This window comes from Phragmites australis, chromosome 11, assembly GCF_958298935.1.
Source record: "Phragmites australis chromosome 11, lpPhrAust1.1, whole genome shotgun sequence".
Taxonomy (NCBI): domain Eukaryota; kingdom Viridiplantae; phylum Streptophyta; class Magnoliopsida; order Poales; family Poaceae; genus Phragmites; species Phragmites australis.
This window is the reverse complement of record NC_084931.1, coordinates 27367934-27473648: the sequence shown is the minus strand read 5'-3', so window position 1 is coordinate 27473648 and position 105715 is coordinate 27367934. Positions and strand designations below refer to the sequence as shown.

General features: G+C 44.3%; 8 protein-coding genes, 1 long non-coding RNA gene, 1 other non-coding gene and 1 pseudogene across 14 annotated transcripts; 6 read left to right on the top strand and 5 right to left on the bottom strand.

Annotated features, from left to right (window-relative positions):
• Positions 1-17203: 17203 nt before the first annotated feature.
• On the bottom strand, positions 17204-21085 carry LOC133884111 (PWWP domain-containing protein 5-like). Its single transcript, XM_062323484.1, has 5 exons — positions 21064-21085; positions 20898-20955; positions 20076-20327; positions 19434-19954; positions 17204-19312 (listed from the first exon to the last, which is right to left on the bottom strand). Exons 1-5 carry the CDS (start codon positions 21083-21085, stop codon positions 17463-17465), a joined length of 2703 nt encoding a protein of 900 aa, XP_062179468.1. The 3' UTR covers positions 17204-17462.
• On the top strand, positions 20812-23519 carry LOC133885501 (protein IQ-DOMAIN 3-like). Its single transcript, XM_062325221.1, has 6 exons — positions 20812-20966; positions 21219-21354; positions 21460-21843; positions 21980-22192; positions 22365-22484; positions 22573-23519. The coding sequence occupies exons 2-6, from the start codon at positions 21265-21267 to the stop codon at positions 23503-23505; spliced, it is 1740 nt and encodes a 579-aa protein (XP_062181205.1). The 5' UTR covers positions 20812-20966; positions 21219-21264; the 3' UTR covers positions 23506-23519.
• A 2706-nt stretch (positions 23520-26225) lies between these two features.
• Positions 26226-28354, top strand: LOC133885496 (probable serine/threonine-protein kinase PBL25). Its single transcript, XM_062325217.1, has 5 exons — positions 26226-26483; positions 26567-26742; positions 26837-27026; positions 27126-27517; positions 27854-28354. Exons 1-5 carry the CDS (start codon positions 26285-26287, stop codon positions 28193-28195), a joined length of 1299 nt encoding a protein of 432 aa, XP_062181201.1. The 5' UTR covers positions 26226-26284; the 3' UTR covers positions 28196-28354.
• A 4492-nt stretch (positions 28355-32846) lies between these two features.
• Positions 32847-33904, bottom strand: LOC133884110 (uncharacterized). Its single transcript, XM_062323483.1, has 2 exons — positions 33837-33904; positions 32847-33315 (listed from the first exon to the last, which is right to left on the bottom strand). The coding sequence occupies exons 1-2, from the start codon at positions 33902-33904 to the stop codon at positions 32847-32849; spliced, it is 537 nt and encodes a 178-aa protein (XP_062179467.1).
• Positions 33905-34026: 122 nt separating this feature from the next.
• Positions 34027-34099, top strand: TRNAF-GAA (transfer RNA phenylalanine (anticodon GAA)). Its single transcript has one exon. It is a non-coding gene; the product is annotated as a tRNA-Phe (tRNA).
• A 168-nt stretch (positions 34100-34267) lies between these two features.
• On the bottom strand, positions 34268-43437 carry LOC133885495 (kinesin-like protein KIN-14C). 2 transcript variants are annotated; one of them, XM_062325215.1, is made up of 22 exons: positions 43068-43437; positions 42413-42567; positions 42224-42331; positions 41083-41320; positions 40616-40713; positions 40439-40522; positions 40255-40332; positions 40086-40178; positions 39967-39996; positions 39408-39749; positions 39244-39325; positions 39043-39138; positions 38779-38958; positions 38583-38689; positions 38300-38475; positions 38015-38179; positions 37679-37932; positions 35785-35948; positions 35217-35352; positions 35000-35114; positions 34720-34826; positions 34268-34602 (listed from the first exon to the last, which is right to left on the bottom strand). In XM_062325215.1, the coding sequence occupies exons 1-22, from the start codon at positions 43105-43107 to the stop codon at positions 34577-34579; spliced, it is 2874 nt and encodes a 957-aa protein (XP_062181199.1). In that variant the 5' UTR covers positions 43108-43437; the 3' UTR covers positions 34268-34576. The 2 variants fall into 2 exon arrangements, with proteins under 2 accessions (XP_062181199.1, XP_062181200.1); XM_062325216.1 differs by having other exon boundaries at positions 34269-34602; positions 34720-34823.
• Positions 43438-54101: 10664 nt separating this feature from the next.
• Positions 54102-54925, bottom strand: LOC133885148 (uncharacterized). Its single transcript, XR_009903195.1, has 2 exons — positions 54545-54925; positions 54102-54452 (listed from the first exon to the last, which is right to left on the bottom strand). It is a non-coding gene; the product is annotated as an uncharacterized LOC133885148 (long non-coding RNA).
• An 82-nt stretch (positions 54926-55007) lies between these two features.
• LOC133884109 (laccase-12-like) lies at positions 55008-59233 on the top strand (annotated as a pseudogene).
• Positions 59234-59418: 185 nt separating this feature from the next.
• LOC133884679 (transcription factor MYB3R-2-like) lies at positions 59419-67896 on the bottom strand. The gene is made up of 9 exons (XM_062324189.1): positions 67662-67896; positions 67359-67567; positions 65200-65251; positions 64628-64685; positions 63815-63909; positions 63627-63730; positions 62817-62945; positions 60293-61580; positions 59419-60111 (listed from the first exon to the last, which is right to left on the bottom strand). The coding sequence occupies exons 2-8, from the start codon at positions 67529-67531 to the stop codon at positions 60308-60310; spliced, it is 1884 nt and encodes a 627-aa protein (XP_062180173.1). The 5' UTR covers positions 67532-67567; positions 67662-67896; the 3' UTR covers positions 59419-60111; positions 60293-60307.
• Positions 67897-71974: 4078 nt separating this feature from the next.
• Positions 71975-76149, top strand: LOC133885439 (uncharacterized). 4 transcript variants are annotated; one of them, XM_062325152.1, is made up of 5 exons: positions 71975-72239; positions 72355-72437; positions 73883-74073; positions 74177-74386; positions 74943-76149. In XM_062325152.1, exon 5 carries the CDS (start codon positions 75040-75042, stop codon positions 75697-75699), a length of 660 nt encoding a protein of 219 aa, XP_062181136.1. In that variant the 5' UTR covers positions 71975-72239; positions 72355-72437; positions 73883-74073; positions 74177-74386; positions 74943-75039; the 3' UTR covers positions 75700-76149. The 4 variants fall into 4 exon arrangements, with proteins under 4 accessions (XP_062181136.1, XP_062181138.1, XP_062181137.1 ...); XM_062325154.1 differs by having other exon boundaries at positions 74172-74386; XM_062325153.1 differs by having other exon boundaries at positions 72519-74073.
• A 6250-nt stretch (positions 76150-82399) lies between these two features.
• On the top strand, positions 82400-86304 carry LOC133883871 (kinesin-like protein KIN-10C). Its single transcript, XM_062323257.1, has 13 exons — positions 82400-82700; positions 82979-83144; positions 83242-83442; positions 83530-83701; positions 83786-83991; positions 84068-84372; positions 84453-84532; positions 84732-84955; positions 85037-85083; positions 85566-85587; positions 85670-85738; positions 85808-85846; positions 85975-86304. The coding sequence occupies exons 1-13, from the start codon at positions 82531-82533 to the stop codon at positions 86017-86019; spliced, it is 1746 nt and encodes a 581-aa protein (XP_062179241.1). The 5' UTR covers positions 82400-82530; the 3' UTR covers positions 86020-86304.
• The last annotated feature ends 19411 nt before the right edge of the window (positions 86305-105715 follow it).

Below are 105715 nucleotides of genomic sequence, written 5' to 3'. Positions count from 1 at the left end.
TAAAATTATTGTAAAACTATAAATTTAAGTAATAATTTTATGAAACTACAGATTTAATGATAATTTTATCATAAAAAATGTACATGTAATTTTTAGGGAAGAAGAACGATCGATGCGCCTCTAACCTAAACTTTTTCCGCCATCAATATTTGTCCCACTATCTTCTCTGTTTCATTGTTTTCACAAATCCGAAGAGCAGAGCTACACGCACGCTACCCATTTTATAGCGGCAATCAATAATAAACCAACAATATGTACATGTGTTTTGTATATAAACGGTCTTATTTCCGAACACATTTCGCTAATAGCTTGTTGTGCAAGATTCTTCTCGTATAAGCCAGGAACTACATGTCTGCTGCCTTCGTGGTCACGAGTCTTTCTGTGGAAGCAATTTAGCACATGCTCGGTAGATTGCGTGGCACGACAGACACGAGTTGCTTGCTCGAGAAGACTGTCGCGCTATAAAAGAGGGCGGCTACCAAAGTAGAGAGGCACAATTGCCTCTGCATTTCACATTTACATAATGAGCTCGTCTACATCCGAAGATTTGTTCATGTTCTCATCGGACTCGAGCGACGATGAGGACGAATTGATGTTGTTGATCGCCATCGGGGAGGAAGAGATTGATGCCCAAGGTTGCACGTGTCAGCGTGGCTCCGTGCTAGGACATACAGTCATAGATCGTGGGCACCAAAAATATGCTGCTAGGCTATTCCGAGACTACTTTGTTGACATCCTAGTGCATGGTGATACATTATTCCATCGTATGTGAGACCATCTTCCTTACTAATACATTTATAGGTAGTGATGTGTACTAACAACTATTCACCATTTAAGGTTTCGGATGAGTCAACTATTGTTCTTGAGAATTGTCGCTACTGTGGAGAACCATGACCCATCGTTTTAGTAGAAGAGGGATGCCACTAGGAAGCTGGGCCTAAGCCCCCTCCAAAAGATGATAGCTGCCATATGGCAACTGGCATACGGAGTCAATGCAGACACAGTGGATGAGTATATTCGGATCGGGGTAGCATAGTGATGCTCGTCTATGGTCTTGCTTTTCTTCGATCAGTACCTTCGCGCTCCCATTGCGGAGGATACTGCTCGACTATTAGCTATTGACAAGCAGAGAGGGTTCCCCGGGATGCTGAGGAGCATTGAATGCATGCATTGGGTTTGGAAGAAATGCCTAAAAGTGTGGCATGACGCATATACCGGTCATACGTGCAAACCCTCCATAGTTTTGGAGGCGATTGTGTCATACGATCTATGGATATGACATGCTTTCTTTGGAATGCCTAGTAGTCTGAATGGCATAAATGTTTTACATCGCTCTAAAATTTTTAGCAGGCTCACGGACGAGACTGCGCCTCCTATGTCATACACCATTAACGGTAAAACGTATGACATGTGCTACTACCTAGGTGATATAATTTACCTCTAATGGGCGACCATAGTAAGACAATTTCAGCACCAAGGGGGAACGAGAGCGTGCATTTTTCTGCCATGCAAGCATCAGTCCAAAAAGATGTTGAACACGCATTTTGCGTCCCGCTGTCAAGGTTCGCCATAATTCGCGGTCCAAGAAGAATTTGGAACAAAAGCACATTGCACAACATTATGACTTCATGTGTCATAATGCACAATATGATAATTAAGGATGAGAGGGGCGGCGCCGATGTGGAGGAGGTGTATGACTATATGGACGAGAAAGCGATAGTGGGTCACAATCCAGACCAAGTAGTCCTTCAGTACATAGAAGTCATTGAAGCAATCAGGGACCGTGCATTGCACCACCAACTGCGTGATGATCTGGTGGAGCACCTATGGAGTCGTCATAGAGTACAGTAGATCGGTCATCACTTTCTGTCTAGATCATGCATCGTCGTTGGTAGGTCAGTCATCGTAATGTAGTGTAACGTGCGTTTAAGTCATGTCAGTTGCAATGTTAGGCATCGTAATGTAACATAATGTGAGTTTGAGTTCTATCAGTTGCAATGCTAGTCACCGTTAATGTCTGAAGGATTTGTATCATTATTGTGTACCTTCTGTGAAGAATCGCATGTCTGCAATGAACTAAGCTTTCTCTGACATTGATTTCGTTGCAATGAACTAAGCTTATACAAACTACTAGCTTATTCGATAACTCTACGTGTGACAAGTTTCTACTCCTTGATCGATAAAAGTCTCATGCACTTCCGCTTACGGCCACTCTATCATCTCATCATCATTTTTGTGGATCATGTGCACATTTGGAGAACCTGATGCCTGATGGCATAAATCACAAATGCCAAAATCGGTTAGCGAGTTCTTTCCTGCCCACTCCAAAAAGCATATTCCCTCTCTTTTTTTCGTTAATAACAAAAATGACCAACCAAATGAACTAGCAATCTAGAGTACTATCTTTTGCTAACCTGTAGGTTTGCACCCAATTTTTGGCACATAGGATGGACATACAGGTCGAGTTTCTTCGTCCAAATATGATTAAATTTGCATATATGCTAGAACATTTCCTGGGACACCAATGTGCAAGTCCATACAACACTCAGACCCTTGCTACAATCTAGGTGACTGGAATGGAGTTCTCACAAATCCACACACAAGTACAAAGTATTTGGAAATTATTACACATAGGTAGGCACTAAAAGGAGTTCTCGCAAATTCAGCAAAATCACCTTGCAAAGACATAATCAACGAGCGTCAACGGGTTCTGTTATACGGCACTCCATCGTGCCAGGATCTCTTCATGCCTCTTCCTATAGTACTCTCTAAGCGGATCACTAACACTATCTAAGTCGACCTTCAATATATGCTTGTCTAGATCATTTATTCGAATGGATGCCTGCAGACGCATGACCGAAATTTGCTCCTTCTTCAACTCCACCATAGCCTTCTTTGTTTCACTGATCTCAGCAAGGTGAGTTGCATACATCCCACTCGATACGGTAAGCAAAGATGTACTAGAAGCTGATTTCTGAGCATGGGCCGCTTTAGCTGCCTCCCTTCCAATGGGACTAGGAAGCTCAGTAGATGCGTTCGATGTTGTGTCGTTCGGCACTTCATTGCACGCTGCAGGGCTCGACTGTGCATCGACACCCTCTTTCATCTTGTGTGCCTTCACGGGCTCATGCGCATGCCACTTGGAGTGGTCGTCAAGCATGACCCTACAGTACGCGTAAGCAAACGACTTCCCCTCAATCCTCTTGTACGCTGTGCAAGCCCGCGCCATCTGTGAATTAAGGAAACCATGAGAGAGTTATATACTGAGGAGTTAAGAAAACTATCTGCAACATTTGTATCTACCATACTAGTGCAAAGAAACACAAATGGCACCCATGCACCAGTTTTCAGGTACAATTTCAACATCTACAAGAGGAAATTCTGATAAAGATAATGGATAGGTTCAGTTAACGCAAGGTCGTGCTTCTAATGGCATTCATTCCGGAAGGGGTTCAGATGATGATCTGTGGTATGAGTTTGGGAGAAAGGTGAATGTACTAGATGTCGCTTAGAGGGGGGGGGGGTGAATAGGTGATTCCTAAAAAAAATAAAACTTTACATCTGATTAACAGAATTCAGATACTCTGGGTCAATCCGGAACTTTCAGGGTCCGGAGGTTTCGAGCTCAAACCGGATAGTCCGGTTGGAACTCGAAATTGAAATCCAAGTAACCCTAAGCAAGTCTAGTTGATTCTAAGGGTTACCACATGTTCCAAATGATGTCTAAAGACTTTTCAACCAACCACCTGCAGTCACAAACTCACAAACATAAAGATCGGATAAATTTCCCTAAAGATCAACTAGAACAAGAATAGAAGCAAGAACACAAATGAGATAAGGATTTATTTTCCGAAGTTCAGATCTAACGATCCTACGTCTCTGTTGAGCTGCTCACAAAGAGCCGGATGTCTTTCAACCCTTATCATCACTAAGCGACCACAAAGATCAAGCTTGATGACAAACTCAAGTGCTCAAATGATAGAGTTATGTTCACTAGCACTCAATCTCACTTTCCCAACCTAACTCTTCAAAACTTTGCCATATTTGATGCACTAGAGGAGTGGGAGGGGCTATTGAATGGCTATGAATGTTCTTGTCTCTTATTGGTTTAGGAGCAGTAGCATATGAATAGAAGGGGTGAAGGGGTATTTGTCGGAGGGTGAACTCCTCAAGCAGGGATCCAGAGGGACCCCCTTTGAGATTCGGTCAGGAGGATGATTCTGAATCTGTTTTGCGGGTGAAATAAATGGGCGTAAATGCGATGCAAGTGGGATGGAAGGATCGGATGCAAAATGCAGTAAATGCTCAGGAGGTTTTTTAGACAGGTTCGGGCCGCACTGAGCGTAACACCCTACTCATGTGTGTATGCTATAAATGCTCTGAGAATGTTTCTCAGAGATGTTGCTGGTTACAAGAATATTCGTCTAGCCTAAAGCTTCGAGTTCCTTGTTCTTCAGTGATCTGAGCTTCTGTGTTTGTATTGAACCTCTGTCTTCTTCCTCGGCTTGCTGTCCTCAACCTTCGCCTTCTGTCCTCCTTTCACCGGGGAGCCCACCCCGCCTTAAATACCCGCCGGGGCGGTAGCGTGCCCAGAAAGGGAGGGCACGAGTTCCAATGCGCCATAAATGGAAAACAACCATCATGGGCTGCTGCGTGAAGTGACGGGGAGGGTTGAAAACGCGCCCCCGTCCGGTCTGGTTCGTCATCATGCCGTTCTGCAACGGGCGCCACAGAGAGGGCCCACCGGGCAGCCACTGAACAGCCCGGCGTGACCGCTCGGTCTTGTACACCTGACACAGCAGGGCGGCAGGTGGGGCGCCTTGGGCCTCGCGATGTTATCCCGAGGTACGCCGGATGTCCCGCGATGGGACCCGTGCATTAAATGTCCCGACGCCTCCCTGCCAGGCCCTGGCAGGGACTGACAACGAGCGTGGTAGGAGCAGTTGGAAGTGACAGGCCACGCGCCCTCTTAAATGCGGCATCGGGCCCTTCACTGGTTGACACCTCACCGCTGGACCTCTGCGGGGGCCACCGGCGAAAGACTTCTGAGGCCCTGGGGGAACCGAGTGCTCGGGGGTCACTGTCCACAGCCCCGAGCACTCTCTCCCGGATATGCCCTTTCTTGGTCCTCGGGGAACCGAGTGCTCGGGGGCCACTATTCACGGCCCCGAGCACTCTCTCCCGGAATTGGCTGTTCGGGTCCTCGGGGAACCGAGTGCTCGGGGGCTACTGTTCACGGCCCCGAGCACTCTCTCCCGGAACGGACTTCCCTTTGGTCCTCGGGGGACTCGGGTGCTCGGGGGGCACTGTTCACGACCCCGAGCACCCCCTTCCCGGTACTTGGCTTTTCTGATCATCGGGGGACTTGAATGCTCGGGGGCCACTGTTCACAGCCCCGAGCACTCTCTTCTTGGCACTTGGTCTTCTTGGGTCATCAGGGAACTCGGGTACTCGGGGATAACTGTTCATGGCCCCGAGCATCCTCTCCCGGGACTTAGTCTTCTCGTACCTCACGGGGATGATCCCCGCGGGAGGGCGCCACGTGGCAAACTGCTGATCTGGCCTTGGGACTCGGGGACCCCTGGTTCCTGTGTCACTGACAATATTAATACCCTTCCTCTAAAAAAACTAGCTGTTACAGTGTTTTTTTATTAACCTGGAGTATCCAGGTTCAACTTGGAACATTCGGGTAAAACATTTAGACATTAACCGAGCACCCCTGCTCAGAACAAAGTCTGAAGACTCCGGCAAATCAGAACATCCGGGTCAACCCGGAGCATCCGAGTTGGCTTAAAAACCAAAACCGAGCACCCCATGCCAGAGCTAAACTCAGAGACTCTGGCAACCGAAGTATCCGGGTCAGCCCAAAACATCCGCGTACAGACAAAGACTTAGAACTTCCCTGTGTTTGTGGATGATTGTGTCTCTCATCTTTGGTCTAAATGGGTACTTTGAGCACTGAGATATCTTCAAGTCAATCTAAACACATCTCTTTTAATAGTACGGCACACCTAAACTCAAATTCAAAAAATAAAAAGAATTTAAATCCATTGAGTAACTACACACTGTTTCTCTTTTCTTTTTTAGGGACACCAATACCTTTTAACATCTTCAATAGGACTAATACATGTTCATAATCTTATTAAACTCATTAGTCTATTAATCGTTTGTCATCAATTATCCAAAATCCACATATGAGGTCTAGATGCATTTTCAATCTCATCCTATTTGGTGATTGATGACAACACGATTAAAGCTTACAAAAGATAATTGAATTAAAGATTTTGAATTCTAAGATATATGGTGAGCTCCCCTAAATGTATATATTGATTGAAATTTGATTTTGACATCAAATGCATATATTTAAAAGAATTTTTGCGAGATCTCCACTATATATTAGTATCCGTGGGGTGCAAAGAGTGTGAGTAAACATGATAAACGTGATGCGTATTACATAACATATAACATAAAGAAAGAGAGAACCAAACATTACACAATAGAATATCATGAAGATCTCACACTAAGAACTTAAGTTCTTACAAATTTAAAGATCAACATCAAACACACCACACATAGTTCATCACATATTACATTAAGTTTTACATGTCCAACATCGAAAGATAAAGATTTTGAATGACATGACATTGCCCAGAACTCAGATACTCTGGGTGAATCCGAAGACTCTGGATTCTTGCAAAACAGACAGCCTAAAAGAAATGATACATTCTCTTCTCCTTTGGCATCAAGTCACCAAATAGAAAGAGAAGATGAAAGAGAGAGATCTAGTCGCTACCCACGTAGTCCTCATCTCCATGTCCATTGCCGCTAGCATCATCATCATCATCTTGAGAGTTTTTCTCGGCACTGTCCAAATCCTCTTCTTCGTCCTTGGTCTCTTCCTCAATGTCTTAAGCATGAGTAGATGGTCCGGTACCCCTTGCAGTAGCTTGGGCTTCATCATACTAAGCCCAAGGATTCTCAAAAGCTTCGGGCTCACTCACTTCTTCTTCGGAGGCAACCGGAGAACATGGAGGCTCAATTCTCAAATGAGTATGAATTGCTTTTCGCCTCTCTTCAATCTTCCTCAACCTAAAATTTGTCTTGTCCTTATGCTCCTTTATCTTCACGTCATTGTGATGCATACATTGAATATTGCTTTGAGAGCACTCTTGATAAAGGAAAGTGAGTCACGAGAGGAAGAACTTTGCCTCGGTGCTGCTTTTTGTGCTGTGCTAGGTGTTGTCCTTGAAGGGGAAGGTGGCATAGAAGAAGTTGATGTTGAGCTTACCAACCTTAGCCTATAAAACTTATGCTTTACTTATTTGAGTAAATTCTTTTTTGCAACTTTCTCGATCACAAACATGATATAGGGAGCGTAGGCACAACTTTTGCTAGATGTGTGGGATGTAGTATGTATCTCTTCCCAAAGAAAATCCACAACACTAAAAGGAACACTCTCATTGGACATCCTAGCAAGCAAGTTCCTTAAGATCCCTTGAACAGTAGTGGAATCACCACTTTTGGGAGCTATAGTGGCGCAAAACAAATAATTGAGATACTTGTAAAATGGCTCCATGCTCTTAGTTGTTCCATACGTCACTTCACCACAATCATCATACATGAAGTCCATTTCTTTAGAGGAGAGTTATTGCTCAACATGGATTTTGGTCTTGCTAGTGTCACGGCATCGAATCCATACAAGCGACCAAAATTTATATACTTGATCGTGTATCTTTCTCCTTCAATCATCCAGTGTATTGTTTGGTTTTTCTCATAATCATAGTGGAGTGTGTCATATAATTGGACTATCACTTCATCACTCCAATCATACATCAGACCCATGATATTCTTCATCTTTTATCTTCACAAGCTACTATGATCTCATTGAAGTTAGGATCATTTTTATTAGCCATATAGTCACAATCGATCTATTGCATAGGAGTAACCAGTTTCTTCTTCTTGAGGATCACACTTTCATAGAAATGTACTTGAAAATCATTCCAAAAGTGATGATCCGCCACATTTTTCTCATACTCAAAAGGATCTTCATATCTTTCCTTCTCGCACTTGCCGGACTTGCTCATATAGTCTACCACTTTTCTGCCTAAGTGACTTGAATGCACAAATGCACGGTTGGGTCTGTGAAGGTTTAACGGTGCCAAAACAGTTCTTTCTTCTTAGTGTTCCTCATCCTCTTCTATGTCATTATCTTGTGCCCTTGAACCCGATGCAACTGTCTTTCCTTTGCCTCTCCCTGCTGCTCCCCTTCCTCCTCTAGGTGGCGAAGCACCACCACGAGGCACGTTTGTGGTTTGAACTGTCTCATCAATGCATATGCTACTTGAATGTGAAGCCTACACCTTTGCGGATACGACCATAGCCACCACCACTGCCACTCCCGCTCCCATTGCCCTTTGAAGCAGGCAGCTGCAATGGTACGTCGCTTTGTGCTTGAGAATCAAAACGAGTCTTTGTCCTCCTTTGATAAGCTTGACCAGAATCCCTCTTATAATCCATCTTGAACTACCCTGAGATAGACAAGGATGATATGCTTGAGATACAAGAAAGATTTTGCAAGAATTTGAAAGAAGGAACATGATCTGAAAAACTGGTGTTGGACAACCTGGACTATCCGGGTTCTCCGATCCTAGGCAAAAATCTTAGGGTTTGAGGGATTTATCTAATGCATTTGCAGACCCTTGTGATATATGATTCTAGGAGAGATAAGGAGCACATTCACTGAAGGGAATCGACTCTTAAGGTAGGCATTGAAAGATCGGGACGAACGGTCATTAGGTATACCTTAAGTTCCAATGACGATCCCGAAGTCGATCTGGAGGGAGGGTCGAAGAATCCGACACGAGAGGAGATCACTTGATGAAAAACTTGGAAATCCCATGGTGAACCCTTGAAATTGCCGGAGATGGCTCTTCCAAGGTGAGAGGATGAGAGAAGAGGTGAATAGATGAAGTGAAGGGGTAACTCCTTGGGTTGGGGTAAAAGACAGGATAACTCGGAGTATCCGGGTGGACCTGGAGACTCCGGGTTGAGATTTAAAATGAAACCGTGAGGGGTCACCCGAAGGAGAAGTCAGAACCTCCAGGTTAAGTGACAGAATTTGGAACATCCAGGTGGACCCAGAGACTCCAGGTTCGTCTACTCGACAGAGATAGCCAGAGTGTTGAGGACTTCTAGAATCCGGATACTCCGAGTTAGGTCAGACCTTTCGGGTTCTGGAGGATTGTAGAACCTAGATTTTGAGCTGAGATTCGACGTAGATCTTTGAGAGATTTGATAGTTGGACAATTAAGATATTTTTACCACTTGTGATCAGCCAACAAACAACAATACATAACAATAATCATAAGTAGCAAAATATGATCATAAGATCAAATGATCAAACCTTTTTGAAAATAGCACTACAAAGGGATTTTTATAAACTTCTAGCTACCAAAGCTATAAGACTAGAACAATCAATTGTATGAAACATATCAAGCCATGTTGTGAGAATCTATAATATTTAGCTCATTTCTCAACTCGTAAAACCTTTGCTCGTCTAAAGGCTTGGTGAGGATATCAGCTAGTTATTTTTTGGTTCTCACATAGCGAATATCAATATCCCCTTTGGTTGAGTGGTCTCTCAAGAAATGGTGTCGGATGTCAATATGTTTAGTTCTTGAGTGTTGCACAAGATTATTGGCTATTTTGTCAATATGTCAATATGTTTAGTTCTTGAGTGTTGCACACAAAAGTGAGACTTTGGTCATGTTGTAACTATAATCTCTCAAGATTTGCCTCATCCAAAGTAGTTGAACACAACAAACGCCCATGGTAACATATTCAGCTTTGACGATGGATAGAGCTACATAATTTTGTTTCTTTGAAGACCAAGACACCAAAGACCTATCCAAGAATGGCTAAGTCCCCGAGGTACTCTTCCTATCCACTTTACGACCGGTATAATTGGAGTCCGAATAGCTGATAAGGTAAAAGGTTGAACCTTTAGGATATCATAAGCCAATGTAAAGAGTATGAACCAAATAACTAAGAATTCTCTTAACAGCCACTAAATGACACTCTTTTAGAGCGACTTAAAATCTTGCACACATGCACATGCTAAACATAATATCGAGCTTAGATACACAAAGGTAAAGTAAAGAACCAATCATGGAGCGATATACCTTTTGATCCACGGTCTTGCCATCTTTGTTGAGATTGAGATGTCCATGTGATTGCATGGGAGTCTTGATTGTCTTGGTATTCTTCATGTCAAATTTCTTGAGCATATCCTTGATATATTTGGTTTGACATATAAATATTTATTTCTTTAGTTGTTTGATTTGAAATCCTAGGAAGAACTTCAATTCCCCCATCATTGACATCTCAAACCTATTTATCATAATTCTACTAAATTCTTCATAAAAGAGTTGATTAGTAGAACCAAATATAATGTCATTGATATATATTTGGTAAATAAATAAATCACTATCAACCTTTTTAGTGAAAAGAGTGGTATCGATTTTGCATATCTCAAAGCCCTTTTTAACAAGAAAATTGCTAAGGCATTCATAACATGCTCTAGGTGTTTTCTTAAACTCATAGAGCATCTTATAGAGTTTATACACATGATGAGGATACTTATGATCTTCAAATCAATGTGATTGCTCCACAAGTACCAATTTAGAAATTGATCCATTTAGAAATGTGCTCTTCATATCCATTTGATATAGCTTGAAATCATGGTGAGTAGCATAGGCAAGTAATATATGAATTTACTCAAGCCTAACTACGGGAGCATAAGTCAATCTAGACGCATCCCTCTTAATAATACGATACACTTAAACTCAAATTCAAAAATAAAAATAATTTAAATCTATTGAGTAACTACATGTTGCTTCTCTTTTCTTTTTAGGGACACCAACATCTTCTAACATCTTCAATGTGACTAATATTTGTTCATAATTTTATTAAATTTATTAGTCCCTTAATCACATATCATCAATTATCCAAAACCCACATAGGGGGTCTAGATACACTTTAAAAAGGATTACATTGTGAAGGGCTCCCGTATACCAAAAGGTTATAACCATTTGCATTTTGGTGACAAAAATAGCTATCATATAGATGTCTCTCCAATGCAACCTGGAAAGCCTGCTCTTGATCCAAAGACTGTAGTCTTGGATAGTAAAGGTGATTCGATTATTTATGAAAATAAGAAAAGAACATCTTCCCTTCAAGACATAAATGGATCAACTCATTACCCTCCATATGAAAATCCTACACTAGGTTTTCCATGTGCAAAAGAGAAATCATATAACAAGAGTAATAGGCAAGATATGCAGAAGGCTAAAGCCTAGATAGCCTCACCTCCAAAAGAAATCAAAGTGGAGTTCCATTCCACTCCATTAAAATGTAATGTGACAAAACTGACACCACAGTTAAGGCAAGGCAATGTTGAAAATGGAGGGCAACACAACATTGCAAAACAAGCCAATTCTAATCATGTTGATAATTCCAGTACAGCTAGGAAGGATGATACTTCAACTGCATATGTTCTCAAAGAAGCCCGAGATTTAAAGCACAAGGCTACTACTTCAATTGCTTACCTTAGTTTATCTCTGCACCCAACATCTAAAGGACAAAATTTCCTTAAGAAAGCACAATTTCAATCCTAGTTATCTATGGTAGAAGGAGCAGGTAAGAAGCAAGTCACACCAAATTTAAGAGCAGGTAAGTATTTGTGAGTTTCATGTGTTAATTACCTTGAGAAAAGCAAAGCTTAATTGAATCATATATACCTTCTCATGCTCGTTGGTCCCGCTAGGATTGAGCTACTGCACCTTCCTCACGTGCACCGCAAACATGCTAACTGCATCCGTGATGAGCTTCATGTGGTTCATCGAAGCCTTGTCCGACCTAGGCATCATAGTCGGCTTCCTATACGTATTGAAGTACTTGGCGATCCTGCCCCATTACATCTCTTTGTTTTGATCAGTTCCAACTACAGGATCCTAGCTCACATTTAACCATGCAGACATGAGCAGCTCGTCCTCCTCATCTATCCACTTTGTTCGGTCCATATTTGGCTCCGCCTTCTTCTTCCTCTTTGATGTGGTCACCTTCTTCGTTCCCGTGTCCTTGCTGCCAAAGCTGAACTACTGAGCTCCTGATCGTTTGCGGGGTGCAATCCTGGAGCATCCGCAACCAAGAAGTGGCTAATCTCCGCCATTGGTTGAACAATGGAGGGTCCCCCTGCATCGGTGGCCCTGACCATGACATCCGCTGCACTCCGTCCTAAAGAAAACTCTCGTAAAATGTATCCATGGAGCAACTACACATCACAAGAAAATGAGCATGAACATGCATACTATTGCTCTGAAGGTATGTACTCAGAATAGATTTATTGCACACTACTACAACATAAGTTACAGTTCAACTATCAGGCACCAACCAAATTAGAATAATCCAACCGAAAATGAAAGTAACACACCTTGCATCTAATTCTGATTCTCACAGTTCAATAATAGACACAGTAAGCTGAAATGGAAATAACAAATGTGGCACTCACATATCCAATAAAATAGGTCTCTAAGAGTAACTTAGAAAGAAGAATAAACACAAGCTAAGGCAAGGAAACAAATTTGTCAATACCACATTTGTTGAGCCCCACAACTTGGGTCCTCTTAGTTATTCACTGCATTTACAGTGACATACTACATCATGTGTATAAGATTTATTATTTATTCCACACATTCCTGGCAAAATGAGCTCCTCTCTTTGATGTCAGGTCATCATAACTTACAATGTAATAAGGTAACAACAATAACAAAAAGCCTTTAGTCCTAGTCAGGGTAGGGTAGAGATGAACAAGAGCCACAAGAACCAAAATAAGACCTAAAATGTGAGGATTTGTCTCTTCTTTTTCCTCATTTATACAACCATTCTAGTTCAATTTTGTGACATTTCCAATCGTTTACTTGCGTTTAATTTGTATAACCAACCATGACATAGGGAAATCATTGGCATCGTTAAAAGGAATACGAATATCTTAATATATGCAAATAGGTAGTTACACACACGCACACACAAATAAAGAAAGAATAGCATATGAAAGTGAAGGTACCCAAGACATATCAATAATAGTGATCTTTCTTTGTATAGGGAGGAGGATTACTAGCTTCCACACAATATATGAACAAAGAACAATACAGTTCAAAGCAAACTACAGAGGCACCTACGACCAAGTCTTGTAAGCTCACATTTGTTTTTTTGCCTCCCTCCCTTTTGGGTCCTATGATTTAACCATTAAGTAGATCACAAGCATATTGCAATGATTCTGGCTATTGTCAGATACATCCTTTTCTCACAATTTTGACAAATAATGAAGTGAATGAGTTCTTGTACATCTATATCTATTTGAGCAATGATTCATCATCGCAAACATGCCAAATAACCACAAACCGGCAACTTGATACATAGCACTATGCTTCATAGTTCATACATTGCAATCCCAATTCCTTGCAATATAAAACTTAACAAGTCTTCCCTACATAAACTAAAATAGCATACAACCATCTCAATTGCTGCATTGATACATTGAACATCTAGAGGCCATGCAGGGTTCAAATTACAGCTGAACTCCCAAATTATCAAAATGCATGTTGTCCAATATTCGACACCATATCACACTACTAATTAACAAACACCCGACCCAACTACAGCCTCCACGAATGATTGGATTCAATGGACAAGCCTTCATCCACATCAGCACATGGTTCGTTATCCAAGTTCCAATCAGCAGGAAGGACATCGTCGTCGTCAATGGCCTTCGATCCCGAAGCCTCTTCTTCAATGGGCACACTATTATTGTCGGCCAAACCAACTTGGTTGGGCACAACACCGCCGCGCATAGCATCCTCAACTTGGAATACTAGCTGCTCCAAATCCGCTGCAATGGAGTTGACCTCCATAGGTGTTCTGTTGAACTTAACAACAATAGAGGTGTTGTTCGGACTCAAGTTGTTGTTGGCCACCTTCTTCAACATGAATGCTGCCTCCTGCACATGATCTTGCAGGTTTGACACAAGAGAGTCAAGCGTGGCGATGTCCATCTACAATCATAGAGGAGGGAGTCCATGAGCACGCAAGTCGCTGGAAGCCCTGCCGAGGCCAACGTCGCACTATGACGACACAGATCCAGGCACCCGTGATCGTTCTACCATTCCTACCCGAGACGGCCGACCAAACCGAGATGGCGCCTGAGGCCAGCGGTCCCCTCCCCTCACCCACCCCCACCCATCGGCGGCGCCGCCCGACGCCACAGTCGAATACCCCCACAATCCGAACCGCACTCCTACCCCTACTCCGCACGACAACCCGCCACCCCTCCTTCAGCCCATTCGCGATTTAACTCACAAAAATCTCAGATCCGAATGAGTTTCGAGACAAATTTGAACCTCCCATTGCCGCTCATCGTCACCACAGCGCCGCCTCCGGTCAAGTCGCTGCTTCCCTCCACACCAACAGGTAGATCTACCCTTCGGGAGCCCGTCGCCGCCAACATTTCGCCACCCTCCTCGCGCGCGCCGCCGTTGCCGCCCCTCGCTTCCGCCTCTTTTGCCCGAGTGTGTGAGCGCAACCTCCACCCACTTCCCCTATAGGCGTCTCCATGAAGGGATAGGTGGGAACCTCTCTCCTATTCCGTCCCACTTCGGCCCGCGATGGGAGGCCGTTGGAGCTCGCGTGCGGTTCCTGTCACATTCTTTTTCCCATCGCGAGGGGAATGGGACCGTGACGGAAATGCGTTGAGGATGGTCTATATGTTCGGCTCAAGTACTTAGTATCTCAAGTGAATGGCAAAGCTACTAGCCGACTTTTCCCAAGTTCGCTCAAGGAACAAGCCTAATTATCTTCACAATGAAATGGCATGCGAGCAACACAACAAAGAGAAGCAAAAATCAGCGTTGTCGAATGGCACTTGGATGACGATTACAGTAAATGGTAGTTTGATGACAAATTGACAACAGACACTACACGCTACACTAGCAGTGACAACTCGAGATAGACAATGTTGCGGACAAACGGATGCAGGACAATAATAATTACCAGTGAATGAACTGTGAGCACCCCTCGCCAAATTGCAGCATCGACCGCAAAAGGAGGAATCATGGGGTAAAAGCAATGAAGGAAAAGAGAGGAGTTTCTCATCTACCATCAATACACATTGAAAGCACTAGATTTGACCATGAATGGGATAACATGCCTACATGCACTTGCAAATCTGTAGGGCCACATAATCCAGGAGGTGAATAGAAGAAGAGAGTGAAAAGCAAAAGGATGTAGCATTTAGGCCCCTAGGTAAGTGGTGAGTGTTTCGGTGATTAATGACAACCGTATCATTGTAACTAATGTGTTTGTTTTGAAGGGAATAAATTTTTTAGTTTACAATGATTGAATAGGTTTTCTTCGTCCCTCATGGAATTCTATTGGTCAATCAAAAGGATATTTGCGTCAAGACTAAGGATCTTCTAATTCTAAGTGTCACAAGGTGATGAAAGACACTTAGAGTAGACATAGGTCTCTTTTTGTCTTTTTGACCGTACCATAAAAGGGGGCTAAGTGTTGTAGCTTGACCTAGTTGAGTCTAGACATAGTTAAATACGCACTTGCGAAAATCTAGCACTAGGTAGCTCATAGAAGCCCATGGGTGAGAAGTTGAGAAGTTAGAACTCAAAGTCAATTGAATTGGACGAGTTTCAGAAAATTTGTTCTCACCGGATTGTCCGGTGTGAGAAGGTTTAAACTCACCGGACTATTTTCCCTCTCTGTGATGGTTTCAAATGACCTCATCGGATTGTCCGGTGATTGAAGGCATTCTGCACCGGAGCATTTAACAGAAGAGTCATTTTTCAGAGAAAATCTGAGTTGAATTGACCGGATTATCCGGTGATCAGAAGGACGCATACACCGGACTATTTAACAGAAGCACTGTTTTTCTGGAGAAAATCCAAGATGAACTGACCGGATTGTCCAGTGACGTAAAGGAAGTTATCACCGGACTATTTAACAGTGACTTTGTATTTTTGGAGGAAATGAGTTATAAGTCACCGGATTGTCCAGTGATACTATGCGAAGGAACATCGGACCATTTTGCAATGGCTACTGACAGATGGCAGACAACACGTGAAGAAAAGTAATCTCACTGGATTGTCCGATAATGACAGAGGCGTGTGCACCGGACTATCCGGTATTCACAGAAAATGTGAGTGGTTGAGTAACGTCTAGATTTGGACCTCTAACCTATATATACCCCCTCACTTGACTTCATACGTCTCTCTTGCAACCCAAAAGTATTCATACGCAGTTGATTTCATTTAGAAGCAAGGGAGAGCACTTGATGTGATTTACATGTTCTTAATTGAAGATTAAGGACTTTATTAGTGCTTTAAAAGTAGCAAGTGTGCATCTAGCTGTTGTTTAGGCTTGATAGGGATCGAGTGAACCAATTAGCTTATTACTCTTGGTGGTTGGCAATATCTAACCGGTCGTAGAGATTGGAGGTGTTCTCGGTGAGCTCTTGAAGGTCTTGTGGGAGCCCCGGGAAGCTTATGTAGTTGGTTTGATACCCGCCAATCCAAAGATGGAGAAGTGGTAATTACTAGTGAGCACTTGAGTCTTTGGTGACTCAAAGGAGAGCGACATCCTTGTATGGATACTCCAACGAGGATTAGTGGAGAGTGTCAACTCTTCGATATATCGGGAAAAACTCGGTATCCTCTTTCCCTACTCTTGTTACATTTCGCATTTTGCTTCTAGTATTTAATTCATGCAAGTTTCAATTCTGCATTTTTCTTATATTCTCTATGCTTACATATTTGTTCTTATCATTCTAGGTTACTAGACCGTTTCTTTGCTTTTATTCATTCTAACTTAAGGTTACTCTTTGTTCTAAAATTTAGTAATTGGTTTAAATTTTTATTAGTATCCTATTCACTTCCTCTATGACCTTTAGATCTTTTCAGATGTCATGAACCATAATAAATCTGCAGGTAGAATTAGCATACAGAATCTGAGTTAGATAAACGAAAAACAGGAATCTGCTTAGACATGGTGGCATCACCACCAACAACAAGAAAGCCCTTCTTCGAAGCAAATTGGAGTAAAGTAGAGATAAAACCCACACGTTACAACTAAAAAGATGATGTACTAGTAAACATGGTCGCATCACCAATGACATTTAATAGGAGAATCTTTACAAACAGATCCTTGCACCAAAGTACCAGACCTGACCCTGAAACGTAGGAACAAACATTCTTCCGATAAGTGATTTGATATCTTACTGCAGTGACTGGTCCTGCCCAAAGAAAGTTGTTGAGAATAAACTGGCATTTGTGTATTCTAGACAAATTGATCTAGATGAAGTTTGTACAAAAGGAAAAGGGCAATGAAAGTCGATGTTCTTGTTAGCTAACACTAATGGTGCTAGTCACTACACTCAGATTCGCTTCAGGGTGTGTCACAGGATTATTTGCTTCTAACAGGCTTAGAGAAAATGGCATATTCACAAGACGGTAGCTTCTAAGCGAAGGTCCAAATGTGCCATACTTGCCAGCAGCACTGAAAGCCCTTTCAGCATCGGCACGCTTCTTGAAGACAACTTTAACAGTACTTGTGTCCTTGTGCACTTCAGTCTCGGTTTCTTTTAGTGGTCCATGACGACTGAACATCTTAATGAGATCCATTTCTGAAGGAAGAGCAGCTGACCTGCCAAAGCTCAAAACAAGTGCAGTGGGCTTCAACTCATCAGCCATCTTTGCATCAACATGGATAATTGGTCTTTCCATCACCTGTATATGTTTCTTAGGAGCCAATGTTGCAAGCTGCACATGCTGTGACAAAGGCACATATCTGTCTTGTGATGATCTCCGCTTACGCCTAGGCCTCATGCTGGTACTTGCTCTTTTGAGGCTATGAGTTGGGTCATTATGTAAACTCAATTCAGACCAGTAGGAATCCTGCATGTGATCAGTCATCTCTACCTCAGGATAATGCACATTTGTCCTCTTTCTACCCCTTTTTGGTTTAACTTCTCCAATGATGCTCGCTTCAGTAGAAGATGTGACAACATAGTTCCTGTAATCACTGAAGTAACTAATAATCGTCGTGGAGAAACTATTTCCGCTCATTGGCTCTATGGCAACCGAGCAGAGCTGTGGCAATAATTCCTTAGGTTCTGTACTGTGGTTTTTATGCATGCGTCTCCATTTTGCTCGCTTTAACATAGTGAGTTCATCATCAGTGTCATCACCAGAGCTATCAAATTCTCCATCCTCTGTTGGTTCATCCTGAGGCTTCGCAATTGATGAAGGTCCTGTCAGCTGGCTTGCAGCTCGCCGTATGCACTCCCCTATCTTGAAAGAACTATGCAGCTTGGTCTCCGAATCTTCAAAAGAGTCAAGATTTCTTATTTTCCTGTGCTTTGAGTCATCAAAATCATCGTAAGTGGCAGAGTTGTTCAGATTGGATGTATTTTTCTCCCTCAACTCAATGACATCCTCAGGCTTCCGTTTACGAGGTCTCCCCCTGCCTTTTTTGGGCTTATCATGATTAGGATGCACTACATTGGTGACATCTTCCCCTAGAGTTACATTCTTGGTGGAAGAAGAGTCCATGGCATTATCAGCCCATCCACCAGAAGTTTGGAATGAAGCAAGTTCAGGGCAGCCCTTAGACCGATAAAAAGATGTAAGCTGAGAGCAAGCTATCACTAATTGAAGCAAATCACCTCCTTGGCCAGGGGACAAAGCCAGTGACTTAACATAATGAAGAAGGTTTTCCGGACGGAAATATTTCAAGACCTCAGCCCGGTTAGCTGTTGAGCAAGTAACTCCCTCCCTGAGCCCATGATTCTCAACCAAATAAGACATTCCACTGTCAGAAAGCTCTTCTGGTAAACACGAACAGCTCATCCCTGACAATACCCGCCTAGAGAATTCTTCGAGTGCATGGTTAACTGCATTAACAAACTCATCAGAACTGCTTTGTTTCTCCATGTGCGCATAGTTTGTCATGAAAGGCATCAATTGGGATTCATCACTCCATGCAAATGTGCCGTCACCAAAATATGCTACCAGGTGATTTCCCTTTATCTGATGCTTCAATGCCAGCTCAGATGCATCTGAAGGATCGAAAATTTCACCAGGCCACCAAGGATAACCTTCTAATTTTCTCCAGACAAGATCAGAAACTTGAACATCACGATTATCAAGACTAGGAAGGCAGTATCTGGCAAACCGATCACTTTTGTTGGGTTCTGCAACATTACAAGTAAATATCATTTAATAATGCCATGTAAGTTGGAAAAACACAAGGGTGGAATAAACATGCAGATTATGACATATCAAATCGAGCAGAGCCACGGGCAGTGCGCTTACCGGCTTCAGCATGCCGAGGTGCGGAGTAACCAGACAGTTCCACAATCTTAGCTGTGGCCTCATCCTCACTCTGCAAGCCACCAGCTTCCACTCCCAACGTCCCCTCCCTCCCACCTCCACTATTCGGCACTAGCACGTTCTCACAAGAGCCTTCTCCTTCCGCGTCAACCATACCCGCCGACTCCGTCTCGTACAGCAAATCACTCACCACTGTAAGACCCCCATCCGCAACGGCATCCGTCATCGCCGCATCCCCCGCCACCTTCTCTCCGGTTTCCGCAGCGGCCACCTCCTCCGCAGCTCCGTCCACCATCAGCGCATCACCATCCACCTTCGGACCGGAATTCCCCACCAAGTTCTCCCCCGCGGCCGCCTCCACAGCACCCATCGGCGCGGGCTGCCCCTCCCGCTTCACTCCGCCAAGGCCGCCGCCTCCTCCCGGATCCGAGCTCATCGCAGCTTTTTCTTGAGAACGCGTGCGCATAGTAGCTGGCTCCCCTTGGCGAGCCCCGTCGAGGAACCTGCGAAATCGGGGAGGAAAGTGTTAAACGCATAACCTCAAAACGCCCCTGGCTCCGGCCTTCTGGCGGCCGCAGCGCGAGGAGGAGAAACCCGTTGCCACAGTGGGGAGAGGCGCGTCACCTCACCTGGCGCGCGACGGGCGAGCGCGGGGAGACGTCGAGACGAAGGCTGCTTAGGGTTTGGCGACCTGGGGCTCTGCGCTGCGCGCGCGCGGGGTTTGGCGCTGGGTGGTCGGGGGAGAGGAGGAGGAAGTGGCTGAAAGACCGGGCCGTGTGGGCCTGGTCCGGCTTCTTGGGCTGGATCGAATTGGAATCCGACTTTTCTAGAGAAAGGCTCAGCCCAATAGTTTCAGCTTTGTTTATTTTTATATTTCTTAAATCGAAAATTCAAAATAGATGTCTATTTTAAAAAATAGCACATCTAAGACTCTTGTCGCCTGTTAGAATGGTGATAAATTTTAAAATAAAAAATGTTACATTTCATTACTCTGAAAATTCAAAATATTATCGAAATAGTTATGAAAAATTCTCAAAAAAATGCTACATTCCATTATTTGAGATGAATTTTTTGGAGCACTGGATTATAGCGTCCTCTACACTATACAATTTTTCATAATTTTTCATGACTATTTTGATGATGTTTTGAATTTTAAGAGTATTAGAATATTGTATTTTTATTTTTTTTAACGTGTCTCTTGTTGGAAAGACGATACCTTTATTTTTTAAAACTTTTTGCCCGTTGGAGTCTACATGTGCGGTTTTTCAATAGGACGCCTATTTTTGATTTTCGATTTAAGAAATATAAAAATAAAAAAGCTCTCGTATCGTGTGCGGTTATCACGGCGGGGTGCAAGGCATGGTGGTGCTTGAACGTGGGGACAGCAGCAGGCGACGCCGTTCAGGTGGCTGGCAGTGGGGTCCCGGATAGGCGGTGCTTGTCAACCTCTCGTGGGAGGAGACCGTCGTCGAGAACACCGGCGGCGCGACGGCGTGCGGCGAGCCTGTGGAAGAGGTGAGCAAGTGAGGTGTTTCGAAATGGAAACTATGGGACCTCTGTTCGTATGTTTTGATGAGCACAGGAGGGCGCTTTTGATCTCACATAAACCAACCGGCGCACATTTTTGGCTCCATTCGTGTTGCTGTTGATGTTCGCAGAATCACGGTTTCGCTGTCACAAGGGCATTCGGTTTTTCGCTATTCTAATTTCTGATTATTGGTGATTTTCGTTCTTCCGTCTGGCGGATTCATTGTGTCTTTTAACCAGATCATTCTCATCGGTTGCTCAAGTGACGGTACGAAGAACACGAGAAATGGGGAGAAAGGGGAGGTGGTTCGATACCGTGCAGAGAATCCTGAGCGCTTCTGAACCTGATCCAGAGGAGAAGGAAGCCAAGGTAGAAGTAATACATACCGGAAAACAGTTCCTTTTTCTTGCGAGAAAACTTCTTTTCCCTTCTCGGCATCAAGACTTTTTTCATTAATTTTAATATCACGGACGTTTCTAGCCCGTGAAGTCGAGAGACAAATCGAATTTCAAGAAGATATGGCAATTCGGCAAATCAAACCAGTCCGTTGCTTCCACCTCTGCGGCGCCGGCGCCGGCGCCAGTTCCGGAGGCTCACCAGCAGCCTTCTCCTGCAGTACCACCATCACCTTCTGATCGGCAACAGACCGAGGGGATTATCGCAGAAGTGCAACCCGTGGAGACAATGTGCGGGCAAGGTTACCTCGTGTGCCCGGCGGAGGTGGCCTTGTCCGGCGCCGGCGCCGCTCAGGCGGCAGCGGAAGCGATCGCCCGCCCCACGGTCACCACGCCGAGAACGCGGCCTGCGCGTTCAAAGGAGGACATTGCCGCCACCAGGATCCAGGCGGCTTGCAGGGGATATCTGGTAAACGCATCATCACTTTGCATTACTTAAGGCTCAATAGCTCAAGCTTCAAGGATCAAGACGAGCTTTTTAATTTGCGCTGCCTTTTGATTGACGTCTGTAACTGTCAATCACCTGGCGACCTTTTTGCATCCAGGCAAGGAGAGCGAACCGGGCACGAGGAATGGTTCGGTTGATGTCGCTGGTTGAGGGACTGGCCGTCAGGCGCCAAACTGAGGAGGCGTTGTACTGCATGCAAACGATGACGAGGGTTCAGACTCAGATATACTCGAGGAGGGTGAAGACGGAGGAGGACAAGAAGGCTCTGAAGAGTCAGATCAAGGGCAAACAGAGCTTTGACAAAACAAAGGTGCAGTGCATTCATCATATGCTCCAATCATTCTAGGTCACAGTTTTATTGCCGACGATTTAGCCATTTAGCCCTAGCCAGTAAGCTCAAAGAGCTATCAAGTTCATTCAGTAACTCTGGAATTGATAGTCTTGTGCAACACATAAATCTGAAAATCCTATTGTGTTAGCAGATTGGTGAAGGCTGGGACCATAGCCATCAGTCCAAGGAGCAGATGGAAGCCGTCCTGACGATGAAACAAGAAGCCGCTTCAAGGCGGCAAAGGGCGCTAGCCTACGCGTTTTCTCATCAGGTAGTGATCACTGGTCACCGTGGCCATTTCATCATTTGTGCTGCTAGTTCTTCCTCTGAACCCTGTCTCTGCTTCGATCTGCACTCAGTGGAGGAACAGGAATCCTTCTTCCGCGCGAGCTGCGCCTCCTCCAATGTTCACGGACCCGGGCAACCCCAACTGGGGCTGGACCTGGACGGACCGCTGGATGGCTGCGGCGAGGCCGTGGGAGAGGCAGACCGCGCCGGACAATGGACGCGCCCCGGCGAAAAGCGCCGGCCGACAGCCTCGAGTGGCCACCTCGGTTCAGTTACCCACGACGCCAAGCGGCAGGTCGTTCCGGCCACCGAGCTGGCCGTCGCTCACGTCCCCGTCGACTCCCCCGCCGCGGTCGCCGTCGGTCTCGGGGAGGACGGTAGTGCTGGCGAGCCCTCGGAGCAGCCCGCTCCACGCTACCAGCGGCCTGCAGCGCACCAAGAGCATGCAGTCCGATCGCCGCCCGCGGAGCAGCCAGGAGCGCCCGGTGAGCAGCCCGCGCCCTGCCGTGCCGGCGAGCCCGAGGGGCAGCGGCAGCCCGATCCACGCTGCCTTCGGCCAGCAGCGCGCGACCAGCATGCAGCCCGAGCGCCGCTCGCGGAGCAGCCAGGAGCGCGCGGTGAGCAACCCGCGCCACGGCGGGACGAACGCCACGCTGCGGCGGACGACGAGCCTGCGGTCCGAGCCCCCGAGGAGGCTGAGCCTTGGAGGTGCCGTCGCGGCGTCCGCGGGAGACAACGCGAGCGCGCCGGCGACCCCTAGCTACATGCAGCCGACCAAGTCCGTGAGGGCCAAGGCGCGGTGCCCGAGCCCGTCGGCGTCAGCGGCTGAGGACAAGCTCGACGTCCCCGAGAGAACGCTGACGCCTCTGCAGGTGCCCTCGCCTTCGTCGGCAAAGAAGCGCCTGTCCCTGGCATTCGCAGACAAGCGGAGCGCCTCGTCGCCGAGCACGACGAAGGCGGAGAGGGCGAAGCGGCACTCGCAGCCTCCCAGTCCCAGGACATAGCTGGCGGCTAGCATCATCGCATGGCACCAGAAGCGGCAGTGTCCAGAGTCGGCAACAGAGTACAGCGTGACTTGTGTGATTTCGAATCAATCTAATGATTTTCTCTGTATGTTTTGCGTTTGGCAATGTAGTGTTACTGAGTAACCAGCCATGTGAATCTGTGATTGTGGTGGCATTGCATGGTTTCCATGATCCATGCATGTATCCTTATACTGGTTTCTGCTAGTTCTTTGCACGTTTTCGCCTTTGCAGTTTGGGATTTGTTTCAGCTAACCCGTTCTCTGTTCTCGTATCTGCTAACCCTGCTCTGTGTTTTACTATCTGGGTTAGGATTAGCTTCTGGAATGTGATTGCTGGAACTTCAAACATCTACTCATGCTGCTGTCTAAGATTTTTTTAAACCTCAATACAAGATGCACACACACGTATATGCACACACTCACATAATACCTATGGATGACCAGAGATGTACAAATTAAAGATTAACAAAGTCTTATAGATGTCTCGTTGTCAACGAATATCGTCATCTAACACAAATAAAATTCTGACTTGATTTGAGACACATTACGAGGATGCCATGCAAATTATGCAACCTTGTTAGCTCTGTGGTTTTTCCTATTTGCGCCACGGCCCACGGCTACGGTTTTCCGTCGATCTTGTCTAATACGATACCGTAGCACGGCAGAAGAACAACTAGGCCTAGAATGAACGACCTCGGTCGGCCCATACTCATTATAGACCCCTGCAACTTGCAGAGCCACACCCGGCTCACTTTATAAACCCGCGACACCTCCCTCCAAAATCCCTAGCTCTCAGTACCGCTGCCGCCATGATCCTTCGTCAACCTCCCTCTCACATTGTTCCTTATTACTCCCTTCCACTTGCGATGCTCTGATCTATTTCTTTTTTTCTCAAACCTCTTTAAATCAGGAACAAATCTGCGGTTTCTCACCTGATTATAGACGGTTTTTGGTTGTTGAATCTTTAGTTTCGGTGTCTGGTCTGGTCACCTCTTCTTTCAGTTCAAAGAGCAACACTCCACTCTTGGCGGCCGTGTTCTAGGGGCATAGAATGAACCTCGCACCATATGGGGCCTAAGATTACATCTCAACTGCCGTGTCAACGGCACCGGGACCCCCTCCCCTACGGCGCACACGTGTTTAAACTTTCACATCCATTGCAGATTCATTTGCATCGAGCAATCTGCCGGTGGTTTTCCAATCGATTTGTTTCTTCGTCTCCATTGCTCACAGCCTGCTGGTCAGTTTCATCTTCATCTTTTAGCGAGGCCTCTTACACTGGCAGATAGAGATTCTTGCAAAGTCTTTGTTGCTTTGCTTTGATAGAGCTCTCCGACCCAAATTCTATGTGCCTGAAAGTTCTCTAGTGATTTTCTGTGGGAGAAATGAGTTAGTGAAAATGATTTTTTTTCAACTCTCTCATTTTAAAGAATTACTCACACGAAATCACTATGTAAACTGAAAACTGTAAATTACAGTTTGATAGAGTTTCTACTGATTTCACTCGGTATTTTGGAAACTGTGCCAAACAGACTAGTTTTATTAGTTGGTGGATGCCAAGATTAAGATCTGGTGGTACGAGTCGGGCGCGGTGGTCGTGCTGAGGACTTGGGAGGACAGTGCAAATAAAGAAGACCGATGTGAACTGAACCGAACGATTAGCTGCGCAAACTATAGTTAGAAATAGCTGTCATGTGAATATTCCAAAAGAAATGCGCACCACAAATGCATGGATTGTTAACAGAATCAACACGTTAACGGCGAGCAAACTTGAACTCATCGAGTCTTGTGTTTCGAGTGATTGAGTTCATCTTCATCCCAACAGAGAGAGACCTGAATTTGTAGCACTTCATCCTCCAGGAGATAGCTAAGAAGCTAGAACGGAATTCAGAGGAATTGAAGTCACGGTGACATCAAAACGTTATGAGTCGTTTAATCTTAGATGCATGGATAAAATTTGATGCTATAGTATTCATAAGTTACTGTATCTTCACTCATAAGTTACTGTTATCTTGAGAGGATCCGAATGCGCTAGAACGGCCTACATAGAACATCGGCGTACTGGTAAGCAGTGTAACATTTTGCCCTGTTTTAACAGAGCCAGCACACGGCCGGTGAAATGTTCCGGTTGTCTAGAACAAGCATGCAAACAAAGAAGCAACGGCAACGGCAGAAACGACGCGCTGCGCTGCCCCGTTCCCGGCTTTGCTTCAAATACGTGCGTGGTCCGCACGTTCCCGCACCCCTCCTCGTTTTGGAGACCTCCTCCGTCCACTCGACCCGCCAAACTTAGCCTCCACCCGCCTCTCCTCCATCCGGTCTCCTCCCCCGATCTCCCCCTCCCCGGGAAGGTCCTTGGATCCGTCGATCTCCAAGGCCTTCCTTCCTTGCTTGCATGATTGCATCTCCCTGTCGATTGGGATTTGCGTTGACACCGTCTCCACGTGATTTCTTTCCTTTCGATCGCCTGAGCAACCACCACCGTGCCGTTCCCCTCCCCGGAGACGACTCCTCCGTGCCGGCTGGGTCCATCTGACACGCGGGAAGCCGGGCCGGGGAAGGCGCGCGTGCGATGGCGTTCCATGAAGTGGAGACGCCGCGTCGGAGCTGAGAGGCAGCGGCATGGTCGGCGCGCGGTGACGGCGGCTGCGGCTCGGCCTCTGTACGTGTGCAGCGTTCTTGGCCTGGCCTGATCGAGTCGTCGCCCGACAGGAACCCAGGAGTTCACAGCCACGGGGAGGCGGGGAGGGAACGGGAGGATGAGCTGTTTTCCGTGTTTCGGCGGGAAGAGGAGGAATGCGAACGCCGAGGCGGGGCGCTTCGAGGCGGCCCCGCCGCCGGCGTCGAACATGACGCCGCCCCCCCAGGTGTACGCGCCGGCGGCGTCAGCCCCGGCGCCCTCGCCCCTCGCGGTGGCCGCGCACACGGCCGCCAACGACGCGAAACGGCCCGGTGGCGGTGAGAGAGCCCTCTATGTTGCTTTCTTGATTTCGCAACTTGGGGACCTTTAATGCCGAACGGATTTGATTTTTGAAACGCAGCTAGCCACGCCCCCCAGCCTTCCACCGAGGACGCGTCGTTGCGGCTCGCCATCACGGCGCAGGCGTTCGCGTTCCGCGAGCTCGCGGCGGCCACCGACCACTTCACGCCGTACAACCTCGTCGGAGAAGGCGGCTTCTTCAGGGTCTACAAGGGCCGGCTAGAGAGGAGCGGCCAGGTACGTAGTCTCACTTCCATACACGTATCTGACTTTGCGCAAACGCGTTGACCTCTGAACGGATCAAGCATGTCTCGGCTCTGCATTGCATCAGACAGTGGCCATCAAGCAGCTGGACAAGCACGGCTTCCAGGGCAACAAGGAGTTCCTGACCGGGGTAGCCAAGCTCAGCCAACTCCACCACGAGAACCTCGTCGACATTATCGGCTACTGCGCCGACGGCGACCAGCGGCTGCTGGTTTACGAGTCCGTGCCCGCCGGCACGTTGGAAGACCACCTGCTCGGTTCGTACACAACGCGCCTCACCCTGGCCCCTGCACGAATGTTGGCTCTTCATTGATCGACCACTGACACTGATATTGTTCGTGGCTACTGTGCGGCAGATTTGCCGGCGGACAAGAAGCCGATGGAGTGGCGCACAAGGATGAAGGTGGCGTACGGCGCGGCGCAGGGGCTGGAGTACCTGCACGAGAAGGCGAGCCCGCCGGTGGTGTACGGGGACTTCAAGGCCTCCTACATCCTGTTCGACGAGAGCTTCACGCCCAAGCTCTCCGACTTCGGGCTCGCGCAGCTCGGGCAGGCTGGCGGCAACGCGCCGGTGTCGTCGCCCATGATGGGCTCCTTCGGGTGCTGCGCGCCGGAGTACGATCGCGGCGGGCAGGTCACCATGAAGTCCGACGTGTACAGCTTCGGGGTGGTGCTGCTGCAGCTCATCTCCGGGCGGAGGGCCGTCGACACCAGCAAGCCCGTGGAGGAGCAGAATGTGGTCGCCTGGGTAAGTGAATCATGCACTTCTGTTGGTTCACACTGATCAATGCTGTGAATCGTGTGATGATTATAGCTCATGACCCGTTTGGAACGTGAGAAAAATTCCGATTTGCTGCGCGTCCAAACTGGCCTTGAGTTGTTTTTGTCCAGCTGGTTGCAGAATTTTGGATGTGTTGAAATTGGAGTCAAGATAAAAATTCACACAAAATTTTGTGATGATGCAATAGCAATGACTGAAACTCTGACTCCCCATTCACTCTGCTATTAGCAGTCAACATTATTTTGTATGACCTTCAAGAAGTCTTAGCTAAGGGATATTGCCATCTGCATTGCATATTTGCAGGCCATGCCAATGTTCAAAGACCAGAAGAGATATCATGAGCTGGTTGATCCACTCATAAAAAAGGAGTACCCAGCCAAGGCATTGAACCAGGTGGTCGCCATGGCTGCGATGTGCTTGCAGGAAGAAGACTCCGTGCGACCACTGATGGCCGATGTTGTCATGACGCTGGGCTTCCTTACAGCCATGCCACCGGATCCACCCAGTGCTGCTCCATCTGCTGCCCCGGCACCGCCGAAACAAGATGACAAATCAGATCATTCCGACTCGTCATTGTCTTCTTCCTCGGATGATGAAGGTAACCAAGAGGAGGAAGAGGAGGAGGAAACTGAGGAGCAACAATAAGGACAGGTGTACAATTGCCAGGGCGGAAACAAAGTTGATGTTCTTGGGGCTTCAGCGCGGAAGGCCACGAAGATGAAATGAATGGCTCTCTGTATGGAATGATTTTGGGGTTGATGAGGGATTGTGGCAATGTAAACCGGTGTGGTCCTAAGTGAGTAATGTTTTGTTGTGATAATGAGTCGCTTTAAAATGTGAGCTACTTATCTGCTAACTTACTGCTGTGTACAAGTTGGGGTTGGTTTATCCCCAAATCACTGTTCGAATTGTGCCCTAGATCCCCAGATCCTTGCTTCAAATTTTTTACATGATCGTACAATGATATGCGAGGTCCTACCTTACTCAGTTTCACCGTCACTGGCATAGCATAAAGAAGATAAATGCTGAATTCTGTAAAACTAGTGGCAATTATACTGGTTTCTATTAGAAGTCCCTGCTCCTTGTCAGCAAGAGTCATGGAGCTTCGGTTCCCTAAGCCGTTCTTTATCTACTGTAAACACGAGACATTTACAGTGTTGTGAAATGCTCCTCGGTACTTGTATTTTGTTGCATACATTGCCAGCTGAAGTTAGTTTGTTTTATCTGTTCCTGATTGCCTTGCTTCAGATTTCATGTCGAATAGCAATGCTGCTTGGAGCATTGGATACAGATATACAGAATTTAGAATATTGGCTTACAACAGTATCTAGGATTTACTGAATGAAAATTAGGCACATATGTAAAGAAAATCTGATGTATGCATGCACTGTTCAATATTTTTAGCCACCAAATATTGAATTTGTGGTAATCTAGATGAACAACAAGCCTGTAATCGTAGCGGTTTGGATAAATAGGCGTGAGTGACTAAAATCCTAGGTAGATTCAGGCAGAATGGTTCCAGTCGCAGTCGCTTCCTGTATACAAGAGAGCAGGATAGTGACGAGTAGTAGTAGCCTACGGCCAAACCAAGCTAACCCTTGAATTGGAAAGATCAAGATGCTTAGGAATTGTCTTACGCCAAAGAATCACATAGTCAGGGATGAACGAGGGGAAAGCCCTGTAAAATTGCAGGCGGAGGCTCAGAGCTACAAGCACTTGGTTGGATAAGCTTAAGCGAGCGCCGAGCGGCTGTTGCTCAACGGAGCTCCCGATTTGCCCAGCGAGAAGTTCTTGAGAGAGGAACGTGGATGGAGCACGTTGACAAGACTACACGGAGCGAGTTGAGCTGATGGGGACTCGAGGCACAGTCTCACACCCTTTAGTCTCCTGAAGACCCTACAATTTAGAGAGACTATTAAAAAAAGTTCTTGAGAGACGGGGAAGAGAATTTTGGGGACTTTGGGTCCAACTTACTCGGCTTGTGACCTAAAAGTAGAGGTTGGTGCAGGGGTGTGGAATTTTTTTATTTTTTATATTTGTAAAATTATATGGTTATTTAAAAATATTGCACATCTAGATTACTATCGCTCGTTGGATAGGCGATATCAAGATGTCACCCTTCTAACAAACGATACCTTTAAAAAAAAAAAAAGTATCATCCATTCAACGAACGACATCTTTAAAAAAATAAAAAAAAACACTGTATTCCATTACTCTCAAAATTCAAAATAATATCGAAATTATCATAAAAAATTCTGAAAAAAAGTATGTCGTAGAAATTTCTATAATCCATCTTAAAAAAATTCAGATAAAACTATGATTTGTACAATAAAAAATTAAAAAGACAAAATTCGGCACCTTTTTGTATTTTGCCAGCACGTGAGCATTTCCCTTCCCAGCCCAGGAAATGACCAGGCCCGTAAGCTGCCCAGTTTGTTTTGGGCGGAGAAGTGCTCCACAGGCTATCTGGTAGTATGAGTTTATCAGGCCGGGACAGAGTTTTTTTTTTTATGTTGAAGAATAACTGAAATTAGAATAATGGCCATGCACGGTTTGTTTTGTGTCTTTATCTTGCTACCCAGGCCCACACCGTTGCCCTGGGCCAGGCACAGGTCGTTTTTGGGCTTCCGGGTTGGGTCTTTTTCTTATATCATCTCATTTCCTTTCATTTTATTCTCTTTCTGATTTTACTCTCCATTATCATTCTATTTATTTTTCCTCATCTTTAATAACTTCTCTTCGAAGGGATTTGTAAAAGGAAAAGAGAAAGAATCCCATCATGAAAAGAATAACCTTAGGAATCCATTCATAAAGGGAACCGTAAAGAGAAATCGTTAGAACGCGAAAGAGAACAAAAATCGCGAAGGGATTCTGAGTCGTGAAAGAAATCGTTTGGTATGATCTTAGACCTACTTTTGTCTACCAATTACCGTCTACCGGTATCCATTCCCTTTGACTATCCCAACGTACCCAACTTTGGACTCCTTGTACAATGAATCCCGACACCTTCAAATGATTTCTCTTATATTCTACCTGTCTTAGGAAAATACTTTCCAGGTTCGTGTAGCCAACGACTTAAACACCTAAGTACTCTATTTCCAGCTCTACTTGGTTGTCATGATGTGTTATTATATGCCATACACATGCTAAAAGACCATTTTGTGACGATGTTAGCAGTACATATATGTGGAGTGTGAATATTCAGAAACATGCTATCAGTTCTCGCAAATCTTAACGCAAAGTTGCTTTGGAGGTGCTTCTGTATGCAAATCGTAGATTACTAGAACATCTTGACTTATATAATAAGCATTATGGATCCAACCTAAATATGTTTTTTTTCAAAAAGATGACAAAAGCATTGTCAAAATTATATTAGAAGGGAAAAAAGGAAAAAAAACAAAAAACGTTTTAAGAGATTCATGTACATGCAGCGGCTGGTTACCACCACTAAAGCTCACGCTACCCTACTAGAAAACTACAAAAGTTTTTCAACTAGTTAATTGGAATATGTGCTGACCACACTCCTCCTCAGGCTTGTCGAAAGGCCAATCTCCGTTGTTCAACATCTTCTTTTGTCCTTACCGCAACCTGCAAAGATTGAAGGTCATGATTCCAGAAAATTCTCCAGTTTCTTTTCTTCCATATGTTCCACCAAAAGTAAAATACCAAACTATCGAAAACTCTTGATCGTTTATTTTCAGCCTTTCTCCTTGCCTTGAGCCATCGTTGCTTAATTGAGGAAAATTCTGCTAGTTCTGGGTGGGTTTGAAAGCCAAACCATGAAGTAAGTTCCTCCCACACCTTCTTTGTGAAAGTGCATTCTTTGGCTAGATGTTTTGGTGTTTCATCCTCTTGGCCAAGTTGTCTAATGTTAGGATCTTGTTTTGCAATAGAACCAATACAAAGAATTTGCACTTTGGTTTAGTTGCCGCTTTCCAAATTGGCATCATGCTCGGTCGCCTAACACTCCCTTGAAACTGTATGATGCATGCACTCTTTGTGGTATACTCACCATCTCGCGTCCATCTCCATATGATTGTGTTAGTCCTTTCTAGGTTGCGTGAAACATTTTGAATGTCCTTCCAAAGTCAGACAAATTGAACCAGTTCGTCGTGGATAGTGAGTTGTCACAAGTTTTGGATCCATCGTTGGTCAGTAAGGGCTCTCTGTGTTGTATTATTTTTCCATCAGGACTTATCATATAGTTTTAGCGCCAGGTTTTTTGGTGCCCGTCCTCCAAGCCAGCTTGAGTGCCAAAATGATGTTGTCAGTCCATTGCCTATAGTCACAATTGTGGAGGCATAGAATAGGTCCTTGTCTGTCTGATCGCATGGTATGTCCATGCCTAGCCATGGTCTTTCTTCTTGTTTGTAGCTATACCACAACCACCGTAAACGAAGTGCTCTTGCAAATTTCTGCAGGTCTAATATTCCTAGGCCACCCAATTCTTTTGTTCTGCAAACCGTTATCCAATTTACAAGGCAGTGCCCCCCATGCACTTTTTCCGGTTCCTCTCCTCTCCAAAGGAAACCTCTGCAGATCCGATCAAGCTTTTTGGCGAGCTAGTTCTACTGGGGAAAAACCGTTGGGTGGTATATTGGTTGTGACGATAGGACTGTCTTGATTAGCGTCTCTCTTTCTGGAATTGATATCATCTTTCCTTTCCAATGTGGCAAACGACCTCCAATTTTGTCTAGAAGCGGTTGGACATCTACCTGTCTCAGTTTGCGGGTGTGCAATGGTAGTCCTAGGTACTTGCAAGAAAACTCATTGATCTTGCCTAGAAACTGTTGGAGGAGTTGTTCCACTAAAATCGCTTCACATCAAATGGGAAAAATCTCAGTTTTCGCCAAGTTTGTGACCAGTCCTGAGCACTTTCCGAAGAACTTCAGTATTTCATTAAGGGCTATGAGTTCAATCCTGTTGGGGTTTGCAAAGATAGCATCGTCATCTGCATAAAGTGAGCATCTCAGTCTTGCTGATCTCGGTAATAGGGGCTTGAGGATGTTCCGTGGGTTGCTATCTCAATTATTTTCTGGAGGTGATCGATTGCTAGGATAAAAAACATTGGTGACAGGGGTCCCCCTGTCTTAGCCCCCGCGCATGTCTGATAGTCCTCCCCAGCATACCATTAAGTAGGAACTTATACGATGATGTTGCGAGGATGGTCAAGATCTAGTTTCTCCACCTGTGTCCAAATCCCAGCACTTGCATGACCTTTAGGAGATAGGCCCAATTTATTGAGTCAAATGTCTTTGAAATGTCGAGTTTGATGAAAAGAGCTGGTTGTTTTCCTCTATTTTTCCATCTCCCCCCATGCCGGCGGTCCCCCCCTTGCCGTCGCAGCACGCAGCGCTGCCGAGAGCAAGCCCCCGTCGACACCGTGGCCGACCACCTGGAAGCAGCCAAACGCGACGGCCGCCGACTTCAGCGCCTCCACCGTCGGCCCACCTCCGCCCACCGGTGACGGTAAGTTCAGCAGGCGCATGTCGATGACAGGCGGGGCCCACGGTGCCTTCTTCTTATTCTTCCGTGGGACGGGCCTCTCCGGCAGCAGCAGCACCGGGACCCTGGCGGCGCAGCGCAAGAACCTGCCGATCTCGTCATCGTCCTGGCACTCGCCGTACCCGGACGAGCCTGAGCTGCTGCCTGTAAGAACGCCGGTGACCGGGGACGGCGGCGGTGCCCGGAACTCCGGCACCGGTAGCTCCCTGGGATTCTGAAAGTAGGTGACGAAGGATGCAGTAGCCATCGGTGGCCGTATGCTTTGCTTGGATTACTTCTCGGTGCCCCAGTAGCTTATATACATGGTTGAATAGAAAAGGAGACAAATTTGTACCAGCTCCTAATGACTTCGAGTTCTTCAGTGCTGTTGTAGGGACATGAGCCTGTGCTAGCTAAGGATTAAAATGGGCAGAGAAAAGTGGGGTTCTACGCTTCCTTTTTCTTTGTGGTAAAGAGGAACAAGAGGAGGCAGATGCCAGCCGGAAAGAGGAGAGGGTGGCATGATGCCGCATCATTGTGCCAGGGGTCGATCGAACTGTATGGTTATGAATGAACCATCGGAGTCGGATTATTGTTCTGTTAAAGATGTTCTGGAACACCAAAGTGCTTTATTTGCTTTGAGCTGTTTTAGCCGGTTTGATTTAGCGCCCCTTTGCACGTACATTGCATCTCAATTCCCCCTGGAGCAGCGGTTTTGCTTTGACAACGAGAGAGAGAGAGTATATTATGAGCGGCTTTAGTGCTTGTTTCCCTCGAACTGAATCAGGCGTTTCCAGCAAACCCTTTGCACTGCCAAGATATTGAAAGCGTGCGCGGAAGTTTCGTTGCACGAGGCTTCAGTAACGGCATCACGTAGTGGTATTGTATGCTTCATAAATTCGGGCTACAGCGTAGAGAAACCTAGCTATTACCAGAAATATGCTCGTACCTGATAAATAGTAATTCAAAACAAGTATGCGTTACGTACAGTAGCGGGGATAGCTCAGTTGGGAGAGCGTCAGACTGAAGATCTGAAGGTCGCGTGTTCGATCCACGCTCACCGCAAGCAAATTTTTTTTAATTCTTTTGGATGGCTTGGACCGGAGTACCGGACTTCCTACCTGTGCTAGATACGATTCATCCTTCCTTTGACCTATCGCTTTTCCTTTCTTGTTTTTATCTTTGCGCTAACTCGAGTGTTTTCTTTTTGTCTTTGTCGCCTGAAACAGTATTAGAGGCCAAATACAGCCAAAGGAAAAACTCGGCAAGCTTGAGACTGGCGAAGCAGCCGCCCGGCGTCGGCTGGGCGTGTGCGCCTGAACCACAGCAATGCCCGTGCACCGCGCGCGCAGGAACGACACCACTTCCCATCACAACGGCCAGCCCAAGAAAACCGGTACAGTCACGTATACTCCTAGGCTACCCGTTGTGTTCCAGCACAAACTGTTTGGGTCCGATTACAGATGCATGGCATGGCGACCCATGCGCTGGAACATCTCTCTACCTCCTCCTGGGGGGTTTCACTGAAGGCCCTCCTGTCACCTAGCTTGGTGCAGATGTCGTGCGACCTGGTTAATAAACACGGGTTTTCATCAGTATCCTGATATCGTATCATGCGTAGACATCGCAGATCGTCAGAGCATCAATCAAGTAACGGAAAATTTGATTAGATACCAGGTAAGTACCTGGAGGTTTCAGAGCAGATTCCCTTGGTTTCGGTTTGGAGGTTGCTGGCTGCCCATTCTTTGTGAGGAACCTGGCTATCCTGGATGGGGCTTTCTGCCTGTAACTGCTGAGCATAGCAGGATTCATTACCAAGAGGAAATGATCTTGTTTGTTAGTGATGCAAATGTAGCAAAAGAATGATGGCGAGCCGTGTAAATTATGTTTGTAGTGTGCGATGTTTAAGTTAAAAAAAAATGGTGGTGCGGAAAAGGAGATGTGGAGAGTAGAAGGATAACATACATCCGTTCCGTTGCTACCTCGGAAGCACCGCCAACAGAATACTTAGTTCCTGCTACTGAGCAACCATCGTCAGACACATTATCTTCGCATTCGGCTTCACCCGACCCCGCAGCCCCTGTATCAGTGGGTTAAGTGTGAACATTACTGATTCCATTGACCACTGTATAATTTTGAGGATCTGATGAAGTTTTGTCACTAGACTTCAACAATCTTTTACCTGATAATCGACGGATCTGTTGGCTACTGTCATTTCTATCAGTTAATGAACTTGGAGATTTGGCTTTTTCCTTAAGGAGTTGAAGATGGTCGATTTCCATATCTTTCCGTGATATTGCATCTTTCAAATATGAAACCTGGACACAAAAACGGTAAAACTTCTGAAATCGAGATAGAGAATATTTATGACCAAGTGTGGATGCAGAAACAGTCTGATCTAAGTATAGTAACAAGTATTAGCAAGCCCTATTAACAGCAATATACTTTTTGAGAAATTTAAAACATCAATATACTGAAGCATACATTCACTCCTATAAGACTCAAGAAATAGATTATTTCTTCTCCAGTTCAGCAATTAATTTGAGGTGACACCAGAAGAAAACTTACCCTTGAAACCGATCACGATAAGTTTATATAAAGCTTGCTAGTGCAGAAAGCTCAATTAATGTATGTATAAAGCTTGCTTACTAGTGCAGAAAGCTCAATTAATGTATGTATAAAGCTTGCTTACTAGTGTTAAATGAGTGAAACACAAGTTATTTGGATCTATGAGAGACAGTTGCAAAAACCTGTTCTAGCAGGTCTTTTATATCTTTGCCCTCTTTGTTGCTTCTTGCGGCACCTAATTCAACTCCAGAAACCCTTTCAGCAAATTTTAAAGTGCTTATTGTTTCTGAATATGATTCATTATCTGGATTTATTTGAACAAACATCAGTGTCTTTGCTTGTCCACCTGCAAGAAAAAAGAAAAGATTTATGATAAGTGTAGCAAATGTAGCCCTATTAGACTATGATTGTGATTTTAATGAATAATGATAACATAGACAATGAGACTAACATGTTTGTCAAGTATACATTTTAGTAGGTCTTATGAATGTAATACATAAAGAAGACACCGCAGGCGGGACAAAAATTGGTTGAATTGGAGAAATCTTAAAAAAAATATACTCATCAGATGGTCTGGTACTGGAAGAATTATACGCACAGGAGCTTTGTGTCCAGAAACAGTTATACCTCATAAGATGATCCGGTGTTAAATGGGCAGAAGCAGTGGAGCATTGCTGACAAAGGGGAGAATGCAGATGACTTCACCGGATGGTCCAGTGATCACCGAAGGATCACGGCGGATTAATTCTTGCAGAGAAGAATCCAAATACAGAATAACAAAGATCAACTCACCGAAAGGTCCGGTGTCTATGTTGTACGCATCGGATGCTTCACACCGAAATATTTCCAGCAGAAGTTTTTCCAAAAGTTTAAGATTGAAGAATACTTCATCGGATGGTCCGGTGATAGGTGCTGTGTACACCGAAGGCTTACACCAGAGCAATTTACACAGAGAGGCTGTAGAGGCTCGGATGGCTCAAATGTACTTACCGGATAGTCCAGTGCTGGAGACGATATATACACCGGAGTGTCTGGTGTTCACAAAAGCTTTGAGTGGAAGTCCAACGGCTAGTTTCTGAAGATGTACTCATCGGATGATCCGATGTTAGTACTACTGTTCTCACTAGATCATCCGATGTTAACAGTTTTTCTAGGTCATTGGGTTAACACTAGTGCGTGAGTTTGAGGATATAAATACCTCTACACTCAGTCTTTTGAAGGTGTGGCATGTTGTTGGAGTCCAGAGAAACACAGATACTTGAGAAGACATCCAAACCATCAAAGTGTTTAAAGTGATCATCCAAGACGATTAAGCATAAGATTAGAAAGTGTTTAGTGTTTATAGACCTAGAGTGAGTTGTTTGGTGTTACAGCTTGAAGAAAGGATCAAGAAGTGATACTAGCTTGTACTAAGTTGTACGTCGGCACCGTAAAGTTTTGGTCACTCACCGGCAACTTGAGCCAGAGTTGCTCAAGCTTGTTGACCCTCTAACTTGGTGTGCAATAGCGGCAAGGCAATTGTGCGGGGACGGGAGACTTTGCCTTTGTGGCTCAAGTTCTGAAGTGATCATGGCGGCAAATGATTGAAAGAAAGACTAGTGGTGAGATCTTGCCTTGGTGGCTCATCCGACCTGAGGTCTTGTCTTGGTGACTTGGTGGCTCAAGAGCCGTGATCGGGTGCTGACCGAGAGCATATCCTTTGTGAAGCTCCAGCGTAAACTAGGGGTGGCGTTCGTGCCATTGATACTGCGGGATAAAAATCTTTTGTACCGACTTTACTCTCTCTAACTTATTTACGTTTCCGCATTTACATACTTACAATCTACCTTTACGCATTTATCTTCCTAGAGTAGTTCGCTAGGATTGACTATAGATTGCAAAAACTCTTTTGAGCGGTAAAGTAGATACACTAGATAAAAGCATATTTAGATAGAAATTAAGATAAATTTATCTTGTAAAGTTTTTGGAGCCGGTTAGATTTATAACTGTCCTAATTCACCCCTCCCCTAGGACGTAACCGATTTTTACAATAAGTAATCTGCCCACACACATAAACTAGCAACAACTATGTGTTACCTAAAGAGCTCTGAAGAACTTGAGTCAGCTTGCTGTTTCTGTATGGAACATGTGCATTTTTCTGTGCCAAAGCAAAAACCACATCACCGAGAGCAGAAAGGGATTTGTTAATATGCTGTGCTTCTTTTAATCTATCTCCAGTTGCTTCAGATCTTTCAACTCTCTCACTGCCAGCAAGATCAATCAGATGTAGACATCCTCGAGAAGTAGATCCATTCTTCAAATCCAGCCCTCTAACATGCACAGTTAGAATGCTGCATGCAACAAAAGCTTTCAGAATATTATGTTGCAAGCCTTTTACAGGTTTAACTTTGGCTAGCAGTCTATGGTATATACCTGTGAGATCGACTACTCCTTTCATTTAGAGCTGTTGATCCAACTGCTCTATTTGTTTGTCCAATTTCCATCAACTCTAGCACATCTAATGTTGAGTTCACTGTATGTAAGCTTGCATCAGGGACGACAAGTCCATTAGGCTGCGAAGTACTCCAAATTCCGAGTGTTTCTTTATGTCAAGAATAACATGTTTTTCCATGCATGTCTGACAGTATGAATACTAAAAACGCAGCTAGGAGAGACATGCTTATAGAAAGTAAACATATTTTTTAGGGAAAAGGATATCTTTTTTGTGCAATATCATTTGATAGAAGATCCCGCACTTGTTCGTTGTAAATCTCAACCATCTGCATTTCCACCTCGTATGAGAAGGCATTCCTTCTACTTAGAGAGATGTTGAACAAGTCATTTAATGCTCGATAGTTAACACCCCAATCTTCTTTTGATGTGCCTGGTCCACTCTAAAAGAAAAATGATGGCAAGCACCAGTTAGTAATATCCCCAAGAATAGTATCAATTCAACTTTTTTATCTTGACGTAAGTCAGGAAGTGGTTAATAACTTAATACCATTGTGTAAGTCTTTCCTGAACCAGTTTGACCGTACGCAAAAATGCACACATTAAACCCATCAAGAACTGATCTGATCAAAGGCTGGATATCGGAGAAAACTTCAGCTGTAAGTTAGGTAAGACAAGTTGGTGAGCAATATTCAATTATACACTTTTTAACTTTACATTGAATCCTTAAGATACTTAAGATATACCTTGAGAAGCATGTGTACTAAACACCTTGTTAAACTTGAACATTCGATACCCATCCTTCCCTTGCTTGGAGGGGTTTGAAATGAAAATCTCACCGTTTTCACCAATATAATCAACCATAGTTGATTTCCCATCTTGACCAGGAAGAAATGGTCTGACACGACAATACACTCTGATATTACCTGATAACAAACATTAGAGTAGAACGGAAAAACGTTAAACAGCCATAACATGTGCTCCAAGATTATAATTGTGCAGGACAATACCTTTTAGTTCCTGTACTTCATTAAATAGCTTCTGATTTTCAGCAAGAACCCTATGGTAATTGTCAGCAGCATCTACTAAACCTTTTAAGTCATGTCCTAAACAAAATTGACAAATTAAGGGCAGGCAAAATAAAGTATCAGCGAAATAGCACACATATGTATAGAACAAAGCCGCTACACAAATCACGAGTACCCACATACCAATGTTAGATATTTCATCCCTCCATTTCATTTGAAGGGCAAACATTTCCTGCTTAATGGACTGAGATGATAACCTTATGTCCTAACATAGTTGAATAATAAAAATTAAGGAACATAAATAACCTAGAAGACAAGGAAAATCAATAATACAAAGATAAATGAACCTTGATGGACATTTTTTTATTATCCATAAAACTCTGGAAAGTGTTTGCCTTCCTGCTCCAAAGTTGAGATTTTAGTTGGGAAGCAGACTCAATCTCTTCAACTTTCTTTTTTGATTGCATTAGAAGAAACTCAGCCTCCTTAACTCTCATAGCCAAGTGTTCCTTCATCTGCCTTGCTTCTGTTTCCATTTGCTCACGGTATTGTTCATGTATCCTACTCATGATCTGTATTTCTTGCTGAAGGGAAGCGATTGTATTCTCTGCATTCTCATTTTCTCGCATCAGCCGAACCATGTCTTGCTCGCCTAGTTTTCTTTTCTCATCAATTTTTGATTTTTCTACCTATAAGAACAAAAACAAACAAGTTTATGATATGTTCATCCTAACTAGGAACACTAAATGTAGTACAGAACTCACAAGTAATCCTGGTTTTATACGGTCCAAAGTCCAAACATCATACAGCCAATAATCATTTCAAATATTTTTTTTTTCAAAATACTGATTGAAGCAAGTAACATGATTAGAAACATAAAAAAGCAGATGAGGATATTTTGAATACCTCAACTAGCTCAAGCCGATTTATCGTCATCTGAAGAAGGAACCACACATGTCAATATCACAAAAGGTATAAGTGATTCCTGTGAGAATTTTCAGACCATCAACAAATTGGATAGATACCTCATTTTCTTCATTTGTTCCATTTACTAATGTCTCGAGTGCTTTAATTTTTGAATTGTACTTGTCTTCCCGGGTCTTGATGATGCTATTATGCTGTAAAATTAAGTGATCTGTTTCAGAAGTTGAATTTATATGACAAGGGTGAATTCAAAACAAATATCATGCTTACATTTCTGATGTGATCTGCTTGAATAGAAATGCGATGCTCAATCTCTTGAACAATGTTCCTCAGCAAGTAAACAACACGCTGAGACGAGAACAATAGGCTGAAGTTAGTCATCAATAACTGAGGATAAATAAACAGTAACATTCAAAGCAATCTGTTTTTTGAAAATCCCTGAAAATAGACTTACATGTGGTATTTCTCCTCTTTTCCTCTCAATGCTTTCATCTAGAATGCCATTAACAACTCTAAGAAGTGATTGAGTAGGGGCATTCTGTGACAAGATGGTTATAATTAATGAAGGGGTAGACCAGTAGAGAGAAGAACAAAAAAAAGTAGTGATATGATTTGATGCTAAAGATTTTACATCTAGACTACTTGAATGCATCATCTCTGAAATTTTGGCAGCAAGAAGATCGGTGTAGGAGCCCCGCTGAAGTTGGAAAGCATCGTGGACCTTTTGTCCTGCAAAGTAAGGTGAGCATGACCATAGATTAACATAGCAAGGCACCTGAGTCAAATCCAAGGGAAGAAACTGGACCTGAATGTGTAAATGTTACTTGCATATTAAAGATACACAAGTTAAAGAGACTATGAATATGAAACCTTACCAGCATATAAAAGTCATGCATGCTGAAGTACAAAATACATAAGTGCATAAATTTGGGAAAATATTTTTTATCACTGTATATATGTAAAGTTTAAGGATAAATGGGATATGCCACCGGCGACCAGTTATATATGGCAACCTATTTGTTTAAACTCTAAAGTTAGAACCCAATACACTGTTTCTTGTTTTATATGATGACACCTAAAGAAATAACATGACCATACCTGAATGAAGAGTACTTCTTTGCTGAGACTTGGGATCCCAGTGGCCTTTCCATCTTTCCTCCCCAGGAGATCTTTTCCCTGGTGTCGCAACCGAAATTATAGGCCCATTGGATTCTCGAAGTTCCAGTTTCCTTCTAAGTGGAATCTTAACAGCATTGTTTAAAATGCTTTGACCTAAGCCTGAAGTCACATTATACTTTAGAGCCAACAGACACTCCACTACAGAAGACACTGATCCCTGTAATTATCAAATGGACCAAAGTTAACAAAAAGTGGCATAAACAGAACCACAAATCCAATTGACAACTGTGAAGAGAGTCTGAATCAAAAGGTAGGAGGTATAGGTACCTCCTTAGAAGGTAGAAATACGGTATCTCCCTAGGAACATTAAAAAAAAAACTCAAACCATGAACTCTAGTAAGCATCTGAGAAATGAGGCAAATTTTGGTACAGTGTATTTTGGGTCTAGCCATAGATTGTGAAACTCTTATGGATTCAGAGTAAAAAAATTCTGTGAACTTGATTCCTACGTTTGATAGAATTCTACAGCACAGTTGTAAGATCTAAGCGATCTGAGCTACTGCTCAGTTGGTTAGTGCCTCTAGTAGAGAGGACGGCCACCCGGGCACAAACCCGGGGCGCACCGGTTTGTGGGTACCTCCCTGAGAAATTGGTTTCAACAAATTTCCTAGCCAGCCAGGGTTCGGTACTCCCCTGCCTTAAATTTAAAAAATACCCAGGCGAAGTCTCTCCTCGTGGTCAAGAAAAAAAAAAGTTGTAAGATCTAAGACCACTCTGTGTTCACATATTCCTTACACACTTTTCAGTCTTTCCAACTGCAACTCAGGTTATTGCTGCTTTCCAATCAATCATAATCGAGCTTAGTGGGACAACTCATATATAGGCACGATTGTTAATAGATCATCTTCATACTGACAGACGCGTCAATGCTATGCAAGTGTCTGTAACATTAGGTCATTATTGCCAACATGGTATTAAGGACTAACACCAACTATGCTAAACATTATTAACGTACAACTTGAAAAGGAGATGGGAGCACCATTTAGTTGGAATGGAACACATAGTAGCAGTCACTACATTAAGTACGGGCAACGACTTTGCATGACAGGAGTAACCTCACCTCCTCCAGATCCTTCACACTGAAGCCTGGCAGTCCCATCTCCGCGACAACAGAGAGGAACTTCTTCACATTCGACCGCTGATCCAATGCATAACCACCCCACATTCCCTACAAACAAAGCCCACACGTTTAGACCAGAAAGAGCAACATGCACCAAAGAGTCCAACATCTCCCAGCTGAGAGGCGCACCTCCTGAACGCCGGGCATTAGCTTGTCCGCAATGTAGCATAGTGCCGTCCCGTCGATGAGGTACTCCCGCAGCTCCTCGTCTGAAGAATCCAACGGCAAGCCGAACTCCGGCAGCAACCCGCCGAGCCAATCTATCACCTCGGCACGCCGATTGGCTAGAAATGTTTAATCACCAAAAGAAACTAGCGTGAGAAATGTTTGCAAAATCGTAACTTCGATCTCCCACATTCAAATTTAAAGCCTCAAAAAATGTCGTTACCATAAAGATCGCATTTTGACCCCCAGACAAAAATCTGGCAAGACAGTGCTAAAGAAAAACAGTTGCATCGCACTGCACTGCCAAACTAGGCATCAAGAACACCTAACTGTCCAAACAATGGGCAAATTCAAGTCCAGCAGCTCCAAACCTGGAACTTAACAAGAGCTAAATTTCCCCCCAGCTCACCATTTCGCTAGATATTCACGGAATAGTTTCACTGTAAGAACTGAATTCCGTTATGATATAATGGAAATGGGGTTTCCCGTGTCAAAAAAAAAGATATGCACAGAATAAACGCATGAAACTTTCAAAGATCCAAACTTTGAGCTCCGGAACTTGAATTGAAGCCATCCTCCACAATACAAGAAAAAAATTAGCTCCGACCGACCGCCTCACCTGCATGGAACTCGTCATATTCGCCGTCCACGTTCCCCATCCCTCACCCCTGGCACTGGAGCATGCACAGGGACGAAATGCAGGCCGATCCGGGCCCAGATCGAGCCGTCCGGTGTCGCAGCTCGAACGCGAGCTCGGATTCGGCCAGATCGAGCAGCCTCGATGCGACGCGGGAGGCGGGGAGAGCTGCGGAGGCGGATCGGCGTGAGCTCTGGGGCTTCGTCCTGGGTTTTCTTGGCCTCTCCACTCCCCTTCCTCCTCGTACCAGGCTACTGCGCCCTGGCTCAGAAGCTTCCCTGTCGTCTTGTTCCTCTTCCTCTGATCTCGTTAGTTGGGTTTTGATTTTGTTTTCGCTTGTTCGTTAAGGCCGGTGGTCAGTGTAATAGTGCCAGTACTATGCTGTCTCCCATCCCGCCTTAACTCACGTGAAACGTTAGTGCCGGTCAGGTGTTAAAAAATCGACGGTAACTGAATTTAAATTAAAAAATCGAGCTTCTCTGTCCGGTTCGATTTCAGAAATCGAACTATAACTGAATTTAAATTAAAAAAATTTAAAAAAATAAAAAATTCAAAAAAACCTTTAAAAAACTAGACATAATTCTAAGACCTTCTGTGAAAAAAAAATTCAAAAATAATGTCGTTTGCATCATATTCTACAGAGAGGAAGTTTAAAAAAAATGAAAAAAATTGAAGCGTGCGGCTCAATTATTAACTCATATTAAGTAAAAGGTTAACATTCAAACACATATTTTTCTTGTGTAAAACGTATCTTAAAAGGATCTTTAAAATTGATTTCACTTTATTTAGAGTTTATTAATTTCTCTATAATTTTTATAAAGTTCACAAGCATAAAATGAATATGTTAAGAAACAGCATTGTAATTAACTTTTTCATGTCTACTATTATTTTTTCTACGTAAATCATAGTATAAATAAACTAATAAAAGTGATTTCACTAATTTTTGAGGTGTGATGGGTTAGTTATGAATTAATCTAGTCGCAACATATTTACACAATCCTGCTTGTTACAATAACTAATTCATGAGTTCATGTATTTTTAAAATACATAGGATCATGTAAGAAGACTAACAAAATAAATTTCATGATTTTTGGATTAGCAAGAGTAAACTATGCATTTAACTTGGTTTAACAAATACAATTTCTCACGGAAAATTTTGAACTTTTTTATGAGAATAAATACTTTTATCATGTAGATCATGTCACAAAGAAAGCAACAAAATTTGTTTCACTTGATTTGAAGCTCAGATGAATTAGTTATTGATTTTACAAGATTGAGATAATTTTTGTATTTTTTGTTGAACTTCACTGAAAATCGAGAAAACCGTTCGATAAATCGAGAAAACCGACCGGTTACCGAGAAAACCAACCGGTTACCGACAATGCGAAAAATTCGAGAAACGCGCTCTATAAATTGCAAAAACCGCTCGGTAACCGGTCCAAACCGACCGGTTACCGAACGTTTAAAATCGCGATTTTTCCCCTAAATTTCAAATTTTATCAAATGAATTTTGTCCGAATTTTTTTGAATTTTCGACAGTTACCGCGGTAACCGTGAATTTTCGGTTACCAACCGAGCTCCGGTCGGTAAGCCAAACCATGGTACTGGTACAGTGAAAATGATTAATTTACATCTTCGCTGATTTTTGTAACACTTATGATGATGTAGATCAATTTGGTATATATAGGTAATATAACTATTACAATTGTATATGATATTATTTCCTCTTAAGTAAAAAGGCTGTTTTGACAGTTTCTGTGCTTTACATGTGTACTGTGGTGTATAGCCACACCTGTGCATATGCAATTTGCCAATTTTACTAGCATGTTCTACCATAAAACGAATGAGTAGCTAGCCAAATGTGTGGTTTATATATGTACTAAAAGAAAACTTTATACGTGGTTTATTGTCAACGCCAGCAATGATACAGTTCTTCTTACGCATCAAATATCAACATACTAACTAGCCGCTAGGGATGGCAATCCTACCCACGGATTTAGATATCCGTGAGTACCATGCCCCACAGGCATGGGTGTGGATTTGATTTTTTACTCACGGACATCATAGGTAGGGTACCAATGAAGCATCAGATCGGGTACGGGTTTTAAAGCTTGCCTACAAGTATCTATGGATATATCCAATACGAATTTTTCTAGCCAATTCACTATCCATTGCTGACCTAGCCTAACCCAATAGCCCCCGCCCACCCGCCCAAGCACCCAACCCTCACCCCCATCCCCACCCCCACCCCCGTCCTTAACTGCCCGCCACCCACCCGCAACCCTCTCATAGCCACCCACCTGCTCCGGCCATCGTCGCCCACCCACGCCCCTTCCCCAGCCAGCCGCCATCGCCAGCTTGCGTCCCGCCCCCACCTGGCCGCCCACCACTTGCCCACCGCCACCGCCCACTCGCGCCCCTTCCCCAGCCGACCGTCATTGCCAATTCGTGTCCCTCTTGTGCCTCACTATCATCGCACACCCGTGCCTCGCCGCCGCACGCCCGCGTCCCGCCCCAGCCAGTTGTCATAGAGCGCAAATCCATCACAGAGCACGATCAAATTGGTACCCGCAGGCAACCCAACGAGCACGGTCACGTGTATGGAAATTTGCCCATCACCCTTCACAGGTGCTGGTCAGGTCAGATGATTCGAGTGGTGGGTCAAGTACATATTTGCTTCGCTCGTACCCGACCCGACCCGTTGCTATCCCTACTAGCAGCTGGTGGATGTTATGCATAGGTGGCATACACCATGAGGATTACAAGATCCAAGATCCAACATTGCAATGTGTACGAAAGAGAAAAGAGCAAAAGAAAGTGAGAGAAATGTTAGACTAGATAGTCCATGTACCGCTACTAGCGTATGCATATGCAACGCGTTCTCTTGCCAGCCTTGTCTGGCATAGCATTGTTGTTTACGTGGCAACCGGCCAATAACTTGTCTCTTAGTTTGTTGTACAATATTAGATAGAGTAGCTAACCCCTAGCTAAGTTAGTTTAACTAGCATGTTTATCTCTCGTAATATGTATGACTCGTGTGTGTATTTAACCACACCATATGAATGAAATCAATTCATCACATCAAATTATCATCACTTTCATGGTATCAGAGCCTGCTGTATTCTGTTCGGCTGTCACCTTCTTCACATGCCCTTACTACCATCATCGCTTTAGAGGACCTATGGCACCACCGACTCGCTACTTGGGGCACCAATACCTCTCTCATTTGCTTTCTTCTTCTAGTAGTCAATGTAATGAGTGCATGAGCTCGGATTGTACTCTTTGTCATGCTTACCAATTGGGTCGTCAGGTGCATCTCCTGTTTGTATTACCTCTTTCACAAATAAATAAGCCTTTTAAACTTGTTCATTGTGATCTATGAACATCTCGTGTCCTCAGTGTTTTGGGTTACATGTATTACTTGGTTTGTTTGGACTAATTATCGCACTATGTGTGGACTTCCCCCCTTTGCTACTAGTCTAACACATTCACTACCCTCGTAAACTTCTCCTATGTCTCCACACAATTTCACACCACCGTGCAAAACCTCCAATGCAACAATGGTCATGAATTCGACCATCTCGCTGCCCGTTCTTTGCTGCAATCGCATGGCATACACTTTCGTCTTTCCTGAAAGTGCACCTAGACCCTCTAAGTGGGTTTTGATGATTAATGATAAACGATTAAGAGACTAATTAGTTTATTAAGATTATGAACAGGATTTAGTTCCATTGATGGATTTAATGGACGATGGCATCCCTCAAAAAGAAAAGAGAAGTGTATTGTAGTCGCTCAATAGTTTTTAATTAATGTTATCTTTTGAATTTGAGTTTAAAAATATTGTACTATCAAGGGGGATTCATTTGATAGTCTTGTAGGTGTCTCAATACTCAAAGTGTCCTTTTAGAACCAAAAGATAAGAGACACAATCACCCACGGACACCGGGAAAAAGGGCTGAGTTGCCTGAGTCTGGAGTCTCCGGGTGAGACTCCGCTAGAGAGTCTCGGTTAATCTTTAAAATGTTTTATTGTCAGAGTCTCCGGGTGGTACCGGATACTCCGAGTCTGGCATTTTTGGCCGGAGTCTCCGGGTGAGACTCCGCCAGAGAGTTTCGGTTATCCCTTAAAAATGTTTTTATGTCGGAGTCTCCGGGTGATACCGGATACTCCGGGATCTGTTGTTTCAGCCGGAGTCTCCGAGTAAGACTCCGCCAGAGCCTCTCGGTTTGGGATTAAATTTTTTTAATGTCAGAGTCTCCGGGCAAGCTCGAAGTCTCCGGGGTCAGTTCAAATTTCACCGTAACGGCTAATTTCTGACAGCGTTCTGTGCACGAGTCTCTGTGCTGATCGGAGTCTCCGGGCAAGTCCAGATACTCCGGTAAAAGTCAACCAGCACAGTAACAGCTAGTTTTTGGGGGAAGGGTATAAATATCTCTTCTCCCCCTCCAATTGAATGTCGCTACTTTTGCTGAGCTACTTGTGGACAAACAACTCCAAAGCATTTAAGAGCCCTCCTAAACCCCATCTAAAGCTTTGTTTCTTGCTAGATTTGAGATTTAGAGTTTGGTGAGTGAGATTAAGAGCTTGAGAGTAAAAAGCAAATCTTTGAGCATTCAAGTCATCGTCAAGCTTTCGATTCGCAATCTTTTACTCTTGGAGCTTTGTGCTCCTAGACGGCAAGGCGTTGCCCGTAGAGCACCCAAGATTTGTGGAGTGCCACGAGAAGTTTGTAATGCACCATCAAGTTGAGTGAGAATCCCTAGCTTGATCTTTGTGGTCGTTAGGAGATGGTATGGTTGAAAGAGACCCGACTCTTTGTGAGCTCCTCAACGGAGACTTAGGTATTTTTTGTGGAGTGGCCGAACTTCGGGTTAAATTTCTTGTCTCTTTTAAATTCTTGAAAAGTTACTTTGTTCAAGTTGATTTTGGGGATTTTCCCGATTTTTGTGCTTTTGAGTCTCTAGCTACAAGTTCTTGTTGAAAAGAAGCTTATACACATAGTAGGACTTGTGGTAACCTTTAGATCATATAGAACTTCTCTCAACTTACTTTGATTTCGCGCTCCTGTATAGGCCGGATAATCCGGGTTAGATCGGATACTCCGGACCTCGGAGTATCCGAACTTGACCGGAGTATCCGGGTCTGTTTTAATCCGCTGTGAAGTTTTAAATTACAGGAACGCCTATTTACCCCCCTCTATGCGACATCTAGTATATTCCTGCCCACATACCTCGCACAAAAATGGCAAAACTAAACGTATTTTGCATTCTGTAAACAACATAATATGTTCCCTACTCTTCCAAGCTAGTATGTCTATGCGCTATCGGGTTGAGGCACCTCACGCAGTCACACACCTCATCAATGTCCACCAGCCTAAGACCTTGTAGAACCAAATTCCACAATAGGTCTTGCTTGGCCAGCCCTCTTTCTACTCCCATCTCAGGGTCTTCAATTGCAAATGCTACCTAAACATTTTTTCTACCGCAAAGAACAATCTCGCTCCTCGATTTGCCGCTTGTGTGTTTCTTGGTTATCCCAAAAATCACAAAGGCTATTGATGTTTCGACTTGTCTACCAATCCGCTCGTCATCTCGCGCCATGTTATGTTTGACGAGTCATCATTTCCATTCGCTAAGATGTCCTCACCGTCTCCCTCTTCATACTCCTCCCTCGATGATCAGCATGGTGTCCCGATGCTCCCGCCCAGTCCACTAGTCGTGCCATCCTATGTCTTGGTGTCGTCCTCATCGTTGTGGGCATGACCACGCCACCTTTGTTTTCTGCTACTGACTCAACTCTGGTTGGCATCCTTGTGGCACCAATCGTGTCTCCTCACCACCACGACATGCCATCACCGTGCCCTGGCATGATTCCCACCACACTCCCCGACATGCTCAATGACGCACACCGTGTCCTCGACGACACAATGTCATGCCCCTCCAGTGCACAACGCGTCTTTGATGGTACCTACTATGGTGTCTGCCAATGATACCACGATTTAGGCCCCGTTGCCTCACGATGACAACCTGGGCCCAAGCGTCGGGCCCTCATCTTCATCAGTTGGGTCGGCTATTGCCCCCCCCCCATTTCATTAGTTGCTCGTGTGGTTCCAGTCACGCCCCCATGAACGAGCACATTATGGACATGCGCCGCAAGAGTGGCATGCGCATTCTCCCCCACGATGTCCTTAGGCTCACACGTCTCCACGATCTTGCCAATCCCCAAGATATACCGTGACACCATGTCTGACCCCAACTGGTGCTCTGTTATGCTCGATGAGTTTTAGGCATTATGCACCAATCGTACATAGGAGCTTGTGCGACGTTCGACTAACGCCAATGTGGTCTCTGGTAAATGGATCTTTCACCATAAACTCAACCCGAACGAATCTCTTGCTCGCTACAAAGCTCGTTGAGTGCTTTGTGACTTTTCTCAGCAATCGGGCATTGACTTTTAGGAAACCTTCAACCCTGTTGTCAAACCTTTCACAATTCGCCTTGCTCTTTCACACAATTAGCTGATCCACCAGTTGAACTTTAAAAATGCTTTTCTTCATGACACTCTCACTGAAATAATATATTGTGAACAACCATCCAACTTTGTTGATGCTGACAAGCCTCACCATATATGTTAGCTTAATAAATCCCTCTATGGTCTCAAACAAGCACGACATGCTTGGTATAGTTGTTTTGCCACCTACATCACAAGCATCGGTTTTACTCCTTCTAAATCCAATCCTTCTATTTTCATTTATACAAAGAGCCAAGCCACCACCTACCTTCTTTTATATGTCGATGATATCATCCTTACTACCTCCAATTCATCCCTTCTTGATCGTGTCATTTCCTTTCTTTGTCATGAACTTTCCACAACCGATCTAGATGATTTATACTACTTTCTTGGTGTATATGCTCATCATAACTTTGCTAACATTTATCTTTCTCAAAAGAGCATGTGCATGAGATCGTTGAGTGTGACAATATGACCTCATGCAACCCTTGCACTACTCCTCTTGACACCCACACCAAACTCCCCTCCGGAGACAGTCCACATGTGTCCATGTGCCCGCCTCCGCCCCACGGCTGCATCGTTCCCTGCTCCAAATCTCTCGTTTCTCTTTTTCACTTGGCCGCGTTGGGGAGGGAACCAGCTAAGCTTACATTTGATAGTCCCGTTCTGCAATTTCAAGTTTTCTCGTGTTGCAGTTTCTTTGACGAACTTTCTCCTTTTGTTGCCTTGAACTATACTCAACGTGACACTAACACCTTAGTTGCAGATCAGCTGTGCCCTTCTGTCTGGCAATAGGCAAAGCCTAGTTGGTCACAAGACGATCTTTTTGGGTGTCACTTCTTTTTAAGCTTCAACATTAGATACAAATTGTATTCGAATGCAAATACAAACACATATTACTCTTTACACATCTACATCCACACACTCTAAAGCTTATGTTATATCTATAACTTATACATATTTTTTAGTGAAGAGATTTATGAAACAACAGACTTTATAAGTGATGAGCACATCACATTCTCATTATAATTTGCAGACTCTCAAAACTATATAAAAGAAATCACTTTTACAGGAGCATAAGATACGAGCACTTAGCGCTCGTATGTAGGAAACCATCAACCAATCCTAACATTAGGCTATCAGCCACGTTCTCTTCTGGGTGTCACTAGCTGTGTGGCAAATGGAAGGTTTGCATCTGCTTTCGGCTTTGGATATCGATCCACTAGAATTACAGACTTTAGTACCCACCAGTCCACCACCCATTAGTCCCTTCCACGGACCACGACTGCAACGCTTTATTTTACGAATAAGTATAAAATAACTAAGAATTCAAATTTTGACATAGTTTCCCTAAAAATACAGTATAATTGACAAAATAACCACATGCAAGATATATATCATATGAATGACGTATAAAATATTTCACGACACAACCAAAGCATACGACTTTCTACAGTATATATAAGTTTACTTCTTCAAATATAAAATATATTACAACATCGACAACTACCAAAAACATAGTTTTAAAGATGAGTTAGGTTATTAATATTGTGATGAGATAGTGCGTGCAACTACCAAGTTCTATGTCTAAAATGCATGTCAACAATCTAAGCGTACCTAAAAAAGAGTTAACAGGGGTGAGACGGGCTTAGCAAGTAAAGAGCATTTTAGAAAGATAACCATTTTCTTCCAATGAGAATTTAAAACATATGAGTTTGAAGAAAGTATCCTTTTGCATGGTAGCATATTCATCGACAGAACAACAACGATAACTTTCAATACAGTTTTTCCGTATATCCTAGCATTAAACTCTCTAGGATTCTGTATTTTTTAAATATTTTACGAATGTATGAATGCTATGATGCAGCTCCAGTTGAGAGTTTTGCGCTCGATGATACCAACCTCTCATGCAACTCCATGTACCAATACGAGTCACACACGATAACAATGACCGGCCTTTATCACCATATGAAGTGCATAAATGCGTATATATGCATGTGAATTGACGTCAATTCTTAATTTTTTTTCTTTGATGAATCTTTATGATGGGTAATATCACTACTAATTCGTGACACCAACGATATAATCCATATCAATGAAACAACATGAATTGAAATTCGTCATAATGGAATATCATCTATGATTCGAATAAATTAGAGAATACCAGATACTTTAATTTATTTGCAAAGAAATAATATATGAATATAAAAATAGCATTGTAATGCACCCCTTACGTTACTTGCATTTTACTAAAGGTGGCAAAGAAACTCTGCTTAGTCATGCTCAGAAGTACTACCACCTGCACAAGAATAATTTTAGCACCAAAACATATGAATAACGTATATAGTACAAGAACGCTTTTCCTACACCCGAAAATATCGCATATACATCATTAATTCAAAATATGCCGAATAGAAATTTATATAGTATGAACCGATATAACATCTCCACTTCAAGGTTGAATTAGATTCTCCTATATTGATTAGATCTTGTTCAATTAAAAAAAAGATATTTCACTTTGATGCCACATCTTCAACTCAACAACAATTATTGTAAGCAAAACGGATCACCGATTGTATATCCGATGGAAATTGATTTGATTCAATTCAACCACAAACGTCTAAGGATTACTTAGAAATCATCTTCAAAAGATTGACGATAAATCTAACGACATCAGAAAATTTCCAATATTTCTCTTTTTTTTCTTCCCTCCTTCTCATTCTCTTACTTTCTTTCTTCCCTTTTCTTTCTTTTCTTTGCTCTCCTTTTTCTTTCTTTCTTTTTTGGGGTAATTATTTATTTGCCAGTCAATTGGCATGCCTAGGCCAAATTGCTATTATTTTGGTATGCAATTCACCCACAGCCACTGGTCTGAGAATTGATTATTTCTTTACCATTATCCTTTTTTTTTAAACCGTTTAACCTTCCAATGACTTGACTAATTGCGTTTTTATGTTGCATGCTCTAGACGGAATGACTGAATTGCCCTCCTAAGCCAGGGTACATGGTCCAGTGTAGCCTGACGTGAACCTGGCTCGCACCCTTTTGCTCCGTTCCTGGTCGTCTTCTTCCTGCTCTCTCAGCGCCTCCCTTCTCTGCATGCAAGACCACCGCCGCCCCTTACCGGATCCAGCCGAGCCAGGCGTGGTGACAGGCATGTCGCAATCAGCGTGTAGCATGCGCAGCCGTCGCTCATGGCGGGAGACTCTGACCGGGTTGCCGCTGATCCGGTGCCGAACCCGTTTTCGCCAAAAACGAAGGAAGGAATACGCCGAGCACTTACCCCAATGGGATGTCTGCGGGATCCATGGATCCCGAAGCCAATATCACCCCTCATTCTTTACTGGATCTGGAGTACACGCGCCGCCGCCACCCTCTGTCGCCAACTCCCGAAACCCCGGCCCAGGGAACTAAAATGAACCACGTCGGGCTCCAGCAGCCGTGCCTAGGGGCAAGTTGAAGAGAGGGACCGTATTGGCAAATCAAGTCCCTGGATGGTTAAACGATTTTAAAAAAGATAATAAGAAAGAAATAATCAATTCGTAGACCCGTGGCTGTTGATAAATCGCATATCAAAATAGTGGTAGTTCGGGTGAGGCATGCCAATTGAGTGGTAAATAAATAAATAATCCTTGTTTTTTCTCCCTTTCCTGTTCTTGCTTCTCTCGGTTAGCACATACAGAGAGAGGGTGGCACGGCGGCCGGCGTGAGGATGTAGCACGGTGGCCAGCAGCAGCAGGGACAGCGTGCGGCGGCTCAGCGCGACGGAGGCGAACGCGGCGCGACGGGGAGGTGCAGCTCAGTGGTGACCAGCGGCAGCGGGTGATGACGCTGCAGCAAGCCGCAGCGGCGCGGCGCAGCGCGGCTAAAGCAGCGGCGGCGGTGACCGGCGACGGCGGGTGCACAGAAGCGGTGGCGCGGCTGTTTCAGCGGCGGCGGGCTGGCGAGGCGGCGGCGCACGCAGCCGAGGACGGCGGCGTGGATGTCGGAGACGGTCGACGGCGACCGACGGCGAGCCGGTGGAGGCGGGCTGGCGGGGAGGCGAGTGGAAGGGGCGGCGGTGAATCGGCAAAGGCGGTGGCGTGAGGAAGGCGTGAGCCGGTCGAGCTCGGGAGGCGTGTGGATGGATGGATAGGAGTCCATCCATGGTCTTTTTTTATTTTAATTAACGATATAGATTTATTAAACTTGCTACCAATTACAAATGTTCGAGACTGATGCTTAAATAGTAAAATGTATGGTTTTCGATTATCCATATGAGCAACCGATTTAAAATTTAATTATTTGAATAACTCTCTCTTTTTGAATATTTGGTAGTATTACAACTGACCCGGAGCACACTAGCGTCAGTACAACACCAGCACTGTACAGTTCTTGCACCACAGGCATTCCTTGTCCTGGCAACGCAGGCTAGCCATGCAACTATACATGCCTGTGTCCTGACGAGTCATGGCACACGCGCTGACACGCTTCTGATAATAAATGAACGCATTCAAAACACGCAGGAACAGGCAAAGTGTCAGAGAGCAACACTCCTGTACTCTTATTCCGTCGTTACATGTTGGACATGAGAATATAGTATCTTTCAAGCTTGTATTTGCTCCTTTTATTTTCTTTTGCGAGGAAGCTTGTATTTAATCAGTTACACAGGTATCTCATCTCTTGTTATTTCCGTTATATCTATACATGCTAACATGCATATGCTGCCCCCTGGACGCTGCGCAGCAGGTCCAGCTAGTTGTCCAGACTATCTTCTTGTGCCATAATCCATTTTACTTCAGCTTGTAGAATGTCAAAGCCCAGTCCTTACATGGCAGGCCTAGTGGCAGCTCCAGCGGGACCAGCTTGTCGCAGAAGCTGCATGCAAAAACACAAGGTGAAAATATATGAGATAATGTTCCATTGTCACGAGTCACGAGTCATGACACAAGTTACTTAGAAATGGTTACCTGGAAATATGCTTCTAGTTTCTGCCTCAGGACAGCATGCTCCCTCTTCACTTCCTGGAACGATCTCATGCAACTGCAAACCAAAATTGGCACAAGTGTAAACGAGGATGTTTTCACTACAGGGACTAATGTGTGGCCATCCCTAAACCCTAAATCGTGTATTTTGATTTTGGAAAGATGAACATCTGAGAATATTTCCATGGATACAAACAGAAAAGTGGTAGAATTCGGTGGAAACTTTATATAACAAGTCAATATGGAAGGGGAGAGAGAGAGACCCTTCAACATTTCCTTGTCCACAGTAATCCCTGAATGACATACACTCACTCTTCATCCTTGAAGCACCAATGCTGCATAAAGTTGAGTAATGTCAATCACATACGAACTGTAACTCTCTAATCATATTTGTACATAAAGGAAATTATCATATATGCACCTCTTTTTTATAAACGCACTTTGGCTAATGGACACTAGTTCTCTTAATCTTGGGGTCAGCCTGTTTGCTAGTAACTTGGTGATGATCTTTGAGAGACTATTGATAAGACTAATGGGTCTATAGTCTCCTAAATATGTTTCTCGCTAATTTGTATGTCCTAACAGATTTTTGTGACAACATGCCTAAGATAAAGACAAGCCGTGTGAAATATCCTGCCGGATGCGAGCTTATTGGGCCAACCCTTCGTGATTTGGAAGCCAAAATGAGGGCAGGTGTGCCCTTATGTGTATTATATGTTGATTTTTCAATACATATATTGATATGCCCTCTTATAGGATGGTAGTAATGTGATTTTCTGATGCAGCTGAAAATGGTCCACATGATGGGAAGAGGAAGTGTGAAGCTCTATGGCCAATCTTCCATATTTCCCATCAAAATAGACGCCACATATATGATCTTTACTACCGAAGGAAGGAAATATCAAAAGAGTCATTTGAGTTTTGCTTGGATCAAGGTTACGCAGATCGCAATCTGATTGCAGAGTGGAAAAAGGTTGGTGAACATACTCTTTAGTACCCGTGCTTTGTTTTGATGGTTTTACTCAACCGTGGTTGGAATGACCAATTAGTGTTTGGACAAAAAGTTTTTCCGTCATCCCATTTTTGAGGACTTCTACATCTCAGTTTGTCTTTCAACTTTTGATGGTGCAATTATTTCCAGTTTTCTTAGAACTTAGCTAGCCCATCCTCATCAAGTGAGCAAGTGAGCACATATCAAGAGTAGTGCCGTTCTGGATGCACCTGCGCCTTTCTAAAACGGTTCACTTTTTTCTCTGTACTTAAAAGAAGGGCCATAAAGAACACACTGCAATGCATGGTAAATACAGTGATCATCTTACATATTATGTGGAAGTTGGGTATTGTGGGAAGAAAATTCTATAAGATCCGGTCTCACAGAAAGACTCTTTCTTGTGCATGCTATGTGTCTCTTTCTTCCTCTCAGTTGTATGTGCCAGCCATTAGATCAGGAAATGACGACATGGATCAGGGTCTCGCAGAGATCTTTTGGTAAAAGGTCTAATAGAATTTTCTTCCGTCATTGCTGAGCGATAACACTATATTTAATACTAAAGATATAGGTGCCCAATGAGTAGTTCTAAATTAATAATTTATTTTTTTAACTTAATTGGATAATAGTGGATCTTTAATTCATTTTTTTTAAATTTTGGGTGGTTTAACGTCCTAGAAAATGCAAAACTTACATCCCTATTTAGTACTCATTGCTTAGTGCCGCTAGTGCATGCACGCGCATTTTAACTCGAAATGCCTGCATTTTGAGGTTCGCATTAAAAAACTGGTTGCATTTTGATCAAATTCAAATTCAAAATTAAAAGATTTGATGAATTTTGATTGAATTCGACCAAACTTCATTTGAATTATTTGGTGTTCGAAGAATGCGATGGGTTCGCATTTCGATCCTCGGTTGCATTTGTAAACCCTGAGCGCATGGGGTGGTAATATCTGAGTTAGTCCACTTTACGCAAAACAAGAACCCTATGACACACTACTTAGTCAAACTATATAAAATTTGACCACAATATTTCTTTACATGCTGAGATCGAACATTTGGAAATAATAAGTATATTTGCCGCAAAGATTAGATCATATTATTAAAAGACTTATAAGTAAATTATAATTGATTTGATCATCGCAAAATGTGACTGTTGGTATAATATGTAAGAGGGTGTCTCACCCGGCAGGCCCAATGCTGTCACGTGTCAATACGGGGTGAATACCCTCAAGACCATAATCTTACTTTGCGACTAGGATAGGACTCATGCGATGAGTCCCCTAATCGAGGACAAAACCCTGCGTACTCACCTAACTGGTTAAATCAAATTTAATTGTACGACCCCAAACCCAAGATCTCATGTATTTCCTGTATCAGTCTCTAGATCAAATAGCTGATACACACAGTATAACAATAGTAGTACCACAGTCAAACTTCGTACATAAGTATTATGGTTCAGAGAAGGTTTGCAAACCATACTGTATATTACAAATCTGATCGAGATGCCAACAAAACACAGCGGAAAGCAAAATCTCAAACCACAACCAGCTCAGGGTGCGAGCGCGACTTCTAAAACTATTCTTCATCCTTGCCTTCACCTCCAGCGAAGTCATCATCGGCTTCCTCATCTGAATGACAGCAAGAATGAGTACGAAAGGTACTCAGCAAGCCCTATACTACTTCAAAGGTTTGATAGATGCATAACGGGGTGATTCAAGATAAAGCTTTACGGTATAGTTTTAAGTGTAAAGTAATTTATGCAGGTATTCAATTGTATCATTTATGATTGACTTTAAAACAGTATAAATAGTTCAAAACCAGGTAACAAGCTATATCTGGGGGTTTCTCTGTCCTAGGAGGGGCTACAACTCACTCTGTAGTACCTTTCATCACATCTGTTGTACCTCTAGTACCACACAGATCCTGACGAATTTAGCCGACAACCTCATCACACGGACATCTAGTCCATACACTCACCCATCAAGACACACACCAGAGTCTAGTAAAAAAAGGTTCTGTCTTCGTATGTCCATGACCGTGAACACGACTATTCGAATAGATTTACAATCTGCAGAGGTTGTACAGTTTTACCCACGCGATATGCTCAACCTCCAACCGTTGCAAGCGGATGAGTGAATCATACCGAGACTCTCCAAACACCTTTCATACCGGACTTTTCTATGAGATTTACTCCAAGCACCAGAGTCCATGTATTGAAGACCACTCCCCTTTTTAAGCCTAGATCGGCACTAACAACCTCCAAACAGAGGGACAGATAGCTACTTGAATCTTAATTTAGATAAGTTGTGATTGATTGACGAGGATGTTAGAAATAAACATCAGGTTAGAAATAGAGGCTTGGTTGGTTTGAATAGATCGACTCTGATTCGATCACGTGTACAGAACCGAAGAAAGCCGCGTACGAGTCTCGTCATGTATTTGCCGGTGTATATATATAATGAGAACGTGCGGCCTCAATCGAGGTGAGACGCTTCTACTATTTGTCTTCTCACACTGATACTTGTTCGGTGTTTGTGTTGTGCATCTTCGAATTTATTTGGCGCGCACGCGACGCGAACACCAAGTCCTAAGCTGCTAGGCATGCAGACACGTTCAAGCTGAAGGTGAATCCCGGGAAGACGTACATGCTGCGCATCACCAACGACGAGCACTTCTTCGCCTTCGCCAACCATACGCTCACCATCGTCGGCGTCGACTCGAGCTACACCAAACCGCTGACCGTCGACACACTCGTCATCGTGACCGGCCAGACCGTAAGCGTCCTGCTCACCGCGCTGCCTTCGTACCCGGCCAACACCCAACTTCTATATGCTGACGCGGCCGTACAGCACGATCCATGGGGCATCCGACAACACACCACCGTCGCCGGCATGGCGGAGTATGACAACCACGCCGCGGCGCCCACCTCGTCGTGCTTAGCCTCCCGGCTTTGACTCCCACGCTGCCACAACAGATCAGGGACACGAACTTCGTGGCCGACTTCGCGAGCAAGACGCAGCCTCGTGAGCGCCGAGTACCCAGCGGCGGTGCCGCAGCAGGTGGACCGGCGCTTCTTCTTCACTGTGGGGCTCGGCACGCACCCGTGCGCCGTCAACGGGACGTGCCAGGGCCCCAACGGGACCCGGCTCGCGGCGTCCATCAACGACGTCTACATGGTGCTCCCCACGACGGCGCTGCTGACCTGCTGTAGTCGCAACACTACGGCGTGTACTCCCCCGACTTCCCCGTGGTGCCGCCGGTGCCGTTCAACTACACCGGCACGCCGCCGAACAACACCAACGTGATGGACGGGACCAGGGTGGTCGTGCTGCCGTTCGGCACCAGCGTGGAGCTGGTGATGCAGGACACGAGCATCCTCGGCGCCGAGAGCCACCCGCTGCACCTGCACGGCTACTATTTCTACGTCTTCGGGCAGGGGTCCGGCAACTTCGACCCCGCAAACGACCCGGCCAAGCTCAACCTTGTGGAACCCGTAGAGCGCAACACCGTCGGCGTGCCCGCCGGCGGGCTGGTGCTGGACGGACCTGCCGAACCAGAAGCTGCCCCCTCCCCCCCACCCCCCGGCCGACCTGCCCAAGTGGCCAAGTGCATGCCAGACGCCGGCCGGCTGTCCAGTCACTCGAGCTAATTTGTCCTTCTTGCAGCCCGATACTAGTTCATGAACCATGACGGTGTGCTTTTGATGTGGGTGTGTGGTCGCTCTTCAGTTACTGACTACTGAGGACGTCAAGGATTGTACCTGCAGCTAGCTAATTCCAAGCTGACAACGTACCTCCGTAACTTTATTTGGTCTGTTGTTTTTGTAAGTAAACAGAAAGTGCAGAAAGAATGTTTCCATAATTAACTGTTGGAGAATAAAATGTCGCCTGATATTATGAAGAACAGAATGTGCCGCCACAGGAAAGTTTTCCCGATACAAGTTAGTAGCAATTACATCTAACGTCGGCTCACCTTATAGATGCCTACAAAAGCCACTGTGGCATATAGAAAACATTTCCAGAAAATTCCGACCTGTTACAGGCAACCCGGTTTGGCATCACATTGTACAGGCGAAACCACGCAGAACAGAAACACAATGCATGAATGATCAATCAATTATGCATATTGCCCAATTTTACATTCATCGAAGTTCTTCAGGCACAGCATCCTCACTTCATCATCGCTAGCTGAGTATAAAAGTTGGAGAAAGAACAGTATCTGGGGACTCCACTGAGACAGTTGACAATTGCTTTTCGTCTTTCAACTGTAAGTTTCTAAAGATATGTTTTTTCTTTGTACACAGTTTCACACCTTGTAATATTGAATTACTTAACTGTAACCCACAGAATGTAACTATCAAACTGTATCCTATATATATATATATATAAAAGAATCACTAGGATAAGAAACGACTTTGTACACCCCACCAAGGAGAGATGGCTGGGTAGACAAATCCAACTGCGAAATGTTCTGTTTCTCTTGTCAGTGCTTTCTATTTGCATTTAGGAACAGTCAGACGCATCAGGTCTTCTTGCCCACTTCAGCAGAATGCCAATTGTTTCTGCAAGATAGGGAGATTAAATTACAAACGAGTCTCATGATCAAAGTGTTTAAGGACGTTCATACACAACGTGGAGTAAAATCAAGGTACTTTAATAGCTTAAGCTCACAGATGACATCTTTCCCATAGTATATGCAGCAAATGCGGATGACATCCAATAAAAAGGAAAATGAAAACATACCTGCATACTGTAGAATTAGATTACGTCTAACTTGGTTGTGAGCGCAAAGTCCTTGGCTAATGTTTCCAATCCAATCATATGCTCCTTCATTTTCTTTTCTTGCATACTAGAAACATCTGTGCTGGAATTGGTGCATTTGGTATCCCAGGAAGCAGACTTCACATTATCAGGCGTATAGCAATTGTCCATTCCATCTGACGAAAAATCTAGATGCTTCTCAACCGTTTTCAAGACAGCCATCCTTTTTGACCTTAGTCGATAAGGAGGGGAAACATCAAAACTCCCTAAAGCAGCAGATAACCCTTCATCATCTGGAGGACCCAAGGACAAAAATGTTGCAGTTTTGAACGAATGTGGGCTTTCTGCGGTAAACTTTCCCAAGGGAGTATGAAAACTATCACTATTTAATATATCAATCTTCAAATTACTACCTTGAACATGCGTTGGTTTCTCCCTTTTTCTTCTTCTTAATATTGAAGGAGTACCTGGGAAGTTTTCAGCTGCACTCTTTAATATTGATTCAACACTTAGCTGGTCTGACATGTTTCCATTCATTAGAGAGGAAGAAGTATAGCCAACGGGTGATTGGAATACATCCCCAGAGTATTCTTGTACATGATGTGTAGAAAAAACTGGAGAGTGAGCAGGGACAATATCTTCTAGCTTAGGTATCTGATAACAAAGAGAACCAAATGAGGAGGTAGAATCATTCGGCAAGGATAATTCGCACACGATATTGGCTGTTTCGCCTTCTACCTTAGCTGATCCTGAACACCCAATTGTATATGTTAAGCGATCAACTTCCAGTGCCTCCACATTGAGCGAGTCAATTTCCAGACCCTTCTCCGAAACAAAATTTATTTCTGTACCCTTGTCATGAACAGAATCAATTTTCAGCCCTTGTATTGCTAAAGCAACAGCAGAATTGTCAGCTGCTACTGCCTCACACAAAATTTCTGGCTGAGCATTTGGCACAGAAAGAGAAAGGAAATCTGAACAGCTCTTTATATCTTTCAAATTGCAAGAGTGCAGACGAGATGTATGCTCAGAATGGCCAGCTATTTCTTCAGGACCTTTCAATTTGATATTGGGCTCCTTGTTCAAGTCAATATGGTTCCTGGCAGTTGGTAGCTTTGTATGTTTATGGTTCCCGGCAGTTGGTAGCTTTGCATGTTTCAAACTATTATGAATGGCATGCGCAGAAACTGGCAGAGTGCTGCTGGCATTGTAGTCACCTAACCTTTTCTTTAACGAACTATTCCAATGGTTTTTTATCGAGTTGTCTGTCCTGGAGACAAGAACAAACTTACATCAGCACAGGCTGAAAACAGAAGAAGTTGTTGACTCGGTGAGATAAGTTACGGTAATGAAAAATAGTAGAACACAAAGATGGTTGTACAGAAACAATATTTCACTATTTTGTCGAAAATTTTAGTTCCTTTTTCAAATCTAGCAGCAAGTTTTTTTATCATGGCAACAATCCATTAGGTGATATATTTCCAGTTTTTGAGGGTGTTTGGTTGGAGGGCAGCCTGCACAGGATGGCCAGTTTGAGAGAATATTCCTCTGAGATGCTGGATGAGTCCATCCACTAAAAAATACTGGATGGAGCCATCCATGTTCTGGATGAGCTTTATCTTTGCTAATGTGGCATATTCTGGTTGGTTAGAGTAAATACATTTTTTTGTTAGTACGCTTTAAATGATATTATCTCATAAACCGTTTATCTGATTTGCGATCCGATTGTACCATTGAATTCATTGCAATTAAATCAACAAAATAAGATCTTGCATGATTATATTTTGATGAAAAACAAAATATATGACAAACGGGTCCCACAAAATTTTGCCTAAACCCATCCAAGTTCTATCTGTCCAACCAAACAAGAAATTGGATCGCCCTATCCATGCTACCAAACAAGAAACTGGATCGTCACATCCAACAAAATATAGATGGCCATATCCAACCAAACACAGGTGTGTGTTTGTGCACCTGTTTCATACACCATCCCACTTATCTCCTGCGAATCCCGCACAACAATCCCCCCCCCCCCCCCAACAGACACATCAGAAACAAAGATTACAAAAGGTTTATAGAGGACTTGACATAAACAAGAACTCCCAATCCTAGAAGAAAACATAACTTTGAAGGGACACAACTGTCCACCTCGAAACTTAACGTCAAGTCATCAACTATAAAACTCTAACTGGTGAGAAAAGAGGCATCCTAACAATAGCTCCACATGGAAACATGATCAGCAAACTGGATATCAACAGTAGGCAAGTAACCATGTTCACCAAAGAGGTCCTATTATTTCATTCCAACAGTTGATCCACGTTTCTATGGAGCTAATACGAAGTATTCATGGCTAGTACAATTCTTGCATTTCTATAATGAATAACTTGCAGTCTTAGATACCACACGCGAATCTTTCAAATAAAAGAAAAAACACTATTTGTCTAAAGCCATAAGTAAACACTTAAATGTTTTCTTTTCTAAGAGGGATGATACTGTGAAGTAGTACCTTCCAGGAAGAAGTTTTGCAATATCAGCCCATTTGTTCCCATACAAACGATGAGCATTAGCAAGCACACGCTCCTCCTCAACAGTCCAGGGCCCTTTCTTTATTTGTGGATCCAAATGATTATGCCACCTAAATTATATGAGTAGCAAAAAAAGTGAAGTGAGATGTCTTTAGGTTTTTTACTGATGAAAACTTAAAACTTATAATAAAACAACGAACAAGAAACCTTACAATGCTTATAGAAATTCATAATATATATCAATTATTGTTGAAACTAATAGCTCAAATTTATTAGTCCCGCGATCGAGAAAGAATTTTTTATTTCCCAAAAATAAAGACACCACCGAGAAATGTAGAACTTTGCAAATCTCAGGGAAAACCCAACTCTTTTTTCTGAATTCAAATTTCAGGGAAAAATGAAAATGCAAGAAATATCAAATATGCCAGTTGTTGGGGACTGAAATCAACAGCCCCACACACCCCAAGTCTTGTGCCTAACCACTACAGCGGGGGTGAGTTTCTGTTCTGTGTATGGTTTATCAAAAGAAATATTTGACCAGTTCACATGTATGCCCACCGAGAAATCTGGTTCTCCTAAAACTTGTTTCCCGGGTAGTTGCATCATCCTGTCTATAAATCAAAAATCCAATAACCCAGAAGTATGCTGAAACATTCTTTGAGCAATTTCTGCAATTTACCTCAGATAAGGAAAATCAAGAATGACTAACTTGGAGGTCTATGAAGTATGAATGTGGCATTCACTAATGATTTGTTTATGGTAACATCCTTGGTATGTCATTAGATGAATACCTCTCTCGGCATTGTTTGCCAATGCGACCATCTAGTGACCTTGCTATCACAGACCATTTTTGGGGGCCATGCTTCTTTACCATATTGATAATGATATCATCTTCCTGTAAAAGAATACGGTAAATAAATTACAGTACAGAACATGTACGCATTGAGTTGTGGAACCGAATAACGAATATTTGACAAACCTCTTGGGTCCAAGGACCTTTTATAAGTTCAGGATTAAGAACTTTTTGCCATCTATGCAGACATTGTACCTCTGTCCTATCAGGGAAAGATTCAGCTGCATACATAGACAACAAGTCTTAATTTGCTTAATACAATCATGATTTATTTTTGGTAAAGTTCCAAAACTAAGCATGAAACCTACTGGCTACTTAGTAGCTCAATTTCCTGTTATGAACTATACTTTGTAAGGACGCTCTTCAAATCCCTTAATATAGGGGGTACAACGTGAGGTCTACCTTGAATATTTAAAACAAGAATATGGTGGGAAATAAATATAAAAGGGATTCTAGCATGCGTTGTAAACCCATTATGATACAACACATTCTAAACAAGGCTAAAGAGTAAAAGACTTCACTGGAACTGCAGTCACCAACCCTGCTTCTAAGATAATGTCCAAGACAGAACTTAATGACATTATCCCCTGATTCATGCTTATTTATAGATTCCTACTCATCGACTTCCTTCCTTTTCCTTTTACAATAAAAATCTGATGCCACCTCATTATTGCTGCAGTAATCAACTTGGTCTATTTATTTAACACATAAGAGCGAATATGCAACTAGCTTGGGAGGCAAAACAACGATGAGTTGAGGACTCTCTTCCACTAAGCACAAATACATAATGTCAAATATTTCTTCAACTGATAAATAGACAAACTTTGTGACCCAAGAATAGTTTGCATAAGGAAAAGAAATGCATGGTTACTAGTTTTCTCGAAATTGCCTGCTGAATGCACAGTAAGGGATGCAGAGCATAAAGCAGAGAAAGCAAACCTATCTTCTTCCAATGTCTACCCTTAAACACATCCACTGCTTTCCGCAATGTTTGATCCTGCAGTCACATAACAAGAGCTAGATAAGCAAGAGCTAGACATTTGCGCTGGAAGTAAAGATGAAACATTTTATAAAGATAAATACAAAATCCCAGTGTTAATGAAGAATTAACAGTCTTGCCAGGCAGCAGCAATGGCACCTACACCATCCTGGGGCCCATCCCAAACAAAATAAGAGAAGAAATGGATGCAATAGGAGAGCAAAGTAATGGCATATACCTATATACAAAACAGATAACCATGTTTCTATATGTTAGAGGCCATTGATATTTAATTCTGATTACTATGTCTCCTATATATAATGTAACTTTTTTTTAAAAGGACAGTTAATTTATGCTATATAGAGACAAGAGATAGAATTTTATTAAAGGTGCACTGAATTAACTGGAGTCCTAGTCCTAAGGCACAATCAGAACACTAAGCCCAATTACAGTTTTACTCCTTTAATTCGATCCTTTTCAGCTGTAGTTCCGACTTCCAGGATTGGATTTACAAGAAAATAGACTTAAATACCTCTTCGGGTGTCCAGCCACCCTTAGCTCTCCTTACAGGGCCACTTGTTCGCCTGATATATATAAGATTTTATCAGCAACAGACCAACAGTAAAATAAGATATAAACAGTCATGTAATGAGAAACTAGCCAGGATCCAGCACAGTATATAAAGGACAAGTTATAATGTACAGAGTGCCAATTGAAGGGTGCAACATCCAAGACAACGCAGACAAGAAATCAATTCTCATAACCTGGATTTCTCAGTCGTTTCTCAAGTCTCAACCTCAACTGTTGCTTTTCATTCATCAAACAGCTTAAGCATGAAATGATTGATCAGGATTTGAACCATGAGAAAATCTTAGAACAACATAATATTTATCGACACGATGATCATTTGTTATAGTGGGGAGTTAGTATGATAAACATGTTTTCTTTGGCAAAAACAAAAACAAAAAATTAGTGGGTACAACATGATGAACTAAGCATGGCCTCAAAATTGGCAGGAATTAACTATTGTATTACTGTCAGCCAATCATCCTGTGAAGCCCTTATTCCAACTTCATAAATTAGGTGTATCCAAGCATTCATAAATTAGTTCAAAAGAAGCCCTATTGTACAAACCTTTGTTCTTACATAGCCATATTGAGAGGCCAGTACTTACATTCAGTGCAAAGGAAACCAAAATATATAGCATTACGTGCACGACTAGGGTGCAATTTTCAGCTAGAAATATAGAAGTATCTAAATATTCATGAATTAGCTCAAAAGAAGCCCTCTTGTATGAACCTTTGTACATATCCATCTTGATAGGCCAGTACTCAAATCCAGTGCAAGGGAAACCGAAAGATATAGCATTACGTGCACGACTAGGGTGCAATTTTCAGCAAGAAATATAAAATAACTTCAAGTGCGCCACTAGTAAAACTAGTTCAACAATCATGTATCTAAAGATGCATAATTCCATGATACCAAATTCGTAGAAACTGCCATCAATTGGCAGAACAGACAGCAAGTTAAACAAAAGCAAAGAATGGGTCTACACACTTTCGCAAAGTTGAGCTACTAAACATCATCAACAAGATAACAATCAATAAAAGAACTGCTTTGTGTATCAAAAACCATCATAAACTAAAAGAGAAGGAACATTTTATCTACATACTGAATATGATAACCTTGCCAAAAGTTATTCGGCAAAAGACTCAGATAAACAAATTGGCTCAGACTATGATGTATCAACACTTCACCACACTATAGAGCAAGCTAAAAACAGTGAAGACCAAAACACAGACCTTTAAAACCAACAGAAATCACCACTCTCACCCATGTTAACAACCGTTGCAAAGTGCCTCCAACATGCCTCAGGCAACAAAATTAATTCACATTTCTAAGACAGCACAACTCACGAAATTATTCGATGAACCAGCACAACAATGGCAGAAGGCAAGCATCACATATCCACAAATGAAAAACTAGAAATGCCATGGACTCAAAGGAATTCCCATGCGTCCTTTCCAAACAACTACAACCCAGCACCTGGAATATGTAACGTCCAAACCAAATGAACCAACTGTGCATTATAATCCTTAAGAGGACAAAAATATCATGTATCAGTTTACAAATGTAACAAATACACATCCCAAACCTAGCATTTTAGAGCCACTAAAACATCAAAAAATATATACAGCATTCAATAAAACTGATTTTCCCCTTGCAAAATTAATATCAAAACACCACATTGACATCAAGTTTCAGTCAAGACAAACTCAACTCTCAAGACCACAAGTTTCTCAAAATTACAAAACACTGACATATGTGTCACAATTCGAAGAAAACTACAGCTATTAACCTCAACAACACTATGATACATGTGAAGGCTCCCACCTTTGCTGTCCAAACAGTAACCACACAACACCAGCGTCAGGTTTCCTTTCGGAATGGCATCCAAAAGGCAACATATTCTCGAGAATGCAACGAACAGACGAACAGTTCCACAATCTAACCAAACCACATCAGCCAACTAAACAAACCATTTAAAACACCACTTTTCCATGGCGAACAGCAATCCCATCATATCCACAACCCGATCAACTAAGCAAGCAAGCGTCTGAGTGAGGTCAGCAACCACAAGCACCCAACAACAGAGTCTCCCGGACAGTTGACGGGCGCTGAGAGCACTACCTGCGACCAGAGACGGGGTCCACTGGGCTAGACACCACCGGCGACATCCGCGCTCCGCTTCCATAGCTTCCGGCCTCCGACACCGACGGAGACGGGCTCGACGCCACCAGATTCCGCCAGTTCCCCGCGCTCCCCTCGTGCTCCTCCGCCTTCACCGCCGCCATCGCGCCCATCTACCGCCGCAACCACCTCATCAACACTGCCGCCACCTAAAACCACACAGAAAATGGGGAAAAAACCAAACTTCACATCAAAAATCCCCACAGAAACGCCAAATCAAAGGGGCGCCGCCGCTTTACAAACCGGATAACCCATAGATCGGGGAATCGGAGACGATCGAATCGGGGGCGAGAGATAGCGCAAAGGGAGCAGCGGGGAGAGGCGAGACCGGCGCCCGAAACCCTAGACGGGGTAAAAGCGCGGGGCTTTTTGCGGGTACCGCGTCGCGGGCGGCTTCGGTTGTGTTGGGGGAGGCGAAGAGGAAGGGGGAGATGGGAAGGAGGCGGCGTTCAAAAAACCTCGCCCGTTGAGCAAAGGTGGACGAGGAATAATTTACTTCTAGTTTTGGCTTCTTTCAGATATCTCCCTGCTGTTTTTGAGAATTGCTAAGGGGTGGCTTGTGACAGTAGCAACTCCTATTTTCATTGCGACTAGCTAAATGTCCGTATGTTACAAATAAAATATAAATATTAGATATGATATCATCAAGTACAAACTAAGGTATGAAGATATGAATGCAACATTAGAGTATCACCAAACGAATACGTCGAGAACGATATCATAATTTAATTTCAGATAAAATTCGAAAAAAGATGAGGAGATTATCTGCTAATTTAGCTTCTAAATTCTTCATTTATTTTCATTAATAATGGATACAGAGATGCTGAAAGATGAGAGTAGATATCAAAAGTAGATAAATTATTAGAAATTTAGGGATTTTTATTACATGGGAGAAAGTATGGAAAGAGTTAACTCGTGTTTTATACAGTAAAGATTGGAGAGAAGATGTTGAAAATAGGCCTACAACCGGCATTTCATTTTCATAAAAGTAAATTTATGTGGTTGAAGATAGTACTCGTGTCCTACGCATATATTCCTATGTATCATTTTTATGTAATTTATGAATTATTATGTTTCTCATCTAAATCATGAACTATATGGTGTAGCTATGTACGTCAGGGTTAAGATGGAACTTGTGTATTATGAATGACTAATATGGTACGTGGGAGTTTTAATTACATATTTTTTTATTTGAAAATTATAACGGGGACACTCTAGATTCGCTAGATGACCTTTTCATTTTCACACACTTCAAATACACCACCATACATGCATTAAAAGGACTATTGTGGTTACTTTACCTAAACTCATGCTATGTATATGGCCAAACGAACAAACTTTTGGTCTCGGCATAGACACACGACCTATTGTATATATACACAGATATACTAATATTCGGCCACTTTATTCGTGTAGAATAGTTGTTTTCCGAATATGTCATATATTTGGACGGAATGAAGTTAAAAAATAAACGCTCTAGCGAACTTAGAGCACCCCAAAGCTTCTAATTTCTTCATTTCTTTTTATTAATAATGGATGCAGTGAGGCTGAAGGACGAGAGTAGATGACAAAAGTTGATAAATTATTAAAAATTTAGGAATTTTTATTAGATGGGTGGAAAGTAGTGAAAGAGGTAACTCGTGTTTTATATAGTAGAAAGTAGAAAGAAGATGTTGAAAATAGACCCATAACTGGCATTTTCATTTCCATAAGAGTAAATTTAGTGGTTGAATATAATACTTGTGTCGTATATGTATATTCCTAATATATCATTTTTATGTAATTTATGAATTATTATGTTTCCCATCGAAATCATGCACTATATGGTGTAGTTATGTACGTTAATGTTAAGATGAAACTTGTGTATTATGAATGACCAATATGATACGCGAGAGTTTAAATTATATATAGTTTTTTTGAAAGTTATAGCTGAGACACTCTAGATTCGCTAGATGATCTTTTTATTTTCACACATTCCAAATATACCACCGTACATGCGTTACAGAAGATTATTGTAGTTACTTTACCCAAACCCATGCTCTATATATGGCCAAACAAACTAACTTTTGTCCTTGGTGTAGACACACGACCTATTGTACCTAGATATGTTAATATTCGACCACCTCATTCGTGTAGAATAGTTGTTTTCTAAACATGACATATATCTGGACTGAATGAAGTTAAAAAAAACGCTCTAGCGAACCTAGAGCAGACCAAAGCTTGTTCAGCGGTTCGTTGGTTCTTAGGAGGTCTGTTCTGCGATTACCCGATCTGCCAGGATGGGAACAGCAAAAGGACCACGGATGAGAAACGTGACCCGGAAACGGCACCCAGCGAACAAGGAAAGCGACGGGGAATTTCACAGCGCGACGGCGCCCCGTGCCGTCGGGTCGGGGAGGGATGCCGATCCCGCGGGCTTGGCGGCCGCTGACGAGTAACGACGCCCGCTGGCCGAGAGGACTTCGAACCAACCCCAAACGGCTACTCGCCCGCGGCGGCGGCGGCCTAGATAGATGATGGCGCGTCCGATCATCCTTCGCGGGTCGCCTCGCGCCGTCGGATGGGCGCTACCCGTGTCGTCCGTGGCCCGCTCGAGTGGTCTTCGTGCGGTCTACGTCTCACGGGCCAAGGCCAGTCAACGGCTACGATCCGTTTCGGCTGCCCACCGCCCCCGGTCGATCGGTTTGTTTGTTTCTCGACGTGCCGCTGGATGCTGTCATGCTGACGTCGAATGTCTCAATGTTTTGTTTGGATCCTAGGCGTCGTGTGACGAACGGTGCTGCACGATACGTTGGACGCATGAAGTATGACCAGAGTTGTTACAGAATTTGTTGGAGTCGTAAAGGACCAATGATCTGGACGGGTGGACTAAAATCTTAAACTCTAACTCTCTTAAACTTGTAGCGTTCACACGCTCACCTAAAAATTTCGTGCAATTTCATACATTTGAACTCTAAGAATAATGCAAATATAAGTTTAGGAAAAGAATGACCACTACTTGCTTTAAGCCTGTTTAATAGAGCTCTTTCTAATTCTAATTTTCTTTAGTGAGTGAATCTCTGATAAAAGTAATTCTATAATTATATATAGTAAACTCTATAGATGAAGTAATTTTATAGTGAAAGTGAATCAGAGAAAACTATATTTTCAGTTTCCAGGATATAGTTCATTTCAGAAAATCACTCTCACATATTCTATTTAAAAAACTAAAAACTGTAGCTCTAGTTCCATTTTAAAAATTGATACAGTAACTCTACTAAACATGTTGTTCATATAAGAGCTATACATGGAGTCCAATAACAAAACAAAGTTAAGTGAACCAATCATTATCAGTGTGCTTCACCGAACTGTCTGAACAGTGATCGTTTGTTCTTTCGATTTGAGGTGCAAAATGGCAGTTGGAAATACTGAATAGTTTGGGCGTCATCTTTGTTTGAACACCAATATTGTCCTGCCAACCGTGGATCGTCCAAACGGCCTGGCACCTTGTATCTTTGGTTGTTGACCAGGGTTCCATCGTGACGAGTTATTTATGCGGGTGACCGCCGGCAGGTCAATTGGTAGGCATAAAAGAGGCCCTTGGATGCAATTGCCACGGGTCCCCAACGATACCATCTACCACCGTTGCAAGTTACATTCTTGGGGTTTGTCTCTTCAGCCTGGTTGCCATGCGCAATTCGATGCTTTGGGTTGCAAAGGGCAATGCCACGATCAACATCCAGGAGCCATCGTCGAGCGGCTTTTGGCTCCTACTCAGTAGCTAGAAGCTATCCTCATGTAATATGGAAAGAAATTCCTGCAATTATGTACTCTATTTGCATTGAATTAATATATATGGGTTTAAAAAAGCATTGGTTTTTTTTAAAAGTTTGTAAAGGGTTTTTTTTAGAGAGAAGAGTTTGAACTCTGAACAAGTGATATAAGTCGAAATTTTTTAAAATAAAAATTACAAATATATAATTCTATTTTAAATACTTATAGATCAGATTTATATCGCCCGTTGGAAGGGCTTTTAAAAATAAAAAAAATATTTTACAATGCTCTTAAAATTTAAACTATTATCAAAATAGTCATAAAAAAATTATAAAAAATATTCTATGATGCATAGAATGTTATCATCTAGCTCTTTAAAAATTTTCAAGCTAAAATATAATATACATCTTTTCAAGCTAAAATATGATATACATCCTAGAATTTGTTTTTTTCATTGCACAAGTAATTATTTGAGTAGAAATTTTTTAAAGACATAGATGATAGCATCATCTACACCATATATTTTTAGGTATTTTTATAATAATTTCAATATTTTTTGAATTTTTAGAGCATTGAAACGCAATATTTTTTAAGGGAGACAGGTCCCTTCAAAATTCAACAAGTTTTTTTTAGAGGTCAAAACTCTCCAAGTCAGCAGGCAGCATGCCGCTAGGCCCATAGCTGCAAGTCCGTGAAAGCTCGGCGCCCTAACCAGCCGGCCCAACCCCGCGGGCCTATCATTGGCCCAGGCCTCGAGCCGACGTCGCCGTGCCACCTGGCCGAACGGCGAGCCGGCGAGCGCATGACCCGTGTGGGCCAACCTGTGCGCGTGCCGGCTGCCGAGCGATGGAGTCCAAGGGGTCTCGAGTCTCGACGGCGACATTCCTTCGCGCGACCCTACGGCCAGAGTCCGCTGGAATCGTCGCAGAAATCCCGCAGGTCTCCGCCTCCCTGGTGTCTCCTTCCTGGGTTTGACCTGTTGCGCAGCGCGGTGCGACCTGGCGCCCGCTATGCCGCCTCCGCTCGCACCGGGCCGCGTCAGCCAACCAGAGGCGGACTCGTGTCACGGTAAGAACTCTCCTCTCGTCTCCTCTCCTTGGAACAATTTGGGATTTGGACCCAAGGGAAGCGGGCTAGCAATTGCATGCAACCATTCATGTTCGGTAATCGGGTTTTGCTTTAGGGCGAAGACCAGGTGTTCGATGGTATTCCGCTAAGAGGCCCGCCGTTCCCTTTCGTCTGCTGCTTGGAGTTGGAGCCTTGGAGGTATGAACCATTGCAGACTTGCGCCCGTCTAAATCTGATACAACAGCTGGAAAATTATCTTTCGTGTTTGCTTGCTTGTAGTTGCTCCTTCTTCATGCTCATCGGTTGACTTGTACCTGCTTTGCTTGTCATGGTTAAGTTGTGTTTGTTTGGTAGGTGCAATCGTACCATTTTACTATGATTGCTCGATGTGATTCAAAACCAATTTTGGGCAATGGTTATTGGGTTCAATGTCCATTAGCAGAGGGCGTCATACTACTGTAAATGTAATGCGCTTTCAACCTGGTATTTCGTCCACCTGATTTCAGGTAAGTGCTTGTTTTTTGTACCGAAGAGGGAGGTAGCCTCTGAGCTTTGAAACTGTTTTCGCCGTGCGCCTTTTTTTTTTTTTTTTGAAAGCAAACTAATGCGCAATTCTGCTGTATTTTCTTTTCCTTAAAAAGGTTGATACTTGAAAAACTGACTGCACAAATAGCAACTATAGCACCTGATGTAAAGCACTGCGCATCTGATCATATACCCAAAGCTTGAGATTTCGAAAACATGGACTACATGTCTTCAATGCCAATGGTCTGCATTGAGTAGCCTACTTGTCGAACTTTCTTTTGATTTTAGTATTGTGCAAATCATGTGCACCTAGGTGATTTAAACGGCCGTTCTTCTATCATTAGAACACTGGATTTCAACTCAAAAAAATTTGAGCGCAAGCATCTTTTACGGGGAACACAATGAACTTTATTTAGAGTGTTTTACGTCTAGATTTGATGGTGTGTTGGTGTTTTTTTCCTTTTCCTAGCTTATAAGGCACATAACGAACTGTACCTGGAGATGTTTTACTTATAAATTTGATGTACTCATTTCTTTAATGCTCCAGCAATACCTCAGCTATGAAGGCCAACTATGTAAAGACTTGAGTCTTTAGTTGGTGAGCTTACTGTCTCAGGCTTAATTCACAACTATGTAAAGACTTGAGTCTTCCATTCTACTAGTAGACAGGGTAGCTCTGATTTTGACATTTTGACATCTGCTCTGGTATCCATAGTTGAGAATAGCCGTTGAGCTTTCTGTTACATTGATGTCATTAAGGTACACATCAATGCAGATCGATTTAGAGTCTTCGACTAGGGCATTTATATGTTAAGGTTGGTTGTTGCACTGGAGAAATCGTTATCCAGCTGTATGTTAGTGATGTACGTAGATTAATATCAACCACCAGATGGCTGCTAGGTACTTTGGTCTTCTCACTCTTGCACTTCACTCTCCACTGTGATCCAAGCCGACAGAAAGCAAAAGGTGTCACATATCCAAAAGAGTGAGCTTCAAGACAGAGTTGGCAGTAAATTAATGCTTTTGTTGTCTGTAATTTGATCGATGTAGCTAAACTTAATTCTAAGGTTTTTTGTTGTCTTAGAGAATTGATTTCATACATGGAAACCTTTTATCAGGTCCATAAAACTGGCCTCACGTTGGAGTACGAGGGCCAGCAATGCTGTCTTAATTGACAAAAACTATATGCGAATCCCCTTATGAAAAGAAGTCTTTGATATATAAGATACTGTATCAAGAGGTAACATTCGATACAGAAGGAAAGGATCGGTTCCAGATTTGGGAGCTTGCTGTACAGTATCAATATTCAGTAAGCTCTAATTGTGTTGGGCTAGCCATAAGTTGTTGCTCTGTCGTTGTTGTAGTAATTCCCCAATGGATTCTCTTTTAAGTATAGCATTCTTCAAGTGTAGGAATAGCAATCTGTGGTGTAACCTTATATGTCAAGATATTCGCCTGAAGAATCTCCGACAGATCAGCGAGATCACTCGCTTTCATAGCTGCTGTGACTAAGAGAAGTGGAGAGGACAACGGAAGCTGAAGTGATGTCTCAACCTATCTGCTGAGACCTGTGGCTGCATCTTCTGCGAGCTTTGTCATTACAAGATCAATTGTGTGAACAGGTATGTTTCAAAGTCTGTCTTTGTAGCTTTTACTTTGGTTTCTCTCATTGCCAGCTCCAGTTTAACCTTTTTTGTTTCTTCATACTTCTGTATTGCTCCAAGAAATTTATCCATCATCCTGAACACTTAGGACAAGAACATATGAAAAAAAGGCATTAGATTTACGGGTGTGCACCAACGGGGTCCCATTATTTCCCCTGAACTATTCACTTCTTCCTTAGCAGTTAGCAGAACCTAGAATCATGTGCCGCCTTTTAAGCAGGCACGGAGAAGCATCGTCTTAGTTGGGTTGCTTCGTAGGGCTACACTACACGAAAAGGAACACGAGAACTGTATACATAAGCACAGAAGTAGACACGCATGCGAGCGTGTACAAAGATTCTGAAATAAACAAGTGTAACCCGTTTTATATGGCAAAGATGGGGGGCATTGCCAACAATGCCTCCGCGTTGTCTGACCAACCAACCCAATTACAAAAATGGTAAAGCTAAGCTCTTCCTTAATACCCAAGCAGATGGCCTTTCACTCTGACAACATCTTTGTGATATGGTACCAGCAAGCCCAGCGAGGGGAAGGGGGGCTGTGGGACTCGTCATTACAGCCTTTTCCCTTGGCACCCCAGCAGCACAGCTCACTCCAGCAGAAAGCACGCCATGGCAGAGGAGAAGAAGCACAAGCACAAGCACAAGCAGAAGCAGAAGGAGAAGCAGTCGAGCGGAACGGAGCAGGCGCACTTCAAGCCGTGCGCCGACGTGAAGGGCATCCGGTTTGGCGGGCAGTTCATCGTCAAGTCGTTCACGGTGCGGCGGGCGTCGCCGCTGGAGCTGCTGCGGCTGCTCGACATCCCGCCGTCGTACCTGAGCGAGTGCCAGAGCCTGCCGTTCCCGTCCACCACCACCTACATGCCCACCAGCTTCACCATCCTGGCGCACCAGGCGTGGCACACGCTCACGCTCGGCCTGGGCACCAAGAAGTCCAAGGTGGTGCTCTTCGTGTTCGAGTCCGAGAGCATGAAGGCGGCCGTGGACCAGCTCTGGCCGGCCATGATCCCGCTCGGGGACGTCAACAAGAAGCTCATCCGCGGGCTCACGGGAAGCGAGATGGCGCGGTTCAAGTTCAGGAAGGGTTGCCTCACCATCTACGTCTACGCCGTGCGCCGGCTGGGCGCCGCCGGGTTCATGTGCACCGACGACCTCAGGCGGATACTGCAGGCTGTGGTGGAGCTCAAGGACTTCTTGGACCACACCGCCATGCTCGCCATCCCGAGCCAGAAGAGCATCACTCTGCAGTCCCGGGTCGCTGTGGCTCACTGAGATCACAGTGCATCTCCGATGATGCTGCCAGGACCCTGATCATTCCTCCGGTGCAGGTATGCTCGGCTTGCAATTTGCAGAGAGGGTCTGATTCTTTCTCGGTTCAATTGGTTTGTTCAGTGTCGGTGCAAGTGTTTACCTCCTCTGCTTGGAGCTGTATAGATCTATTGAGCAAAGTGTTTCAGCAATTAAGCCTAGGTTTTTCTAAAGGCAAATTTCTTTCCACAGATCTTACATTTAGCCTCGTCCCTGAAATAATCCATCAATGAACCCATCTGTTCTATGACACTTTCTAGCCGTATTGTACAACACATGTTGCTATAGTTATGGTATAGTACAGTTTTTGGAATTTCTGTGCTCCCACGGTCCATTGTTCTCACTGCACTCATTGTTTCACAGAAATAGTGAACTTTTTTTTTTTATCAGAACTGCACCCAGTTGCATATTGCACAGCTGTTTGTTCCTGGAATGCCGTTTTCTTGCTAGTGATCGCCAAACTGGAGCTGTCGAGACTCGAGAGAGGAAAGTGAGCGCTACAGAATCTCAGAGAAAGTGGATGCTATCATCGTTTTTTTTCTTTGAACAGCCCTTATCTGCTTATGTGGAAGTAGCCATCATGTAACTGGTAGAAAAGGATGAATATATGCTATCTTTTGACCTGTTAGGGAGTGGATACAAACTTTTCGAGTCTTTGAGCCTCTGAGGTCCATGCTCCAAGCAGCATCAAGTTTTTTTTGACCATGAGTGTTGTCGCCGTGATCATGGAGGAGGTAAAATTAGTTGGGGGCAGGACACTCGATTCAGTGACATGATGAGTGGTTGAGCGGCATGGGCCACCCACTACGCCCTTAAATCATTTGAAACAAAAGCCAATCTCACCTAGTGCGCTGCAAAAGGACGGTGCAGCCCCTACTGAAACCTGCATCCTAATCACCTCTTCGGTCTTAAGATCTCCCATGCAGTAGGGCAGCTCCAATGATTTAACTATTAGAGCACATTTCTTAAAAAAATTATGTTTTTTCTATTCTCAATTGTTCATATTTCATAAACAAAAGAAGTGCTGAGAGCTATCTTATAGGGTCTGTTTCATATTTCATATAGGGTCTGTTTCGTGCTTAGAGCTAATTTTTGATGAAGAGATAATTCTCTAAGATTTTTTTCACATCTGTAAAATAAAAACTAGCAGCTAACTATCATCTTCACATCCACCCACTTCTCTCCCCTTCGCATCTACAAAACAAGACCTAGCAGCCAGTTTAACTATTAGAACTACCCGTATCACTGACCATCGAGATGTACTGTTGTGTCCTTGTGTACCAAGCTTCTACTTCAATTTCTTCATGGAAAAGAGCTGAAGTGTTACCTAACGGCAACCTTACGAGTAAATTGAAAGCTGAGACTGTGCTGAGAAGCAGAACGCCGGAAGCTACCTCCCGGCAATTGTATTAAAAAAAATAGACCAACTTGAGAGGATTTAGACAGTTTTATATTAAAAATAAATATGCACCCAAATTAGCATCGAAGATAACTCAAAATTGTGTGGTTTGGGTGTACATCCAGCTAGGCTCAGTTCCTCTCTGGTAGTTGTACTATGCACAAGCAGATAATACTAGGTGGATTGACGCGTCTACATCGCGTCTATTTTTTTTTGCATAAAACATGATTAAAAAAGATTAAAAATTTGGATGTACTAATTTAGGCATCTCAACATTTATTTACGAATTTATCAATATTTAGCACATTCATTTAGTTATGAAAAAACATTAGTACTTTCATGCGTGCGTATAATTTTAATATGTGGATGACAATAATATGAACTAAACTATTTTTTATATTTTTTGAGTTTTAGATATTTTCTTATGCATTTTAGATTATTTCAACCGATTTATCGATATAACTATTACTACTTTTGCTATTTTTCTAGAATTGCAAAAAAAGTATGTATACTTACAGATACACATGTAAACATATGTGAGACCCGCATAACCATAGCTACAGTACCTTAATCCTAAAATCCCTTTAAATCTTGGCCCTTTAATATAGGTAATAGATGCGTGATCTGACCCCAACTGATCAATGTTGTGAGGAACCACATCCACTGGATCGAGATTATGGTAAGCAGATTCTAGTCATCCAGCTTACACTGGGATATCTCAGATCACAAGTTTTGGAGTATGTATTCGAAAGGTAGCTGGCTGGTGGATCCTCTGGATCGACGTCACGCTAGCTTGGTTTGGCATCCCCGACACGTCCAGCTAGTTTTCGGCGCACCGGCGTTATGCGAAAAATGGGGGAGACACCTAACCTAATTAACGCCCGGCCCCAGCTGCATCCATGTTCAGACCGTGCCGACGACGGGCGACGGCTCCAATCATGCAGCCAGGGCGGCTGGGCGCCCGCCTGGTTGGGCGCATGATCTGGTGCTGCCGTGCTGGTCCTTGCCTGCAGATCGCGCGGATTTTTCCGCTTCTTGTTCTCGTGCTGTTTCGGGATGACGCAAGATGTAATGGAAGCCGTCGTCCGACCCAGAGTTGGCACTTGGACCGTGTTTTTTTTTTTTTTTGTCGGTGCGACACGACAAGATCTAGCTCAAGCACAGCGCGACATAAGCGTAGACAGGCCGAGTCAGTCTGGTATGATTCATGGGCCCAGCCGAGCCTTAATACGAGGCATGATGGACAGTCCAGTCCAATAAAAAAATAGGTCATATTTGGACCAACCCGACACGAAAATTACTATTTTATATATTTGGACTGTTGTATTGTATAATTATATATGTATCACGGATATGTCAGTATACCAATGTATACGAAAGAACATGAGATAAAATGTAATTAAAACACGTAACTTTATTCATTCATTATTGAAATCATAAATTACAGTTCTATAGATATAATGTCTCACATATACACACATATGCACACGCTATAGAATATTTTTTCTTCTAGTGATTGCCGATTCTGGTTCCTATGCTCTTGTAAGACCTACAGTTAATTATGTTCGGCTTCCTGGACAACCTCTGATTAAGCTGTTACTGATCGTCGTTAAGTTATCTCCGAGTCTGCAAGGCTGTAGACACATGTATCAAAGACAAAGTAAAGTGAGCATTAGATAATAAATAAAAAGAAAAAAGCAGGACAAATAGCCTAGCTTGAGCTTTATGAATTGTTTATATATCATGGATCATCATTGGTTGAATAGCCTCAAAATCTGTATAGTCCCTCATCATTGGTCTCGGCCTCAGGTGACATACATAAGACGGGAGAGAAAAGTTAGGGGCACGACGTCTCGTATAGCTACAACCGGCATTACCCGGGAGCCCAGCGATCGACTTAGTCACAATAAACTCTCCCTCGACCTCAGCCGTAGCATTATAGGTCTTGACAACGAAAGCCAGCCAGATCAAAGCAAAACTCAACGCGCTCGTGCAGCATGGGCACACACGGCCAGAGACCCGCACGAATCAGAAAGGACTCAACAGCGGCTCGCACAGCAGCGGCCTGCGCTCCACGGCCATGGTGCGAGTGCCGGTCGGAACCCAACTCGACGACCACAACATGAAGACTGATCGGAACACACCTGTATCACACGGTCGCGGCAACGAAGGCTGGCCGGATCACCACCACAGAGCAAAGAACCACCAGTCAAAGCATGTAGCATAACCTCCACGGACGCGGCACGAGGGCCGGCCGGACTACATCACCAAGCAAAAGAACAGCCGGCCAACACACAACACCTCTTATACAGGCGCGGCAACAAAAGCCGACCAGACACCATCACAAACAAAAGAACCACATATTCGCACAGCGTGGTACAAGGCCAGCTGGCGCCACCTACACACACGGCGTGATACAAGGCCGGCCGGCGCCACCTGCTCGTATGACGCGGTGCAAGGCCGGACAACGTAGACACCTGCTTGCACATAGCTAGGCACAAAGGCCGTCTGCCACTCCTGTAGCAGAAAGAAGGAATGGAAGGGGCGGCTACTGTGGAGACCCACCGGTGAGAGAGATGGCGGCCATGGCGCTCCGGCGAGCAAGAACGGTGATAGCAATGCAGTGGATTGAAGCGGCGGTGTCTCTCTCTCTCTATATCACTATTCTCTCGAATCTAGCCCCCCTCTCTGTGTTGCCTCCTCCTTCTCCATGGGCACCCCCCTCCCGACCTCTTATAGCGGCGGCTAAGGGTCTTCCCTCACGGAGGAATCAGATCGAACGCGCTTGGGTTTTGGGGAAGAGATAGGGATGGGAAGAGATAAGCATGAGGATGAATTGGTTGAGGAAAGGAGAGAGGGAGAGGAGCACGCACGACCAGGCGGCTTGGGCCTAGTAAGGGGCGGTGTGACCCGACACGGGCCGTGGGCAAGGCGGCGCAGGAGACGACGTGTGCGAGAAGGAAGAGAAATAGGAGCCGCTTGCCCCCCTAGGGCAGCTCGGGTGACGGGATAAGGAGGAGAGGGGGCGATCGGGTTGGGTCAGTTCAGTGCGGGAGAAGGAGGCCGGCTGGATGGGCTGGGCCACGTGGCAGGGAGAAGAGAAGGGAAAGGGGGCTAGATCGGCTCGGGCCGGCAAAAGAGAAGGGGAGGAGAGAGCACGGGTTGACCTAAAAGAAATGGGCCCACCTAACTTTTTTCTTTTCCTTTTTATTTCTTTCTTTTTTCATGTATATGTATAGACGCTGGTGCAAATATACAACATAATGATGTCATATAGACACGAGGCACGGTGGCCACAACCTGTTGGGTTTCTTCCTCTTTCACTCTCCCTCTTAGCTCTCTCTCTCTCTCTCTCTCTCAGCCGCACGAAAGAGCAGCGCACCACCATTGCAGCACCCCTCGAGCACGAATCCGATGCCCCAAGCCTCAACCTGCATTGTGGGATGTCGTGCGGAGCTTTCCCCTAAGTATCGCGTGCGAATCCATTTTGTTCCAGACCGAATCGACCATTCGTGTACAGTCCATCTCCAACTCTGGCTAAAGCACCAAGTACCGCTGTCGCCACCGATTCTTCCTCCTCCGGTGAGCCCATGTTGATTCCTCGTATACGCGACCCCTTATGTATCTTGCGCATCTCTTTGACCTCTCCTCCATGTGAATCCACCGCGGACAGGGCGAGATTTGAAACTTTTCCCGCCACTGGTCTCCGTTACCACTGCTGTGAGCTTCTCTGTTGACAAGCCCATCCCGAGCCTCTCCACTTCCAGATGACCATGGTGAGCCTCTACTCCACCCATGCACACATGTGCACGTAGCGAATCAAGGCTGACCCATCACTAGCGTGGTCCTCACCGCGAGCCCCTCACCATCGAGCCGCAATTGTTGCTGCCGTCTGCACCGCCGTGGTCGCGCCAGCAAAGTGCTACTTGCATGCGGTACACAGGACGAACTTGTGCCGTCACTATGGACGCCCTCGACTCCGTCGCATCACTCGGCTCGCTGACGAGCTCCTGTGGCCATGCTAGCCCAACACGATGAGACCTATCGTGCCTTTGTGCCATGCCTAGGCCTAGCTGGAGGCGCTTCAGGCCATTCCAGCTCTATCCGACCCTGTGACGGGATGAAGGGTCGTTAGCTCTTTTTCAGTCGTGGGACGCTAGCTCAGTGCAGATTTAGATGAATGCATTTCAGATTTTTTTTTCCCGTGCAGATAAAGAAAGCTTTATTTTACCAATTGAAATAAGGTTCCGGCCTTGCGCTGCAGCAGGTGCACTAATGATATTTGTATGAGACGTGCCATCCTATATGTGGGATCACGAGTAAAGAGTAACCACAGGGGGATTTCGTTCCCGCTGAGCCTGATCGTAAGATTTGGGCTTTAAACTTTCTGTGAGCGGTGGGATGGCAGTGGATGTGTTTTTTTTTTCATATTAATACTACCACGATCATGTGCCCATTTCAGGCTTTATCCACCGCTTTTGACTTGCTCCTTTGCTTTCACTTTTGGTTTATTAAAGTTTTTGGTTGGATTTGGTGCGCAAAGCTGATTGGCCCTGCCAAACTGCTGACGTGGATAAGGACACCTGAAATTCCGTTACGAGTAGATACTTCCGCAGTGAAGTTAGTGCTTAGCCCGAAAAGAAAAGAACAGACAATGTCACACCAAGCTCAGGTGAGCCAGCTTCATGTTTAATTTAAAACACTCTGTTGCTAGTTCAGTTGGGCCGAGCCCCACCAGCCTTGGAGGTGAGGGCCCGTATGAAAAACAGAGAGCGCGGCTGTTTCCGGACAAAGCCCGCTCAGTTTTCGCCAGTGGGCCACAGCTGGTAAAAAGCCCAGGGTTGCTGGTCCAGTATGGAATCCGAGGTGACGATTTTTTTATTTTTAAATAAAAATATTGTAAATATATGTGTCTGTCTTAAAAAATAACATCTGAACGGATAACATATTTAAAAATAAAAAATGTTACGTTCAAATGCTTTTAAAATTTAAAATAATATCAAAATTTTCATGAAAATTCTAAAAGAATTCTTTGATGTAGATGGCGTTATCATCTAACTCTAAAAAAATTTCAGATAAAAATATAAGTTGTAAATTAAAAAACAAAAAAGATAAATTTTAAGAATTTGTCGCCCTTTCCCTTAGGCGACATGAGTCTAAATCTTTAATTTTTCAAAACGTATTTTTAAAAAATAAAAAAAATTCCCGAGGCGATGGCTCTGCCTATCATTGTTCCAGCGCGTCCAGGCCGCACCGCCACCCGCGTTCAAATTCGAACCGGCTCTCCGCCCGGTTACCAACGGTCACCGCCTTCCCCAAACGCCCAGACTCAACCCCTCGTCGATCTCCTCCTCCGCACACCGCCCGTGTACTGACCGCGTGAGAGTCCCTCCCCGATGGCGACCGCCACGCCCGCCGCCGCTTCCTCCACCTCGCAGCCGGTGCGCGTCGTGCTGCGCGTGCGCCCTTTCCTCCCGTCGGAGGCCGGTTCGGCGCCCTGCGTCTCCCTCCTCGGAAGCCACCCCTGCGGCGAGGTCACCGTCCAGCTCAAGGACCAGCACACCAGGTATGAAGCCTCCTCAGCGACCCCCCTTGACGTATGAGTTGGAGACCTGGGAGTCGCGACTCCTGCGTCAATTTCAGATTCTCACGTTTGGCAGTTCCGTTTAGAAAAGTTACTTTCAGAAATTAGGAGAATACTTGTATGTCTAATTCGATCTAATCTAGTTTGCTCGACAACGAGCAGCAAGTTGTTCTTCAGCTAGTAATTAATTACTAATTGAGTTGAGCGCCTTCTGGCTTGATTCATAATCCTTGCTTTGGGGCACTGGTCCATTTCTGCAGTCGGAGTGAGCACTACAAACTAGATACGTTCTTTGGCCAAGAGGACCGCGTCAGCGAGATATTTGATCGGGAGGTCAGCGCAGTGATCCCGTTAATATTCGAGGGGCTCAATGCTACGGTCTTCGCATATGGGGCAACTGGCAGCGGCAAGACCTACACAATGCAGGTGCCCGTTATTTTCTTTACTGCAATGTGTTTGACGAAATGCCCACTGTTGGCAAAATAACCTATCACTGAAACCTGGCTGAGTGGCTGCTGCGCAGGGCACAGATGATTTTCCGGGGCTCATCCCCTTGGCGGTTTCGACCGTCCTGGCGCTCTGCACTGGCACATGGTGCTCCGTGGAGATCTCATACTATGAGGTGTACATGGAGCGGTGCTATGACTTGCTGGAGCCCAAGGCAAAGGAGATCATGGCCTTGGATGACAAAGATGGTAACATGCAGCTGAAGGGCTTGTGTTGGGTAATGTGCCAGGGCTTGGTGATCATTTGAATGTGTTTGTTGGGATTCAGCTTGTTGCTTATTACTATTGTCTTTTGATGGTTGAAGGTCCCTGTGAGATCTATGGAGGAATTCCAGGAGCTCTATTCCATAGGTGTACAGAGGAGGAAAGTTGCTCACACTGGACTCAATGATGTTTCTAGTAGGAGTCATGCTGTGCTGTCTCTCAGGGTTAGCGCTGACGTTGTGAAAGGGAAGCTTAACCTCATTGATTTGGCTGGTATGTCTATCTGGAATGAGCTGCACATGCTTAAGGTTTTATCCCTCTAGTTTAACTCATGTCGTGCTTGATTGTTCTTTCTAGGTAGCGAGGACAATAGAAGGACTTTCAATGAGGGGATTCGCCTTCAAGAAAGCGCTAAGATCAACCAGTCATTGTTTGCATTGTCTAATGTCATTTCAGCTCTAAACAACAATGAGCTCCGAATACCCTATAGAGAGAGTAAACTGACCCGCATACTACAAGATTCTCTAGGTGGCAGTAGCCGTGCTGTGATGATAGCATGCCTGGTGATTTTTCTCTAACTTTATATAGACTTCTCATCCCATAGAACCTTACTAATTGGTTTTTTCCCCGTTATTTCAGAATCCTGCAGAATACCAGGAGTCAGTCAAGACAGTAAGTCTGGCTGCTCGTTCACGCCATATTGGAAACTATGTAAGTTCAGCAAGCAGACAAGAAACTCCTAAAGTAAAGGTTGACATGGAAGCCAAATTGCGAGCATGGTTGGAATCCAAGGGGAAAACAAAGAGCATCCAAAGAATGGATGGCTTTTTCTCCCCAATTGCAAGCAAGACTCCATCATCTATGAGCCACATAAAGCAGCCGGCATCTTCCAGGATCTTTAGTAGAGCTAAGACAATTGATCAAGATGGTGATAAAATCAAGAAGTAAGTGTGTCTGATCATGTACTCTAATTGACTACATGGAATCATATGTTGTTCTTATTTCTTCATCTTCTGCTGCACAGGATACTTTTTGATTCAGCCGTCCGTGTTCCAGATGAAAACCTACGAGCGAGCACACAAGATGATCTAAATAGGAATAAAGGTATTTCTTTTAACATGCAGAATAGCTTTGTAGTTGTATTAGAAAGTGGTTATAGAACGTACAAAAGTCAACACCTGGAAACTGAGACAATATCTAATCAGTAATCATATACAAGATATTTGCAATTTGCTAACAGGAAACTCTGTGACTTATCCTGTGTTTTCACACACAAGCCTGACATGTATAATCTCTTTTGCAGCGGTGCTTCCTTCAGTAACTCCTTGCAAAGAGAAGTCCGAATCTTCTCTCAGGAGAGCTCTTTCTCCAATATCTTCAAATAGGGTGCCTGTGAAGCAGCAGACATCTGAGACTGGCAATTTGCCCATTTTGTTGGAACCCAAAACCCCAACATGTAACTTAGTCGAGAAGATTCCAGGTGCTACACCGCTAGATAAATTTAATGCACTAGGATCTACCCTGAAGGTCTGTTTGGTTCCCCTGCCCATTTCATAGATGAACAATCTGCTATAGTTTAAGATTATCATTAACATAATAACTTTTCAGGAAACTCTTGTTCAGCGGTACCTTGACTTCTTAAATTGCGCAAACAAGTAAGTACAAACTTTGACAAACTTCGACCATGACAAATCACCATGGACATGTCAGTTGTGGGGGTTTGAACATCACAAAGTAGCTAAAGGGCCTTTGCAAACATGGGGTGACATTTGGTGGTGCCCATGCTATTTACTAGTTTTTTATTCAAGAAATTTGCTCCCCTAGGTTTATGTTTGAGTCAGAGGTCCTGAAAAGCTAAGCATTAAGCCACATTTCTTTGCTATCTACTTGTGCTGAAAAGCTAAGCATTATGACACTCCAACAGGAATCCTGTCGTTCTTCATTGTTTCCTCGTCAATGAAACTCTAACCTTTTTCTTTTGAGGAATGAAACTTTGGCTGCTGGCTTGTTAGTAAAGTAGAATACATGATGGCTGAACAGCTTACTTTCTGTGCGTAGCTTGACTTATGTGATTATGTCTCCAACATATTCAGTTTCTTTCAGTCTTTCTAATTTTTTACTTCACCTATGAATGCAGGGAGGAGCTACAGCAGCTGAAAGTATGGTCCTTTCGTCTCATAATAATTTGATCTCTTTTATAGCAGCCTTTTCTTCTGACTAACTTCCACGCTTGTTTGTTAGGGAATTGGCGCAAGGAGAGCAGAATACATTCTGGAGTTACGGGAGGATTCACCAAGACCATTCAAATCTGTAAGATCTGTAGACTACAAAATAATCTTGATATTTGAAAGCACTTTCTAACACAATTTGATTTCCCAGCTTGCAGATTTGGAGAACATCGGCCTCTCATCAAAACAGGTAACTTGTCTGTCGAATTCTTAAGGCTACATCTCCAACCTTTTGAGGCCTACTCTTTTGTCCCTTGCTGTGGAAATTATATACCACCTGTAATGCCTATGGCTTTCTTGATTGTGTTGCACTTGTAGATCCAAGACATCCTTAGGAAGACGGCCTATGGAATCTTCAAATGATCACCAAAATGGATATCGTACTGTATGTAACACACTGGACATGCCGATCGTTTGTACTGAGGACTGGATTGTTGTGCTGCCGCCGAAGTTAGTTCAATCTTGTGTTGGTGACTTCAGGCGATATGCCGCTACAGCTTTTAACTAGATAATGTACCTTTAGGTGTATTTGTAGTTTACAACTGTAGGAGTTCTGCTGCTACTTTGTTTATATGGAGCAATGAGTTGCTCCTCTTTGTTGCGGATTACCTGTGAGAATGTGCTATTCCATGTGCTGAACGTTCCGTAGATTGCAGCATGAAGAGTGATGAAGTTTCAGCGTGTTTGGTTTGCGTCGTGACGCCGTCCGGAATCATCCGACCCAAAAACCGACCCTAACCGAGCTGTTTGGTTGGCGACTTGGCGTCACGAGATCGACCGGCGTCGCCTAGTGGTCCTGCCCGTCGTACACCACGAGCACATATCCACGACACGTTCGTCCCGCAAAAACCATCGGACGACGCCGCCGTGCTCAACTTGAGTGAGTCGCGACGGCGGCTTCTCGGCGGGCTTGCGACCGTTTTCCTGGCAATCGAGCGGCGACGGCAGCTTCTCGTCGGGCTGCGGCCGTTTCCCGGCAAGTGCCGACTGCGGTCCAAGGTTTAGTTATGGTTGGAGAAACAGTAACCGGTCCCCAACGGTTAACTGAAAATGTGCGGTTATCACAATATTCTTTCAAAAGAAATAGAGTTTGCTATCTTTGTGGTATTGATTGTACAAGTTCGTGAAGAGGGGTGGATGAGTAGAATAAGAGAAAGTGGCTCGATCGAGAAAAAAGAGTAGACTAGCCCCCCTAGTACTGAAAAAAGTAACTATCAATGAATTCTGAGCAATTCTAAACCAACATATGTGATTCATTCCCGTAATAATTATAACAAACATCAGACTCCTTGCCTTATTTTTGGGATGAGTGATACATCCGGCGAGCGCCGGTGAAGAACGCAAGCAAAGCTGGAGCTCGGGCATTGAACCATTTCCTCTGGTAATTCTTTCTTTTTATAAGGGTCATGCGTTTTAAATATTCTCTCTTTAAAACCAACCAATATTTTGAACGCTTGTATGCGCATATCTTCTTTTTAGAGTCCTTTTCACCTTATTATCTATGGCTTTATAGCACACTGGTAAAAACTCTTTATCCTAGAAATAATATAGAGCTACAAACTCCTTCTGACTAGGTGGTACTTTATTAATAGTCTTTCTTGAATCATAAACTATATCATAGATATAATGAGAACGATTCTTTCACTCAGGTAGAATTTTTTGCATCGGGGCCATTTCTTTCATTGGTTGCTTCACATCATGTCTTTGCCAATGCCTACTCTAGCTAATCTTTGAGATATGATTCGAACAAGCAACTTCCATCGATCTGCCTTTGAACTTCCTTGTCTGACTGAACATGAAGGGGCAGGAAGGCTTATTGACAATATCAAACTATCCCACCGAACCGTATATCTCAACTTTTTGACTTCCAATTTCAGCTTTCGATACACAGAAAGAAATGAGCTCTTTTATAGTGGTCTATACACTTAGAGATAGGAGCTAGTATAAATCTAATCCGACGATCTACGTAATTGGATATTTTGGTAATTATGATAATTTTGTTAAAATTATCCACCATACTTTTGCTAATAGAAAGATCGATGTCGCAAATGTCGGATCGCTAATCCTAGCCGATGGGTAGTAAATGAACTCTCGTACTGAATGCAGATTAAAATGTTAAAACGATATTAAATATTACTCTATTTAGAGACATATAACTGCAATTAATTAGTTTCATACCACGTATTTTTCTCTTTAAAATAACCCTAATACTAATATACTATTCACATATACTACCTATAATACCGGTAAGAAATAAGTAGTATCCTGTCTAATTTGAACCGTTAGATTCTAAAAATGAATGACTTATATTAATTTTGAATCACTATAAAATTTCTCAAAGAAATACCCTTCCATTCATAAGAGAGTGGTAGTTGTCACCGGAAGCAGTTGAAAGTCGTGTTGAGTAAGTCTTGTCAACAACGCTTCCCACAACTAAATACTAACACGCTGTTTACTTCTGTACTTCTCTACCGCCAAAACACAATGACTTATGCAATTCATACAGGCACGAGCGAAAAACGAACTGAACGAGTGATCAGGGGCTTCGACCTCTCTTTCTACGGTTGGTTTCTAACATCGATCGAGATTCAACATTCAGTAGGTTTGCTTTGACGAGTTCTAAGGCGGAAGCTTCGAGGCATCAGTGAAGAGAGTGACCCGGAGCCCATCCTTCCTGTACGCATTTCTTCCTCAATTGAGATCTAGTTTCGCGGTGCTGAACTGAACCCAACTGACAAATGAGCAAGGGGAGCAAAATCGAAAGACCAAAAAAATAAATGTCACCCACCGTGGGGGCTCGAACCCACAAGGACCAACTACCAAACGTGGTGGTGTCGTTTAATATGAAACCAGTTAGGCAGTAACGAACCATTTCGCCATTTTTGCTAGGAGACAGTGTGAGACACGAAGAGAAGATCGATCCTTTTCTTCAGCCAAGTGCCCACCTTCCTTTGGATCGATGGGACGGGACGCCATTCAAGTACAGAATTTCATCCATAGATCTCGATACGAAACTTCTAAAGTAGCCAAGGTACTACATGGAATACTCCGTATAATATTACACGAGTCCACGAAGTAGGTGTGCATGCTCCCAAGATCTGAAGGACTCGTTATTTTTCACTTGCTAGTAGTACTAGCTTAGAGCAAGACGCTTAGGCCTTAATCTGCGCTGTTTATTTTCCACGCTTCACCCAACACGGAGCCGTCGCTGTCGCACATTTCACGAGCAAATCCCATGCACGATTCACGTACCTGCCACCTAATTTTCTACGGCTCCTCCGATTAAGGCCTCCTGGAAACACGCCGTACGTCTAGTTCTGACTCTAGTAACACATCATGTGATCACGTCGCCCTCCAAATCAGATGGATTTGTCTGCCATAACGTCAAAAGATAGTTGTTGTTGACATATAGATCTAGGCATGAGGAATTCACATATTAATAACAATTGTCTTCTAACGTTAACATCATCACCATCGGCTAGCGGCCGCGTCAAAACGCGAAGCAACTGCTATACATACGGCTACGGCCGGGATACGACTGCTTCGGCGCGGCACGCTATGGAAGCCAGCAGCGTCTTTTCATCGTCACGGGTGGGCCAGAGAACCATCCTAGCACGTCACATTTTTCTTTTGAATGGAACAATTGATTCCATCAAACCGGTGCCCCCCACAGAAGAATTGTTGGCAACCAAACCATAGATACAATCCGGTGTGCTATCCAACTTGGGATTAGCATCACCTGGGCACACACACCATCGCTGCCAAAGCAAACGCTATCTTATTACAATCTCTAGGCCTAAACACAAACGAATCACTTATAAAATTCAACCATACCAAAATTTTCAGTTCGCGCACAAGACCACCTGCTGGAGCTAGATCAAACGTCGAGGAAGTAGCCACCTGTATAACCATTAAAAATCTGTTTCAGTGATGACATGCCCCCATGCCATGGTCGATTGCTACTTGAACACACTTAAGAGGATCCAAGGTGTGTGTTTCAAACCGGTGCCTGAAAGAAAAACATTCCCCTTCGAGCACCGAAGCCTGCCACTGCAGTCCTGGTACGTGGAGAAAATTTCCAAGCTTTGGCGCAAATAGAGGCATCGGTGCCGATCGATTAAAAAAATTGTGGGGCTCTCTGGTAGTAACCAGACTTTTGAGAAGGTATAACAAGACGCGTGCTCACACCACACTTACACCATACGCACACACGTGTGTGTTCATACACGCACTAGGATTAGATTGGGAGGCTCGAAACCTCCTGTGCATGAAGACGTGCAGTACCTCTGAACGTTCACGTGTGTGTACCCTAGACTATCTCGTATTAAACTCAGACGTGAGTGCTAGAGTTGGGAGGTGAACCTCTGACCTATGCGTTCGCTCACACTGAGCGAACCACCTGAGCTAATGCTTGTTCGTGCAGTAACCAGACTTGGTGCGAGGCGTGATGGAGGTGGCCAAGCCCTGTTGCCGGCGCCGCTAAGAAAGGGCGAGAAGGAGACAGTGAAGGTGGTGCAGCTCGGGAAGGGTCTATCGAGGATTTGTACACGACTCTATATTGTTCATAATGTGAAAATAGGTATCCATGCATAGCCGCTGAGGAGTATCGCAAAGAGGGACAATATTTCTACATATTTAGATCTCCGAGTTGGATAATAACCCTATCTCCTGTCTTATCTTGATTATTCTCATAATCACAATGTACAAGGGGGTTTGTGTATGGATCTAATCCTAGGAACTAAGCTGATTGTTATGTGTTTCTACTACTAAGATTCAGCCGTATGATGGTTGATTCTGCTTTGTATCTTCAACGGGTGTTGGTATTCTACCCGAATAGACTTACTTTGGGGGTTCATGTTAGGAGCCTGACATCGGGTTCTCCTGTGCCCCCCTCATCCCTGGATCAAGTAGCTGATACGCACAAAACTCAACTGAACAATATAAAGTACATATTTTGAATAAAATAATTACTTGAACATGGTGAAAGATGGAGACCAACTAGGTAGAAGAGCCTACAGCGGAGCGGAGCGAAACGAATAGTGCAACCCAATGCCACAAGCAACTCGAGTGGAGACAGGACCTTAAACTTCTTCTCTTTAACTTTATCTGGGTTGATGTTGATCTCCATCTCAACAGTCTGAAAATAACAAGATTGAGTATGAAAGGTACTCAATAAATTTTATACCACTTCAAGACGTGGATAGATACATAATGGATGATCAAAGAATAGGGCTTTATGGTATAGTTTTTAAGTATAAAATAGTTTTATGCAGATATTGTCACGTCCCGAAATCCATAATTGTGTGTTTTAATCCTAAAACATGCAATTTCAGGTTCATGTTCCAGTTTGGGTCACTGGAGCACTTCACTTTGAGTCAATGAGGTGGGAGAAGGAAAAACTAAGAGAAATAAAGGAGCTGGAAGCAAGTCTGGACTTTCCTCTAGGTAAATGGGGCCCACTTGGGTGGAAAAATATCTCTCTATAAGTGGGCAACAGCTCTCTCTCCCCTCAAACTTGCCCATACGTACTCCTCACCCACTCCACCACATAAGGCTTTTTGAGGAAGCAAGTTGGAGTTGGCTGTCTCTCTCACTCTCTCTCTTAGGCTCCCTTTTTCCCCTTTGGATCCCTACCTCTGGGAGCAAGATCAAGGTACGTATGTGGTACTCACGAGACCACCAGCTCAAGGACTACTCGTCCATCCAATTCATTTTCAGTTTCCCCGAAGGAATTCGAGCTGGTTCTGAACTTGTTTGGTGTTCTTTGGGAGAAGCAAGGAAGCAGCAGTTTTTCCTCTCTTCTCCAAGCCATTTTCCGTCGTTTCCTCCTTCAACTGGCGGTCACCAACCTCAGCAAAGGACCTTGGGTGAGTCTGCTAGGCTCCCATGGCAAGTATGCTCATTTTTGGTTGGATAGATCTTGAATCTGGAACTAGGGTTGCAAAGTTCTTAAAGTTTTGCAGTCTGGGAACAAATGAGGATTTATGTGGATTTGAGTTAGGAATCATGTTACTAGGCGGTTGAGCAAAGTCTAGACCCTGTACACCCTTCTAGGCATTTTTACTTTTGATTTAGAGAGACTCCCAGGTTAGTTTAGCCCAGTTTTTCCCTTCGTAATGGTTGCTGTTCTGGAGCTGCGCGAGGCTGATTTTACTGTAGCGCCGGGTACTGTTCACCCGAGCACCCCTGATACTGTTCACCCGACGACCGGGGGGTACTGTTCACCCGAGCACGAGCGCATTCACCCCGAGCACTCCCGAGCACCCCGGGGTACTGTTCACCCGACAACCCCCGGGTACTGTTCACCCGAGCACGAGCGCAGTCACCCCGAGCACTCCCGAGCACCCCGGGTACTGTTCACCCGAGCACCCGAGCGCAGTCACCCCGAGCACTCCCGAGCACCCGGGTACTGTTCACCCGACGACCCCCCGGTACTGTTCACCCGAGAACCCGAGCACGGTCGATCCCGAGGACCCTGGTACTGTTCACCGAGCACCCGGGGGTACTGTTCACCCCCGAGCACCCCCGAGCACCCCCGGGTACTGTTCACCCGACGACCCCCGGGTACTGTTCACCCGAGCACCCGAGCACCCCTGTACTGATTCACCCCGAGCACCCGAGCACGGTCGATCCCGAGGACCCCGGTACTATTCACCCGAGCACCCCCGGGTACTGTTCACCCCGAGCACCCCCGGGTACTGTTCACCCCGGGTACCCGTGAGTACTGTTCATCCCGGGCACCCCGAGCACGGTTTATCAGGCTTTCCTGATAGCTGATAGCTTGTAAAATTCGTAGTTAATTCGTAGGAACTCCAAACTTTTTGAGACCACTTGGAAAATTCTGGTTTGGACAGTACGATCTTGGAATAATGTTGTCATGTATTGTGGAGCATATTTTTCTTACATGATCGCATTTCATACATGCTCATTACATTGCACGCGTTGCTCTCTGTAGTGAACGCCGATCCGTCGATCCCGGAGGCCGTGGGCGATCGTGAGGCGTCCCACCTTTCTGATTCAGGGCAGCAAGGCAAGCATCGTTCATATTGCACCGTGTCTACTTGAAATTTTAATATATTATCTACGCTTATGTATACATTGCATGTGTCGGGTACTGAGTTGGGTAGAACCTATGCCGATGCATTATCCCATTTCGGTCACGTGTCATGTGTTGTTCCTAGGAGCCTAGTGGTGTCATCGAGGTCTAATTTTAGTTCGCTATGCTTAGTGGTACTTAGGCTTTCCGGTAGAAGTCGACGACGGCGTCCACCGTTGTCGCGAGCCTAGGACTTATTACTTGTTCGCACTTATGGTTGTGTTGATGATGAGTCGGTTTGGTGAGTGGTGAGTTGAGACGAGGTGTGGGTGGTGTTAGGGGTGTCATCTGCTCACGAGGAGTCCTCAGGCAGTTCGGGGAGGGAACCCGGACACCGTAGACCGCTTGCACCGGTTAAGCACCGATCATCGGTGTAGTCGGCTTTAGCACATACCTTACTCACCACATGCTGATATAATGGTAGGCGAGCCGATTACCTTCGCAGACGTGGTCATGTGGGCCTCGTCATAGACGGTGTGAGTCCGGTTTGAGTCCGGGCTTTTAGCGGTATTAGTTTGCTCGGGGAGTAGTTCTAATACCGCCGTGCCGAGCTATGGTTGATCCACATGGTTGGGCCTGGTTGGGAAAGGTTGTCACGGGTACCCCCTTGTGCGCATCTTAGCGGGTGGCACAAGCCGTATGGTCCCTGTGTCGTGTGGGTCCAGGAGTATCCCCCTGCAGGGTGTATAATCAGTTCGAGCTGCCGCGCTCTCGGTCATGAGCATCGCTATCGCTTATCTCCACCGAGCGACCATATTTTGGTCGTAGAGTTTCGATGTGGGTTGTGGCATGGTTGGATTGGGGTGGTTTGGTCGGTATGTGGTTGGTGGTTTGGTGGGAATGGTTTGCTTTTATACTCTTGTTGTTGTATATCTGTTTTGATCAGTTGGTTGGCAGGGTTTGAGTCGGTGGTTGGTTAAGTCAGTTGCTTACACTTAGAGTCTAGGTTGCTTACCGCTTAATAAACTTAAACATGTCTTAATCCTTGCTACAGCTTTAAATGCATGATCCTTGGAGTCGAGAATATATATACTCATACTGTGTAAGACTTGCTAGTACCTTCGTACTAAGGGGTGCTGCCCTTAAGTTGCTTTCAGGTTCGCAGGTTGGCGAAGAAGAGGCAGTGTTCGGCTACTTTGTGCCTGCCGATCAGGGTGGCGGGCAGGAGTAGCACCTTCTACTCCGAACTCTGGCGCTTTTGGTATGGAGCCTAAGGGCATACGGCTCCATACTCTTTTGTTGTATAGGTTTTTCTTCCGCTGCATAGTAGTTGTTGTTCCTCTTTTGTTGTAAATTGTGGAAGCAGTTGCTTGTTTAACAATGGTAATCCAGTTTAATTATTTGCTCTCTATTAAACTGTGTTGTGATATTTGAGTTGGAAGGCATGTGTTCCGATCCTGGGCACAAAACACGTGCCGGGACTACCGGAATGGTATTCTGGTTAATCGTCGAGGTTGTGATTATGAATAATAATCCTCCTGATGATTAATTAGAATACTATTTGGACGGTTCCTCACAGCTTGGTATCAGAGCCTGGTTTAATTTAGTAGCCTAAACATAATTAGTGCGTTGTTTAGTAAGTCGACAACTTCACCTAAACAACCCATAATTTATGTTTATGCCTCTTCATGTTTAATATGTATTAAACTGCTATCGTTTATGCCCCTAAGTTAAAATTCGTATTATGAGTGACGTCTATATGTCTTATACCACATTGTTTTGCTTTCGACCCTGCATTGATTCATGTTGAGCATTGCATCTTCGGCTTTGCATCGTCGGAAGGTAAGGTACGACGCTCGGTGGCGGTTAATCACCGAGGGCTCAGCCGGATGCGAGGCAGGGGCCCGGCATGTTCCGTACGGTGATCCGTACGGGAAGTGAATACGCTAGCAATAGCGTATGAACATCCACCATGCGATGGGAGACATGGTCGTCTACTCGTGTGGCGTTTACACGAGATGTCCCGTAGGGTCTACGGGAAGTGAATACGTCGTTGTCGACGTATGGATTGTCGCTTGTACGGCATGTGGTACAAGGGCCGTTCGCGCTCTTACTCTTTCTAGCGCGAAGGGTACGTTCTGGATGTTATAAACTGCCTGTGATTTTGATGCTTGCAGGTGCGGTTCTTATTTTGAGAAAGAAGCGGTAGCTAGGTTCGAGCATGCATCATTTCATGGCATTCATGCATGCATTCATATTTATACATGTATTACGGGATTCTAACAATATATCCGGCGAATGCATTATGCTGAGTCGGAATTTGACGTTTCCCCTTTTAGACGCCCCAGGGGCCAAAGTCTTAATCAACCAGTGTGTGAATAAAGCGGCGGTAATTGTCAACGGAGTTCCCTTCTTTGTCAATCTGTTAGTGATGAACTCGAAGGGAATTGATGTTATTCTGGGAATGAATTGGCTCTCCAAGAACAAGGCTGTGTTGGACTGTGCTCGGCGGACCGTCACCCTCAATGGTCTGTCAGGTACTCGGGTCCACTTAAAGCTAGAGGATGTCAAATCCTGCCTGTTCGCCGTAAAGGCTGTCCCCACCAGGATTATGGAGACCATTCCTGTGGTGTGGGAATTTCCGGATGTCTTTCCGGATGAGTTACCTGGAATGCCGCCTGGTAGGGCAGTGGAGTTCTCTATTGATCTCGTGCCCGGTGCGGCCCCGGTTTCGAAGAAGATGTACAAGATGTCGCCAGTTGAGCTAGTTGAGCTGAAGAAGCAGATCCAGGAGCTGCTGGCGAAGGGTTTCATTCGTCCTAGTTCCTCACCTTGGGGATGCTCGGCTCTATTCGTGAAGAAGAAGGACGACACTCTCCGGATGTGTGTTGATTACCGTCCGCTGAATGCAGTCACTGTGAAGAATGTGTATCCGCTTCCTAGGATTGACATCTTGTTTGATCAGTTGACTGGAGCCCGAGTCTTCTCAAAGATTGACTTGAGGCTGGGCTATCACCAGATCAAGGTCCGACCTGAGGATATTCCAAAGACAGCATTCTCTACTAGATACGGCTTGTATGAGTTCACCGTTATGTCGTTTGGCTTGACTAATGCGCCGGCTTTCTTTATGTACCTCATGAACTCGGTATTCATGGAGGAGTTGGACAAGTTTGTCATTGTTTTCATTGACGACATTCTGATATACTCCAAGACTGTACAAGAGCACATTGGGCACCTCCGTATTGTTCTGGGCAGGCTCCGAGAGCATCAGTTGTATGCCAAGTTCAGCAAGTGTGAGTTCTGGCTCAGGGAGGTGGCTTTTCTGGGACATGTTCTATCAGAGAACGGAGTGGCAGTTGACCCGAGCAAGGTGCAGGATGTGCTCGACTGGGTTCAGCCCCAGAATGTCAGTGAGATCCGGAGTTTTCTTGGACTTGCAGGCTATTACCGTCGTTTCATCGAGAACTTCTCCAAGGTTGCGAAGCCGATGACTCAGTTGTTGAAGCAAGGCAGCGTGTTTGAGTGGTCAGATGCCTGTGAGTCTGCCTTCCAGACATTGAAGAAGCTGCTCACGACCGCTCCAGTGCTTGCTCAGCCTGATGTGACCAGAGGATTTGATGTGTATTGCGACGCGTCCGGCATCGGTCTCGGCTGTGTTTTGATGCAGGAGGACCGAGTCATTGCATATGCATCCCGACAGCTGAAGCGTCACGAGGAGAGCTATCCGACACATGATCTTGAACTTGCAGCTGTCGTGCACGCTCTGAAGATGTGGCGCCACTACTTGATGGGCAACTTGTGCCGTATCTACACGGATCACAAGAGCCTGAAGTACATCTTCACGCAGTCAGATTTGAACATGAGGCAGCGCAGGTGGCTTGAGTTGATCAAAGACTACGAACTGGAGGTTCACTACCATCCTGGCAAGGCGAATGTGGTCGCCGACGCTTTGAGTCGAAGGGCTCATTGTCACTGTCTTGTAGCCTCGCCGATGGATTCCACGTTATGCGACGATTTCCGGCGTCTTGGGCTTGATATGGTGCCGGACAGTTTTATTGCCAATCTCGAAATCAAGTCCACGCTCATTGATGAGATTAAGGCTGCACAGAGGCATGATAAGGGTATGGCCCGAATTCGAGAGAAGAGGAAGATCGGGCAGGCCTTGTGCTTTACTGAGGATGATCAAGGCGTTATCTGGTTTGGGGACCGTTTAGTGGTTCCGAGGGTCGAGGCGCTGAGGAAGAAGATCCTTGATGAGGCTCATGATTCGTTGCTATCCATTCACCCTGGCAGTACAAAGATGTATCAGGATTTGAAACCCCGTTTCTGGTGGACTCGCATGAAGCGGGAGATTGCTAGGTATGTGTCTGAGTGCGACGTCTGCCGAAGGGTGAAGGCTGAACACATCAAGCCTGCCGGCACACTCCAGCCTTTGCCCATTCCATCTTGGAAGTGGGAAGAAGTTGGGATGGATTTCATTACTGGCTTACCGAAGACTTCGAGTGGGTATGACTCTATTTGGGTCATCGTGGACCGGTTGACAAAATCCGCGCATTTCCTTCCTGTCAGGACCACTTATTCTGCTAAGCAGTATGCGGAGTTGTACCTCACTAGAATTGTTTGTCTCCATGGAGTGCCGAAGAAGATCGTTTCTGATCGGGGTACACAGTTTACTTCTCATTTCTGGAGAAGTTTCCAGGAGGCTATGGAAACCGAATTGTTCCACAGCACGGCGTATCACCCGCAGACGGATGGTCAGACGGAGAGGGTAAATCAGATTCTCGAAGATATGCTCCGTGCTTGTGTGCTCACTTATGGGAAGAAGTGGGACATATGCCTGCCGTTCGCGGAATTTTCGTATAACAACAGTTTCCAGGCTAGTATTGGGATGGCGCCATTCGAGGCCCTTTATGGTCGGAGGTGCCGTACGCCGCTGAATTGGTCTGAATCCGGTGAGCGGGCTTTTCTGGGTCCGGATTTGGTCAAGGAGGCAGAAGACCATGTCCAGAATATCCGCAGGAGTATTCTCACGGCCCAGTCTAGGCAGAAGAGCTATGCGGATCGACGTCGCCGAGAGCTCACCTTTGAGGTGGGGGATCACGTGTACCTGAAGGTCTCACCTCTCAAAGGCGTTCGTCGATTCCAAGTCCGAGGCAAATTGGCGCCTCGGTATGTTGGTCCATTTCAGATTCTTGCTCGGCGTGGAGAGGTCGCGTACCAGTTGGACTTACCTCCGTCTCTCTCCGCCGTACACAATGTGTTCCATGTGTCACAATTGAAGAAGTGTCTCCGAGTCCCGACGGAAGTCGTTGAAATTGCACCCCAAGAGTTGCAACCGGATTTGACATATTGTGAGCGACCAATTTGTATCTTGGATGAAGCCGAGCGCAAGACACGACGCCACTCTACCAAATTCCTGAAAGTCCAATGGAGCCACCATACAGAAGCCGAAGCGACATGGGAGCGGGAAGATAAGCTCCGCTCCGAGTATCCTGAGTTCTTTGAGGACTTGTGAAAGATGTCGTAATATGGCATATTTGGAATCTCTCACATGAGTGTGCTCATCGTTCTCTCCGCGACTCGTACTGAATCTCGGGACGAGATTCTTTTTAGGGGGGGAGGTTTGTCACGTCCCGAAATCCATAATTGTGTGTTTTAATCCTAAAACATGCAATTTCAGGTTCATGTTCCAGTTTGGGTCACTGGAGCACTTCACTTTGAGTCAATGAGGTGGGAGAAGGAAAAACTAAGAGAAATAAAGGAGCTGGAAGCAAGTCTGGACTTTCCTCTAGGTAAATGGGGCCCACTTGGGTGGAAAAATATCTCTCTATAAGTGGGCAACAGCTCTCTCTCCCCTCAAACTTGCCCATACGTACTCCTCACCCACTCCACCACATAAGGCTTTTTGAGGAAGCAAGTTGGAGTTGGCTGTCTCTCTCACTCTCTCTCTTAGGCTCCCTTTTTCCCCTTTGGATCCCTACCTCTGGGAGCAAGATCAAGGTACGTATGTGGTACTCACGAGACCACCAGCTCAAGGACTACTCGTCCATCCAATTCATTTTCAGTTTCCCCGAAGGAATTCGAGCTGGTTCTGAACTTGTTTGGTGTTCTTTGGGAGAAGCAAGGAAGCAGCAGTTTTTCCTCTCTTCTCCAAGCCATTTTCCGTCGTTTCCTCCTTCAACTGGCGGTCACCAACCTCAGCAAAGGACCTTGGGTGAGTCTGCTAGGCTCCCATGGCAAGTATGCTCATTTTTGGTTGGATAGATCTTGAATCTGGAACTAGGGTTGCAAAGTTCTTAAAGTTTTGCAGTCTGGGAACAAATGAGGATTTATGTGGATTTGAGTTAGGAATCATGTTACTAGGCGGTTGAGCAAAGTCTAGACCCTGTACACCCTTCTAGGCATTTTTACTTTTGATTTAGAGAGACTCCCAGGTTAGTTTAGCCCAGTTTTTCCCTTCGTAATGGTTGCTGTTCTGGAGCTGCGCGAGGCTGATTTTACTGTAGCGCCGGGTACTGTTCACCCGAGCACCCCTGATACTGTTCACCCGACGACCCGGGGGGGTACTGTTCACCCGAGCACGAGCGCATTCACCCCGAGCACTCCCGAGCACCCCGGGTACTGTTCACCCGACAACCCCCGGGTACTGTTCACCCGAGCACGAGCGCAGTCACCCCGAGCACTCCCGAGCACCCCGGGTACTGTTCACCCGACGACCCCTGGTACTGTTCACCCGAGCACCCGAGCGCAGTCACCCCGAGCACTCCCGAGCACCCGGGTACTGTTCACCCGACGACCCCCCGGTACTGTTCACCCGAGAACCCGAGCACGGTCGATCCCGAGGACCCTGGTACTGTTCACCGAGCACCCGGGGGTACTGTTCACCCCCGAGCACTCCCGAGCACCCCCGGGTACTGTTCACCCGACGACCCCCGGGTACTGTTCACCCGAGCACCCGAGCACCCCTGTACTGATTCACCCCGAGCACCCGAGCACGGTCGATCCCGAGGACCCCGGTACTATTCACCCGAGCACCCCCGGGTACTGTTCACCCCGAGCACCCCCGGGTACTGTTCACCCCGGGTACCCCGTGAGTACTGTTCATCCCGGGCACCCCGAGCACGGTTTATCAGGCTTTCCTGATAGCTGATAGCTTGTAAAATTCGTAGTTAATTCGTAGGAACTCCAAACTTTTTGAGACCACTTGGAAAATTCTGGTTTGGACAGTACGATCTTGGAATAATGTTGTCATGTATTGTGGAGCATATTTTTCTTACATGATCGCATTTCATACATGCTCATTACATTGCACGCGTTGCTCTCTGTAGTGAACGCCGATCCGTCGATCCCGGAGGCCGTGGGCGATCGTGAGGCGTCCCACCTTTCTGATTCAGGGCAGCAAGGCAAGCATCGTTCATATTGCACCGTGTCTACTTGAAATTTTAATATATTATCTACGCTTATGTATACATTGCATGTGTCGGGTACTGAGTTGGGTAGAACCTATGCCGATGCATTATCCCATTTCGGTCACGTGTCATGTGTTGTTCCTAGGAGCCTAGTGGTGTCATCGAGGTCTAATTTTAGTTCGCTATGCTTAGTGGTACTTAGGCTTTCCGGTAGAAGTCGACGACGGCGTCCACCGTTGTCGCGAGCCTAGGACTTATTACTTGTTCGCACTTATGGTTGTGTTGATGATGAGTCGGTTTGGTGAGTGGTGAGTTGAGACGAGGTGTGGGTGGTGTTAGGGGTGTCATCTGCTCACGAGGAGTCCTCAGGCAGTTCGGGGAGGGAACCCGGACACCGTAGACCGCTTGCACCGGTTAAGCACCGATCATCGGTGTAGTCGGCTTTAGCACATACCTTACTCACCACATGCTGATATAATGGTAGGCGAGCCGATTACCTTCGCAGACGTGGTCATGTGGGCCTCGTCATAGACGGTGTGAGTCCGGTTTGAGTCCGGGCTTTTAGCGGTATTAGTTTGCTCGGGGAGTAGTTCTAATACCGCCGTGCCGAGCTATGGTTGATCCACATGGTTGGGCCTGGTTGGGAAAGGTTGTCACGGGTACCCCCTTGTGCGCATCTTAGCGGGTGGCACAAGCCGTATGGTCCCTGTGTCGTGTGGGTCCAGGAGTATCCCCCTGCAGGGTGTATAATCAGTTCGAGCTGCCGCGCTCTCGGTCATGAGCATCGCTATCGCTTATCTCCACCGAGCGACCATATTTTGGTCGTAGAGTTTCGATGTGGGTTGTGGCATGGTTGGATTGGGGTGGTTTGGTCGGTATGTGGTTGGTGGTTTGGTGGGAATGGTTTGCTTTTATACTCTTGTTGTTGTATATCTGTTTTGATCAGTTGGTTGGCAGGGTTTGAGTCGGTGGTTGGTTAAGTCAGTTGCTTACACTTAGAGTCTAGGTTGCTTACCGCTTAATAAACTTAAACATGTCTTAATCCTTGCTACAGCTTTAAATGCATGATCCTTGGAGTCGAGAATATATATACTCATACTGTGTAAGACTTGCTAGTACCTTCGTACTAAGGGGTGCTGCCCTTAAGTTGCTTTCAGGTTCGCAGGTTGGCGAAGAAGAGGCAGTGTTCGGCTACTTTGTGCCTGCCGATCAGGGTGGCGGGCAGGAGTAGCACCTTCTACTCCGAACTCTGGCGCTTTTGGTATGGAGCCTAAGGGCATACGGCTCCATACTCTTTTGTTGTATAGGTTTTTCTTCCGCTGCATAGTAGTTGTTGTTCCTCTTTTGTTGTAAATTGTGGAAGCAGTTGCTTGTTTAACAATGGTAATCCAGTTTAATTATTTGCTCTCTATTAAACTGTGTTGTGATATTTGAGTTGGAAGGCATGTGTTCCGATCCTGGGCACAAAACACGTGCCGGGACTACCGGAATGGTATTCTGGTTAATCGTCGAGGTTGTGATTATGAATAATAATCCTCCTGATGATTAATTAGAATACTATTTGGACGGTTCCTCACAGATATTCAGTTGGGTTCTCTATTGTTAACCTTTTAAAACAATTTGAATAAGAAAAACCAAGTAACAAGTCACATCTGAGGTTTTTCGGATCCTAGAAGAGTCTACACCTCACTTCGTAGTTCATATCATCACATGTGGTGTACCTCTAGTACCACACAGATTCTAGTGGATTGAGCCAGTAACCTCATCACACGAACATCTAGTTTACATACTCACTCATCAAGACACACGCACCTAGAGTCCAATCAAGCGTGACCATACTTTCCCATGTCCATGACCGTGGACATGGTTAGTCAAATAGTTTTACACTCTATTGAGGTTGTACACTATACCCATACGATATGCTTAGCCTCTAACTGTTGTAAGCGAAGGAGCGAATCATATCGAGACACTTCAATTATCTTTCCTACCGGGCTTTTCTATGAGATTTACCCCGAAATACTAAAGGTCTTGTACTGAATGCCATGTTCCATTTTTAAGCACTTGTCGGCCTCTGCACATTCAAACAAAGGGCCAGATAGTCACTTGATTGCTTGTTGCTCTTAGCCTCCTAGTACAATATCTAACCCAGTCTGATGAAATAAAAGTCAAATTATATCCATACAAGATGCATGGTTACACGGGGGTGGCTCAGCATGACGACGCAAAATTCAGTGCTTAAACGGTCAGGGTAAGTATTTTTTAGCAATGAATACTGCAAATGTAACTTAAGCCCCTAAGAGCATCCTCGGCCTGATGAATACTCTTTTTAATAGTTTTTATCCATTTATACACATCTCCCGCTATATCCCACACGACATCAATGATTTCATAATCACCAAGGATCCATGGTATATGGGTTATTTGATAAATAGTGAATCGATATATCCAAAGAGATGTATTTAATGGCGATGTCTTCGAGGAAATATATTCAATCCTAAGTATGATAGATATCAAGCATCGTCCAGCGTTAATATAAATAATGACAGGTAATCCTTAAGATTATATGTATTCTGTATGATGATATTTTAGGCATGATAATTGTTTGATAGGATTAACTACTACAAGCAGTTTAAAAAAAGCAATACATAGCACATACGATAATAAATTTAGTTTTAGTTGATCATATAGATTATTTAAAATTATAGGTTTAATACGATCAATGAGATAAGACTTGTCTCGACGAAGGTCAAATCTTCTTGTCGTTCGAGTCTTTTAGGTTCTTCATCATCGGACCTCGCCTTCAATTCTTTTCTCACGTCCTTGTTTAGACTCTTGACTTTGAGCCTACGAAGATTAACAACGAAAGGCGCACACCGACTAAGAAATGGAACACCATAGCAAAACTAAAGGAAACACCAAAGCGAAAGAAGAATAACTAGGAAAACGATAAAAGCTAACCTAGCAGAAAGACAATCAACAACACTTAGCTAAGCGAAACTAATATACAGAGATTAGTGAGGTTATCTGACGAAGCTAGGTCAAGTTATTAGCCTAGTTGTTTTATTAATCTTAGAGAAAAGGCTAAACAAGTTACTAAGCGTCTATTAGCTTAACTATCGAAAAATGATAATTAGGGTTTCTACGTGTAGGTGAGTACACATGTACCGATATAAACATATGCGTGATACTTATGTCTATATGTATGTGAGCATGTATACATATATAAGTAAGTATAACTCTATGTGACTATATGTGCTTAAATGTCAGATTAATTATTCTAATCTATAGCATTATTCTAAGGTTATGCAGTAATATTCTTAAATACTAGTGTTACTTAATTGCATCTCTAATTAAACTATAAACTATTGCTATTGCAAAAGTATGCATGTAATTAATTAACTAGGTTAATTTACTGCATCAATCTAATTAATTAAATATCAAAAGGGTAAACAATATTTAATTACTAACGTTAAATTATTCTATTATATTCTAATGATATGTATTTATTTATTTACCAGCTACATCGGTTAATCTTATTACATTAATGAAACTAAGATTAAATCTTATGGATTGAAGCATGAAATAACAACCTATTATAAGCATTAAGTAAAAGCAAACCTATAGATAAACAAAGAAACTATTCTAATTAACAAAAGGATTAACCCAACGGCGGGCACGGTGGCAGCAGGACACGCGAGCGGCTGCACGCACACGACAGTGGGAGGGGGAGAGGGTGTGCGCTGGCCTGAGATGGGTGCCTAGGCTCATCGGCGAGAGAGTAGGAGCGTGGAGAGGAGCAGAAGATGACGCCGGTGCCATTGCTGCTGCTGTTGTGTTGCTACGGTGTATGGTGTGGAGGAGGTCTTATGTAGGTGGAGGAAGAGAGGAGAAGGGCAAGTTGGTTTTGTGGACCGGTGAAATGATCAGCGGGGGAGTGATGACCGGTGTGAACGTAGAGGAGAATGGCGGTGGTGTGATCGGTTTTGGCTACTCGGGTGAGGAGATCACGGAGAGAGGAGTGATGGACGGTGAGCTAAGTGAGGACTTTTTGGCTGATGGACAGTGACCATCAATGAACAGTAGCCAACAACAGAAAGATCTAAGAGGGATGGAGAACAGAGAGAGAGAGAGAGAGAGAGTGAAAGATTTGAATGTTGATTTAAATGAATGTATTTGAATTTCAAACTAGATTTGTAAAGATTCAATTTAAATAAATTGAATTGCAATGGATTGGGATAATTCACATGAATGACTTGAATTCGAATTATGATCAAACTGGAATGAAAGGATTACGTCTCTAATGATTCTAATTTGCATTCAAATATGAAATTGATGACGTTTTGAATGAATCGGGATTTGGATAGGATTTGGTGCTAATTCAAATAGGTTTATTTGAATTAGGATTTGGATTTGGATTTGATTTGTGGTTGATTCGAAAAGAATACATGAAGTTGGACTTGAAATGGAGTTTAGTGTTAATTCAAATAGGGGTATTTGAATTAGGAAAAGGATCTGAACACGAAGCCTCGGAACTTGACGGAGGTTTGAATTCAAAACATTTGAATTCGATTGAGTTTCAAATGAAAAGAATCTAAGAAATAGATTTTAATTTGAGAGAGGTTCAAATTCAAATCTCCACTCAAACAACCATAAAAGCAATTAAACCAAAAATATATATACTTAATTTACTTTAGGGATTAATTTAGAAATTAATTTGGTGCTCTCTAAAATACCTAGCCAAAATAATATATTTGAATATATACATATGAATATATATACATCAAATATATATTTTCTCGATTTTATATTGGTTTAATAATTAGAATTTTTTTAAATAGGAGTGAATCTTGCTATATTTCTAAATGTTAAAACTCAGGGTGTTAGATCTAAATGCGTGAGTTAATGTTGTTGTCTATGGCTTGAATTGGCTTCGTTTGTTGTGCTTCTTCTCCGGACCTGGCCTTTTCTCCATGTTTTATAGTCGGGAGAACTCGAACGTAACCTACCTATTCTCCATGTTTTATAGTCGGGAGAACTCGAACGTAACCTACCTAGGCTTTTCCATACGTTTGTTAAACTCCCAAATATTAGGAAAAAAAATCAATCATAGTTTATTTTAAACGTCCTCTCTTCAGGTTTCTGCCACTTCAATCCGTGTGTGCCAAATTTCTGTGTTCCCTTTGCTATAACTTGCTTGATTTCTGTAGCATAACTCTGAATTCTAAAGAAAATATCTGCAGCCACCCTCCTCCCCTGATTTCTGTAGCATAAACTCTGAATCCAAAAGCACCGAATCGTAGCAGATGAACTTCCTATGACAAATATAGTACTAGCATGGCTCACAAAAATACTAGTAGCTTAACAAGGTAATATATGCATCATCACATGTATTAACAAAATAGTCATTAGTCATGGTCTTCATGGGTTATGCATAGATTAAATAACATGTCCTTCAAATCACTAAAAGATAAGAGTTTTGTCTCCACCGTGAGTCCAAAATGCATCACAAAAGAATGAAATATTAGACCATGGTTGTCCATCGAGACGGCCAACAGAAGATTCGAAAAAGTGTGGAACAGGGGCAGCAGTTAGGTTTGCCCGCTTGGGTCTGGGC

Coding starts and splice junctions, on each gene's coding strand:
- LOC133884111 (XM_062323484.1), bottom strand. CDS start 21,085: ATGGAGCCAAAAATGTGCGCCG. Junction 20,956..21,063: donor GGAGCCAAAAATGTGCGCCG/GTTGGTTTATGT, acceptor CCTCTTCCACAG/GCTCGCCGCACGCCGTCGCG. Junction 19,313..19,433: donor ACCTCGGCATGCTGAAGCCG/GTAAGCGCACTG, acceptor GTAATGTTGCAG/AACCCAACAAAAGTGATCGG.
- LOC133885501 (XM_062325221.1), top strand. CDS start 21,265: ATGGGGAGAAAGGGGAGGTGGTTCGATACCGTGCAGAGAATCCTGAGC. Junction 21,355..21,459: donor AGAAGGAAGCCAAGGTAGAA/GTAATACATACC, acceptor GGACGTTTCTAG/CCCGTGAAGTCGAGAGACAA. Junction 21,844..21,979: donor CGGCTTGCAGGGGATATCTG/GTAAACGCATCA, acceptor TTTTGCATCCAG/GCAAGGAGAGCGAACCGGGC.
- LOC133885496 (XM_062325217.1), top strand. CDS start 26,285: ATGAGCTGTTTTCCGTGTTTCGGCGGGAAGAGGAGGAATGCGAACGCC. Junction 26,484..26,566: donor CGCGAAACGGCCCGGTGGCG/GTGAGAGAGCCC, acceptor TTTGAAACGCAG/CTAGCCACGCCCCCCAGCCT. Junction 26,743..26,836: donor GGCTAGAGAGGAGCGGCCAG/GTACGTAGTCTC, acceptor GCATTGCATCAG/ACAGTGGCCATCAAGCAGCT.
- LOC133884110 (XM_062323483.1), bottom strand. CDS start 33,904: ATGCCGTTACTGAAGCCTCGTGCAACGAAACTTCCGCGCACGCTTTCA. Junction 33,316..33,836: donor ATATCTTGGCAGTGCAAAGG/GTTTGCTGGAAA, acceptor ATCCAAGCAAAG/CATACGGCCACCGATGGCTA.
- LOC133885495 (XM_062325215.1), bottom strand. CDS start 43,107: ATGGGGAACGTGGACGGCGAATATGACGAGTTCCATGCAG. Junction 40,523..40,615: donor TGCATTCAAGTAGTCTAGAT/GTAAAATCTTTA, acceptor ATCTTGTCACAG/AATGCCCCTACTCAATCACT. Junction 37,933..38,014: donor AGGAGTAGTCGATCTCACAG/GTATATACCATA, acceptor TGTTGCATGCAG/CATTCTAACTGTGCATGTTA.
- LOC133884679 (XM_062324189.1), bottom strand. CDS start 67,531: ATGGGCGCGATGGCGGCGGTGAAGGCGGAGGAGCACGAGGGGAGCGCG. Junction 63,731..63,814: donor AAGGTCCTTGGACCCAAGAG/GTTTGTCAAATA, acceptor ATTCTTTTACAG/GAAGATGATATCATTATCAA. Junction 61,581..62,816: donor GCAAAACTTCTTCCTGGAAG/GTACTACTTCAC, acceptor TCTTGTCTCCAG/GACAGACAACTCGATAAAAA.
- LOC133885439 (XM_062325155.1), top strand. CDS start 75,040: ATGGCAGAGGAGAAGAAGCACAAGCACAAGCACAAGCAGAAGCAGAAG.
- LOC133883871 (XM_062323257.1), top strand. CDS start 82,531: ATGGCGACCGCCACGCCCGCCGCCGCTTCCTCCACCTCGCAGCCGGTG. Junction 83,145..83,241: donor GCAAGACCTACACAATGCAG/GTGCCCGTTATT, acceptor GCTGCTGCGCAG/GGCACAGATGATTTTCCGGG. Junction 83,443..83,529: donor AGCTGAAGGGCTTGTGTTGG/GTAATGTGCCAG, acceptor TGATGGTTGAAG/GTCCCTGTGAGATCTATGGA.